This window comes from Pinus tabuliformis, chromosome 1_2 (genome assembly GCF_031772625.1).
Source record: "Pinus tabuliformis cultivar Carrire ecotype Pingquan chromosome 1_2, CPIR1, whole genome shotgun sequence".
In the NCBI taxonomy this organism is placed as follows: domain Eukaryota; kingdom Viridiplantae; phylum Streptophyta; class Pinopsida; order Pinales; family Pinaceae; genus Pinus; species Pinus tabuliformis.
The window spans coordinates 615,386,720-615,530,898 of NC_142298.1; positions in this window are offsets into that span (position 1 = coordinate 615,386,720).

Here is a 144,179-nt window from a genome sequence, read left to right on the forward strand (position 1 = left end):
AGGTGACCACTACTCAAAATTCAGTAATCAACACAGTTTCAACTGAAGAAACTAGTGGCCCACACATGATTCATAAGGACGTAGAAATAATCCCTGAAAATCCCTCTGATGAAATTGTTTTACACATAGAACAGATACCACCAATAGATGTCTTCTATAGCCCTAAGCATAGGGCTATAATCAAAAGACAAAGGAAAAAGAGGAAAATTGATCACTCTCCTATTTTGACTTCACAAACAGAGATGATGAATGTGGTATGGAGAGAGGAAGTTAATCCTTCTGATGATCTCACCAAACTTTCTCAGTATGTTGGAGCATACACAACGGCCACAATGGATAAAGCATCAGAGATCAATAATTTGCTAAAAGAAAAAGACGAAGCAATCAGTTTGCTAGAAGCATAGGCACGGGAGAAACAACAGATGATAGAACAATTGGAACAACAATTAGCAGTTCAGAGGTAGCTAAATGACCAGTTGAATGAGCAATTTCTCAAAGAAAAGCAAAGGATTGATGAGCAAGCAATTCATAAGAAACAGGAGTTATCCCAAGAATTGAGTAAGTTTCAATTATTAAATGAACAGCTGAGTAAATCGAAGGAAGAACAAATCGTTCAATTAATAGTTCAGATAGAAAGATTCAAGGAATATCCCCAAGTGGGAGAATTTAAATCGGAGGCTCTACAAATTACCAGGGCATTGTCTAGTCAGTTGAGCCTCTTATGTCACAATATCTCACAGGTTCTTCCTCTGTGTGAAATTTCATCATCCATGGTTGACAAATCAGTTGATGTAAGAATAGACTTGGAAAAAGTAAATGAAACATTAACAAATGTTCTCTCTTGGCAAGAAACAAAAGAGGGAAAAGCTGCTAATCTACCACAAATTCTGGAATCACATAAAGAAATTCTATTTACTGAATGGAAATCTCAAATAATGAAGGCAGAAAGAGTGACATCAAGATGCAAGTTGGCAACAAACAACTTAGTTGAGTTAATTAATAATAGTCTTTATTTATCAAACTTAATAACAAAGTGTTCTCCAGAGAAACTTCCACCAGTAAAAGTATTAGAACAGACATGGAAACAAGAGCTAGAGCAGAGGGAAATATTGATTGCATGTATTCAAATTTTAACGTGGAAAACCTTTTGGTTTTTCCTTCTCAAACCATATAGTCAGCGGACAGCAATGAAATGCCTCACCGATGCAATTGACCATATGATTCCCAAACTTAATGATGCCACATACACCGCTCAGTTACACTCACGCATGAGTCATCCACCAGAACTTCAGCCAATGCTCGCCAATTTTTAGCTCTAATCACAATTTGATCAGCCAATACAGTGAATCATTTTTGACCGACTGTAGCATGCCTATTTCAAGAATATTTTCACATTCTCGTGATTTGGTTATACCAACACATAGCATATTTATCTCATAGTTTGTTAGTTTAAGTAGTATTTATAGACCACTTCATGTTTTTAGAAAAGGTCCTCAAATTTTTGTATTAAGACTTGGATCGGAAGTTGCACTACTATGCTTCCAATATATTTATTTTTATAAAAACTGGACCTGAATTCTAAGTTTTGATAAAGAATGCTTTTATGTGATATGCACTATTGCTTCTTGTGAAAATTTCCAAATTTGCAGGATCTGAATGCGATTCATATTGGAGGAGACTCAAATGCATACAGTACTACTATCTGTGTTTTTGCTTCATGCTTTTATGTGAATTAGCATTTACTTATTTCGCTATTATTGATATATGTATATGTTCTTACAGCAATTTTTGACTTATCACTAATGAATGTTTAAGAGTTGTTATCTTTCATATGTATGTGTATCAATAATATATAAAGATTAGTGTGATAACATTTTAATTATTACTTTGTTCAACTACTTGAACAAAGTAATTATCATATGAATAAATATTTTTATTTATGAGTAGAGTCATCTATATGCCTACTTGTCAATAAAAACCATAAAAAATTTCACTAGGAGAAAGACTTCTCGAGATAGATTAGTTACTTTTATATTATTTCATTTTAGAATAAATCATTTGTCATTCCCATTAGATATTAAGAAATCGATCACTTATCCATCCCACTTATATATCATTGGGAAACTGGTCCCATTATATCCAGTTAGAGCCACCACACCAAATGGAAAAGGAGCTGCTTTTAAGGTCCGGACCGGGTGGTTTTCCACAATGTTGATGCAGCGATTTTCAAGGCATCAACAGGTAGTTAGCCTTTGGACAGGCACGATTGAGATCATGGTAATCAACAAAAACATGGATCATGTTTTGCTTCTTTGTCACTGATACAATATTCAACACCCAATCTATAAGAGGGATTGGATAAATGAATCTAGCTTTGAGAAGTTTTTCAACTTCACCAATGATGGCGGCTGCTTTTCTATGGTGAACATGGTGGAGCCATTGGCGAACGGGCTTCGCATGAGGATAAGTTGGTATTTCATGCATGACTATACTAATGTCAAGCATTTCTTCATATGGCCATGCAAAAACATCCCGAAACTCTTGGAACAGACGAGTATAGAGCTTGATCTCTTCTGGAGAACAAGTTACCCCGATATGGATATTTTCAATGACACCATGCTTGATAGAAATATAAATTGGCATCATTTGGGTAATGTTACCCATGTTTCCGTCTGACCAAACTTCATGAGTCATGATCAGCGTCTAAAGTGGTAGGGAGGGGAACTAAGAAGAGAACTCCTTGAGACAAGTAGATAGGATTGTCGAGCTAGGCAAGAACGAGGAATGATGATGAGTATCGTTCCAAGGTATTTATTATAGAGACATTACTTCCATAACACTCTCTTCAGAAAGAAAAGTCTCAGCAAAGGGATCAGGATATTCTGAAGCACCAATCCATGGGGATTGAGAATATGCATCAAGAGAGATTTTCAAAACAAGATAATTAAAGGACATCGAAGGTGAAGCCGAAACAATTTCCATGTAATTAACTTCAACGGGACTTAATGGAATTACCTCGTCCCATGTGTCAACAAGATATGGATAGGGAATGACCCAAGGATAAGACTTTTCCGAAATCATGTTAACAGAGGCAACATGAGGAGGTGCGAGTGGAAAGATACCCATTAGAGCATGATCTTTAAAGAGTCCCGCCACACACTGTCATAAGGAGCACCGGTGTGCTCGACATATGAAACATTTCCATTCGAGGAGGAAGAGGCAAAGAAGGACAGTTGATCAACTGTGGCTATCTTCCCTTGATGGGGAAAATGAATCATGAGGAACAAGGAGGAGGCTACAACATGCATGGCATGGGTCCAACTCCATCCAAGTAGAAGATTATAATTGAGATTAGTGTCAACGATCTCTACTTTGACGTGCACTGTCTTTCACTCCAAAGTAATGGCAAGGTGGGGTAAGACACTAAATGGTCACAAATCACGCCCGTCAAAAGCTTCCAAAGTGTTAGGGGACTGGTTCAGAGTAGGAGAACCAATTTCCTTCCAACAAGCAACAAACATGATGCAGGTGGAAGCACCTTCATCGATGACAGTCCTATGAATGGTTTTCTCATTGATGATGACCTGAATGAGAAAGGAAATTTGATGAGGAAAATGTGGAATGTGGTTTTCCAAGTTGAAGCAATTAAGATTAGAATCAGTAGGATCGATACCCGCAATAGCTGACAATACTGATTTTTGATGAGAAGGACAGATTTGAAGGACCTCGAGAGAAGACATAGTTGATGGCACTTGAACCAAATCCTTAACAATGTTATAATGTTGAGTGGCTTGAGCATTTGGATTGTACGAGGACTTCTGTAGCACACCTCGAGAAGATGGTCGAACGACGGAATCAGGATTAGGTTGCTCTATATGGAGAGGACCAAAACTTGACAGGGTAAAAGAAGAAGTGGCACTTTCTTTTTCTTTCCTTAATGTCATAGTAGGAGTTTGATAATCTTTTGTTCTGGTAGCCACATTAATTGGTGTACTCATCATGAACACTTGTGAACTTGAGGAACCGAATGACTGAGGATGGTCTACCATTTGGGTTTGATAGGATGGAAAGGCCTCTTTCAGGACAACTGGTGTCCCTTTGAGCAACAGACCAACTTTGGATCGTTTGGGACAATCCTTAGTATAGTGATCTTCCTCACAAATGAGGCATGGATACTTAGGCTTCCATTGGGAAGCATCACCACCAGACAACTTAGGAGGACCCTGTTTTTGGGCATCGACTTTACCTTTGCCTTTTCCTTTGCCTTTCTTCTTACCTTTTGAGGATTTGTCTGTTGCGATAGACTGAACAATGTGGACCTCTGAGGTTTTATCAAGGCCGGGTGGATTCTGAGAGGGACTATTGGAAGCAGTGTTTGAGTCTAACTTCTATTTGGAAGAAGATTTTGTAGGGGGCTAGGACATTGAACCAATTACTCCATCAACAAGAGGTGTAGCCTATGACTTCAATGTTGTTGGATCAGATGATGGCCTCAGAGCATCAGGTAATAACTCATACAAAGTGCCAAATTTAGAGTAAATGAGATCTAAGTACTGGGCACGAGCAATGGCTTTCTCCTCTGTGACGAACCCACCCATAGCGATATTGCGAGAAATTGGAGCGATGAATGATTTGGTGAACCATTCGGTCAGTAACTGATCAACAATCTCAAATTTGATTAGGCGATGCCTACGTCTCCATTCATGGATGTGATCACAGATGTGGGTCACAGTATTTTTCTTGAATGATGTAAGAAAATAGGTGTTGGTTTCATAGTGAACTAGGAATTGGAAATGTGTGAGGAAAACCATGGTTAAAGAGTTGAAGTCATAATAAGTACTTCGAGGGAGCTTTATGTACCACTTGGCTGCAATGCCTATGAGAATTCATTGGAAAAGATGAAGACGAATACAATCATCAACGTAGGAATTCAAAGAGAACCAGAGATGATATGTCATCACATGGGCTTGAGGATATTCTTTCACTTTCCCATCGAACTTTAGACAATCACTTTGGATCTTGGATGGGACCAGAGGCTAGTATGGTGAATGAAGAATTGGATCATTTGTGAGTCGAGACACATCTGGAAACTCTAGTGTAGCCAAGAACGGCAATTGAGTATTGAAAGGCATTGGAGGTCGATAAGCGGGTCCAACTAGAGGAGCCCATCCCTACTGGTAAGGATTTTGTCCCCATAGTGGAGGGTTTTTTCCATATGGCATTTGATTTTTCCCCCACTGTAGGTTACCTTGCCCATAGGGAGGATTCTAACCTTGAAAGCCTTGAAATTGTCCAGCCATAGGTTGTTGATAAGCAACATATGGGTTAAAAGGTTGTTGAGCCTGTTGACCTTGGACATATGGGTTTTGCACCTATTATCCATGGACATATGGGTTTTGAACCTGTTGGCCCTAGACATAAGGATTTTGGACCTGTTGTCCTTAGAAAAAAGGATTTTGAACCTGTTGCCCTTGGACATGAGGATTTTGGGCTTGCTTCTATAGGACTTGACCTTGACCTTGTCTTTGCAAAGGTTGACCCTGTTGATATGTATATAAGGGTTTTTGGTGCCAGGGTTGGCATTGCTGCTACAAGGGCTAACCTTGTAGCTGCAAAAGTTGTCCCTGCGGCTACAGAGTTTGGCCTTATGAAGACATAGGTTGGGAGGTTTGTTGAACATACTACATTTGCAACTACATGGTTTGTTGCAACTACTGCGAGGGTTGCCCCTGCGGCTATTATAGTGGTCCCTACTGTTGCATCAATGGCCCCAGCTGTTGCATGGATGGCCCTTGCAGCAATGAAGGTTTCCCTTATTGCTACAGAGGTTTTCCTTGTTGCTACAAGGATACTTGGACAGTTTCCGGATTGAAACCTTGAAAATTTTCGAACTGTATCTGGACATACCACTAGGAATGGTGGTTGGACCAGTTTGAACATACTATCCAAGCTGAAGGACGTAAGGTGGATTGATCATTCCTTAGGAACCATATGTAAAATAAGGAGTTTGGTACTGAACTTGAGCCTCATAAAGCTGTTGATACGAGAAATTGCTTGACCCAGATGGACCAACGGGATTTTGGACCTGTTGGTACTAGATATTGCTTGATCTAGTAGGACCGTCAGGGTTTTGAATAGCACCAAAAGAAGGTTGGTTCACCCCAACCATGTGAGCCTATGAGCTACTCACATTAGTTGTGCCTAACACCATAAAGACATTCAGATTCTACCCCCCAGGTGGTGGCATCACCTGTGCACTTACTAGAGGGACGAAAGGACTAATAGAAGAAGAACTCAAGACCTTTGGCTGCACCAGATAGGTGACTTGGATTGATGAGACAAGAGGGTTTAGAAAGGTGGGTTGCACTAGGACTGAAGCAACTGTAGAAATCACCCTCTATTTGGGGGTCAGATTTCGAATGAACCGCCCTGTGGTAGGCATAGCATTAGATGCCCAAACAAGATTATGATAAAGAAAAGAGGCACTAGGCATACCTAAGACCAATTGTGCTAAATTCACATAATTAGGAGGTAAGTCCCAATAAACACTGATGGGAATGCTTCCCGTATAGGGGAAACCTTCAAGAGGAAACTAATAATCTTCCTGTTTGACGGTGCATTGAGTGGAAACCTTTGAGTGACCTGAAGAGGAGACTGGAAATTCACCTTCAGGTTCCATGGGTGGAAACAAACGACGATGAACGACTGAAGATGTTCAAGGGGATAATTCCAAAGGAATACCTAGTTGATAATACGGATTTTACAGACATTGTGGTGATATCACAATAGGGTCGAACAAAGGACTCAGAGGATAAACAACCAGTCCAAGCTAACCGTCAGTAGTCGGATGACTCTCAGGAGTTTGGATTGGGTTATCCAGAGATTCCGGGCCAATATAAGAAAGTGACCTAGTATCTGAGGGAGGTGCAGGATGAGATGACAAAGGTTGAATGCTCAAAACAATTCCAAGTTCAACGCCTTGGTCCTCAAGTGACTACGGTAATCCAGGAAATGGCTCCTCAGACAATCTTTCAGATGAAGGAGAGGAAAAGGAACTAGGTGAACTGGATGGTTCAGCCACAATGGCTTCATCTAAAATAACAAGAAAAGAGAGATAAATTCCAAGGCTTTAAATGTAATTTAAAAGGAATAATCATGATTTGGTCTAGAAAAGGCTAACAGGGATGTTATTAGATTGTGGGAAACATTTTTCTAAGATGCATATACAAACTGGTACTCTTTCATGTTTTAAGAGTCGAGAAAGAAGAAAAGGTGACTCTATCACTTTTGATTTGAAGCGAGCCCGAAAGGGCAAGTGCTTGGATGATCTTTTAAGTTTAAAGAGTCAAAAATATCAAATGACTACTCAAGATGATCTAGGTAAAAAGGATTACTAGGTGACCGTGAACTGTAGAATACCTCCCGGCGAACGAGAAGTACGGGTAGGCGATCTCCCAAAATGTTGTGTTCGGTGTATCATGTTTACAAGGCAACAGACTCGGCTTCCTATGGATAAGGGATTGCAGCCTAGTGGGATCTCCCTTTATATACTCGACGGTACAGGGAGAACAAGTCTGTAATAAGGTTGTCTAGTGCCAAATTGAATGACAGTTTGTAGGTTTAAAGACGCGAAACACATATCTAGCCTAGACCTTATAGATGTGATCATTAGGTTTCACATGCACCTTAGGTTAATTGAGTTCATTTTAAAGTTTATCTTAAATTACGTCTAGGTTTTCACGCCTTAGCAATGTGACTCGAAAAATCCTATATGTAGCTAAATGAGACAAGACCCCTTCAAATTGATGAATTATTTACACTAGAGAGGGTAGAAAACACAATCAAATGCAAACAACCAAGAAACTGAAATCAAAATAATTTTTTCACTACTTTACATTTTGAAAACAAAATAATGAAAAACCCTTCCCAATTCCTATTTTCCTAACAAGTGCACTTCAAGTAGTCCTTTCAAAAGTAAAGAGAGTTCTTTTTCTTTTCAAATGAAAATGCAACTCTAGTCTTCAATGACGCTAACTAATGTAACATATTGGTGCAACAAAATAGAATTGTGTACTTTTCATGAAATGTCAAATATAAATTTTTCATAAAACACTTCAATGAAAAGTTTTCGAAACAATCAATCCTCAAACAAATCAAAAGACACAAAAATAACTTCTTCCAAACTAATGATGCAATGATTCTACCAAAAACAAGACAAGGAACATGATCTATGCCGAAAAAGAGACATTTAAACAATCAAACGAAACTTTTCAAACTTGACTGATGGAGATCAAAGCAATAAAAGGACTATAAACGAAATGCAAGGAGTGAATTCACCAACAACTTGACTCACTGAGTTCAGAATCAACTGAATGGATGAAAATATAGATGTCCTAGAGCGACTAACCATCCAAAGACTCAATAAATCAAGCAAAAGAAAGCAAACCAATAAGCACATAAACCAAGCCAAATCAAGCTTCCTAGTTAGGGAGAAACAGTCTAAAATAAGCAAAGAGGCAGAAATCAGGAGACCAAGACACACAAATTCATATTTGGTGTAAACCCTAATCTCCACCTACAGGCATCAGCATGACTGCCTAACTAACAACAAGCACCAGAAGGGGGTCGGCGCGACTGTTTTTGAGAAACTTGATCCAATCGACGCGATTGTTTTAGAAAAAACCATGTTGGCTGAGGATTCAAAGGAAACAATAAAAATTTCCTCAGGTAAAAACCACACTTGCTACTATAAATTTCAGACTCAGAGCAATAAACCAGGAAAAGTAGAGAACACTAGAGGGAAATGGTGATATTAGAAAATTTCACCAAAACCATGAAATTACAATCAATTAAACAGAAGGATTGGCTCCCCAGTAGAGTCACCAATTTGTGATGTAGGTGAATTATAAGTGTGGACACAAACAATTCCTCTAGCCCGAGAGAGCGGGTCTAGTCACAAACAAACAATCTATGGAAGGTCTCCTAAGCTAAAATAAATTAAGAGGGCCTACCTCTTAGAACACTATTCCACTTGGTGATGATCCTGCTTCCTCGCTCCAACTATCTTTTGTTTCCTTCCCTCAAACACATGAAACAAGCAAACAACAACAAACAACAAACATAATAACATACAATATTGTATTCAGCCTACTTAACAAATCAAGAAACATTAAGCCACAAAGATGTAAAATGACACTTCATGTAGGGAAGCAATCAATATTTTCATTTATATAAATCAGAAAGAGATTATAACTAGTGCCTTGACGTTGCTGGTCTCCTTTGATGTATCTGGGTTCCCACACTTCTGCTAGCACTTCATGGAAAACCCCAACAATAGAGGTTTTAAGGCCTCTTTCCCTCTAGTCTCAAATCACACCAAAGCACACTATTCTCCCTCAAACATACACCAAAAAAATTCAAACTATAGATGTCTTGCTAATTATTCTAACTCCAAACTAAAAACTAGTTTTTGCTTGGGAAAAAGAGAGGTTTATATAGCTTTGATTGATGGGAGATGGTTCCTCTCTTCATGGGAGAAGGTCTTATCTCTTGAGTTTGTTCCATCCTAATAGGGCAATGGAGCCCAAACTGAGCTCCTCAGCTCCATCTGATCTAACCATTTACCAGACTTCCGTTACGAAGCTTCTAGAGCTAGAAGCTTCGGCCCCATATTTAAAAAACTTTCCAAAAGAGGATTGACTAAGAAAGGGCTCATTCGATATGATCGACACTAGTGACAACTTTAATCCCTGCATATTGGCTTGAGGAGGACACAGGTTGTTGTAGCATCTTTTGGTTTTGGTAAGTTAGTATCAATTAGTCAAAAAATGAAAATATATTTTTAAAAATGTTAAGTTAGGATATGGACAAAAAGAATATTAAATAAAAAATGTTATGGATATTTGATGAATAAGTCCATATCAAATAAAATGTTAGAATAGATGCCCTAAAAAATGAAGGCAAAAATAAAATGTTAGGCTAGAAAGAAAAACAATAAACTTTGAAAGTATTGCAAATTCAAATGCCACTACTCTTAGTAAATTTTATTTTTGCAAATAAAGGTTGTGTGCAGATTGTTTAAATTCCAAACTAGTTCATACAATCTAATTATATATTTTAATCATGATTGGATTTTATTTAAATCATTTGTCAATAGGTAGCAAATAAAATTGGCTCAACAGTTTAATCTGAGCCAATGGAGGAAATAAGGGATAGATGTAGATTAATCATTAGAAGGAAAATATTGAGTTGCTAGCCTAAACACACTTGGAGAACTAAGTGAGAAAATGTTAGGAAAGAAAAAGGGTAGGTAGACATATGAAAAATAATTGGAGCATGAAAGGATTTTATCCTAAGTTGTAACATTGGATAATGCGTGCATACGATGTAGCATTTTAAATTAACTGTGAATTCTAAGCACCAATGTTATTTGGTAAACACCCTAGCTTCATTAATTTATTCCCCCATTACTCAAAATTGTCACATCCGCCAAAATCGTGGCCGCACCATCACTTTCTGCTTAAACCTTAAAACCTTTTCACCTTACCTTACATCTTGCATGCTCCCCCGAGATCCGATGGTCCACATCGCTCCTCGGCCCTCATTTTATGTCTAAACTTTATTGACGGGGGGTTGGGGGGAGGGGGGGGTGGGTCCGAAGTGGGCCATTTCCGAAACCGCCTTCTTAAACCACCTTATCCTCATTTTCGTCTTTTGGGACTTAAAATACCGAAACAACTTACCACCTCAAGTTACTACCAAACGTTGTTTACTTGTGACTATTTATCATCGCTCCATGTTAATATCCACATCCGCTCCATGTCACTTCTACCATCCAACCAACTGCCGCCTATCCGTTATTCATTCAATTCATAACTCCCATGAACTTATGTCCCAAAGACCCATTAATAAATCTCATTGGATAATTAATACAGATTTAACTGTTCATTCAATGCTTCGCTCCAATTTTTCCATTAAAAACCCCGTTCCTCGATGAAAATGTTTACACAGTGCATTTATGTAACCAAATTGATCACTCAAATATTTCCTCCTTACATCTCAAAGACGGTCCGACACTTAAGTAGCTATTCTGTCCTGTTTAGAAGAAAGCTGACATCCAGATCCATTTTGTTTCTATTCAGTCATACTGTTTTTACTGTTATCACTCTGTTTCAGAACATTTCTTTCCATTTCCATCACTTTCAGTCTACAATACATTTGATAAGATGCCTCCTAAGGGAAAAGAAATTGTAGAAATCCAAAATCCTCTTATTCATCCCCAACTTGACTTCCATCATACTCCCCTAGTCGACAGAGATTGTAAAATCATTGAGTCTTCATCTCAATTTGATTTATATGAAATTTACTACTGGATGGAGGATGAATTAATTGATCAGACAGAAGACATAGAATTGTGGGTCTCTGTTATAGACATTTTTGTGCCTTACAGCATGAAGCATGAAATGTCAATAATCTAAGGGATCCAAAGTCCCTAAACATGTTGTTCCTACCCCTAGAGGAACAAGGTCAGCAAACCACAGCACTGAATATCAGTTCTCCACCTGAAAACACTCAAAAACAAGCTAATTCTGGATCATGTCAACTGCTCCACTGAGCATCTGCGCTGAATGTCAACTGCTCCACTATGTACCTGCGCTGAATGTCAACTGCAAAGAAGGCTACCTGTGTTGGGCGAGTTTGGCCAAGTGACATAGTCATTCCTCAAGGTGTCAATGCCCAGGAAGCTTCCAAAATGACACTTGGATCAGGGAATTCGACTTGTGATGAGTAAGAGGATCTAGATCTCCAAGTGGACTCAAGAACTGAAGAATAACTGAAGTGGGAGAGGACACTAGTCAGCTTCATGCCAGCCTCAAGCTGACTCATCCTTTCTCCAAAACTCCTATATATAGAGTTCTCTCATGAGGTCTAAGGGGGCTGGAATTTTGTAAATGTAAGGAAGTGCTGTTGGTTTGAGTATAGAACTATTGGGTGATTTGCTTGAAGGAGGTGAAGAGGAGATTTCTTTCTGCTGGGAGGTGATGCTAGATTGTGCCTCTTATGGTTGTATCACTTCCTGAACTTTACTTCTTCCATTAATAAAGCATTTGAGGTTCTTCTATATACATTGGTTTCAATGATGTGTTTCTATACTTGTATATTTGATTTATTCTAATCCTTGAATCAATTATGAATGTATGCTTCATGTAGTTTCCCTCTCTTGCCATTTTGCAGGATCTTGGTGTAGCTGGGCCAGTGAAAGAGCAAGGAGCTGGGAGCAAGCAGCAAGGAGAGAAGATTGGATCAATCATTAGTGGAAGACATCGGTTAGTGGATCTCTTCCTCTCCTCTCTTACATCTCATAAAGAAGTAATCTTGAATAGCTTTGCTTTGATTGTTGCTGAGGTACTATCACCCTTAGAGTGGGATAGGGTCATTCTGTATTGGATACTTTTCCCAACAACAAATTGGCGACTCCGTTGGGGATCGTATATTGTTGGTTGTTTGTGTTTTTTCTATTCATTTCATAAACACAGGGAGTACCGAATCGAACTGCATTTGGAGCTTTCAAATGCAAAGTAGAGGGCAGCTACTCTAGCTCAGTTTCTGGGCATGTTTATGATTTGAAGAGCTGATCCACAAGGACTCTAAATAGCTCTTAGTGATAGCTTTTCATCCTCCTTTTCATCCCTTAGTGTGTACTTGATTGATAGCTTCTGATTTGGCCAAAAACTGTGAATTTTTGAGCAATCTGTGACCCGGAAACTGAGAAAAACGAAAGTTTATCTCTTCAGTGCAGGCACTGTGAAGGCAGTCTGCATTTCAGCGCAGATCCCGAAGGGGCTACCTGCGCTGAATGTCAAACTGACAGTGTACCACCTGCGCTGAACCAGTTTTGCCTTGTGCTACTGGGGTTCCCTGCTGTTTATTGCCCTGTTTTCATCCTTGTTTTTGCAGCCTGTTATCAGTCAATGTACCTATCTGAAACCAACTTTCCTTGCCACTATTCCGCCTCGGTTGTATAAAGAAACTGTGTTTGTTCTTTGTGTATTTCTTATATCATTTGCAGTTTCCCATAACGAAAGTGAACTAGTCTTGCTGTGGCCTCTTAGATCTAGACCTGTGATAAAGTGTCGTTTTGATCTTGAGAGTTAGTTTGTTTGCTGTTCATAGCTGATTGAGCTTTTGCTTTCGTCATATGGTTTGAATTTATATATTTCTAGTGTCGAAACAAGAAAATCTTAAGGTGTCTTTTGATTTTGGGCAAGCTTGTTTGCTTTCACTTGAAATTGAATTCAAAGTTATACAACAGCTTTCTTTTCGTATTACATCAACATTAAGAAAGAGAAAAGAAATACTTGCATTTTGCATTTTGCATTTGATAAGTTTGTATGTTGATTTAGGGAAAAGTGCATTAGTGTATGCTCTTTGATCTGTGTGAAAAGATGATGTCTTTCTTTTCCCTCAGTAGTTAAGATTTTCATAAGTCGAAAAGATTTGAAAAGCTTGCTTCTCATCTTAGACTGCATTTAGGATTTTGTATCAAACATCTCGTGGTGAACCTTGAAAGGAAAACTTTAAAAAGATCAACTTAAAATATATTGAATGAACCTAACAACGCTTTGAAACATAACGCAAACACATATAGGTCTAAGCTAGAGACGTGTTCCGGCGTCGTTAAACGTAGTGACTGTCGATCTCGAAGAAGGTGGGTGATTCCTCCTGAGAGTCGGTGGCACTAATACGGACTTGTGCTCCCACGTACCGTCGCGTATATATTGGGAGACCCCTATAGGCATATATCTTTTATCCATAGGAAACCATGTCGTCCGCCCTACTGATCGCAATGCAATGAACACAGCATTCACGAAGATCGACCACTTGTACCGTAAAATGTATTCTGTGGTTTTGCGAAAAGTTTGGCACACCCTCTGCCTAGATCTCCAGAGCAGTTTCTTTTGGCCTTTTTCAAACTCTATAACTGAAAAAGTCCATCCGAGCATTTGTCACTTCGGGCTCATTAAAACATCGAAGGAGACTAGAGTCATCTTTAGCTTTTTCTCGACTCTTAAAAAGTGAAAAAGCAAGTTGTGTCTAAAAGCGTCTAATAAAATTCATTCAATTCGGAAACACAAATTTCCCCTTTTAATATTTTGGTTGATCGAGTAATCCGAAATTGTGGAAGAAAGTCAATTAAAACCCCGTCATTCGCAGAGGCTTACGAGTCAACCGTCTTTGTCTCCGGAATCGAAAACAGTACGGGCAAAGCGAACTCGTTTAACCGGTTCAAAATCTCCTATAAAAGTTAGAACAAGTGTTCCAACTGCATCTGAGGTTCCGGTTACTCCTAACATTTCTAGAAACCCTGCCTCTATAGAAGAAGTTCAACAACCATAGAAGGACAGTAATACTGATCCTAGTCTGGGGGCAAATACTTGTATAACTGAACCAGTTCCATCTGTAACCGGTCCAGAGACTTTTGTTCCTCAAACAACTGTCGCTGTCGAAGCAACAACTTCTTCGGCACCAGAAATATTTTACGGACCTGACGGTCTTCCTCTTCCACCGGGTTTGATTGCGATAGAGGAAATTGCAGAGGATCCGCAAGCAAGTACTCCAACTCATTTTGGAGTCGGGGTCACTCTATTTCCTTCATCAGAAGTTAATCCACCACAAGTGGAAGTTCCTGTAGAATCGCTAGGCAATCTATTGGATAGACTTAAGATGTCTGAACAACTGTCATCATCTAGGACTGTGTCAAACGACACAGCGATAGCAGAAGCCCCTGCCGTCACTCCGACGATGTTTGCCGGCATACCAGCTGTCCCAACTAGCTCTCAACTGCTAGAAGGAGTCCACCAAGGGACTATTTCGACAGTATGGTCTGTTCCAGTTTGTTCATCCGGAGTAATATCCGGAAACTCTTACGTTGAAACTCGACAGATTGATCCTCATGGAGGTCACTTTGGGCCATCCAGTCCTCAACGACTAACAATCCCTCTGAGTTCCGGATTGCTACCGTATGGGGGGCAGTATGCCCTTTCATTACCTCCTCCGGGAGGATATCCATATGGCAGTTCTCAACAGTATTCAGGTTATACTGGAATTGCATCAAGTAGTTGGGTACCTATGCTACCTCAACAACCAAGGGTTGTATATTCTATGCAACAGTGTGTACCTGTGACGAACATCCCAACCACACCGGCTATTGTAACTGTGTCACAAGTTCAAGCGATACCTGTTACATGTCAACCTCAGATTTCTCAGGTTGTAATGCAACAGCCTCTTGAACATGGGTCACAACCACAATCGCCAATTGGTGGGGCGACACAGGTCCAAACGGGTACAATTACCCCACACCTCGGTCCAACGGTTAGCATAGCACATCAGAACATGGCGTCACAACCATGGCTAGTGCAATACCAACAACCACAATTCCAGCAAGTGTACCAAGGTTCTGAGCAGCAGATCTTTGCGAACAGTGGACAACCGTATATCCAAAATGGTCAAAACCAACCACTTTACAGTGGTCAAGTCCACCAACCATATCAGTCATACCAACATCAATTACATTATGCTGGTATGCAAAGGCCCACTGCTCAAGCAATTCCATCGTACCCTGGTTACGCTTTGCCTAACCTGAATCAACAGTTACCATTCGTGGCAACTTTAGAGTTACCCGATTTACACTGGTTAACCAATGATCCGATTACTTATGCCCCTTGGTGGCCAGCGATTCCTCATAAACTTCCGTCTGACATTCATAAATTCAATGGAAATCCAGGTGAAGACCCATCGAATCACGTGATGACTTTTCATCTGTGGTGTTCATCGAACACTCTAAACGACGATTCGATAAGGCTTCGCCTTTTTCAGAGGACATTGACAGGTCCAGCGGCTAAATGGTATATTGAATTACCTAGAGCCTCTTTCGACAATTTTAGCTCCCTAGCCACGACTTTCTTAACACATTTTCAATTACCGATAAGGTATGAAACGGGAACAGAAATATTAACAAACTTCAAGCAGACAACTGCCACCCATATATCTGATCATATACGTGAGTGGCGTCGTCGTCGTAGGATGGTGAAAACATACGTTCCCGATCAGCTGTTAGCTGAATGGTTTATAAAGTCGTTACTTCCTGCTATAACGGAAGATGTGGCAAAGGGGGGAGTCGTAACAGAGGAGCAAGTTATCGCTCGTGCGCAGTATTTGGACTTAGTTTATACTCAGTCCGGCACGCTCTACGACAAAATACCTGACGCTCCTAGACCGGAATTTTCAATTCCTCCTCCTCCTAAATCAAATAGTGACTCTCATGATGGTGATGGCGTGATTGGCACAGCAAACACGAAATCAACAAAGGCTTCATCGAAGAAAGCCCGTAAGAATTCGGATCAAAATGCAAAAGAAGAAATTCTTGCTTCGGAAGTAAATGCCGTATCAGTAGATAAGGGCAAAGAAACCAATCAACCAGGAAGCAAGAAAAAGCAAAACAAAGGGAAGAAGAAGAAACAAGGTGAATCATCTCCTAAGAAAAATTCTTCAAACCCTCCTGGGCAAGGGAAACAAATTTATCCATGTCAAATATGTGATGAAGAGGATCATTACACAAAGAATTGCCCATTCAAAGCTGAGTTAAAGAGGTTCTTTAAAAGTTCCCAAACCTCAGCTGTGTTAACTGATCCATTTCCCAACCCAGGTCAAAATTTGGTTGACAGTGGAAATGCTTCCCCGTCTCAAGTGCTTATGTTGTCGGTTTCAAAACAGCAGAATGATGCTTTGATTTCGACAAGGAACAAAGATTACGGGAATCCTCAGCTATCGAACGAAAAAGGTAAAGATCAACCAAGTAGTTCGACAACAACTTCGACAGAAGTTGTACCACCCATCATTCCTGAATTAACAATAAAACCGCCAAAGGGTGTAGTACACAAGTCGACATTTAATCCTCGCGCCAGAGCGGCGCAGCATTATAACATAGTGGAAGATTTGGCACAATCGCCATCCGCTATGTCGACTCTCGAGGTACTACAAAATTGTCCAACCCAAAGGCAGGCGTTGCTATCAACGATTGGTGGGGTTGATCCTAAGGATTCCAATCTTGTATCCTTTGATCACAAAGGATACGATCCTCAGTTACCAGCTCAATTAGCTTTCCTTATTCAAGTGAAAGCCCTCAACAAAACTGTTCACAGAATGATTATTGATGAGGGAGCATCAACATGTATTATGTCGATGAGTTGCTGGAAAACTTTAGGATCTCCAACCTTGTCGCGATCTTCGACGACATTAAAAGCTTTCGACGGAAGGACTTATACCCTGTATGGGATCCTTAATAACTTAAAGGTTGAACTAGGAGGAAAAATAGTAGAAATTGATGTTGAAGTCATTGATGGGAATCTTGACTATAACATCCTACTGGGTAGACCATGGATTTATGCCATGGCAGCTGTTGTGTCGACATATTTTAGGAAGATCGCATTCCCGTTTGAAGGTGGGATTACGGTCGTCGACCAACAGAATTTCCTTCCTAATAATTCACAAGTTACAGGAAGCATTCCCATGATCCATGATAGCAACCATTCGCTTCAAGATATCGGAGTAGGATTATTGAAAGACCCCACACTAATGGGAACTTTCGCGCTACCACCTCCTTTTTACACAGGAAATGTACCGTTTGTAGTGACCTGCAACATGATATCTTCCACGAAGGTCGACATGGATCGTGCAATGGTTTTTCCCCCAAGCCCTTTAGAAATATTGTAGCAATCAATGTTTCAGGCATGGGAGGCGGACCCAAATCAACGCTCGTCAAGCGTTTGGGTAGATAGGTCTAGAGAATATGGAACCCCATTAGATCCTTGGTCGAAAGTACATGGGACTGACGAAGGAATCTTACAATCAATGATGATTGAGGGGGCACCATGGAATGATCACCACCATCGTTCCCTTCTTCCGGAATATGAAGAAGATACTCAAAGTGACCTTTATCACCCTTCAGTATTTGAATTCCTAACAAATACTGTAAATACGGTGGATTCCGAGCGAAACCTATCCAATATTGAAGAGACTATAGCCATAAATATCTCGACTAAAACAGATGTTGTAGAGAATATTTATGTCGGCAAAGGTTGTTCCCCTTCAGAACTGGAAATATATAACGCTCTTTTTCGCGAATTTAGAGATGTCTTTGCTTGGTCATATGATGAAATGCCAGGAATTGACTCGAGTATCGTTGAACATGAAATTAAAATGTATCCTGATGTCAAACCAGTAAGACAACGGCTTCGGTAGGTGCACCCCAAGAAAGCCGCTGCCATTAAGGCGGAAGTTGAAAAACTCCTCCATGCTGGATTCATCTACCCGGTTCCTCTAACCGATTGGGTATCGAATATTGTCCCTGTTATGAAGAAACAAGGGACAATCAGAGTGTGTGTTGATTATAGGGATGTAAACCAAGCTTGTCCGAAAGACAACTACCCTACACCCTTCATCGACCAGATAATTGATGAATGCGCCGGATGTGAAATCTTTTCATTTATGGATGGATTTTCCGGGTATAATCAAATAAATATCCGCCCACAGGACCAGTCAAAGACTGCATTTATTTGTCTGTGGGGCACATTCACTTATCGAAAATTACCCTTTGGTTTAAAGAACGCAGGGGCGACGTTTCAGAGGGCAATGAATTATGCCTTCCATGACATCAAGAACATTGTTCAACCTTATCTCGACGACCTTTCGGCTCATTCGCGAAAGCGGACTGATCATCCGCAGCATTTAAGAGCGATATTTCTACGTTGCCGACACTACAAGATAAGACTCAATCTGCACAAATGTGTGTTTTGCGTCAGTTCTGGTCGTTTACTTGGCTTTGTAGTCTCTAAGGATGGGATTCATCTCGACCCCTGTAAGGTTCAGGCAATCATCAATTTGCCTCCACCTTCAAATTTGCTTCAGATTCAGAAACTCCAAGGGAAAGCAAACTTTCTGAGGAAGTTCATTCCAAATTACGCAGAACTTGCTAAAGGTTATACTCGTCTTTTGAAAAAGGATGTACCTTTTGTCTGGGACCAGGTGGCGCAAGCTTCCTTTGATGCTCTGAAAGATTGTCTAGTAAAAGCATCATTAATGTACGCCCTGGATTATCAAAGAGATTTTAACCTGTATTTGGCTGCAGCGGATACGACCATTGCGATGGTTTTAGTTCAAGAGGTCGATGGAATTGAACATCCTATCTATTATTTAAGTAAAAACTTAAATGATACAGAAAGTAAATATTCTTATGTTGAAAAACTAGCGCTTGCAGCTGTTCAAGCGATTCAAAGGTTTCGACATTATGTCCTCTTTCGGAAAACTACCATCTTGTCAGATTGCAACCCCATGACGTATATACTGTCGTGACAGTTGCTGGGGGGCAAATATTCAAAATGGATAGCGATCCTTCAAGACTTTGATCTGGAATTTGTAAAATCCAAGTCAAAGAAAGCTCTAGTTTTCGCAGAATTATTGTGCGATCTCCCATCATTGTCCAACGATAAAACATCAGAAGAGTCAATCGTGGACGAAAGTTTGTTTCTGATATCTGTAAGCGATGAGTGGTATGGAGATATCATAGTTTATCTCCAAACCCAGAAGTTCAGGCCTAACACCTCTCGCTCCGAACAAAAACGTATACGATACCAAGCAAAAGACTACATGATCGTCGGTGATACACTTTACCGTCGTGGTATCGATACAGTTCTGAGGAGGTGCCTTACCCATGAAGAGGCCGAAAAAGCCCTGAATGAGTGTCATTCAGGCACGTGTGGGGGGCATCAATCTAGATATGCAACAACACAAAAAATCTTACGAGCAGGATACTTCTAGCCAACCATGTTCAAAGATTGCATAACCGCAGTCAGAAGTTGCCATGCTTGTCAAATTTTTGATAGCAAAACCAGACGACCACCCACACCTTTACAGCCAATAGTTGCTGTTGGGCCCTTCGCAAAATGGGGCATCGATTTCATGCAATGTAACCCCACCTCGACCGGGGGGCATGGGTATATTATAGTCGCTGTTGGCTATTTTACCAAATGGGCCGAGGCGATGCCTACATTGGATAACAATGGTGAAACAGCTGCCCTTTTCTTTTTCAATCATGTAGTCGCCAGGTTCGGCGTACCACAGGCTATAGTTATAGATCATGGATCGCATTTCCGCAATCACATGATGGTCGAATTAGCTGCCAAGCTAGGGCTATCTCACGACAGCTCTACCCCGTACTATCCGCAAGCCAACAGACAGGTTGAAGCAATCAACAAGGTCCTGAAGCGTATGTTGCAAAGGATGATCGGGGTTCATAAAAGAAGATGGCACCTAATCCTGTACTCAGCCTTGTGGGCTTACCGAACATCGGTAAAGAACGCGACCGGGTTCACACCTTTTCAATTGGTGTATGGCCTGGAAGCAGTCTTGCCAATCCAGTGCGAAATTTCGTTGCTTAAACTCGCAATTGATCTCCCCCCCGGAACTTCAGAGGAAGAGGCTCGTTTCTTGGAATTGATCCAGTTGGATGAAACCCATCGTGATGCCGCTTTGGCTAACGAAGCCCATAAGAAACGAGTCAAGGCTCAGTTCGACAAAAATGTCAAGCCCCGTGTCTTCTCAGAAGGTGATTTGGTCTTGCTTTATGACCAAGAATCCGATAAATTGGGAGTAGGTAAATTCAAATCCTTATGGATGGGCCCCTACATTGTTAAAAGAGTGTTAGCAAAAGGAGCCTACGAGTTAATGGATTACGACGGAATTCCACTGGCGCAGCCCCGCAACGGGCTGTAGCTCAAGCGTTACTATGCTTAAATAGTAACCTGCATGCTTTTGTTGTATTTTGTTTTCGCTAAAGTATTTGTTCTGGTCGAGTGATCCACCTTTTTCATTTGTTGCAGATGTCGAACTCAATGGAGACATGTGTTGGATATGCCGACGGAGCGATTCGTAGTTCGCGGAACCTATCCTCCGCAGCTTGGGCCATTTTTGATCCAAGCGGCGAGCTAGTAAGTTTCAGAGGTGTGTGTATTGGGCAATCAACGAATAACATCGCTGAGTATAGTGCGTTGATAGAAATACTCTCTGATGCCATCACACGTGGCATACGCCACTAATTGTCAGGCTAGACTCACAGCTCGTAATACTACAACTCAATGGTATATATTATGTTCGCAATCCAGCTATTTATCGCATGTTCCTAAGGGTTAAGATCTTGGAAAGACGATTTGATTCAATTCAATATCAACATATTTCCAGAAACTTGAACACATTAACTGACTCATTAGCAAACTATGTGTTAGATAGACATTTGCAACATTTATAAAAATGACACATCATCAAAGATTGTACATATGGATCATATAACTCAAACAGAATAAAACTCGAAAATCAAAATATATATAAGCTATTTATAAGTTCATACATAATGTTCTATAACCAAGACAAAATGGGTCATATGACCTAAAAACTCAAAATGCTAGGGGGCACCCTAGCCTAGTGGTGCTCATGATAGCACGTCACGGCCTGTGCAATCATGCGCAAGAGACGAGTCCATCGTCTAGACACACCAGTAGTGTGTCGCTGCAGCTGTAAAGGTAGCTCATCAATCCTCACATCGGGAATGCCGAGAGTAAGGCTATCAACCTACTCCTGCACAACTGTAAGGGTCTCAGTATCATCAAGATCGCGAATAACAGCTCTCCTAGCGGGCTCCACTGCCGGGGCAGCAACTGGTGGTCTCGGACGAACTGCTGGACGAACAGGACCAACATCTGCATGCACCCAAGAGTATGATTAAAAGTCTTGATAGAATAAAGCACAGCAACATTATAAATAAAACAGTAAACAGTGATATGGTCAAAGAGTTTACCAATAGCGCCCCATTGTTCGCCATCCGGTAGCACCAAATCCGGATCACCTCGGAAATCCATACCCACATATGGATACTCGGAGAAGACCATCTCCTGGCGCTCGAACCACCTGAAGAAGGCCTCAGTAAAAGTAATCTGAGGTTGACCAGCATGTCTAGACATGTGATCAACCCACCTCTGCATGCGTGGCTCGATCGGAGAAGGCAAGTCGAGTATGATGTACTGAGGCTGCATCAGTGGGATTTTCTCCAAGGCGAAGGCAGTCAGAATGGAACCAAATCCAAAGTTCTTCAGCTTCCCGTCCTTTACCTTGGTCAATTGACTTTTCATCTGAACAAGTACTGCATCACACCAGTTGAATACTTTCGGTTGGAGACACTCCAAGGCGTGCTGCATATAAGATCTGTTGGCAACATGTAGAGCTGTGCTATTGGCCATCCTACCAATGGTATACATAATGGACCTGAGAGCCCTGTCAGTAATCTCACGGATAACAATCTTGCCGTCTCTGCTCGGCTGAGAACCTTCCCTGCAATACTGGCAGACATAATCTCTGGTGGAATCGGTCCCCCGGGCCGTACCTGACAAGGAAATGGGGGCACCTCACCTTGACAATCCAGTCAAGAAGTACATGTCCTCTATGGTCAAGGGGATGGATTTTCCCCTAATCTGGAATACTTGGTTAATAGGATCCCAAGCATCAAGCATATACTGCAGCAAAGTGATCTGTGCTCTCATGCTAGAGATACGGAAAAACTTCAGCAGGCCACAGTTCCGCAGCGCGTTCACCGTGACAGGGTCATGGAGGGCAATCATGTCCTCCTCTTCATGTTCTCGTTCTCGCCATGTAAGGGACATTTTGTTCAAAGTTCCCTGCAAAGCAAACAAGAGAAGGAGTAAGTTCCTGATTTTGATGAAAAACTGGCGAAAATTCATCAAAAAATGAGCTGGAAACTCAGTTTTCTGAGCCCAGCGTAGGCAGAGAGTGTCCCACCTACGCTGAAGGTCAGGCTGCCTTAAGGCAGCTTGACATTCAGCGCAGGTTTCGAATGGGGAACCTGCGCTGAAGTTAGGGCGCCCTAGCAAAACCCCTGGGGCTTAGAAAGACTGAAAAACAGGCATGAAACTGGAAAAGAAAACCATGAAAAGAAAGAGCTAGGGTTCAGCTCCTACCTAGTCCAGACGGCGCCGAAAATCGTCCGCAAAATCTCCCGGAATGAGCTGGTGAAAATCAAGGGGAAAGAGGCACCTCCAGAGCTCCAACAAACCAAATGCAAATGAAATGGTAAATGAGAGGTAAAAACAACTTTTAATGGCTTTTTATGTAGTTCAAAGTGAAATATTAGGGTTATAATCTCATTTTCATGCAAATATTATTCATTTCTAACAAAGTTTGTTGCAACAATTGAGAATGCAGTACTATCGTTGAAAAGAAGAAAGCTAGTAATGATAAAAAATCAAAATTTGACCATATAATCGAGCAGTTTTACTGCGGAAGCTATGCTCGTTAAAAAATAAAAAAGCGAGATCCGAGCAGTTTTAGCACATAGTTCATGCTCGTTAAAAAATAAACATAAGATTGAGCAGTGTTTTGGCGCATTCAAGCTCGTTAAATAAAAAATGAACCTATCCCGGTAAATCACCATTGTGATCGTAAATTTATTAGCCATAAAAAGCCTTGGTCATGTTTGCACCTACCACCTCCATTTCATTTGGCCGATCGTTCACCTCCATATGATTGTTTACTCATTTTGAGGAACAGCTGCGAAGAGTGATTTCACCTAGCCATCCTTGTGACACTGCCGTGATTGGAAAATTCCAACCTGTACCTGGAATCTGCTGCTATCCCTGTTTATCACTCGTTCCTCAAAAGACGAGTCTTCTTTGAGCTCTTTTCTCTTGACTCGTAAAATATGAAAAGTTTGCTGAGTTTTGGCCTTCCAGCTCGTTAAAAGGACCGGAAGAGCTATCCCTCCCGTAGATTTTAATCTTTTTGGACCTGAGGGATTATTGCACAAAAAGGTCGAGCGCTTGTTTTATTCGGCTCGTTAAAGTTATCGAAAATTCATCCCTTCTGTATTGTTTTATACTTTTTCGGACTTAAGGGATTAGATGACGAAAAAGGAATTTTGGAGTTAACTTTCTGTACCTTTTCAGACTCTCTAAAAATGAAAAGGACCGAGTTTTCCTTGTCGTTAGACGAGAACGAGTTTCCCTATCGCTAGGCTCGTTAAAACATAGCGATGGGCTTGCCCGAAGGGCAGGTTATAGAACAAGCATATGTTATCCTCCTCAAGCTTGACAAAAATAAAGAGGTACTGGTCAGAAATGACTGGGGAAAAATTGGGAGAACCTCAAAGCTTTAATGGTAGCAAGTCACTCTTGAACATGACACTTTTCCTCCGTATCACATCGGGTTGGGTTGTTTCATTCACCGGTCTCATCACCATGGTCTTCACCAAATCATCCACATTTGGGGTAATGCTACCGATCCATTGCATCAGTGTCGTTATATGTTCAAGAGATGTTGTTCAGGAAGAGTCAACCGTGTCCCATCCACTGCCATACATTATCCTTCATCCACCCATGATCGCCACCCTGAATCATATGTCACAGATTGTTTTCACCTCCACTAAAATCATTAGCTCCGTTCCACGTCACTGATGTGGGATTCATTAAGGCCCTCCTTTGACAGATCGCTTCTTGTCGACTTCAGCTCATTATCCAAGAAGTTGATCTAGGAAAAACCCCCTCAGTACTTTGAAGCTTGCATGCCTCAATGGAAAGTTTCTCACTTCCGGCCACAGGTATACATCAAAGACCTTCGACCGAAAGATTTTGCGTGGTGTTCGACGCCAAGTCCTTTATTCACACCACGTGAATTGTACTGTAGTACCTTGAGGATCATTATCATTATCGGTGATTCCTCTCGCACTTGTTAACTGTTTACATCATTGACCGGTAATCAAGCGATGTCTTTCCATGTTCGACTTCAGCGCAATTCTCACATGGATCGACTTGTACTTAGAGTGAAGATCGAACGAGTTTGAAGACCCCGGATCTAGTTTCATCCATCCGGGCTGCGATATATATTCAGGAAATATAAAGACATTTGACACGTACATCATTACAGCAGATGATCATCCTACTCAAAGGATGATAATTTCAGCAGAGAATTATCAGTCTACCATCAGACGATCGTCTGTTCTATGTACCAAAATGAATTTATAAAGCTGAGCATGGGAATGCCCGCCTCAGCTAGATCATGAAAGAAGAATGAAAAATAATGTATTGTATTGTATTTTATTACAGGTCACCTTTCAGCGATTGAATGAACTTCGGATCCTCCTGATAAAGCATTTCACCCGATAAACGACCTCATACTTTAGGGGGCAACTGTTATAGACATTTTTGTGCCTTACAGCATGAAGCATGAAATGTCAATAATCTAAGGGATCCAAAGTCCCTAAACATGTTGTTCCTACCCCTAGAGGAACAAGGTCAGTAAACCACAGCACTGAATATCAGTTCTCCACCTGAAAACACTCAAAAACAAGCTAATTCTGGATCATGTAAACTGCTCCACTGAGAATCTGCGTTGAATGTCAACTGCTCCACTATGTACCTGCGCTGAATGTCAACTGCAAAGAAGGCTACCTGCGCTGGGCGAGTTTGGCCAAGTGGCACAGTCATTCCTCAAGGTGTCAATGCCCAGGAAGCTTCCAAAATGACACTTGGATCAGGGAATTCGACTTGTGATGAGTAAGAGGATCTAGATCTCCAAGTGAAAGCAAGAACCTCCAAGTGGACTCAAGAACTGAAGAATAACTGAAGTGGGAGAGGACACTAGTCAGCTTCATGCCAGCCTCAAGCTGACTCATCCTTTCTCCAAAACTCCTATATATAGAGCTCTCTCATGAGGTCTAAGGGGGCTGGAATTTTGTGAATGTAAGGAAGTGCTGTTGGTTTGAGTATAGAACTATTGGGTGATTTGCTTGAAGGAGATGAAGAGGAGATTTCTTTCTGCTGGGAGGTGATGCTGGATTGGGCCTCTTATGGTTGTATCACTTCCTGAACTTTACTTCTTCCATTAATAAAGCATTTGAGGCTCTTCTATATACATGTGTTTCAATGATGTGTTGCTATACTTGTATATTTGATTTATTCTAATCCTTGAATCAATTATGAATGTATGCTTCTTGTAGTTTCCCTCTCTTGCCATTTTGCAGGATCTTGGTGTAGCTGGGCCAGTGAAAGAGCAAGGAGCTGGGAGCAAGCAGCAAGGAGAGAAGATTGGATCAATCATTAGCAGAAGACATCGGTTAGTGGATCTCTTCCTCCCCTCTCTTACATCTCATAAAGAAGTAATCTTGAATAGCTTTGCTTTGATTGTTGCTGAGGTACTATCACCCTTAGAGTGAGATAGGGTCATTCCGTATTGGATACTTTTCCCAACAACAGTCTCCCTCCTTCCCCACTACATTTTTTCTCAGATACACAGAGCACCTGAATTTGTCAGGAAATGCCATGAGTCCTATGATCCCATTCAAAGAGCAATCATTTCACCCACAGTGGAAATCCTCTATTTCATCAATGCTCAGTCCATTGAAAAGATGTTGCAAGCTCCAATTATTACACCAACCCATCCTTTTTCTCATGAAAGTCTGATAGAAGCTTATCAAAAGCTAGATTTTACTAAAAGATCTCAGACTCTTAAACTTTTCCTAGCTATAGATAGTCCTCTGCCTAAAAGAAACCCTCCCTATGATTCATCCATGTTCCCTGACAAAACCAAGCAAATCACCACTATTTTGTCCTATCTTCTTGGTTAAAATTCTGATCAATATGTTAATGAAGCCATCCTAGGTTTCTTATGAATCTTTTCTGTTAATTCCAAACCTATTGTTCTCTATAAAGTTAGCCAATTCCTAGATAAAGCCATACATGAGAAATTTGTCCAGTTTAACACTGAAGAAGTATTCAAGTATTCTTCAGTACTTGTATACCTTTTTATATATTTTCAGGGAGACAAATTTCCATTCACCTTACATAAGCTAGATGACGAAGGCACCCAACAATCAATGATATTTTAGACTATAATGGGAATGAAGGAGAAGGAAGAGTTTACATATAAACAATTCATAGAATTGTTTACTCATCAAGCTATTAGTCTTATTAGTAGCACTCGGGTACTAAGAATTAGTGATGAAATTGTGAAAGTGCTGCAGCTAGTTGATCAAGCCACAACATGAGATTGGTATCTTTACCAAAACTACACAAAAATAAGGGTTTATGGTTGTGATCTTCCACCCTACAAACTTCCCAAGTACCTCCCCATCAGAATATTTGCACTGGAGTATATTAGGAAGAGGTTAAATGCACATGAAGTACACTTTCTAGCAGCAAAGAAGAAATCTCAATTCAAGCTAAAATCTTAGGTTGGTCCATTCATCTACAATACCAGAGCAGCAGTAGAAGAAGCAGACAAGTTACTAAAGGAAATGAAGTTTGGTCTCAGTTTCACTTGGTCTTATGACCCAATGGGAGTGATTTCTAAAATCAGGTTTGAAAATAAGTTTACTGCATATCACCACATACCTAGACCTAAGACAGAGCAGTACAAAAATCAATTGGAATGGAAAGAGAATACCCTTTAAGAAGCTAAAGAGCAGGAAGTTTCTACTTCAAATGTGCAAACTCCACTTGCACATTAAAAGACAGCTAAGAGATCAAGGGAAGAACAGTCATCCCCTACAACTGAAGCATCAAGCGAGGGATTTGGGATTGTTCATAGGAAAAATAGACCTAAGATCTCTGTGATTGTTAGAGAAACACATGAGTCTCAAAAAACAAAATTTGATGGAATTGGAGAGACTGTGCTTTATACACAGTTTGGTTGACAGTCTACCCAGTCCCCAAGTCATTCCACTACTTTTCATAAACAACAAGTAATTCAGACCAATGGAAGTATTTAGAAGGACAAGGAGGAGTACATCTTTCATGTTTTCAGTGAGATTAAAAAAAAGAATGAAGAGTTGAAATTGAAAACGTACACCAAGTTCTAGAAATATTCATCCAAATCTCAGGCCAGACTTCTTTCAGTCTTGGACTTTGAGAAAGGGAAAATGCAGATGGCTTTCCTGTAAGCTTAGATTCCATAGCCCAAGGCTCATGCACATTATTAGAAGCAATCCTCATTTGAGTTTAATTTAAAGGATGTGCATCCAATTGATCAAATTGAGATGCACAAATAAACTCGATAGATGATTTCTTCCACTTTAACTCATATTGCCATGAGTTTGTCAAAGTTGCACGTCACCTTGGCCAATACAAAGTCAAACCTTAAACTGGAAAATGTTTCCTCACTGGCAAAGGACACCAAGATCAAATCCCTGGAAGAACTGGTGCTAAAGACAGGATATGATCCCTCAAACATAAATGCAGTAGAAGAACTTGTTAAGAAGAAAAAAGTTGAGCTCTTAGCATTAAGGAAGCAACTGAAACTGTTAACATCTGAGAATCCAATGACTAAGGAGATTGAAGAAACTGAGACTCAGAAATCTGACATGATGAAGCTCATCATGGAACAAAATCTATAAATAAAACAGATGGAGGAGAAAATGGAAAAATTGGTCAAAGAGAAGGAAGAAGTTGTCAAGAAGGCTCAAATTCCAATGGATGTAGTTCCTCTTTCAGCAGTCTCAATAACCAGGGTTTCTACTTCAGGAACAACATCAACTACAGGTACAACAGAAGGAGTTGAACAACTTGCAGAAGTTGTTCAAAATCTCTCCATTCACACTGTTGAAATGAATAAGTTGTAGGATGAATTGAAGGAATTAAAACATATGAAGGTAGTTGCAGACAGTTCACATGTAGCCGAGTTGTAGAGTACAAAGAGTCAAATTGAAGTTTTGCAGAAGGAAATCAAAGAGTCCTACCTTGGAAACAAATTAGGTTTGGTAAAGGAAATTCTATGCAAAGAAATTACAAAATCAGTCAAGGATATCTGGCCCTATATCAAGATAATCTTTGATCAAAAGGACCTGTTCGAAAATGCTTAGGAAGTTGTTGAAATTATTGCTAAAGAGCTTGAGGACAGGCCTAAAATTTCTTCTGAAATAATCAAGTTCCTCAATTCTAAAGAAAGACATGAGCTTGAGGAATTGGGTATAAATGAGAGGACAACAACTATACTGGAAGTAAAGAAGATCATCACTACGAAAAACCTCATCCTTCAGTTGGAGGAGAAGTGTAGTAGTGTGAATACTATAATTAAAAGGTTTTTCAGTAGGTTAGAACCCTTGACCAGCAAGGGTATGCCATCTATGCTTGTGATAACTGACAAATTAATGCCCATTGAGGATTATGTTAGAAATCTTATAGAGGTGGGTACCAATGTTGCTTCATTTTCAAATATAAGAGGTGCAACAACACCAAGGACTGTGTTGAATGCACTCAGAGATTCCTTTTCCATCGTAGATGAAATTAGGCATATATTTCCAGTAAAACCCACTTTCACTAAGAATACAGAGATGGATGAAGTTTATAGGAGGGTAACTAAGTTATCTATCCTAGATAAAAAAATGTTGGGAAGAACTATCTAATTTACTTGACTAAAAGGGTGATCAAACAACATTCAATATTTATAGGGACAGTCATCACCAGCTCAACAGTTCTCAATTTTTCCAGCAACAATCATCAATAGCTCAGCACTAAAATAGTGACAGATCGACTATCAGTTTATATTCTTGATTTTGTAATTATCTATTTTTGTAAAGAAGTTTAAGATATTTCTTAGTTCTCAGATTGTATAAATAACTCTCTTTCACGAGTTATTAAGGGTTTCACCCTTGAAGAAGCATTTCTAAACATTGAATTTACTTCACTTTCCTGAATCATTAATACAAAAGCAAATGGATTTTGAATTCTGATTCATATAGTTTCATTTTTTTGTAAGTTTTTCTAGTTTTATTTCACGGTGTTTTCTTCATATTCTTATGTTTTACAAAGATAACCAGGTAGGAGTAATTGTTTTTCAATTATTCTTATAAGCTTCTGAAGTGATCATCTATAAAGAGAATCATTTATATAAATTGTTTGTTTTATTAATTCCCTCTAAATCGTAAAATCATCAGCATCTGTTGTAAGCTTAAGCATATTTTATTAAACCTTCTGAACATGGTTTAAGGGTTTTCCTACTTATGATTATTTAATTTTTCAATTTGAATATTGTGATAGTGATACCATCTCTCTATTTCTGCTCACCACCATGAAAGCTATATCACTGTGTGAATTTTAATAGCAACCCTCTGTTTAAATATTAATACTCTTCAAAGGGTTAGGCATCACTGTTTTAAATCTGTTTCATACATTGGTCCTCCAAATTAAAAGAAAACCCCCAAAACAATCATCTTAGATGCCCTGGCATAATAAATGGCCATTATCATCTTAAGGATACAACATAAAATTGGTGTCGTTGCTGGGGATTCAAATTTCATTAAGTTTTCCTAGGTCAATGATATTATTCCTATTCCTTTGAGGTGATTAAAGGTCTAGATAGGTCAAAATATTTCACCTTCCAACTCCACTGTAAAAAACTGGCACCTTCTAAGCACACTAGATCCCATTCTGAATCTGACGCAGTTAGTCCTCTATTAGATCCAAAAAGACTTGTGAGAAAGGCTAGTTCTAGAAGAAGACATCAAACATCTTCTTCTACTTCAGCCTTGTAGTCTGAAGATATATTACAATTTGATCCCTATAGTAATATTCCATCCAATCTAGAGTACACTTACCTATCACCTAGGGTTGTTCAACTCTTAGACAGGGGAGGTCATTTCAAATAAATTTTCCTTATTCATTCACTTAAATCTCGTCCAGAACCCCCACTTCCACCGTGATCACCTAAATCTAAGTCTGACCTGGGTGTTCATCTACATCAATAAAAACCTACAAACTTTATATCCCCTACCATTTATTTATTTCATTCCACCTCTGAACCACCAAAATCCTCTACTTATAAACAACCTGAAGGGTCCCTTTCTATATATTGAAATCCACTCTTTGAAACTATAGAGGATATTCATTCTCAGGTCCACAAGTTGGTTATTAAAACTCCTTTAAAATAATTTAGGAAATATCCACCTTCTTTATCTCCTCATTCTTCACCCCAACATAGTAATTCTCCTACTCTTTCACCATCTCCCTCTTCCTTATCATCATCTTCACAAACATCTCATTCATCATCCTCTACTATGACATTTCAACCCATTGTACAGGAAATATCTATAGCTTTAGTTTTACCTCTAGTCCTTGATGCTTTCCCTAATGGATATTTAAAGCACCTTCCTAGATATAATGGAGAAATAGGTCCCTCAGCTGAGGATCACCTTCAATCCTTTCTATACTTTACAGATAATATGAACATAGAACAAGAAAATGTTTACATGAGGTTGTTTTTTCAGTCTCTTGAGGGAAATATCAGGATTTGGTTTAGGCAGTTACCTACCAATTCCATTACGAACTAGGAAGAATTAACAAATATATTCAAAAATCAATGGGGAGTGAAGAAAGATGCTCTTTAATTTTTGAATGAGTTTGAAGAACTTAAAAGAAACTTTTTTCAACCTGTCTCTGATTTTATCAAATGGTTCAACAAAATTTATCATAAGATGCCCCCTGATTGCAAACCACCTATAGTAGCAGCTAAATCTAGGTTTTCAAAATCTTTTGAAGATGAGTTTGTTGTGATGTTAAGAGAAAGAACTTCAAGGACTCTTTAAGACAGGAAAACTAATGTTATAGAGGTGGAAGAAAATAGGTCTTCCTCAGCCACTTTAAAATCTAAAGAGGAAAAAGGCCAAAGAAAACCTAAATCAAGTCAAGAGGCCTCAACTTCCTCTAAGACTAAAACTGAAGACTCTAAAATAGATGAAATAACTTCACTTCTTAGAAATACATCCAATATAATTTCCAAGATTGAGACTCAACCTAGAACATTTCAACAAACAATCACTCGACCCCAAAATCAAAATCAAGGTCAATACAAAAGAAATGCACCATTACAAATTCTTGAAAGGCCTAGTAATGATCAACAGGTTCCAACTCCTTCACTAATAGATGATTAACAACCTAATGACAATACTATGACTATAACTAAAGAGATTAATAATATAGATACCTCTTTCGGTCAGACTGCTATTTTCCTCTCTCATAAAAAAAGCAGGTTCAACAAGATCAAGACTCCTCACAGGCTTCCAAATACCATGCCTTCTCTGAATTCATAATTGCAGAACGAAACAAAAGATATGATCCTAGGCATAAACCTAGTCCAGGAAGACCTCCTAAGGAACCTCCAACAACTGAACCTCGTACCAAAGTTGTTGAAACTCAAAAACCTATTATTTGACCATTAAATTAGTCAACTGATACTACTCAAATTGAAAAAACTATTTTAAATGCATTTAATGTTGAAAATGAGTTAGAAAGAGTTAAAATCCCTATAACACTTTCAGAACTTTCCAAAAACCCTAGATATAAAAATAAAGTCTCCAAATGGATACAAAACACCTCGGTTGATGCTGAAAGTGATATCATTAGTCTTCAAGATGAAAAACCAACAGTTGATTTTGGTCCTAGCTCAGATATGGTAGATGAAATAGTACCCCCTTTCTATGTGACTCTTAAAACAAATGATTCTATGTTATATAATCTTATGCCAAAAACTATCATGGATCATTTAAATCTTGACATAACTTGATCCTATCATGATTTTTACACCTTTGATTCGAAAAGGGTTCCTTGTCTAGGACTGATTAAGGATTTAGCAGTCACTCTCACCCAAATCCAAGTAAAAGGTGTAGTATTAAATATAGTTGTCACGGATATCCCTCCCAAATTTGGAATGCTCCTTTCAATGTCTTGTTGTGCCAAATTAGGGGGAACTCTTCAAATGGACATGTCTTATGCCACTATTCCAGTTTATGGGGGAGAGAAACTAAGGCTATATAGAGAGGTCAGATTTGTGCACATTGTTTGCAAAACAGATCAGCCAAGAAACCATCCCATATATGCAATTGATCAAGATTTTGGTTGTTTCCAACTATCTTCAAACCAAACACATGAAACTCAAGTAAAAATTGAAGATGTAATTGAAAGACCTACACCAAATCAGACTGATGTCTAGAAGCTATTCTTTGATGGTTCTTATACAAAATATGGAGCAGGAGTTGGGGTAGTATTAATCTCATCGGAAAAAGAAAACATTACACAATCATGCAAAATTGATTTTGAAGTTACAAATAATGTAGTTGAATATGAAGCTTTCATTTTAGGACTGCAGTTAGACAAGAGCTTAAAAGTACAAAAACTGAGTGTTTTTACTGACTCAGAGCTCATTGTTAAACAAGTTAGAAATCTTTGCCAAATAAAACATCCTATGCTTAGATCCTATCGAAATGAGGTTTGGGTTTCAGTTGAAAATTTCTTCAATGCTTTTAATTTGACTTATATCCCAAAGGATTAGAATATTCATGCAGATTCCCTAGTTGTTTTTGCTAGTTCATTTAAAATCCCTAATCAAACTAATATGTTATATAAAATACAAGTCAAATACATGCCATCCATCCTAGATAACCTAAAATATTGGCAGATATTTGAAGATGATGAAAATTTAAAATCTTTTCTACAGGTTATAGATGAATTTTCATTTTTACAAATTGATGAAAATACAACAAAAACAATTGAGAATTCAAATGAAAATGATAATTCAGATTTCAACTCAAAAATTTATAATCATGATATCATTCAGCTGTCTAACAATGTTATTCCCAAAGGTCTCATTCCTTTAGAAAATTTGTTTGATCAAAATGATGTCCTTACAAACCCACAATCAATCTCTCCACAAGATGACATAGAGCAAGTAAATATTGGAACAAATGATTACATTAGGAGCCTCAAAATCTGTGCATCCTTAGATCCCAAAATTAAAGCTCAATACCTAAATTTGTTTGAAAAATACAATGATGATTTTTCATGGACCTATGTTGATCTGAAAACTTATGATACATCACTTATACAACATAAGGTTCCTTTAAAAACAGAAGCAAAACCTTGTCAACAAAATCTTAGAAGGATTAATCCAGCACTTCTACCAACTGTAGAAAAGGAAATTAAGAACTGCTAGATGCCCAAATTATTCTCCCTCTTAGATACTCTAATTGGGTTGCTAATTTAGTTCCTGTCAGAAAGAAGAATGGGGAAATCAGACTTTGTGTGGAATTTAGGAATTTGAATAAAGCATCATTAAAAGATAACTATCCTTTACCCAAAATGGACTAGTTACTTCAGATGGTTTCAGGAGCACAAAGACTTTCCATGCTTGATGGTTTTTCAGGTTACAATCAAATAAATGTTGATCCGACAGACAGAGAGAAGACAACTTTTAATACACCCTAGGGTACATTTATGTACTCTAGAATGCCCTTTGGCTTGTCCAATGCTAGAGTGACTTTACAAAGAGCTATGGACATAGCTTTTGTGGGATAGGTAAACAAATTTGTAGTCATTTATCTTGATGACATAATTGTATTTTCTAATTCTGATCAGAAACATCTAAAGCACTTGATGAAGGTTTTTGATAGGTGTAGGAAATTTGGAATATCCCTCAATCCTAAAAAGTCTATTTTTGTTATCAAAGAAGGAAAGAAGCTAGGCCATATAATCTCAAAAGGAGTGGTGATTGATCCTAAACGTGTTTCTGCAATAAAAACATTGTAATCACCTAGAAATAAGAAGGAGATCCAAGCTTTTATAGGCAAGATTAATTTTTTAAGGAGTTTCATCCCAAATTATGCTGAAATTGTCAAAGACATAACTCATATTCTCTAAAAGGATCATGAAGTTAAATGGACTATCTCTTCTAGGTATGCATTTGACCAAATCAAGAAAGCTATCTCTGAAGCTCCAACCTTGGGTAGTCCTGATTATACCAAGCCATTCAATATATTTTCCTTTGCCTCTGAAACAACCCTTGCTGCTGTTTTATTACAAAAGAATGAAGATTCCCATGACCAACCTATAGCCTTTTTCAGTAATGTTATGAGATATGTCGAGCTTAAGTATGACATAATTGAAAAGCAAGCCTATGCCCTTATACAAGCCTTGAAATTATTCAGGATGTATGTCCTACATTCACCTATTACTGCTTATGTTCCTAACAGTGTTGTGAAGATTGTTTTAACCCAACCTGACACTGATGGGAAGAGAGGTAGATGGATCACTCAAATACTAGAGTTTGATCTAACTATCGAAACTACAAAGCTAGTCAAGGATCAAGGATTAGCTAAGCTTCTCGCTGAATCAAACTGTAAAGTGCTTGGCATCAACTTTGTTTTGGAAATACAAGAGAAGAATACACAAGAACCTTATCAAGGTTTAGATAAGAATAATCCACATGAACCTTCTATTCTTGCAGAAGGGGAGAATCCACAAGAACCTTCCCAAAACTTGAATGAGCAGAATCCACAAGAACCTTTACCTTTAGATCAGATCGCCCCTTTACACATTGATGAAAAATTTCTCTTATCAAATTGGTATTGGGATATTGTAAATTTCTTGATCCATTTTGAATGTCCAACATCATTTTCCAAAAGTCAATGTAAAGCTCTCAAATTGAAGGTGGTTAAATATTGCATCATAAATGAAAATCTTCACTAAAAGGACCCACTAAATATCTTGTTATTATGTTTGACAGAATCAGAAACTGAAGGAATCATTGATTAGTTTCATATAGAATTTTCTGGAGGACATTATGTGTGGAGAGAAACAGTGTAGGTTTTAACCACATACAGAAATTACCTGCATACGAATTCTAAAACACAGAAAATAAATAATGCAAGAGCATAACACATAAAACACATACACACAGATATTTTCCCCTGGATCCCAAAACTGGGACTACTAGCTTTTTCATTATATTCCTTTCAATGCTACAATACATATTTATACATGTCAAAGCATCCAATACCATGGACCAAAAACCATCACGTCCAAAACCATGGACCGAAAACCATCACGTCCAAAAACATGTGTGAAAATCTTGCACAAAACAATAGGTGGGTCTGCCCAACCTAACATAGGTTCCAAAACCAAAATTTTCTGGGGTGCTACCCCGGACCCCATAGAGTGGGGTTACCTACACCCCTCAAACCCCCTGTGACCCCTCTCTATGCAATCGACGCAACGAAGGGGGGGGGGGCTCTGCCCCCCCTCTAACCCCCCCAATTAACTACGTGGGCTAGTCATGGAAAGAGTATAACACATCCCAACATTCTCCCACTTGTTGTTTTCTTTCCGTAGGGGGCCACAAGAGAGCTTAGTCATTTATCCAGCCCTACAATGCCCATTCTTTCTCTACACCAAGAGAACTTCTCAAAGCTCATAGATTTTGTCAATGCATCTGTAGTATTCTTCAAAATGTCCACCTTTACCAACAACACCTTTTTGTCTTGTATCATATCCCTCACAAACTAATACTGAACATCAATATGATTTTCCTTTGAATGAGATGCAGGGTTCTTTGCCAAGAAAATTTCACTTTGGCTATCACAGTCTATCCTTATAGCTCCCTGTACTAACCCCATACTTAAACACAATCTCTGCAACCAAACTGCTTCCTTGCTTGTATGAGTGGTTGCCATGTATTCTAGATTTGTAGTTGGTAGTACCACTACATATTGTTTCTTACTCATCCAACTGACTGCACCTCCAAATAGGTTAAACACATACCCACTTGTAGATATTCTTTGATCTAGATCTCTAGCCCAGTCTACATAAAAAAAGCCACAGATATCCAAAACTATGTCCAATCCTGGTCTTCTTTGGTAGAACAAACCATAATCACTAGTGCCACACAAATACCTGAAAACCCACTTCACTGCTATCCAATGCTCCTTCCCTGGTTTTGACATAAACCTGCTCAATACTGCCACTGCATGTGCAATGTCTGGTCTAATATAGACCATTGCATACATCAGGCTACCAAATACACTTGCATATGGAACATGGGACATATCCTCTTCCTCTTCTTGTGTCTTGGGACACTGTTCAACAGATAACTTTACACCTACAGGAAAAGGAACCTTCACCGGTTTACTATCCTGTATATTAAACTTCTACAGTATTGTCTCGACATACTTCCTCTGGTTTAACCAGAGCTTCCTCTTTGCCTGATCTCTTTTAATTTCCATGCCCGAAATATAGTTTGCAGCACCAAGATCTTTCATGTCGAATTTGGATGAAAATTGGGTCTTCAAATCCTGGATAATTTATTTTCCATTTCCAACCAGCAACATATCATCCACACACAAGACCAGATAAATAACATGGTCACCAATTAATTTAAAATACACATAGTGATCTGCTTTTCTTCTGGTGAAGCCAAGTCCCCGTATAAATGTATCAAATTTTTGATACCACATCCTTGGTGACTGTTTTAACCCATACAGACACTTCTTTGACTTGCATACCAGTTCTTTCTTACCCTTCACCACAAAGCCTTCAGGTTGCTTCATGTAGATCTCCTCTTCTAGATCCCCGTGAAGAAATTTTGTCTTCACATCCATCTGTTCTACCTCAAAATCAAAGGCAACAACAATAGATAAAAGTAATCTAATAGAAGCTACCTTAGCAACAGGAGAAAAAATATCACCAAAATCAATTCGTGGCACCTAGGAATAACCTTTTGCTACCAACCGAGCTTTGTATTTCTCCACCTTTCCTTCTGCATTTGTCTTCTTCTCAAACACCCATTTGCTGCCAATGGGTTTCCTTCTAGCCGACAACTCCACCAAATCCCAAGCCTCATTTTTGTGCAAAGATACCATTTCATCAACCATGGCCTATTTCTAGAGTTTTCCATCCTCTGAATCTACTACTTCCTTCACAGTTCTCGGACCATCATCAGTAATAGATAAAGAAAAATTTGAACAAAAATTAGATGGAATATACCTTTATGGTTGCCTTCTTTCTCAATCTGATCTTCTCACACCTGGAGTTTGTGGCTCTTCATCTTTTGATTCCTCCTCTGCTGTAGAGTCTGATTCTTCCTCCTTTAGCTCAAACTCTATCTGCTCAGGTTCCTTTGGTTGGACTTCATGTTTAATAACATCTTTCACCTCTCTGAACACCACATCTCGACTATACACAACCTTCCTTGTTACTGGGTTCCAAAGATTATAACCCTTTAAACCATCCTTATACCCAATAAAGATGCACTTTTCAGATTTACTATCGAACTTGGTTCATTTCTCCTTTGGAACATGTACATATGCATCACATCCAAATGCCCTCAAATGTGAAAGAGAGGGTTTCTTACTAGTCCATACCTCTTGTGGAGTTTTATCTTCCAATGCTGATGAAGGTGATCTGTTGACTAGGTAACATGCTGTCTCCACCGCCTCTACCCAGAATTCTTGTCTTGACCCGACACCACTGAGCATGCTTCTTGCCCTTTCCATCAATGTCTTGTTCATTCTTTCTGCAACTCCATTTTGCTAAGGTGTATATGGAGTAGTCTTCTGCCATACTATTCCACACTTCTTACAGAATTCTTCAAATTCCTTACTGCAAAACTCTCCACCATTATCTGTCCTTAGCACCTTTATCTTCTTCTCTATCTAGTTTTCCACCAGAGCCTTATATTATTTAAACCTGTCAAAGACTTCAGATTTCTTCTTAAGGAAATATATCCATGTATTCCTTGAGAAGTCATCTATAAATGATATATATTACACAAACTTACCCAGTGATGGAACCTTCACAGGTCCAAACACATCAATGTGCACAAGCTCTAATATTTGTTTTTCCATCTTACCACCAGAGGGGAAACTCACCCGATTATGCTTCCCATATACACAATTTTCACTGAAATCAAAATCCAGAGAGATATTACTCATACCTTCTACCATGCATTTACCATGAAGTATTTGAAGGCCCTTCTCTCCAATGTGTCCAAGCCTTTGATGCCACAACATGGTCTTCTCTCCAGAGACCACTAGATTTTCTGCTCCACATTCAGGAACCATAGAACTGTTGTACCCATCAACAATAGTGCTACCTTGCAGCTTGTACAGAGTTCCAATCCGAACTCCCTGCATCAATACCAGTGCTCCCCGAACCAACTTGCAGGTATCCTTCTCAAACACTGTTTTCACACCTGCATCATCCAGCTTTCTTACAGAAATCATATTTCTGACCAATGGAGGAATATGTAGAACACCCAGAAGTGTTCTAACCCTTCCACCTTGCAACCTCAACTTTACTTTTCCATGACCAACTATTCTAGCCTTCCCATCATCCCCTAAGAAGACATCACCACCATTGTATTTCTCATACTCGCAGAACCACTCTTTATGGGAAGTGAACTGAAAGGATGCACCTGAGTCAATCAACCATGCCTTATGATCTACATGTGTACTTGAAGAAACCAAGTACACATCCCCACCTTCATCTGAGGTGGTTTTTTCCTCTGCAGAAGGAGCATCATCAGATCCCTTTCCTTTTCCAGGAGCTTTAGATTTACAGTCCCTTTTGTAGTGCCCTTCCTTTCCACATTTCTAGCACACCACCTTTACAAGTTTTCCTAGAGATTTAGATCTCCCTCTAGATTTAGATCTCCCACTCAATGACTTATTTTTGTTTTTGTTCTGGGACCGTCCTCATACAGACAAGGCATCACCATTCTGGCTCTCCATATTTTTTCGTCTCATCTCCTCCGTCAGCAAGGATGAGACTATTTCATCAAACTACAAGGTAGTTGCATTTCTACCTATTACAATAACCAAACTATCCCACGAATCTGGTAGAGAACACAACAAATTGATGCACTTATCTTCATCTGAAATTTTAATATCAATAGATTCTAAGTAACTTACCACAGTATTAAATGTGTTCAGATGCTCTATACCAAGTCTCCATCTTTCATCCTTAGGTTATAAAGCTTTTTTTGCAAGAATAGTTTATTCACCAGAGACTTAGATTGGTACAAATTCCCTAACTTGTATCACAAACCCTTCACCGTAGCTTCCCTTGATACATTCAACAATACTGAATCTGAGACACACAATCGTATTGTGCTCTTTGCCTTCCGATCCAACTTCTTCCATTATTCATCGGACACTCTCGTTCGTTTAGTACCTAGATCTACCGCGATCCACTGATCTTTATCCACCAATAGATCCTCCATCTTGAGTTTCCACAACTCAAAACTCTGACCATTAAATTTCTCGATCTCTATCTTTCCACTACTCAAAATCGATTTCACAGATCTCCCACTGAACAGGGTCTACCACAGGCCCGAGCAAAACCCCTCAACAACAAAGGCGTCCCCTTGAAGCCAAAATAGCTCTGATACCAAATGTAGGTTTTAACCCCATATAGAAATTACCTGCATACCAATTCTAAAACACAGAAAATAAACAATGCGAGAGCATAACACATAAAACACATATACATAGATATTTTACCCTGGATCCCAAAACCGAGACTACCAGCTTTTTCATTATATTCCTTTCAATGTTACAATACACATTTATACATGTTGAAGCATCCAATACCATGGAATGAAAACCATCGCATCGAAAACCATGGACCAAAAACCATCACATCCAAAAACATATGCGAAAATATTGCACAAAACCATATGTGGGACCGCCAAACTTAACATAGGTTCCAAAACCAACATTTTCCATGGCACTTCCCCGAACCCCATAGAGTGGGGTTACCTACAACCCTCAAACCCCCTGTGACACCTCGCTACGCAATTGGCGGAACGAGGGGGGGGAGGGATCTCACCCCAATTAACTACGTGGGCTAGTCATGGAAAGAATATAACACAACCCAACAAACAACATATAAGATATTGAGAGAAAGATTTTATTGGCCCACATTGTTCTTAAAAGGAGGAGAAAAGGTCGGAAGTTGTGTCCCTTGTCATATGTTTGCTGGTAAGCAAAAGCTAGCAAATCTTCCACTGATCCCAACAATAGTCTCAGCACCTTTTCTCCGATGGGGACTAGATTTTATTGGAGAGATTCATCCTACTTCAAGCAATCAGCATAGATAGATTCTCACTGCAACAGACTACTTTACCAAATGGGTGGAAGAAATTCCAGTAAGAAATGTTATTGATTCAGTAGTAATCAAATTCATTGAAGAAAATATCTTATCTAGGTTTGGTTTCCCAACACAAATTGCTATTCATAATGCAGCAACATTTTCCAGTGTTAAAATGATTGCGTTTTTCCAAAAATATCATATTTTGTTACGTCATTCAACTCCATATTACCTTCAAGGTAATGGTCTTGCAGAATCCTTAAATAAAAGTCTAGTAAAGGTGATCAAAAATACTTTAGCAGATCATAAAAAGAGTGGGGACTCTCATCTCATTTATGCAGTTTGGGCAAACAGGATTACTCCAAAGAGATCTACTAGGAAATATCTTTTTCAGTTAGTCTATGGGAAAGATGCAATATTCCCTACCAACTTGGCCTTCCATGTTTTAAAATTTCTACAGGATTCAATTGATGAACCTGATGATTTTTCAAGGAGAATAAATCAGATTATTGAGCTAAATGAAAACAGATATGAAGTTCAATACAAATTGAAAACATATGAGAATAAAATGAAGAGCCTATTTGAGAGAAGAGCCAGGGAAAGGGACTTCAAGGAGGGTGATCTAGTACTAAGATGGGATTCCAGAAGAGAAGATAAGGGAAAACATGGCAAGTTTGATAACATGTGGTTCGGACCTTCAGCTATTGCTGAAGTAAAGGGAAACAACACTTTTGTGCTTCAAAATCTTGAGGGACTATATTCCACTTATCATGTTAATGGAAAGTTTCTCAAACATTACATTCAATACTGAGAAGTTGAAGTAGATTTCATTACTATCATTGTAAAAACTCTGGTTTATTTTACTTTTCAAGTTGTCAGTGTTATTTTTTACAGCAAAGACTCCATAGCCCGAGGAGAAGGCACATGGATCTGCAGGTTCTTTGCATTCTCTAGGAGAAAGTAGTCCATAGTTGGAGCCGATGTTGTAGCATTTTTTGGTTTTGGTAAGTTAGTATCAATCAGTTAAAAAAGGAAAATATATTTTAAAAAATGTTAAGTTAGGATATGGACAAAAAGAATATTAAATAAAAAATGTTAGGGATATTTGACAAATAAGTCCATATCAAATAAAATGTTAGAATAGATGCCCCAAAACACGAAGGAAAGAATAAAATGTTAGGATAGAAATAAAAACAATAAACTCTGAAAGTGTTGCAAATTCAAATGCCACTAATCTAGTCATTTTTATTTTTGCAAATAAAGGTTGTGGGAAGATTGTTTAAATGCCACGTTAGTTCATACAATCCAATTATTCAGTTTAAACATGATTGGATTTGATTTAAATCATTTGTCAATAGGTAGCAAATAAAATTGGCTCAACATTTTAATTTGAGCCAATGGAGGAAATAAGGGATAGATGTAGATTAATCATTAGAAGGAAAATATTGAGTTGCTAGCCTAAATGAACTTGGAGAACTATGTGAGAAAATGTTAGGAAAGAAAAGGGTAGGTAGACATATGAGAAATAATTGGAGCATGAAAGCATTTTATCCTAAGTTGTAACATTGCATAATGTGTGCATACAATGTTGCATTTTAAATTAACTATGAATTCTAAGCACTAATGTTATTTGGTAAACACCCTAACTTCATTCATTTATTCCCCCATTACTCAAAATTGTCACATCCACCAAAATCGTGACCCCAACATCACTTTTTGCTCACACGTTAAAGCCTTTTCACCTTACCTTACATCCCGCATGCTCCCCCGAGATCCGATGGTCCACATTGCTCCTTGACCCTCATTTGTCGTCCGAACTTTATCGGCGGGGGGTTGGGGGGGGGGGTCCAAAGTGGGTAGTTTCCAAAACCACCTTCTTAAACCACCTTATCCTCATTTTAGTCTTTCAAGACATAAAATCCCAAAACAACTTACCACCTCAAGTTACTCCCGAACGCGGTTTAAATGTGACCATTTACCGCCGCTCCATGTTAATATCCACGTTTGCTCCATGTCACTTCTTCCATCCAATCAACTGCTACCTATTCGTTATTCATTCAATTCATAACTCTCTTAAATTTATGTCCCAAAGACTTGTTAATTAATCCCATTGGATAATTAATGCAGATTTAACCATTCATTCAACAACTCTGCTCCAATTTTTCCATTAAAAGCCCTATTTCTCCACGAAAATGGTTATAAAGTGGATTTCTATAACCAAATTGATCAGTCAAAGATTTCCTCCTTACAGCTCAAATACGGTCCAACACTTAAGCAGATATTTCATCCTATTCAGAAGAAATCCGACATCCAAGTCCACTTGTATCTATTCAGTCATAGTATTTTTACAGTTATCACTCATTTTCCAACCAATTTTTTCCATTTCCATCACTTTCAGTTTGCAATTCATTTGATAAGATGCCTCTTAAGGGAAACGAAATTACAGAAATCCAAAATCCTCTTATTCATCCCCAACTTGACTTCCATCATACTCCCCTAGTTGACAGAGATTGCAAAATCATTGAGTCTTGATCTCAATTTGATTTATATGAAATTTACTATTTGATGGAGGATCAATTAATTTATTAGACAAGTGAAATAGGACTATGGGACTCCCTCCTTCCCAACTACATTTTCCCTCAGATACACAGAGCACCTAAATTTTTTAGGAAATTCCATGAGTCCTATGATCCCATTCAAAGAGCAATCATTTCACCCACAGGGGAAACCATCTATTTCATCAATGTTGAGTCCATTGAAAAGATGTTGCAAGCTCCAGCTATAACACCAACCCATCCTTTTTCTCATGAAATCCTAATAGAAGCTTATCAAAAGCTAGATTTTAGTAAAAGATCCCAGACTCTTGAACTTTTCCTAGCTATAGATAGTCCTCTGCCTAAAAGAAACCTCCCTGTGATTCATCCATGTTCCATGATGGAACCAAGAAAATCACCACTATTTTGTCCTATCTACTTGGTTACAATTCTGATCAATATGTTAATGAAGCCATCCTAGGTTACTTATCAATATTTTCTATTGATTCCAAACCTACTATTCTCTATAACTTTATCCAATTCCTAGCTAAAGCCATACATGAGAAATTTGTCCAGTTTAACACTGAAGAAGTATTCAAGTATGCTTCAGTACTTGTATACCTTTTTATATATTTTTGAGACAAATTTCCATTCACCTTACAGAAGCTAGATGAGGAAGGCAACTAGCAATCATTGATCTTTTGGACTACCATGGGAATTAATGAGAAAGAAGAGTTTACCTATGAACAGTTTATAGAATTTTTTATTCATCCAACTATTAGTCTTATGAGCAACACTCCAATACCAAGAATCAGTGATGAAATTCTGAAAGTGTTGCAACTAGTTGATCAAGCCACAATAGGAGATTGGTATCTTTACCAAAACTACACAGAAATCAAGGTTTATGGTTGTGAGCTTCCACCCTACAAACTTCCTTAGTACCTCCCCATCAGAATCTTTGCACTGGAATATATTAGGTAGAGTTTAAATGCACATGAAGTACACTTTGTGGCAGCAAAGAAGAAATCTCAATTCAATCTAAAAGCTCAGGTTGGTCCATTCATCTGCAATACAAAAACAACGGGAGAAGAAGCATATAGGTTACTAGAGGAAATGAAGTTTGGTCTCAGTTTCACTTGGTCTTATGACCCAATGGGAGTGATTTCTAATCTCAGGGTTGAAAATAATTTTACTGCATATCACCACATATCTAGATGTGAGATAGAGCAGTACAAAAATCAGTTGGAATGGAAAGAGAACACCCTTCAAGAAGCTAAAGAGCAGGAAATTTCTACTTCAAATGTGCGAACTCCACTTGCCTAGGAAAAGACAACTAAGAGAGCAAGGGAACAATAGTCATCGCCTACAACTAAAGCATCAAGCCATGGCTTTAGGATTGTGCATAGGTAAAAGAGACCTAGGATCTCTATGATTGTTGGAGCAACACATGAGTCTCAAAAAACAAAATCTGATGGACTTGGAGAGACTGTGATTTATACATAGTCTGGTGAGTAGTCTACCGAGTCCCCAACTCTTTCCACTACTTCTCATGAACAATAGGTAATTTAGACAAGTGTAAGCATTCAAAAGGATAAGGATGAGGACACCTTTCATGCTTTCAATGAGATTAAAAAGAAGAATGAAGAGTTGAAATTGAAAACCTACACCCAGTTCTGGAAACATTCCTCCATCTCTCAGGCCGGACTTTTTTCAATATTTGACTCTGGAAAAGGTAAAATGCAGATGGCTTTCCTGTGAGCTCAGATTTCACAGCCAGGACTCATGCACATTATTAGAAGCAATCCTCATTTGAGTTTAATGTAAAGGATGTGCATCCAGTTTATCAGATTGAGATGCACAAACAAACTAGACAGATGATTTCTTCCACTTTAACTCATACTTCCATGAGTTTGTCAAAGTTGCAAGTCACCTTGGCCAATACACAGTCACAGCTGAAACTGGAAAAGGTTTCCTCACTGGCAAAGGACACCAAGATCAAATCCTTGGAAGATCTGGTGCTAAATATGGGACATGATCCCTCAAACATAAATGCAGCAGAAGAACTTGTTAAGAAGAAAAATGTTGAGCTCTCAGCATTAAGGAAGCAGCTCAAACTGCCAGCTTCTGAGGATCCAATGACCAAGGAGATTGAAGAAACCGAGACTCAGAAATCTGACTGATGAAGCTCATCATGGAAAAAAATATGTAAATAAAATAGATGGAGGAGGAAATGGAAAATTTGGTCAAACAGAAGGAAGAAGTTATCCAGAAGGCTCAAATTCCATTGGATGTAGTTCCTCTTTCAGAATCTCAATAATGAGGGTTTCTACTCTAGGAACAACATCAACTACAGGTACAATAGAAGGAGTTGAACAACTTGCAGAAGCTTTTCAAAATCTCACCACTTAGATAGTTGAAATGAAGAAGTTGCAGGATGAGTTGAAGGAATTGAAACATATGAAGGCAATTGTAGACGAGTTGCAGAGGACAAAGAGTTAAATTGAAGTTTTGCAGAAGGAAATCAAAGAGTCCTACCTTGGAAACAAACTAGTTTTCGCAAAGGAAATTCTATGGGAAGAAATTACAAAATCAGTCAAGGATATCTGGCCCTATATCAAGATAATCTTTGATAAAAAAGACCTGTTGGAAAAAAATCACGAAGCTATTGAAATCATTTCTAAAGAGCTTGAAGACATACCTGAAATTGCTTCCGAAATAATCAAGTTCTTCAATTCTAAAGAAAAATATGAGCTCGAGGAATTGGGTATAAATGATAGGGCAACAACTATACTAGAAGTAAAGAAGATCATCACCAAGGAAAACCTCATCCTTTAGTTGGAGGAGAAGTGTAGCAGTGTGAATACTATAGTTCAAAGGTTTTTCAGTGGGTTAGAACCCTTGACTAGAAATGGTCTACCCTCTATGCTTGTGATAAATGACAAATTAATGCCCATTGAGGATTATATTCGAAAGCTTACAAAGGTGGGTACCAATGCTGCTTCACTTTCAAATATTAGAGGTGCAGCAACACCAAGGGTTGTGCTAAATGCACTTAGAGATTCCTTTTTCATCCTAGATGAAATTAGGCATATATTTCCAATAAAACCCACTTTCACTAAGTATACAAAGATGGATGAAGTTTATAGGAGGGTTCTAAGTTATCTATCGCAAATAAAAAACGCTGGGAAGAATTAACTAATTTACTTGACTAAAAGGGTGATCAAACAACATTCAATATTTATAGGGACAGTCATCACCAACTCAACAATTCTCAACTTTTCCAGCAATAGTCATCAACAACTGATCTAGGTGGCTTCAGAGACACACATAGGACAAAGAGGGCTTATGAAAGCTCAAAAATCAAATTGATTGGAATACTTTCTAACTTGGACTAGAGTGAAGATCTCGTCATCCTAATCGCAGTGGTGTGAATGATTCATCAATCTGAGCTCGTATGAGGGAGAATGAGCCAGTTAAAGTTTTGTTCAAAGTTGGGTTATGCACCAAGTTTAAGTGTCCTACAAATTGACCAAGTACTGAGCATGGAATCTGGCTCCCGAAGTAGACGAAATTGATGCCTCTTTAATTTGTCTAATAACCCTTATGTTAGACAAAAATTTTAAAAAATGCCCTATTTTAATAGAAATTAAAATAATGTATAAAATGTGGTGGCAGGCCACCACCCCCGCCACCCCCAAAACAATATAATTTTTTTTTATTAAAACTAAGGATCGACGACCATGACCCCGTCGATCCAACCACATAACCATATTAACATTAATATGGGGTGGGCATGGGCCACCTCTGGTGGACCCGACCCACACCCCCAAAACACATTATCATATGCCATTTTAGGTGAGGCCAGTGGGGATCGAACCCTCTCGGCCCACGTGGGCTGGCCCCCACCGGGCAACCCTATATGGAATAACGCCAACATACCATGAACCATGTTGAATCCATCGTGCCAACACATTACAACAGCCACTCCACGGAACCCACAGTCATTATCATGGTACCAACCACCATGCGCTCAGACCATTTAATGCACCTCCCAAAAATAAATTTTGTTATATATTATGGTTAAAAGGGGAGGGGCAGAATTTGATCCCCCAATCCCTTCTCAACAACTTGTTATAATTACTAATGTGCCAAACAACATTCTTGTAAACTTCACCCTAAAAATTTAATATAAACCTTCATTTTCCCAGTGCGCCAGAGATGGAGGAAACAGGAGTAGGCACAAAAAACGAGGTAGAGTTAATTTTTATTTAATTTTTAATGCAGGTGGAACCATGACTGAGTGAAATTTCTAGGAGGGTGAAAATTTTGCAGTGTTCAAATTGGACGAAATTTATGTCAATCTTACACTTCTCGTTGACATGAACCCGATGGCACAGTCAGTTTCCTGATCTGAGTAGCCAATTTGGAGAGGACCCAGAGGAAGGAATCTTTGAGGAATCTAGGGGAATCTAAAAGATTCCTTGAGCCCCAAATTTCCACTTTCTCAGAATTCAGAAATTCGACAATAAATTTTGCACTATTCAATGCCACAAATCTGATGGCATGTTTAGATTTTCCATTTTCTCATTTCATTTCTTGGCCACTTTTCAAAGTGGAGTGCAGGTGTCAGCATTCATGAGCAAGCATTTATTTCCATGCAATTCGATGCCGTGGGATCGTTGGTCTGAATAGCTTCACCAGTTTGACATCCACTTCTTCAGATGGCCCCTGGATGTGAGGTAGATGTAGTGTGTTCATGTACTTCTTTTGCTATGCATTGTGCTACATAGATCCTTGTTTGATGTTTGATGTGGGATCCTGTTTCTTACTCGCTTTTATGATTCTTGCTTGATGTGATGCAGAATCATCTGTGTGATGTACTTGTTGTGATGATTCGTCATGTTTTGTTTGAGATCCCTTTGTCATCATGTTGATGGGATACTCATATTGTTGCCATGTATGTTTGCATTGATATCCCCTTTATTCCATGTTGGCGGGATGATCATCATGCATGAGTTTTGTGTCATACTGCTAGGAGTCCTTTTGACTGAGAGTTCTTGTAGCAGAACATCTCTTGGAGCGACTCCTGTGTGAGGGCATTTTCCTTGTATGATAGCAACATCACCTCTTATGTACATCATCACTATTGACAACACTTAATGCAGTGGCCTACACCATCTTGATATTAGGGCCTGGAGACGTAGTCCCTCCTAGACAAACTTTGTTATCAACGACTTATGTTTTCATGTGTTGATGAATGTCATGTTCCTCTTCTTTACAGCATGCAGATGTATTCAATTATGTTTCTCTTAAAAATTCAATTTAACACGCCACGAAAGTAAAAGGTCTTGGAAGGGTCCTTTGTCACACCCAAACATGGATCAAGTGGTATTGGAGCGGTCTTTGCGTGGATGTGAATTGCAAGTGTGAACAATGGAATGTGCAGCGACAGAGGATGAAAAATAAATGTACGAGACCATGCTCAAAATTTCCAAAAGGGTGAGAATAATGTATGAAACTCTACAGAAAGAGACAGAGGAAAAGGAGAGATTGCAGCTTCAGTTGTAAGCCACAAAAGCGGCCCTGGAAGAATTGAAGCACAACAACCAAAATCTTCAAACAGAGAATGTTGAATTAAAGATGCTTCCACATGAAGAGAAAGAGGAGAAACATAGTTTGCTACGACAGCTGCAAGCAAGAGACGAGGCCTTCGAAAAGCTGCAACATGACCCATGTGAGGTTAAATGTAATTCTCTAAATTCATGTATGTGTCCTGATGATGATTTCATTATTTTTGAAAATCATACCACAAGAATTGGCTCCAAACTGTTGAAGAGAATGGGGTATGAAGGAAAAGTCTTTGGTGTCAATGGCCAAGGCATTGTCAACCCCATCAAAGTAGAGGAATTACCATGTCGAATAGGACTTGGGTATGTTAGAGAGGAAGCTGGGGAATGCACTGAGACAACTAGCGAACCACCAACAATAGAAGATGAGCATCCCTCATCAGTTCTTTCCAAATCGAAAAAGGAGGTAAAATATTTTGATTTCCTTTTGGTTTCATCTTCACATAGTATGATGTTTGTTGGAGATTTGGAGATCCCAATTACAGGGATGAACAAGAGGCTCCTTACCAATACGAGGCGTGAGGAGGAAAGAGAACTTGGTGTTAATAACCAAGGCATAACTCAACCATTGGAGGTTATGCATAAACATCGATTTGCAGGCTTGAGATACACCAAGGGAGAATGCTCAAAGGTGTCAGACTCTTTCAAGACATCGTTGAAATCATCAAGGAAATAAAATGATGGGAACACATCCCCATCATCCCATGGAAGTTTCAATTGTAGGGAAAGAGTTAAGGTAAGCTCTCATCGCCATACTTGCACTAGAGACAGCAAGGAAAGGTATAACCACTCTCAACATTTGAATGTTCTATTATCACTTAGAATTTTCTCAAGGTTAAAGAAATAAATTTCCGAGGTAACCACAAACCAACCTTTTAGGCTTAGCTTCTAGCCAACCTAAGTCTAGAGAGGGCTCTCTGTTTATAATTTAGCTTTGTTTTTATGAGATTTTAGGCTAATTCTTAGTGCTCATAAGGTTTTGATTTTCGTTGGGTAGTGGAATTCTAGGAGCAGATGGACAGAACAAGGCCTTCAAGCCATTGGGATATGGAATCAATCAAATGATGGCTTAACTGGATGAGATCAATCACTAAAGTAAGAGTTCACAGGGCAGGTTAGCAAAGAAAAAGGAAAATCTACAGGTTCAAATCGGTGAGGAAGTCCTAACCATGGTGAAAGGGAAATTAAGAATCCTTAGACCGGTATCAAGATGAAGAGTAGGAGGAGATTAGTAGCAAAGGGCAACTAAGAATCCTTTACTATGGACCTAAGGGGGGAAACATCAGAAGTAAGGGAGCAATTAAGAATTCCCAGACTAAGATAGTTTAGTAGAAAACATTGAGAATGTAAACAGTCAGGACAGAGAGCATTAAAGCTAATTCTGAAACATAATTCCTAGTTTACCATTCATATTTCATAGAGACACACATGATTATTCTTAAACATGAAGAGAAAACAATAATAAACATGAGACATAATACTTATTTGATTTCGGCTTTACACAAGAATCCTGTGAAATGTCTGTAACTTTATTCCTTGATCCACTAAGCCAATCCAATCTTGATTACAATAGCTCCTTAACTTAATGAGAAAATTTCTATAGAAATGTCTTTGAATCCGCACCCAAATACTTCAAATGAAGAAGTATTTATACAAATTATAAACTGAAATATCTTGAAAAAATATCAAGATTGGTTTTACAAATATCTCAAATTGTTTTACATTAATAGAACTTAAATAAAGGACATTCAAAACTAATGAATCTATTTGGAACTAATTTTATGGATTTATGGTGACAAAGAAGAGAAACTCGAATTTGATAGCAACTCTTGATTGATGATGAGGCATCCCAGTCACTAACTGCATCCTTTCTTTGTGCATTCTGCTCCAGCAATTCTGCGAACTTAGGGTCCAATGATACACTTGTATATATCAATCCGAGATAGATATGTAAAAATTGAAAGAGGTTATTGTAGATAAGTATATTATTTATATAAACATCTCTCAGTTCCCCAAAATTAAGCACCATATGTTCACAATATGCTCTGCAAAAAGATGTCAAAAACAGGACTTTTCACAGTCCAAAAAATAGGTTGTGAAGACATACACTTATCTCCCTTTTGGTAATACCTGTGTAAAAAGTGAGATAGGTTTTTGTATATTAGAATTTTAGGAACAAAAACATCCTCCAATACCTCAAAATAAATCTTGCATTGGTGACAATAGTTTCTGCGAAACTATGACTTAAACAAGAAATTTATGAAGAATGTACCATTTCTGCTCTGATTTCATCTTTTAACTGTTTTTCACTTTAACTTTGGATAAACTTCATTGTTGTTAGTGAAAGTGTTTTCATCTCTGTTTAACCCTTTTTTCCTCCATGTTTACTTTTACTGTTTACTTTTATTGTTCATTTTTACCGCTCTATTTTTTCATGTGTCTTCACTTTGACATGAATTTGTATGCTCTGTAACTGTCTTCCTTGTTGTTTATCTTCATGCTAGTTGATTTACTTGACTTGGTCTTCAATCTGATACTCTTTAATCCTGATATAATTTGATTGTTCTTTACTGTGTCCTTTTACCTTCACTGTATATTTTAGGTTTTTTATTGTCTATTTCAATAGTAAATCATTTAATTTCATGTTTTCTTTGCTTGTCTTTTAACTGTATGTTTTATTTTCCATCTTTGTTTGAATGGATTTGATAAAAATCTCAGAGTAAATAGGTCTTATGACTAGTATTAAGACTATTTATCAAAGGCTGCAGTCTTCTGATTGCCTATAAAATAAAACAAACTATTAGGAAAACGGTGGGTTGACAGGGAGGGTCATTAATGGATTTATCGAGCTTTAAAGGTCTATGGAGTGAGTCCAAAGTGATTTCGTGAGGTAAAACATGCTTGAATTAGTTAGCAGAGGGTTTAGGTGGAGCATAAGGGTTTCATAATTTTACACAGTAGAATGGGCGAAGGGCGAGAAAACCTGGGTTCTTGGGGTTTGAACTTTAACGGGAAAACTTTTAAAATATGGTGCGAAATGAACAGTAGACGGTTTGTCGCATAGTGAGCGAGATGTAAGTGGTTTGTTTCACACAACTTTTGGGCACTTGGCGGTATTAGGGGGAGGCGGCCTCATGCCATTCATCGAGCACCACGTAGCATTGGGGCCCAACAGGAAACCACTGATATTGGGCGGGTAAAGGTTGGTCTTCAGAGGCCTTGAAAAATCAAAAAGGATCATTAGATTTGATGGGGGAAGATTGGGCGGTGGTCGGTTCATGAAGATGAACAAACAGTAGTGGGGGGGGGGGGCCCGACGAGGGTTTAAAAGTGGCGGGTTTTAATTAATCACAGATTATGGTGGATTAAGGGCATCGGGGGTGATTTTATTGGTGGATGGTTTGACTTGTAATTAACCATGGATTGATTAATTATGTTGGGTTTTATTCATAAAGTTTATATTTAAAACTTTTCAGGGCGGGGTATTAATATAAGGGTTTTATTGATATATATACGGGAAGGATTTATATTTATTTTTGGGATTTTAATATATAAAGTTTAAGTTAATATGAATTGAAAGTGGAAAATAACTTAGCGCCAAGTTAAATGTGTTTTTATAATTTATTTTATTTTATAAACACATTATAACCTAGGCTTAGTGTTATTTTTGTGGGTTTTTTCAGAAAAGGGGTTTTTATGGGGGTAATGGCTTTTCCTTGGGAAAAATTGTGTTTAAACCTTAGGAAAAGGGGTTTTGTCAGGGAAAATGAGGCAAAGTGAAGAAGGGTAATGTTTATGAGGGGTATTTTAGTACTTAGGATCTATAAGTCATTAGGTCGAGGGTCCGGTCCCTCCAGAAGTCAGAGAAATGCTCTGAGCCCCTTTAACTTAATATTTTAGGTACTTTAAGACTTCCCTCGGAAATTAGTTAAGTAAAAATGTAATGAATGAGGGAGGTTAATCAATTGACTTTGTGTACTTTGGTAAATGCTCAATTTTTATCCATACTTTAGAAATTTGATCATGAAGGTAAATGATATGATCTTATCTAATCAATCATCACAATTTTGCAACCATACAACTACTTACCCATCTACTCATCCTACCATTTTTCTTCTCTTTATTAGGGTGCACTTAAGCTAGCAAACTCTTATCAAAACCTTTTTCTTTTCTTTTACAATGGTATTCTAACTAAGTCTATCCTTATTACATCCAAGGGCTCAGATTAAACAGTTGAGCTCCTTTTATTCACTGTACCTAATCTAATTATCTGCCAAGGTTAAACAGTTTGGTCAGATTTTCATTCTCTATCTATAAACATGAAATTCAAAACGTGGAATAACCAAGATTAAACTGTTTGATTATAATGGATTGTGGCATGAATAACAAGTTGCACACAATCATTATTATGCATAAAAAGTAAATAGTAGTGGCATTTTGACTTGCACACTTTCCTAGTATTTTTGTTTTTCGAGGTTCATATTCTTTCATTTTTTTGACCTTTTTATTCTTTTTTTCCTTTGATTTTTCTTTTAGGACATACCCTCTTTACATTTTTTAATTTTTATAATATGGAAAACATTTGCAGAAAGCAAAGGTATGTACATATTACAATTTTAATCTCAGTCATTCAAAAATTTTGATTCCTATTGGTATAGGAACCTAACATGTTCATTTCCATTATAATCATGTTCTTAATGATGAACGTCAAACATGGAATCGAAAGACATTTACCTTTTGTGGATTACATAACCATACATTTTCTAAGTGTTGGAAAGGAATGGCAGCACAAAAAAGGATGAGGTGTGAAAGACCATCTCAACAACAAGTAAAGAAACATGTTAAATAGATCTAGAGGAAGAAAACCTATTGCAGTCATTGCAAAAGAAGTGGCCATCAAAGAGCCACTTGTTGGAGGCTCCATCCAGAACAACGCGTTAAAGACAGAGTGTCAGTGAAAAACGGTTTCTAGATATGTTGTCTTGTCATGGTCGTGCTTTTGTAAGTCAGTTGTTGCATTTCAAAATGTAAAAGTGATGATGTGTTTTCCATCACTTGTTCAGCAACAATGATGTCTGGTCTTATTTTGAGTTGCATGATAAACTGTGAAAGTGATGTTGTGTTTCCATCACTTGTCAAAACAAATAGTGTTTGGCCTTATCTTTGTAAATCATGTGTTGTAGTGATGATGTGTTTTCCATCACTTGTTGAAGAAACAATGATATGTTGGCCTTATTTTCATAGCTGAGGTATTGTTTCCATTTTGATGTAAACCTGACCACTGAGTACGTGTTATAAACTCGTGGCAAGTATGGGATGCTTGGGTCATTAGTTGGTCATGAAATGTAAAGCCTGTAATTTGCAAAACAATATCCTACAAGTTGTAGAGGTTGTAGGTGTTGGCTCATCGCTTAAGGCTCTAGGGGAAGGACACGGAAGTGAGACCTTTCAAGATGCTTATGATGCAAACAAGGTACATAGAAGTTGCAGATTATTTTTCATGCTTTTGGAGGACCAAAAGCTCCTAAGTGGGGAGGATTGATCCAGGTGGCTTCAGAGACATACACAGGACAAAGAGGGCTTATGAAAGCTCGAAAATCAAGGTGATTAGAATACTTTCGAACCATGACTAGAGCGAAGATCTCATCATCCTAATCGTGGGGATGCAAATGGTTCATCAATCCAAGATCGTATGAGGGAGAACGAGCCAATCAAATTTCTAGTCAAAGTTGGCTTGTGGGCCATGTTTAAGTGTCCTAAAAATTGACCGAGTCCTGAGCATTGAAGCTGGCTCCCAAAGCAGGCAAAATTGTTGCCTTTTTAATTTGTCCAATAACCCTTATGTTAGGCAAAATTTAAAAAAACTGGCCTATTTTAATAGAAATTTTAAAATATATAAAATGTGGTGGTGGAACACCACCCCCGCCGCCCCCAAAACAATATAACAATTTTTTTATTAAAACTAAGCACCAAAGGCCATCACCCCACTGATCCAACCACATAACCATATTAACATTAATATGGGGTGGGCACGGGCGAACTCTGGTAGACCCGGCCCACACCCACAAAACACATTATCATATGCCATTTTAGGTGAGGCCAGAGGGGATCAAACCTGCCCAGCCCATGTGGGCCAGCTCCCACTAGGTGGCCCCATGTGGCATAATGCCAACGTACCATGAACCACATTGAATCCATCGTGCCAACAAATTACAACGACCACTCCACAGAACCCGCATTCATTATCACGAGACCAACCACCATGCGCTTAGACCATTGAATGCGCCTCCCAAAAATAATTTTTGTTAGATATTATGGTTAAAAGGGGAGGGGCAGGATTTGATCCCCCAACCCCTCCTCAACAACTTGTTATAATTACAAATGTGCCAAACAACATTCTTGTAAACTTTTCCCTAAAAATTAAATATAAACCTTCATTTGCCCATTGCGTCAAAGATGGAGGAACCAGGGGAGGGCACAAAAAACAAGGAAGAGTTAATTTTTAATTAATTTGTAATACAGGTGGAACCATGACTGAGTGAAATTTCCAGGAGGGTGAAAATTTTGCAATGTCCAAATTGGAAAAACTTTATGTTTATCTTACACCTCTCGGCGACACAAAGTCAATGGCGCGGTCAGTTTCTTGATTTGATCAGCCGATTTGGAGAGGACCCAGAGGAGGGAATATTTGAGGAATTTAGGGGGAACCTAAAAGATTCCTTGAGCCCCATATTTCCACTTTCTCAGAATTCATAAACTTGATAGTCGATTTTGCACTATTTGATGCCGCAAATCTGATGGTGTGTTCAGATTTTCCATTTTCTCATTTCATTTCTTGACCACTTTTCAAAGTGGAGTGTAGGTGTCAACATTCATGAGCGAGCAGTCATTTCCATCCAATTTGATGATGTGAGATCGATGGTCTGAACAACTTCAGCAGTTTGACATCCACTTCTTCAGATGGCCCCTAGCTGTGAGGTATATGTAGTGTGTTCATGTACTTCTTTTGCTATGCATTGTGTTGCAAAGATCCCTATTTGATGTTTGATGTGGGATCCTGTTTCGTACTCGCTTTTATGATTACTACTTGATAGTAGACATAGGTTATAGTATTATGCTTTTATTTATATTGCATTATCGGGTTAACCTGCACCATATTTTATACACATCGTCACTATTGACAACACTTAATGCAGCAAGCTACACCATCTTGATATTGGGGCCTAGAGACATAGTCCCTCCTGGACGAACTCCGTTATCAATGACTTATGTGTTCATGTGTTGATGAATGTCATGTTCCTCTTCTTTACAACATGTAGATGTATTCATTTATGTTTCTTTTAAAAATGAAATTTAACACATCATGAAAGTAAAAGGTCTTGGGAAGGTCCTTTGACACTCCCGGACCTAGATCAACAGCTCAGCACTAAAATAGTGACATATCGACTATCAGTTTATATTCTTGATTTTGTAATTATCTATTTTGGTAAAGAAGTTTAAGATATTTCTCAGTTCTCAGATTGTATAAATAACTCTATTTCACGAGTTATTAAGGGTTGCAACCTTGAAGAAGCATTTATAAACATTGAATGTACTTGACTTTTCTGAATCATTAATACAAAAGCAAATGGATTTTGAGTTCTGATTCATACAGTTTCATTTTTCTGTAACTTTTTCCAGTTTTATTTCACAGTGTTTTCTTCATATTCTTATTTTTTTTCAAAGATAACTAGGTAGGAGTAATTGTGTTTCAATTATTCTTATAATCTTATGAAGTGATCATCTATAAAGAGAATTAATTATATGAACTATTTGTTTTATTAATTCCCTCTAAATCATAAAATCATCAGCATCTATTGTAAGCTTAAGCATAATTTTTTAAACCTTCTGAACATGGTTTAAGGGTTTTCTTACTTATGATTATTTAATTTTCAATTTGAAGACTGTGATAGTGATACCATCTCTCTATTTCTGCTCACCACCATGCAAGCTATATCACAGTGTGAATTTTAATAGCAACCCTCTATTTAAATATTAATACAATTCAAAGGGTTAGGCATCACTGTTTTAAATTTGTTTCATACATTGTCCTCCAAATTAAAAAAAAACCCCTAAAACAATCAACTTAGATGCTGTGGCATGATAGTTGACCATTATCATCTCATAGATACAACACGGGTCATTAGCACCGGTCTTGTAAAGTAGGGTAAACAGAAGATTTTTGGGAAATGATACAAAAGGGAATTGTTCTGCTCATGAAAAGGGACATAATGGGAGTTTCTTCATCAGAGGAAATCATGTGGGGTTCAATGGAGAGGTCCTCTAGAATCATGGACGGGGAGTACAGGGACAGTGACAAAATGTTGTATAACAATTATGTCCCTAGATTCCCACGTGATGATAAGAGGTCTAGTAGTGCTATGGAATCTAGAGGATATAGTCTTCTTAAGTTGGCTCGTAGCTCCAAGAATACTAGAATGATGTTTTTAACCACTGGTTTGAAATTTTGCTCTCTAATAGTGATACATGAACCTCATCTCCCCATAGAGAAGGTCATCCTCACTAACAATCTTCGCCAAATTCAAAATTTTCACTAGGAATAAATTTGTATTATTTGAAGGGAATTAAATATGATCACTTCTTTATAGGGAAAAAATGGTAGCTCAAGAAAACTGGATGTAGATGCACAGTGTTGAAGTCCAAAATTGTTCTCTTTTTTACTATCCTTTTTCCCTCTCCTTTATCTTTTTGTAACCATCTTGTTGTAGTTTCAACCTAATCAAGGTCATCTCAGACTTTCTCAAGCATATAAAAATTATTAATTATCCATGTTTTAGAGTCTATTATTTCTTTCTAAATTATAATTTAAACATCTCTACAATTATAGAATATTTCTCATTCTGCAACTAATATTGGATTTTGCAGCCATCTCCATGGTTAGATAGGTTTCAATGCACCGATGAGGAAATGAAAGGTACCTATAGATGACAGATGTTCCCCACATGGATGTCCACCTATCATCATGATATAGCAAGATAAGAGATCAATAGATCTAGAGGTAATATCAAAATTAAAACTCTAGTTATGATGTTTCAACATTCAAGCATAGTTCAACAAGAAATCAAGTGAGATCAAGTGAATGTGGAGAAGAATTGTACGATCGTGAAGACATGTTCGAGAAGAATACCTCATGATTTTATTTTCTAGTATAAAATCATGAGGAGATAGACTCTTAATTTTAATTTACTTGTTATATGGTAGAGTAGTTTAATTTCCTATTGGCATAGGACTCATAAGGAAAAACCAAAAACACAGCTAGTCCTTAGTTTATTTCAGTAAATGAAAACTCTGTTTTAAGAACTTATGCGAATTAATATAATACTCTATCCTTTTTTCCATTGTGGGGTTAAGTAGTTGTCTGATCAGTGGTAGGATTACGCTCATGGGAGGGTGCCCTAGAGAGTTGTAAGGGTAGTTAATTTTTGTTTATATTGATAGATAATTTGCATTTAGTTCATAATTTCATATAGTTTTTTTTCTTTCTTTCAATTAGAATCGTTACATTTCATATGTGTTTTAGTCATCTGTTGTTTTGTTTTCAGAGTGCTCATAAAAGAAAATACCAAAAAAGACCTATTTCTAGCATGCATTAAATTTAATAAAATTAGTTTTATAATTCAGTTAATTTTTTGGATAATGAAGAGATGGTTTTTCATATCTATTAGTGCACATTATTAATCACTTGAAGTTAGAAGTTTTTTTTTTTATTTACTTTCCTTCTGCAAGCAATTAGCATTAGCATTTCTTTTTATAAATAGAGTTAAATTTCCCTTTGTATGATTTAGAGTTTAGTTTCCCTTTTCTAGAAATAGTGTTAAAAATTTCCTTTTGAAAAAGTGTTAAAATTTCAATTTTGCAATTAGTATTAAGATCTCTTTTCTGTAATCTGAAATTAATATCTCATTTTCTGAATTAGAGGAGACTTTCAATTTTTCAAATAGAATAAATTGAGATTTCAAGTCTTAGATTAATTTTTAATTCAATCTAACATTTAGTTTTGATGTATCTTTAATGGAATAACATGTGCATCACAAATCTTTAATTTCATTTAACATTTATCCACACTTAGATCAATTTCATTTAAAGATAGAATTCCTAGCATATATGGTGAACATACACCTCATAAGTACACAAACCTTGGTTGAAAATTAATGAAGTAATTCAAGGACAATTAATTACCCAACATTTTAGCGTTGTTGCCAGGGAGGTGTATATATGATCCCATTCTTAGTTTGAATATCATTTTAGGTGCACTCAACTTTGTAGATTCATAATTAAAGCATGGTAAAATAATTTATTCATAGAGAAAGGGATTCTAAGGGTATATTTGTAAGTAGAGGTAGAAGTTCAATTCCAACATCACCACTCACCCCTGCTAGACCTCATAGTTCCACACCATCCACTAACACTCGCATCCCATCATTTGCTAGTAGACATAGACTTCATGAGGTGCATAGCTCTGAAATCAAACCAAGAGATTCACAAAATTCTTCCACTGAAATTGTAGTTGAAGAACCTACATCCCTAATAGATGGAGAATATTTCTCTCTTTGACAGTGTTGATGCCTCGAAAATTGTTGCATCAACATCGGGGATAACCACCCGGTCCGAACCTTAAAGGCAACTCCTTTTCCGTTTGGTGTAATGGCTCCGACTGGATATAATGGGACCAGTTTCCCAGTGATTGGTAAATGGGATGGATAAATAATTGATTTTCTAATATCTAATAATAATGGATGAATGATCTAATCTAAAAGTAAAATGTGAACAACTATTCTATCCCAGGAAATTGTTGCTTTTAGTGTAACTTTGGATGGTCTTTACTCACAAACAGGCATATAGATGACTCTTGTCGGTAAGCAAAGATATTTATTCATATGATAATTACTAAGCCCAAATAGTTGAACAAAGCAATCAAGCAAGCATTATTACACTATTTCTCATATATATCATAGACATAGATATGGGTGAAAGAATAACAGTCCTCGGACATTCAATAGTGAAAAGTACAAGGCTTGCTGTTAAAGCACATATATATATTCAATGATAGAAAATTTAAACGAATGCAGATTCACATAAAAATGACAGAAGCGCATAGATAATAGTACCATATGTTTATTCGAGTCACTTCGAATATCAATCACATTCACATTCCTTTTTCAAACTTAGAAACACTTCCACAAAAGGCAATAGTGCACAGATCATCAAAGCTTTCTTTGTCAAAATTCAAAATACTGGCCCAGTCTTTATAAAAAATAGATCAGAAGTACAATAGTGTGACTTCCTCATTTGAGTTTATACAAAAACTGATGACCATTTCCAAATGCATGAAAGGCCCTATAAATACTAATTAAGTTAACTAATTACAAAATAAAAGTGCTAATAAATTGGTACAACTATGTTATGAATATCTCCTCAAAATCGGCTTGTCTTCAGTCGGCAGCATGATTCATTACTTCGAATGATCTCCCTTGGGCTTGAGCTGGCAGATATCTAACATCGGTTGCAAATCTGGGGGGCAGATTAGGCAAGAATTCAGTTGAGCTGAATAGGTGACATCTTGGATCTTGGGGATCATGCAACTGATAGCATCAGTTAAACATTTGAGCGCGGCCCTCTGATTGTATGGCTTGATTAAGAAAAACCAAAAGGTATCCCAAGTTAAACTTTGTATGCCAGCGATTAATCTTCCTTTCTTTTCCAACTCCTGATTGCATGTTTGTTCCAAGGCGTTGGCCGATGTTAATTTTCCTGGATTACACTGTGAAATCATATTACACAAATAAAGAGTGTCGTTGACAAATTCAATTAAATTTCTAGTATATAACCGACATCTTGAGGTTTATCGTTCTGCCTTCATTAATTGGGTCTGCCATTCTAGGAATAGGATGTCTTTGTGTGCTTCAATAATTTTGGGCAGATCCGAAGCCTGTCCTTCACGGGAGTCTTGCCAAGTGAGAAAATTGGTGAAGGTCTCATTGGCCTGTTCTAAATCCTGTCTAGCTTCAACTGATTTATCAACTATAGATTTAGTAATTTCACAAAGAGGTTTGGCCAAAGAAATTTTATGACATAGCAGTTTCAGCTGTGTAATCAATGCCTTATTGATTTGTAGAGCTTCTATTCTGAACTCTTCTATTTGAGGAAGGCGCCTGAACTTTTCCACTTCTTGTGACAGTTGAGCGATTTGCTCATCCTTAGTCTTGCTCACTTGTTCGTTCATCGCCTTTAATTTGGCCACTGCTTCAGATAGTTCCCTCTGTTTTTGCACTGCACTTGAATCTATTCTTTGTTTCTCTTTGTGTAACTGCTCATTTAATTGGCTGTTTGTCTGCCGCTGTGTTAATAGTTGTTGTTCCAATTGTTCTATCTTTTGCTGTGCTTCTGACACTTGCGACTGCAATGAATCAATCATTTGAGCCTTTTCCTTAAGGAGACTACTCACTTTCGAAGCTTTATCCATGGTGGCTACTGAATATGCTCCGGCATACTGGGAGAGTTTCATAAGGTCATCGGAAGGGTTCAGTTCCTCCTTCCACACCACATTAGCCATCTCTGTTTGATCTGGCAAAAGGGAAGAATGATCAAGTCTCCTCCTTTTCCTCCATATTTTCACCACAGCCCTGTGTTTAGGACTGTAAAAGACGTCTAGTGGTGGTATGTCTTCTACCTATAAAACAATTTGATCGGATGGATCTCTGGGGATTATTTCTGCATCTTTACTACTGGGTAGGCCACTGGTTCCTTCCATCGGAACCATAGTTGTGGTTGTTTCTTGACTGACTGTCACTTGGGGCATGCCAAATCCTGGTGGAGTCTCGGGATTATTAATAATAGAGTCAAATTGCTGCCACTCTTGGAGGAGTTTGGGATCAATTTGAGTCTCTAAATCAATAACTTCACTGTCATGCTTCTTTCCTTTTTCCTGCTCTGTTTCCTGCTCTTTTCCTTTCTCCTGCTCTATTTCCTTTTTGGGAATTTCCTCTGTAGTGGGAGACTCGTCAATACTCTTCTGCCCAGGCTCGCTTGACTTAGTTGTTGGTGTAGTGGCCAACAAGTCTAGAGGCAGAGTTTGCAACCTCTGTTCTCTGAGCCTATTGAATTCTACCAGTCCTTCGTCATTATATTTCATTCTGGCCAATGTTTTAACCTGAGACAATGATTCTGCTGAAGAAAATAAATCATCAAATTGATCTTTTTCATGGTCAAACTTAGTGAGTTTGGCCTGTTCAAGCACATTATAGGCAACCTTCGGGGGATCGAATTGGCTGCTAGGGATAGTCGCAAGGTTGAGCATATTTATTTTTCCCGCCTCCTTCTCAGCATGTTTCCAATCAATTTTGGTGTAAACACCACATCTTAAAGGGAATACGGGCCATAGCTTCTTTTTGGAAGTCCTAAGAGTTTTGGACGTTCCAACGGTTGTGATTTGGTAAGCTAATTCACGTGCCAACAGTTTATCGGGCACATATAATGGGAGGACATGGGGTTTTGTGGCACTACCAAACACCCGTATATATGTGAATTTATCTTCCCCGAACCAATTCCCCACAACAGTTATGCCAACTTCTGCCTCCTCGGAAATCCTTGGGGTAGGTTTATCAAAGATAGCATGATAGATAGGCAACATGAAACCATTACAGATTTGATACAAGTGGTCTTTGTAATGTGCCTTCCATAACATCTGATGGTAGATGTGAATTGGCTTAGGGTCTTGTGGCGTCCACCTCCATCTGAGGATCAGGTATTCGGAATTAAAACAAAGCATATCCATAACATAAGCACTGTAATAGAAGGGAGCAATAGTCCGGGTAGTTTTGCGTGAATTGAATCTAAAATCAAGAATCACAACGACTAATTTATCAGACAATATATTGGCCCAATCCATGATATAACTACTAGTTGCCACTTCCATTAAAGGAACCATTTCGATATCAAATTTTGCAGAATCATGCATTCCCCATATCCTACACATCATTGCCCTAGCGTAACAGTAAGGAGATGCTAAGGAATCCACGGAGTACTTACCCGATGACTCATGTTTGTGCTTTGCTGGATTCTGTCTCCACTGCCTAATCGGGGTAGATTCCATCTCATTTCCATCTGCGAATTTCTTTAGAAAATCTTTGTTGTACTTCTTTTCCGGCTCGGGCAAATGGTACATTTTCCTCAAGTCGTCAGGCTGAAATGAACCAAACACTATTCCATCAACTGTGCAAAAGGTCCTATTAGAAATAGGAATTTGTTCGACCACCCATCTGACCACGTTAGTGTAAGGGAGAATTTTCTCCCGAGCTGCTATCCTGTGTAAAAATGAGTTGGCCAAATCCTTCAGCGAGGCTTCTGATTTGCTGGTTGAGTCTGCAGTAGCTTCTTCTTCTGTTTCCTCTGGTTCTTCCACCTCAATCAGATTTTAAATGCTTTGCCAGCTTGTATTTCCCACGCCGAGACATGTAGTATCTAAAATTAGTCCCTTCTTGCATAATAGATAGGCAACATGAAACCATTACAGATTTGATACAAGTGGTCTTTGTAATGTGCCTTCCATAACATCTGATGGTAGATGTGAATTGGCTTAGGGTCCTGTGGCATCCACCTCCATCCGAGGATCGGGTATTCGGAATTAAAACAAAGCATATCCATAACATAAGCATTGTAATAGAAGGGAGGAATAGTCCGGGCAGTTTTTCGTGAATTGAATCTAAAATCAAGAATCGCAGCGGCTAATTTATCAGACAATATATGGGCCCAATCCATGATATAACTACTAGTTGCGCTTCCATTAAAGGAACCATTTCGATATCAAATTTTGCAGAATCATGCATTCCCCATATCCGACACATCATTGCCCTAGCGTAACAGTAAGGAGATGCTAAGGAATCCACGGAGTACTTACCCGATGACTCATGTTTGTGCTTTGCTGGATTCTGTCTCCAATGTCTAATCGGGGAAAATTCCGGCTCATTTTCATCTGCGAATTTCTTTAGAAAAGCTTTGTTGTACTTCTTTTCCGGCTCGGGCAAATGGTACATTTTCGTCAAGTCGTCAGGCTGAAATGAACCGAACACTCTTCCATCAACTGTGCAAAAGGTCCTATTAGAAATAGGAATTTGTTCGACCACCCATCTGACCACGTCAGTGTAAGGGAGAATTTTCTCCCGAGTTGCTATCCTGTGTAAAAATGAGTCGGCCAAATCCTTCAGCGAGGCTTCTGATTTGCTGGTTGAGTCTGCAGTAGCTTCTTCTTCTGTTTCCTCTGGTTCTTCCACCTCAATTAGATTATAAATGCTTTGCCTGCTTGTATTTCCCAGGCCAAGACATGTAGTATATGAAATTAGTCCCTTCTTGCTTGGTCCTGGGTCACTGGTGGGCTGGATAGTAACTGCAGGGGCCGCTGTAGTGGACCTCTTAGATTTATTTCCCATTTGCTTAAAACTTGAAACTTCGATGGAATTCTGCACAAGGAAGGAAAGCATCGTGATACAGAGAAACAGATAGCAAGAGCCAATATGAAAGAGGTATGAATAATAAAAGATCATGATAAAAATTGCCGCAGATAGAATCTAAGTGGAAAATCTCGGCATAACAGCTTCATTAATTGGTCGCGTCATTTGTCGGTCATGATAAGGATGCTTTTAAATAATCCATCATAACGTCTATTGATTCAAGCGTGGCTTATATTTTTGGCGGTTAATCGCATTTGATGATTGGCATCGTGAAAGGGAGGGTTTTCATAATAATCCAAAATATCGTTCAATCACCAAAGGTGATACAATGCATGCCAATCTTTAATATGTTTAGAAACTTGTGCCCTGATTTAATGCATCGCAATCGGGGCAGGGCTCGGGTCACTTTATTTATGCCATTTCCAAATTGCCGATCGCTGATGGCGATACGCCTTATCGCATCGGGGAATTTGAAGGTGCCACAATTAACGCGTTGCTTACCACTGCCGATTGCCGATAGCGATGCTTTTATAGCATCGGAGGAATGGGGGATGCCTTATAAATGATGTGCTTTATCTTTCCCCGATATCCGATAGCGATTTCCCTTTTTGGATCGGAGTTATTTAATGTGCCTTTACTTATGTTCCTTTTATTATTGCGATATGCGATCTTGCGATCGCTTTATCGTGATAATAAAAGCTTTATGATTTGCTTAAAAAGGCCTCTTTATCATTATTTTAAAAGGAAATCATATTTCAATTGGACCTTTTGATGAGGGTTTTTCTAGTAATAAGTAAATACCAATTTATTTACACATCTATGTTTAAAAAAAAGGGACCCATTTCATATTATGATTTTAAAGAAAAAATTTATGAAATGGGGGGTTGTTGTACAACACAACAATTGGCGATTCACTGGGAGAAACAGTTATCTCTGGGAAAAGTTTAAATACTCAAACTTTTTAAATCTGAAAATCTTATCCGAGCGAAAAATTCTAATATAACTAGGCAAGCATAAATTCTGAACATAATGATAACTATTTCTGCTATCCTCTTCTCATGTTATAATTAAATACATTCTATGTTTCAAACTAGCCTTGCTAGGTTGCTAATGATAAAACAAAAACTTTTCCAACTTAGCTTTATAATGACTCCTTTGCCATAGGTAGAGCCTCTGCTGCCAGCAAACGTCTATAGTTTCGACAGGGATACCTTTTAACCATTTGATCGTTCATTATCCCATCCATTTCAGAGTATAATTAAAAAGAATGAATCCAGAAATATGTTTTCGTATTTTTGTATCATTTTTCTTTTTTTCTTTATTTTGTAAGATAAAAAGCCATTGTCCTGGTTTGGTAGCCAGTTGTTTGACAATGCCATTCACTGGTGATAATTTAAATAAACAAGCTAGCTTGTGATGAGACCCCTTGTCTTATAATTATAAGCCATTACCTTGTTTTGGTATGCAGTATTGGTAATGTCAGTTGAATTATTTCCCTATGATCATGGTAAGTAGGCTTGTGATAAGACCTCTTATTTTTTACCTCAAGTATATTTTAGAATTACACTCTGAGTAATTATAAGCCCTGATGAATGGGATGAACAATTTTCTCCTTAAGAGAGGATGGATGACATGATAAGAGATGAAGATGCTAAGATTGAATCAGTATCTGTTTTGTATTGATAACCCTTTTCAAGCTGCTTAAAAACATTAAATGGTTTACACTACTTCTAATCTTTGAGAAGAGTTTACAGAAATAAAATGGGGTTTCAAAATCTAAATATAACTAACTTCCTAGAAATCTTCCTTTCGTTTAAGGCTTCCATTTTAAAAGCAAATATCATAGCCGTTTCTTTTGAGAAACTTTTCAATATAGTAAAGACCAATGGAAGGCTAACTTTATTCTTCTAAAATCCTAAAATCTAAGCTTTGTACAAAAATTTAGCTGGAAATTGAATATTTACAAAGGGAGAAGGGGTTACCTTCTCAATTGAAGAATTTTTTCAAGATAAGGCCGTTAACAGGAAGAGAATCTCTCTTTCCTAATAGATCTTGCAGAATGAAAGTAGAAGGGCCTATCTTCTCATTAATTTGAAATGGTCCAAGCCACATTTTCTGGAATTTTTTGTGTTTTCCTTTATCCTCATGGGCTTTATCCCATTTCAAAACTAGATCACCAACTTGTAATTGTTTTGAACTGGTTGAATTTGTATCAAAAGATGACTCGATAATTTGCTGATGTTTTGCATGTATAATTCTGGCTTTTTCCCTTTCTTCTTCTAGTTTCAAAATTTGATCGTGTCTTAGTTGAATAGAAGATGAGGGACTTTCTTCGATAAACTACACTAAAGCTAAAGAGGGGAGCACTAAGTTAGCTGGTATGACAGCTTCCTTTCCATATACTAGATTGAATGGAGAAGTGCCTATAGAGGTTTTTTGAGTTATTCTATCAGCCCATAGTGCAAATATCAAAGATTTATGCCAGTTTTTATGATTTTGTTCAATAGTTCACTTAATTATTCTAATAAGGTTTTTATTGGTGGATTCTGCCAAACCATTACCCTGAGGGTAGTAATTTGCAGAATACCTCAATTTAAATCCCCTTTTGATAGAAAACTCAAACATAGAATTTTTAGAGAAATAAGATGCATTATCAAAAACAAGAGCATTTGGGACACGAAACCTGGTAATAATCAATTGATCTATGAATTCCATGATTGCCTTAGAATTTGTTGTCTTTAAAGGAATCGCTTCAACCAACTTAGTAAAGTAATCAGTGGCAGTAAGGATATACTTATGCTGTTTGGATGAATGTGGAGTGATTTCTCCAATAATGTCCAATCTCCATTGCTCAAATGGTTGCTCAATGTTGACTGGTTGCAAAGGGAAAGCTGGCTTTCTTTGTCTTCCACTGGAGGTTTGACAGCTTTGGCATTTCCTTACATATTCATGAGTATCCCTTAACAAGGTGGGCCAATAGTATGCAGCACGAATGATTTTGTGAGCTGTGGTGTCAGCTCCAAAATGTCCTCCTGCTGGTCCATCATGAAGTTCCTGCAAAACTTTCTGAGCTTCAGGTTTTTTTAAGCATCTTAATAAAATTGAATCATAATTTCACCTAAATAATACACCATCTATAATTGTAAATTTTTTGCTTTCAATCGAATGGCACGTTTGTTTTCATAGGAGAGATTGGAAGGAGCATACCCATTTTTTAAATAGAAGATCAGATCTGTATATTGTGATTCAGAATCTGTGGTACTTATCTGATTGATTTCTTCAGTATCTTCTATATTTTCAGGTTCTTGAATGTTGGATGCTCCTACTAACAACCTGAAAAAACCTTGGCCTTTCACAATCTTTGTTGGCTTGATTTCCAAGTCATATTCTTGTAATGTTGTGACTCAATTTGCTCTCTTTTCTCCTAATTCCCTTTGAACTAGTAATTGTCTTACTGCTGAAAAAGGAACTATAACTTTTGTGCGAGTTTTTAAGAGGAAGGGCCTATAGTGTTTTATGGCTTTGTACACAGCAAAGGCTTGTTTTTCAACTTCCGAATAGTTTAGTTCAACACCTTGAAGATTTGAGTTGTAAAAGGAAATTGGTGCTTCCAAGTTTTGATCATTGATTTGAGTCAACACTGCTGCATATGACGAAGCGGATGCGAGGGTATATAGTGTGAAATGATTAGAAAAATTGGGAGTGCTTAAAGCAGGGGCATTTATTATTGATTGTTTAATGGAATCAAATGCCTCTTTTTCTGCAGATCCCCATTTAAACACTGAATTTTTCTTAATCATCATTTGCAATGGTAAAATAATCTGGGAAAAATCTGGAACAAAACGTTTAACAAAGTTAATCTGACCCAAAAATGACTGCATGGATTTTTTATTATGGGGGAATGGAATTTCAGAAATCTCTTTAATTCTGTTTGGATCAATATAGATACCATCTTTTGAAACAATGAAGCCTAAAAGTTTTCCTTGATTAAGGGAAAAAAGGACTTGTTTGGATTAAGAGAGATACCATACTTTCTATAACGTTCAAAGATTTGTTTTAAATCATGTAAATGATTAGACCTTTTCTTGGAAAATACAGTAATATCATCTAAATAGACAACTACTAATTTAATAAGCAATCCTTTGAACGCTATGTCCATGGCTCTCTGAAATGTGGCTCCTGCATTGATGAGTCCAAAAGGCATCTTTTGGTAGGCATAAGTTCCCCACTTAGTTCTGAAGGTTGTTTTAAGTCTGTCATCAGGATGAACTAGAATTTGGTTATATCCTAAAAAACCATCTAAAAAGGACATTAGTTCTGAGCCAGCTACTGAATGTAATGTCTGCTCCATAGTAGGTAAAGGGAAGTTATCCTTTTGACTTGCCTTATTAAGATTTCTGAAATCAATACAAATCCTGATATCGCCATTTTTCTTCCGAATGGGCACCATGTTGGAAACCCAGTTTGAATGTCTCACAGGAAAAATTATCTTAGCCTTCAAGAGTTTATTTAATTCAACCTTTATTTGACTCTCTAGGTTAGGATGAATCTTTCTTAACTTCTGTTGCAATGGTTTTTGTTCAGAAAGCATTGGAATAGTATGTTGAATAATTGATGTATCGTATGTTTTCAAATCATCATATTTCCAAGTGAAGACATATTTGTTTTTTGTTAATAGCCTAATGAATGTTGTTCTTTCTTCTATAGAAAGTCCTAGTCCCAAATTGATGTTTTGAGGGTTCTCATCAGTACCTAGGTTTATCAATTCAAATCTTAAAGTAGAACTCTGGAGTTTTGAATTGGTTGCCTGTTTAAACCTGTCTTTAATATCATAAAGATATTCAAGCTTGACCACTGGTTTTGGTATTGAGTTTCCCTCTTGCTTTTCCTTCATCTGAAGTTCATGATCACTTTCGTCAATGATTTGGCCATCATAAGACTTGTCAGAAGTCAATAAGTTTAAAATGTCTTCATCATGATTGAACACTCTCCAATTGGTGAAATTATCGGGAATTGATGGTCTAAAAATTAACTCTACTGAAAATCTATTTGGGCTGTAATCTTCGGATGGTAGGAGTCTGGAAGCAACATTAGCTAGCAGGTCTGCTGCTACATTCTGGGACCTAGGGATGGGAGAAATATTGAATGCTAAAAATTGAGAGGTGAGTTCCTGCACCAAAGAATGATAGTGTTTGAGATGACCAGAAAGGCAATGAATTGTATTTCTAATCTATTTAATAACAATCTTTGAATCACCAAACACTTTCGGATAGTGAACCTTGAGGCCAATTGCTTTGTAGAGTCCTTGGACTAAGGCCTCATATTCAGCCATATTGTTTGTGCATTCAAATTCCAATATGCATGATAACATAGTTTTTTTCTCCCTGAGGGATAACTAAAATACATCCTGCTCCTGAGCCTTCACTAGATTTAGACCCGTCAAAATATAGTGACCAAAATAAAGAATTATCAAAAATTTTATTTACAGTTTCCTCAGTAACATTAAAACATCTTGACCTATCTGTTTGTGAAAAATTTTCGATCTGAGATGTGAAATTATTAACTGGGAAAGGATATGGTTGGGCAATAAAGTTGCCAAAGAATGATTCAAATGAATAATTCCCCAAAATATTGTTATTGAATGCTATTGGTTGGTTTTCTTGTTCAAACTCGGTAAAAGTATGGGTCATGTTTTTCTCCCGATCAATCTTGATTTGATTCGGTTTTCCTTTATAAGGTAACCACATATGAGACCAATCGGTGGAAATATAACCATGGAGTTTTTCGAACCAATCTCTACTTAAAATCGACCCATAGAATTCAGGTATATCATCGATCAAAATATCAATTCTTTGAACTACTCTAGGATCAACTAATAATCTGATAGTTACTGAGTTGATTTCCCCTAAAATCTGGACCTTAGTTCTATCCAACTATACAATATGAATTGCAAACTTTTGGGGTTCAATGTTCAGTTTGGAACAAACTGAAGCTGGCATTATATTAGAGGAAGCCCTTGAGTCAATCAAACAGTTGTGTAGGTTTCTATTATAGATCTCATAGGTTCAGAGGAAGGGAGGAGTATGAGAATTTGATCTATCCCCAATTAAGACTGCATCAGTAGCTTCCACTCTACCAGAAGGTTGTTGGCCTGAATCATTAGCAGCTTTGGACAATACAGCATTAGGAAGAGGTGAAGAAGGAATGGCATTTAACTCTTTAAGAAGTAACTTCTGCTGATGTTTGAGTTTGCTAAGTTCAAACATAGTAATATTCACCTTAGTCTTCTTCGATAATATTGTAGTCCATAGAATCTGATACTACCAATGTCTTAGATGTTGAAGGTATATTTGAAGATGATGGTTGATTTTGGGATGGTGTCGCTGAAGCTTTCTTCCTAGGAATCTTTTCTTTGGTAGTAGTGGAACCTACATTCCTTTTCTTCAAAGTTGTCTGGATAGGTTCAGGAGTACCTTTACTCCTGGTAGTCACAGGGAAAGCTTCTTGATCGTTTTCCGTGTCGGAAGTGGGTAAAATAAAATCCCACATCCCATGGCATTCGACAATCTCTTCTTCTTCGGGTTCCTCAGATGTCAAGACTATTTCATCTTCTTCTTCTTCTTCAGGATCTGAATCGGCATTGGATATAACATTTGGTGGTTTTGATTCAGGTTTCTTGAAATTCCTAAATGGCCTTTTTGTTGAGATTTTTGCTACTTGCTTCTTGATTTCGACCATTTCATTTGACATAGTTTTGAGGACTTTTTGTAAACCTTCCATATCATATGGATCTTTAGGGGTTTTCTTCTTTGAATCATCCTTGAAAGAAACTTTTTTGGATTTTCTATCATCAAGAGCAGCTTTCTTTTCTAAAGCATTAATACGTTTCTCCACTGCAAGTTCATGTTTTCAGCTAAAGTTGGTTTTGCAGCCTTGTCTACAAAAATAGCTATATTTGAGGGTAGGGCAATTATATACCATTCGCTTCTGATTTGCTCACTTGGTTTGGAGGCAGTTAGAATCTTATTCAAGAGTTTATTGAAGCGTGAGTTGAATTCTTTAATAGGTTCTTTATGCTCTATCCTAAGATTGGAGAGATCATTGATTAATGTGGCTAAAGATTTATCATCGCCATACTTAGTAAGAAATTGTTCTTGGAAAATGTTCCAACTTGTAATGGATCCAGAGGGCAAGGAAAAATACCAAGATCCCGCTGATCCTTGCAAAGTATAAGGGAAAATCCTAACGACAACATCTTCCTCTGTCACTCCTTTCAAATTAACTGATAACATGAAGTTATTAATATGTTCTTCGGCTTGTGTTCTAGCATCTGGATTAAACCTGGGTAACCATTTTTCAGGAGAATCAGGCAATGCATGTAATGGTGCGGGCATGTTGACCGCACCGGGACTATTCCATGGATCTGCCATTGAAACACCAGTAGTGGATGATATTGCTGATGAAATTCCAGATGTTTCGGAAGGAGTTGATATTGAGGATTGAGCATGTTGGGATGTTGAAGTTCCTGATCCCTGATGAACAATAATATGTAATGATGGAGTGGATGGCTGACTTCGCGCTGGGGAAGATGAGATGGAAGATGTCGACGAGAATGCTTCACTGTCAGAACCTTCAGTATTCTTTTTTGCCCTTTTCCTTTTAGGTAAAGGCAACTCAGTAGGTTCGATACCGAGCTTTCCACTCTGAAGTCTGGTGAGAGGGTGAGGTAGATTGAATTGCGAAGTTTCACTGCCTTGAGATACCTCAGATTTCTGTGGTGATATCGAAAAGCCTTGAAGTTTATGGATGAGTAACTGAACTTCAAGGGACTCAGGACTTAATCGTTCTGAAGTATGGTGGGTTTGAGCAGTGGTAGTTGATTCCTCTTCTTCTCGCTTGGATACTGGAGATCCAGCATGCAATTGGGAAGTACGAGGTGATGTGGAGGGAGATTTACTCTCAGAATGGATTGTAGGTTTGGGTTTGCTCGCCATTCACAGTTCATGCCCTCCTTGTAGCGCCGAAAGTGTTGATGACTCGAAAATCGCTGCATCAACATCGGGGATAACCACCCGGTCCGGACCTTAAAGGCAGCTCCTTTTCCGTTTGGTGTGGTGGCTCCGACTGGATATAATGGGACCACTTTCCCAATGATTGGTAAATGGGATGGATAAATAATTGATTTTCTAATATCTAATAATAATGGATGAATGATCTAATCTAAAAGTAAAATGTGAACAACTATTCTATCCCGGGAAATTGCTGCTTTTAGTGTAACTTTGGATGCTCTTTACTCACAAACAGGCATATAGATGACTCTTGTCGGTAAGCAAAGATATTTATTCATATGATAATTACTAAGCCCAAATAGTTGAACAAAGCACTCAAGCAAGCATTATTACACTATTTCTCATATATATCATAGACATAGATATGGGTGAAAGAATAACAGTCCTCGGACATTCAATAGTGAAAAGCACAAGGCTTGCTGTTAAAGCACATATGTATATTCAATGATAGAAAAATTTAAACGAATGCAGATTCACATAAAAATGACAGAAGAGCATAGATAATAGTACCATATGTTTATTCGAGTCACTTCGAATATCAATCACATTCACATTCCTTTTTCAAACTTAGAAACACTTCCACAAAAGGCAATAGTGCACAGATCATCAAAGCTTTCTTTGTCAAAATTCAAAATACTGGCCCAGTCTTTATAAAAAATAGATCAGAAGTACAATAGTGTGACTTCCTCATTTGAGTTTATACAAAAACTGAGGACCCTTTCCAATTGCATGAAAGGGCCTATAAATACTAATTAAGCTAACTAATTACAAAATAAAAGTTCTAATAAATTGGTACAACTATGTTATGAATATATCCTCAAAATCGGCTTGTCTTCAGTCGGCAGCATGATTCATTGCTTTGAATGATCTCCCTTGGGCTTGAGCTGGCAGATATCTAACATCGGCTGCAACTCTGGGGGGCGGCTTAGGCAAGAATTCAGTTGAGCTGAATATGTGGCATCTTGGATCTCGGGGATCATACAACTGATAGCATCAGTTAAACATTTGAGCGCGGCCCTCTGACTGTATGGCTTGATTAAGAAAAACTAAAAGGTATCCCAAGTTAAACTTTGTATGCCAGCGATTAATCTTCCTTTCTTTTCCAACTCCTGATTGCATGTTTGTTCCAAGGCATTGGCCGATGTTAATTTTCCGGGATTACACTGTGAAATCATATTAGACAGATAAAAAGTGTCGTTGACAAATTCAATTAAATTGCTAGTAGATAACCAACATCTTGAGGTTTCTCGTTCTACCTTCATTAATTGGGTCTGCCATTCTAGGAACAGGATGTCTTTGTGTGCTTCAATAATTTTGGGCAGATTCGAAGCCTGTCCTTCAAGGGAGTCTTGCCAAGTGAGAAAATTGGATAAGGTCTCATGGGCTTGTTCCAAATCCTGTCTAGTTTCAACTGATTTATCAACTATAGATGTAGTAATTTCACAAAGAGGTTCGGCCAAAGAAATTTTATGACATAGAAGTTTCAGTTGTGTAATCAATGCCTTATTGATTTGTAGAGCTTCTGTTCTGAACTCTGCTATTTGAGGAAGGCTCCTAAACTTTTCCACTTCTTGTGACAGTTGAGCGATTTCCTCATCCTTAGTCTTGCTCATTTCTTCGTTCATCGCCTTTAATTTGGCCACTGCTTCAGATAGTTCCTTTTGTTTCTGCACTGCACTTGAATCTATTCTCTGTTTCTCTTTATGTAACTGCTCATTTAATTGGCTATTTGTCTGCTGCTGTGTTAATAGTTGTTGTTCCAATTGTTCTATCTTCCATTGTGCTTCTGACACCTGGGACTGCAATGAATCAATCATTTGATCATTTTCTTTAAGGAGACTACTCACTTCCAAAGATTTATCCATGGTGGCTGCTGAATATGCTCCGGCATACTGGGAGATTTTCGTAAGGTCATCAGAAGGGTTCAGTTCCTCCTTCCACACCACATTAGCCATCTCTGTTTGATTTGGCAAAAGGGAAGATTGATCAAGTCTCCTCCTTTTCCTCTGTCTTTTCACCACAGCCCTGTGTTTAGGACTGTAGAAGACGTCTAGTGGTGGTATGTCTTCTACCTGTAAAACAATTTGATCGGATGGATCTCTGGGGATTATTTCTGCATCTTTACTACTGGGTAGGCTGTTGGTTCCTTCCATCGGAACCATAGTTGTGGTTGTTTCTTGACTGACTGTCACTTGGGGCATGATGAATCCTGGTGGAGTCTTGGGATTATTAATAATAGAGTCAAATTGTTGCCACTCTTGGAGGAGTTTGGGATCAATTTGAGTCTCTAAATCAATAACTTCATTGTCATGCTTCTTTCCTTTTTCTTGCTCTTTTCCTTTCTCCTGCTCTATTTCCTTTTTGGGAATTTCCTCTGTAGCCGGAGACTCGTCAATACTCTTCTGCCCAGGCTCGATTGACTTAGTTGTTGGTGTAGTGGCCAACAAGTCCAGAGGCAGAGTTTGCAACCTCTGTTCTCTGAGCCTATTGAATTCTACCAGTCCTTCATCATTATATTTCATTCTGGCCAATGTTTTAACCTGAGACAATGATTCTGCTGAAGAAAATAAATCATCAAATTAATCTTTTTCATGGTCAAACTTAGTGAGTTTGGCCTGTTCAAGCACATTATAGGCAACCTTCGGGGGATCGAATTGCCTGCTAGGGATAGTCGCAAGGTTGAGCATATTTATTTTTCCCGCCTCCTTTTCAGCATGTTTCCAATCAATTTTGGTGTAAACACCACATCTTAAAGGGAATACGGGCCATAGCTTCTTTTTGGAAGTCCTAAGAGTTTTGGATGTTCCAGCGGTTGTGATTTAGTAATCTAATTCACGTGCCAACAGTTTATCGGGCACATATAATGGGAGGACATGGGGTTTTGTGGCACTACCAAACACCCGTATATATGCGAATTTATCTTCCCCGAACCAATTACCCACAACAGTTATGTCAACTTCTGCCTCCTCGGAAATCCTTGGGGCAGGTTTATCAGAGATAGCATGATAGATAGGCAACATGAAACCATTACAGATTTGATACAAGTGGTCTTTGTAATGTGCCTTCCATAACATCTGATGGTAGATGTGAATTGCCTTAGGGTCCTGTGGCGTCCACCTCCATCCGAGGATGAGGTATTCGGAAATAAAAAAAAGCATATCCATAACATAAGAATTGTAATAGAAGGGAGGAATAGTCCGGGTAGTTTTGCGTGAATTGAATATAAAATCAAGAATCACAACGACTAATTTATCAGACAATATATTGGCCCAATCCACGATATAACTACTAGTTGCCACTTCCATTAAAGGAACCATTTCGATATCAAATTTTGTAGAATCATGCATTCCCCATATCCTACACATCATTGCCCTAGCGTAACAGTAAGGAGATGCTAAGGAATCCACGGAGTACTTACCCAATGACTCATGTTTGTGCTTTGCTGGATTCTGTCTCCACTGCCTAATCGGGGCAGATTCTGTCTCATTTTCATCTGCGAATTTCTTTAGAAAATATTTGTTGTACTTCTTTTCCGGCTCGGGCAAATGGTACATTTTCCTCAAGTCGTCAGGCTGAAATGAACCAAACACTATTCCATCAACTATGCAAAAGGTCCTATTAGAAACAGGAATTTGTTCGACCACCCATCTGACCACGTTAGTGTAAGGGAGAATTTTCTCCCGAGCTGCTATCCTATGTAAAAATGAGTCAGCCAAATACTTCAGCGAGGCTTCTGATTTGCTGGTTGAGTCTGCAGTAGCTTCTTCTTCTGTTTCCTCTGGCTCTTCCGCCTCAATCAGATTATAAATGCTTTGCCAGCTTGTATTTCCCACGCCGAGACATGTAGTATCTAAAATTAGTCCCTTCTTGCTTGGTCCTGGGTCACTGGTGGGCTGGATAGTAACTGCAGGGGCCGCTGCCACAGTGGACCTCTTAGATTTCTTTCCCATTTGCTTAAAACTTGAAACTTCGATGGAATTCTGCAGAAGGAAGGAAAGTAGTGTCATACAGAGAAACAGATAGCAAGAGCCAATATGAAAGAGGTATGAATAATAAAAGATCGTGATAAAAATTGCCGTAGATAGAATCTAAGTGGAAAATCTCGGCATAACTGCTTCATTAATTGGCCGCTTCATCTGTCAATCATGATAAGGAGGCTTTTAAATAATCCATCATAACATCTATTGATTCAAGCGTGGCTTATATTTTTGGCAGTTAATCGCATTTGATGATTGGTGTCGTGAAAGGGAGGGTTTTCATAATAATCCAAAATATCGTTTAATCACCAAAGGTGATACAATGCATGCCAATCTTTAATATGTTTAGAAACTCGCGCCCTGATTTAATGCATCGCAATCGGGGCAGGGCTCGAGTCACTTTATTTATGCCATTGCGAAATTGCCGATCACCGATGGCGATACGCCTTATCGCATTGGGGAATTTGAAGGTGCCACAATTAACGCATTGCTTACCACTGCCGATTGCCGATAGCGACGTCTTTATCACATTGGAGGAATGGGGGATGCCTTATAAATGATGTGCTTTGCCTTTCCCCGATATCCGATAGCGATTTCCCTTTTCAGATCAGAGTTATTTAATGTGCCTTTACTTATGTTCCTTTTATTATTGCGATATGCGATCTTGCGATCGCTTTATCGCGATAATAAAAGCTTTATGATTTGCTTAAAAAGGCCTCTTTATCATTATTTTAAAAGGAAATCATATTTCCATTGGACCTTTTGATGAGGGTTTTTCTAGTAATAAGCAAATTCCAATTTATTCACACATCTATGTTTAAAAAAAAGGGACCCATTTCATATTATGATTTTAAAGAAAAATTTTATGAAATGGGGGGTTGTTGTACAGCACAACAGACATGAGAACAAATTTTAAGATAAGAATTAGAGGTTCCTAGCGAAGAGGAAGAAGAAACTTATTTTAATATACAATTAGTAGGGGAACCATAAGAAGATATAGATAACCTTATTATAGAACCTTATATTAGCTTTGAGGAATATACAACGGAAGGGGAAAGAGAAGGAGAAGTACACAATGTAAATGGTGAACTTAGGATTAGAGGTGGAAGAGGCAGAGGAGGAAATAGAGGAGGAGGTGGATGATGAGGTGGTAGGTTGGAAAAGGAGAGCTAGATCCTTATGTATTTCCTATTTTTGATGAAGATGCCATAGCCACAATGAAAAAAAATTCACCCTCTATCCTCCCTAATTTACATGGTTTAATAAATGAGGATCCATAAATGTTTCTTTTTGAGTTTGATGTTTTTATGTATATCTTATGACTACTTAATTGATCCTCCAAATTTGAAATTATTTCCAGATACTCTTAAATATGGAGCACTTAAATGGTTCATGGGACTAGGAACTCATACGATTAGAACATGGAAACAAATGAAAAATGTGTTCTTAGAAAAATATAAAGATTATTGCATACCCCATAACCTTATGGATGAAGTCTTTAAGATTATGCAAAAAGAGGATGAAAATGTTGAAGACTTAGTTGAAATATTTTCCTACAATGTTAAAAGGGCTATGATGCATGACTTAGATGATGAAACATTAAAATCTCTTTTTTTTAAAATCCATCAGAGATGAATGGATTGATATTCTCAATTTAATGGGAAAAGGATATGTTTCTCAACATTCATTTGGTGAAATCCATGATTTTTGTAAACATATCTCAAGGGGAAGGCTAGAACTGGTAAAGTCCAAGAGACCCTGTCATGTCAAGAATTAGTAAATCTGTAACTGGAACAATAAGTATAGCTTGAATAAGAAATTATCTTGATAATTTCAAAACATATATCCTTGGGAGTCTTAGTGAGCAACTGGAGACTCTTAAGATACAAAAAAGCAAAATGTTGAGAATGTTGCATTATCTATGCTCTGTCCCAGTTGTAGAAAAAAACATGCCTTGAGAGTGTGTCCCCTTGATAGTATAGAAATTTGTGTCATATGTGTTTAAAATCATAATACAAAGGAATTCCACTCAATACCTCATCTTAAAGTTATTTTTCAAGATGAGTTTGGAACAAGCCAAGTTGAATCACTTTGTTTTATTGCTAAAAGGCCATGGAAAAATCAACAGCCAAATATGACGCAAGGTTTCAATACTCCTTCATATGAACAACCACAGAATAACTAGACTGCACCTATGCCCTGGAAACCTTGGCCCCCACAACTTCAAAATCCATCTTGGGAACAAATTTAGAAAAATCCTTATGCTAGAAATCCTCAATATCCTCAATTCTAACAACCTTATTATTTTCCACCACGGTATTAGTCTCCTAAACCAAACCAACTCCTTCAATTCCAAAATCCAAATCAACAATTTTCATTACCATTTCCTCAAAAATCCAATCAACTACATGCACAACCGCTCTCGAATCAAAATAGTAAGAAGCAACAAGTTGTTCATAATTTTGAGGGACAAAATGTTCAAACTTGTATGATAATGCCATTAGGTATAAATGATGTTCAACTTAGATATGGTAGGTTTTGCAAAAGAAGTCACCAAGAATTTCCATTCAACAATATAAAGAGGATGAAGTTCATGAAAAAAATGCAATTATTGGTGAAGAAAGTTCTCCTCTAAAGGAAGATGTTCATGTACAATCAAAGGATGAGAAAATAAAACAAGCTCCTATAATTCCTCTACTAGAACAACCTTCTATTTCCTTATAGGATCCACCTTTTCCTGAAAGGCTCAAAACTGATAAAGGAATAGAAAGGAAAATTGTTTTACCAAATTATGATACGCTAGATGAACTTACAAATATTTGCATCAAAATCATTTTACTTCAAGCTATAAAGGAAATACCAATATTTGCAAAAAATATTAAGGAGTAATGCCTTAGAAAACCAGGAAGAAAAATAAAAGATGTAAAAAAATCCAATTGGTAAGCAAAAAATTTGATATTATGATGGGGAAACTAATTGCTCAAAAATATCTAGATCCAGGAAGCCCTATTGTAAAAATTCATATCAATGGTATTGAGATTCCAAATAGTTTGATTTATTTAGGAGCAACCATCAATATTATGAGTAAACAAACAATGGAGTAATTAAAACTTCCTAATATTTAATGTAGTCCTACATTGTTACAATTAGTAGATAGATATGTTATCAAACTACATGGTGTATTAGAAGTCGTGTCTATTTCTCTAGATTCATGGGAATATTCCCAAGAAGAATTTAGGAGGTCGTCCATTGATCCTTGGTAGACATTGTCTAGCTACAACCGATGCATTTATAAGCTGTATATCTGGTGATATGTATATTTATGATGGGAACTGCACTAATAAGCTCACATTGTATCCACCTGCAAAATAAATAACTAAAGTATAAAGTCAAATTTGGAGAGATGATGATAATGAAGACTTTGATTATATGCAACCAGTTTATACTCTTTCACAATTAGACGAGGAAGATCAATTGATAAATTTAATGAATAATAATTATCCTTCCTCGTACTATCAGCAAGGTCAAAGTTTTCAAGATAAATGCAATATTGAATATTTATCATCTCACCAAATGGCTTTACATTCTATGGAAAAGTTTGGCAATTATCAAGTAGAAATTTTTCCACGAAAAACATTGAATATTAATAATAAGTTGGAAGAATTTCAAAAGAATAAATTAATAAAAATTATGTAAAAACACTCTTATGCTTATGCATGGGAGTATACTGATATGAAAGGGATTGATCCTAAAACTTGTGTGCATCATATTTATATCCAGGAAAATTTTAAACCAGTTAGACAACCTCAGAGAAGAATGAACCCTAATATGAGAGAAATTGTTAAGGAGGAATTATAAAAGTTACTCAATGTGAATTTCATTTATCCGATATCAGATAGTCAATGGTGTCACCTTTGGTCATTGTTCCAAAGAAGAATGGGAAATGGAGAGTGTGTATTGACTACAGGGAATTAAACAAAGCTACTTTGAAATTTCATTTTCCACTACCTTTTATAGATCAATTATTTGATACCTTGACAGGGAAGAAATATTTTTCATTTCTAGATAATTTTAGTGGATATAACCAAACCCAACAAGCACCGGAAGATCAAGATAAAATACTTTAACATGCCCATAGGGAACATATGCCTATAAGGTACTTCCCTTTGGATTATGTAATTCACTTGCAACATTTTAGAGAGTCGTTTTAGGTATATTTTCTGATCTAATTCATGATTGTGTGGAAGTTTACATGGATGACTTTACTGTATATGGAGATACTTTTGAAGAAGCTATTGAAAATTTGGAAAAAGTTCTTATTAGATATAAAGATCCAAGCCTTTCATTAAGCCATGAGAAATTTATTATGATGTTCAATGAAGGGATTGTTTTAGGCCACCATATTTAAATTGATGTAATTAAAGTGGATACATCTAAAGTAGAAATAATTTCGAAAATCTCAATTCCTATTTGTAAAAGAGATGTAAGAAATTTTCTTGGATTTACAGGTTATTATATAAGATTCATAGAAAATTTCACATAAATATCTTCTCCACTTTTCAAACTTCTTACAAAATATTGTGAATTTGTTTGGAATTCCAATTGTCAAAAAGCATTTGAGACATTGAAACAAAAGATTACTGAAGCACTAATTTTTAGAGGACCTAATTCGTCTCTTCCTTTCCACATTTCTAGTGATGCTTCAGATACAGCTCTAGGAGCTATGTTTGGAAAAAATATTTAACTCCTTATGCTATTTATTATACAAGCAAAACTTTAACTCCAGAAGAGTTAAATTACACTATAACAGAAAAGGAGTTTTTAGCTATTGTGCATGCCATTAATAAGTTTCATCATTATATCACTCGTTATGAAACTTTCATTCATACAAATCATTTTTCTATTAGATATTTAATGAAAAAACCAATTACTAATGGTAGAATTACAAGATGGTTGTTATTATTACAAGAATTCAATATTACTATTCTTGAAAGACCAGGAAAATAAAATACAGTTGTTGACTTTGTTTCTAGAATGCAGAATAATAATGATGATGTTCTTGTAAAATATAACTTTCCTGATGAATATGTTTTTATAGTATCTACTAAAACACCTTCATTTGCATATATTGCTAATTATTTTGCTATAGGAAAATTACCTCCACAACTATCAACGAGGGAAAAGAAAATAGGTATCAAAACCAATGCACCTTATTCTTGGATAGATGAAGAGTTATACAAAATTGTACCTGATTTGATCATTTGAATGTGTGTTTGAGAAGATGAAGTACTAAAAATCTTAAAATCTTGTCATGATGAGCCATGTGGAGGACACTTTGCTGACAAAAGAACTGCCTACAAGATCCTTTTTTTGGGATATTATTGGCGATATATTTTTAAGGATGTCATATAATATGTCAAAAGATGTGATAGTTATCAAAGAATGGGCTTGTAAAGCCTTTTGAAAATGGGCTCTAGATTTTATTGGGCCAATAAATCATCCATTTGAACAGAAAAGGTATATATTTGTTTGTATATATTATGTTACAAAATGGATAGAAGCTAAACCTATTTTGTTTGCAGCTGAAATTTTGTATTTACATTTCTTTTTGAGGATATATTTACTTGTTTTGGTGTTCCAAAAGAAATTGTAACAAATCAGGGTACTCAATTCACATCCAAGTTGGTGCATAAGATCATGGAGTAATATAAAATCAAGCATTGAAAGTCTACTCCATATCATCCATAAACTAATTGATAAGTGGAATCCACCAACAAGGTACTTGAAGAAATTCTAACCAAGACTGTGCATTTGAATAGAAAAGATTAGGTAGAAAATCTTCAAGAAGCACTATGGGCATATCAAACCACATGGAGAAATACAGCTGGACATTCTCCATATGAGCTTGTCTATGGTTATAAATTTTTTCTTCCAATTGAGTTCCAAGTGGAGACCTTTGGAAGGACTACTAATTGTGCCTTAATCTATAAAAAGATAAAAAATAAATACTAGCACGATTGAATGAGCTACATGAGATCCGACAAGATGTTATCCAAAGAACTATCATAGTTCAACAACAAAGATCAAAATGGCATGAAAAAATTATCAAAGTTAAAAAGTTCAAGAAAGGTGTCTTAGCTCTTGTTTTTTATTCCTAATTCAAAGACTTTCAAGGGAAATTTCAAACTCATTGGCTTAGTCCTTATGAGATTCATACTATTTTTATAATGGAGCAGTCAAAATCAAAGATATTAACAATGAACAAGTTACTTTCCTTGTTAAGGGTCATAGATTAAGATTGTATCATAAACAAATAACAAAGGAAGAATTTGACAAATATTTACAAGATAATTCTTAGTTCAAGTTGGTCAAGAAAGGAGATTTTTCTCCCCATTCTCCAACTTCATTGTAATTTGATTATCATATAAAATCAAATCAAATTAATAATAATAATAATAATAATAATAATAATAAATTAATTAATTAAATAAATTAAAAATTAAAATAATAATAATAATAATAATAAAGGTATAAGAAATTCAAGTCGCACTAGCACAACCATTTTAGGATGGGCCTCATTGTTAAGGCAAACCAGGATCAAACCTTATGGGGAGTGGTTGTGTCATGTGATAGAGGGAGGAGACATGTTAAAATCCAATCAGCTAAGGGTTGGTGTGGCCCAGGACAAGTGTGATCCCTAAGTGAATTTGATGGCTTAGATGCCCCTAGGTCACAACTTCTCAAGCCACAAGTCAATCCTAGAGGATCACAGACAACTTGAAAATCAAAAAATAAAATAAAGGTATAAGTATGAAAACTAAATATGTTGGCATGCTTATGCAGAAAATCTTAACTGAAAACCAAGAATTCTTGGTTGTTTAGACTTTCATAATTCCCTTGTCTTTTCCCTATTTATTTTTATCCCTCGTTTTCTAATAAATTTTCAGGTGGTAAGCAAAACTTCTTAAGATCAGCCTCATCATCAGAGAAGCAATAGCAATAAAGAATCCTCCTCTTTTCAAGCAAGAAATCTCAAGGAATAAGAAGCAATTAAATAAATGTCATCCTGCATCTAACCTTCAATTCTGCAGCTGAGTTTAATTTCTATAGTCAAAAAAACATCAACGCCTCACATGCAAAGAATCCACAACAAAGGTGCGTTAAAGATATCCATAACAAAGGTATGTAGAATGTTAAATTATTTTCATACAAGAACATTAGATTTTAATTCATAGGATGATTTCATTAACAAAAATTGAGTTATTAAAAGATATTAGGAACTGCCTAAAGATTATGTTCCACTACCATAGTCGTTATAACCTTATTTCCTCATCATGACTTAACTTGTCACATCAAATCTATATGAAATTGCATAAATATTATCAATCCTATGAAAGTGTATCTAAAATCATGGGAAATCATGTAAAAATGTTTTTTCCTATCATAAATCAAATACCCCACGAGCACCTCACTACATAATCATCCCACTAAATTTAAATTAATTCCATATCCCTTGCCATTCATTTTTCTCACCTATTTCATATCAACCCTCCATTTCCTTTTTCAGAAGGAAACAATTTAGGACTAATACTTCTCTCCACCATGGGTATCATCATCTGATCAGACCCAATAGAGTCAAGTTCCTTCAGGCATACGCATGAGTGAGAGAACATTTATAGAAAGTAGAGTCTTAGGTTCTTTACAAAGTTTGATGGGCATGAGAAAGAGGTGAGTAAATATTTTTCTTGGGCTTTTGATGGGGCGGAGGCAAATATTGGTGACATTAAGCTTATATTGACAGAGACCATCATGGCACAAGCTACAAAATTTCCCAGAAACGGAGAGATTTGGTTTAAGAATAAAAAAATAAAGGAGAAAGAATCGATAAACTTACTTAGAGAACCAGGTATGTACATTTCTATCTTTAAAAAGGGAATTTTAGTCACAACGTTGAAAGGAAAATAGAGGAATTTACTATTTGTTATTCAGAAGTTTTTAACTTGTGAAGTGTTGACCGTCGATTTTGATCAAATTTTGCTTATTAAAATACACCTAATTTCCATCATTCTCAACCATATACCATCCATATACACATTATTTTGACCAATTTATTGATATTCAGGTATATATATTAATTTTTTTCAATTTTTACATATTTTTGCAAAATTTGGGTTTTAAGTGTATTTTTGGACAGAACTGAAAGTTCAAGCAATGGCTCCATTGAAGGCATACTTGCAGGAGACCTGGGCACGAGATGAGCATAGATATGGAAAGATTTGGAACCAAGGATGGACATGTACCTATTTTTCGGTCAAATAGAGCTAAAACAAGCCCGATCAACACCAGTTAAACATGACCTTTCTTTCAAGAAATCCCCGGGAAATAGGTCAAATTTAGTATTTTTTGGAATTTTCCAAATTTTGTGTAAATGAACGGATGGATTCGACCAAGATAGATGGATTAGGATAGAGATGACTTTTAGAGACATTTTAGTCAAGTTTGTTTATTATTTCTCTATTTAAGTGAAGACCATTGAAGGCTTGAGGGGGGAGAATTTGTATAATCTGATATTAAGACTCTTTGAAGACTGAAAGTTAATTGAGGAACCTGTTTCATTTTCATTTTTTGTTCATGCTTGGTGATTGACTGAATTTTTTGTAGCTAAGATTTCTTCAACTATGCAAGGAAAAGGTGGAGGGCCCCCACACCAACCTAAGTGAACTTCATAGTTACTTTAGCATAAATTTTCATAAATTAGTTTTTGCTTCAGATGTATTTAGATGTGTAAAGATTTATTATGATTGCTAGATGAATATTGGTTTAATTCTAATATTCATATAAAGGGATAGAGAAGAATTTAAGTTAAATTATCCTTCTATTTAATCAGGAACTATAATTGAAATTCATCCTCTTTTCCTTGTTTAAAATTATTTTTAAATTTCTAGTTTTAAAGCAATGGTGACAATGATAGAATAGAAGTGTGAAGAAGGATAGCCTGGATCTCCTTAGTTAGGAGCCTCTTCTCTTACATATTCTATATCATAAACTGTTGCTAATTAGTGATTTGGGATTTCTCTTCATGGAAGTAATATTCTAGGGAAGGACAACCCAGTTTTCCTAAGTTAAGAGCATCATCCCGCACATATTACATAAACTGAATCAGAAATTACTTAATTAGATTTTATATTTGTAATATTCATTTCCTCCAATATTTATATTTTATCTTCTAAAATTTACTATAACTAAAATCCATATACTTTGGACATGCTTCCAAGCTTACAAGCCCGGATTGATAATTAAATACTAATGTTAATTTGCATAATAAATTGACCCAACATGAAGGAAGGTTTAGGACCATTTTTTTCTATCATGCTAGACTCCTAATGCATTTTATTGATGGAAATGAAATCAATTTTCCCTATTCTTGCTTTGTAGTCTTAGAAAAATGGCCTCTAGTGTCCAAAGAGAGATGAAATCCCTTGATAATTCCCTCTATCATCACATAATTATTAAAATCCTCATAGAGACACACTTAGAGGCTAAGGGAGACAATTGGAAATATTTTCAAGTCTGCAACCACTTTGTATAAGCTTAGGAGGAAGAAACTAGAAAAATGGTTAAAAGAAGTCGATGCATGTCACTGCCAAACCCTCACCCTGAATAAGATATTGGAAAGTTCGGGATAGAATGAAACAAAGCAACTAGAAGACCCATTTGAAGATCACACTCCTCTCTCTCATTGATTGGAAAAATATAAATAGGAAAATGGAAAACAAACTGTTAGAAGAAATAAATCCAACCCAAATACTAAACTGCCTAGAGAAAATGAAGAACTAGAAAAGAAGAAACATGAAAAAACTAGAAAAAAGAAGGAAAACCAAAACATTAAAGATTCGAGGGTAAAGCTAAAAAGAAGAAAGATAATTTCTAAACTCTCAAATGAATAATCTCTAGAATTGGTCAATCTTGAAGAAGAAGGATATAGGACACCGCCTCAAATAATGAGCCTACCAAGGATGACACCATACATTGACCTGATACAACAAGAAATTTATGACTATGTGGAGTCTTTGAAACAAAGAGTGCAACATAAGGTAATCTCTTCTCAGAATCAAGAGAATGCGTTTAATGAAACTCCTTTGTGAGACCATACTCCTGAAAAATAACATAGAAATGAGGATTCTCTAAAACAATATATATATGAGTTAGAAGTATTAGTAAACACCTTATATAGGAACAAGAAGAAAACAACGTACAAAATGAAATATTAATGACTCAGAATGATAATATACTCTTGCATCTATGCCATTAGTACAAGAAAAATAGGAAGCTCAAAGAAAACAAAGGATTCCTTGAAAACAAAATCAGTGATTGCAGAGTAAAATTATGATGAAGAAACCAAGGGAAATCTTCAACATCAAAAAGAGAAAGGAAAGAAATAGTCTTGATGTTGTTGCACAATCTTATGAGATCATACACTAAAGAAGAAGAAGGAACAAATTTTGAATTTTTGATGCATGGGTACATGAAAAACCTTTGTTGTGGGGGAATGTTGAAGTCTCAAATTGTTTTCTTTTTTACTATCATTTATCCCTCTCCTTTATCTTTTTGTGACCATCTTGTTGCAGTTTCAGCCTAATCAAGGTCATCTCAGACTTACTAAAGCATATAAAAGGTATTAATCATCCATGTTTTAGAATCTATTGTTTCTTTGTGAATTATAATTTAAACATCTCTACAACTACATAATCTTGCTCATTCCGCAACTAATATTGGATTCTGTAACCATCTCCATGGTTAGACAGGTTTCAATGAACCAATGAGGGAATGAAAGGTACTTGTAGATGAAATATGTTACCCACATGGATGTCCACCTATCGTCATGATCTAGAAGGACACAAAGATTGAAATATCTATAGGTCAAATCAAAAGTCAAAATCTGGTTATGACATTTCAACACTCAACCACAATTCGACAGGAAATCAAGCGAGATAAAGCGAGTGCGGAGAAGAATTTTTCGTTCATGAAGACATGTTCTAGAATAATCCCTCATGATTTTCTCTTGTAATAGAAAATCATGAAGAGATGGACTCTTAATTTTAATTTATTTCTTAGATGGTAGATTAGTTTAATTTCCTATCAACATAGGACTCTTAGAACAATTCGATGAAGAATTGTATAAAAGTCATAAGGAAAAACCAAAAACACAGTTAGTCCTTGTTTTATTTCAGTGTTTGTAAACTATGTTTTAAGAACTTTTGTGAATTAATATAATACTCTATCTTCTTTTCCAATGTGTGATTCAATAGTCGTTTGATCAGTGATGGACATATGCTCACGGGAGGGCCCGTTGGAGAGTTGTAAGGGTAGTTAGTTTTTGTTTACATTGATAGATAGTTTGTATTCAGTTCGTAATTTCATATAGTTTTTTTTCTTCTTTCTATCAATTAGAATCGTTACATTTCAGTTTTGTTATAATCACATGTTTTTTTTCATAGCGCTCATAAAAGAAAATACCAAAAAGATCTATTTCTAGCATGCATTTCGTTCAAGAAAATTAATTTTATAATTCAGTTAATTTCATGGATAATGAAGAGATGGTTTTTAAAAGTTGTTAGTGCACATTAGTAATCACTTGAAGTTACAAGTTTTTGTTTGATTTGCTTTCCTTCTGCAAGAAATTAGCATTACAGTTTCATTTTGCAAATAGAGTTAAATTTCCTATTGTGCAATTTAGAGTTTAGTTTCCCTTTTTTGAAAAAAGTGTTAAATATTTCCTTTTGCAAAGTGTTGAACTTTAAACTATATAATTAGTATTAATATCTCTTTTTTGCAATCTAGCATTAATATTTCCTTTTTGCAATTAGAGATAGACTTTAAGTTTTGAAATTAGGAAAATTTGAGATTTATAGTTTTAAATTAATTTTTAATTCAGTTTGGCATTTAGTTTTGATGTAGCTTTAATTGAAAGAACACGTGTGTGAAAACTATTAAATTTCATTTAACATTTATCCACACTTTGATCAATTTCATATAAAGATAGAATTCCTATCATATATGGTGCACAAACACCTCATAAGTACACAAACCTTGGTTGACAATTAATGAAGTAATTTAAGGACAATTAAATTACCCAACACACAACTTTTCAAGAATACAATCAAGGGAATGAAAACTATAGGAGTAGATACAATTAATGGTGCCTACACATGGAACAAGAATAAGGCACATAAGATTCAACTAACATGTCATTTCGATATATTTTTAGCCTGTAATTCTCTTCTATAAAAATACATCTTTATGGAGGTATATATTCTTCCAAACACTAGTACGGATCACTAGCCCATATTATTTGTGATTAGCATCAAATAAACTCCAAACAACTATTCATTTAGATTTGAAAACTTTTTATGTTCAAACCCTTCAATTCTCAAGAAATCAAAGCAATGTTGGTAGGAGATCAAACCACCAAACTTTTCTTCAATGTATAACTTCAAATCGAAGCTCAAAATTCTCAAGGTGCAAATAAAAAAGTGGAATAAAGAGGAGTTTGGTAAGATATTTGAAGACAAAATCCAATTAGAAGTGAAAATGGAGATGGTTCAACAAAAAATAATGTTGAGAAATAGAAATAAGAAATTCCAGTTTAATTTGTCCTTCAATTAGATTGTGAATTAAAATCAAATTATATTCTCAAAGCAAGTAGTAAATAGTTAATTAAGTTTAATTGACTTAATTAACTTAGGAAATTTGAGTTGGAAGTATTTTTGTAGTCATGTATGTGTAATTCCTAACTTTTAGGGGTCCAAGATGAGTTTATTTGAGTTGTAATTGGATAACTCAGATTGACTAAGTTATGGTCAGTTAAACTGGTTCTAACTGTTGGAGGAACTAGTTGAGGTCTAGTAGTGAGTTGGTGCACTCGTGCATCCTCAGTACTACTCCAGCTAACTAGAGATTCACTCAAGAGAAACTGATCCATGTCAGTTTAGAGAAAGACCCAGTTGAGTCTAGAGTGCGGGGACAATGTACTATCAGTTGTATGATTTTCTGAGTGGTACAGATCATGCATGTAATCAATTATGGACCTAAGTTTGGATTGCGCAGTTTTGGAAGAAGGATTTCCCAATTAAATATGGGATGATCCTCTTAGGAATTACGCAAGGAAATAGGGGCTTGGAAGGTAGTGGAATTGGCTAAGTGTTGGCTAGAGCGGGATTTTGCGGTAGAGAGTTGATTATACTTGTGCAGAGATTGTTCTAGTGAGAAAAATCATTGTATTTTCTTCTTGGATTTCTGATTAATGAAATATATATAGTCAGGGTTTTGAACAGTTGCTTTCCCTAGAGAAATATTGTGTTATGTGCGATTTTTATTCTTCCTCTTGTTGATTATTGTTTTCATTGATAATTATTGGTTTCTGCTGTTAAGAGTAGAGTAGGTTCTTGTCTTGTGCTTTAGAAATTACATGAGTTGTTGAATCTATAGAAAAATCTAAATGGTATCAGAACTGAAGATGGTATGCTAGAGGAGATTTTGAGTTTGGGGTTACAGGTGAAATTAAAATTTGCAATTCATACTTCAGGATCAGAAAAATGCTTTCTACAGTTTGAGACTTGAGTATGCCTTGGAAGGCAACTCAAATTACATAGCCTGGAAGGATAGGATGGAGGTAGCATTGGAGGACAATGGCCTCAAGGAATTCATTGATCAAGTCATTCCTAAGCCACCAACATCGGATACTAATATTCTAGCTGAATAGAAGAATTATTTGGAAAATGTGATTCATATTATTCTTGAGGGAGTTTGAGACCACATTTTCTTGAGTCTCCATGGAAAGGAAACTCTGTATGTTATGTGGAAAGAATTGACGAACCTGCTTTAGAATAATAATGACCATAGGAAGTTGGCACTAAAGGACAAATTGAGAAATATCAATATGGAGAAGGGAAGCTCAATTCCAAAATACTTGACCAAGTTCACTCATTGTCGAGATGATCTTGGAAGTATTGGGATTACTATTTCTGAGGATGATATGGTGAGCCTAACTATTCTAGGACTCCCTAAGAGTTGGAACAGTTATTATGAATCTATTAATGGAAGGCAGAATCTACTAGATTGGGAATTATTGTGGTTAGATTTGGTATAGGAAGAGATTCAGAGGAGCATCGGGGACGTATCCTCATCAAAGACTAATGATGAGGAAAATTGTGCCTTAGCAGGTAAGGAAAAGAAAGGGGAGGGGAAGGAATCCCATTCCAAATTAGATTCTTACATGGATACAAGAAGAAGGACATTTTAAAAGTCAACGTGAAAGTCAAGTGCTTTCATTATCCCGAGTCGGGACATTTTGCTACAAATTCTCCTCTCAAGAAGTCCAAGAAGAAGTCCTCACATGGAGCGGTGGGTGAGGCTCTTGCCTCTCAATTTGAATTGTACTTTAAATTCATTTCATGCATGGTGTCATTAATGATGGGTAGTGTATGGTACTGTTGAAGCCTCAAAAATCCCTACAACAACAATGAGGGATGACCACTTGGTCTGAACCTTAAAGAAATTCCTTTTTTGTTTGGAATGGTCGTTCCGACTGGTTCAACTAGGTCCAATTACCTTCTCTTAATCTCTAAAATGGCTTACAATATGAATTTCATTCAACAATGGAGAAGAGACATCAGATCAGCCCTCTTACTGATCTAGAAAGAAAGTTATCCTTAAGCTGATCTAGGTGTCAGCCAAGCCACAACTAAAGTTTTCCTCTTTGGGAAGAGAATTTATAAGTGAAAAATTAAATCTAATGCAAACTTATTCTATAATGAAAGAAAAAAGGAACTAAATCCTAATCGTATCTCAATTAAGTAGAGATATATCTACCCCCACTGAGGGCAAGATATTTAAATGATTGGGATTTAAATATGTCTGGCTTATAATGAATATCAAGCTAACGAAGTAGTTCAATTAATTGACATTATTTTTACCAAAACATATTCTATTCAGAGACCTCTTAACTGAAATAATAAACCACCAACATTTAGGAAGAAGTTCACAAAATGATATTGATTGTTTAATCAACAATTTGAATAATTAAACAATAATATGAGGAAGTAGTTCACACCATATCACTATTTGTTGAACCAGTTTTAAAAGACATATTTCTGAGTAAATAGTTACCTAGAAATTAGAATTCAACCCATAAGAGCAGAGATAAATAACATATGATTGAGACAAATTACTCATACTGACAATAGTACAAAAATATGAATAAAATTACACATTCCTGCCATCATAAAATGAAACTAGTACTTAAAATAGTAGTATTAGAAATATCAATTTATTAAATCCATTTCTCTGGCTCTCGTCTCCAACGATACTTTACATTGTTTGAACTTCAGTTGTTACAACAAGAGTTGCGAAAGTGCAAACTCTGCCCATCATAAATAATTCAGAATGCAAAAGAAAAATCCTCAATAATCCCCAGATCTAGGATTTTCTCTCCTCCCACCTACAATTCTAAATTCCTATTACATAAATGCTTTTATAATTCCATAATTTTAAAGGAGAGAATCCCTTATTACGTTCTGTAATCTGCTATTTATAATAGTTTCAAAAGAATTCTTAACAAGAAGGTTTGTTCAAGAAGAAATATGTTTAATCAATTTTCATTGGCTCAAAATTCCATTCTTCTATTACTGGATCCTTCTCATTGATTGAGATTCGTTTCTCTTCATCTCTTCAATTGTTTTCCCACAAAACAAAACAAAACAAAAATAAAATACAAAAATAAAATCAAAATGCTAAATCTGGAGTTTAAAAGAAATCCAATCAAATTCAATTAAATAAATAATTGAAAAGTAAATTTGAGCTTTCTATTGATTAATGTGATGATTTAATTAGCCAAGGATATTATTGACGAATGCGTCTGCACTCAGAAGAAGTTGTGGGCAAATAAGAATGCAGAAAATAGAACTCAAAAAATTGATTTTGATAAAAATTTGAAGCCCGGTCTTCTACTGGATTGTAGACCCAATATATGATCAAATATAGAAATGAAACCACTTCATAAATATTGTCCACTACTTTATCTTTCCAATGAGCTATCCTGGGCCTCATTTGGCCAGGTAAAGCTCCATTTATGAGCTTCTAAAGTTGGTATATTAAAATTTCTAGAATTCTAGAAATTTTGTTGCCTAGGCTAAAAATCAGAAATTTTAATAAATTTCTAATCCTAAATTAAATTATAGTTATTTATATAATTAATCTTAATAATGATATTAATCTAAATTATTTAGATATTTAATTAAAAAACATAATTAAATAAAATTCAATAACTAATTAAATTATTATTATATTATATTTATATTATAATTTAAATTATAATATAAATATAAATATAATATTTTAAAAAACCATTAGAATCAATCTTATTCAAACTAACATTCATGTTGTGGTGTAGTTAAATTCTTAGTGCGGACACAAACAATTCCTCTAGCTTGAGAGATCGGATCTAGCCACAAACAAACAATCTATGGAAAATATCCTTAAGCTAGAATAAATTAAGAGGGCCTACCTCTTAGAACACTATTCTGCTCGGTGATGATCTTGCTTCCTCACTACAACTATCTTCTGTTTCCTTCCTTCGAATACCTGAAACAAGCAAATAAACAACAACAAAAAACATGAAAGCATACAATATTGTATTCAACCTACTTAATAGGTCAAGGAACATTAAGCCATAAAGATTTAAAATAACACTTCATGTAGGAAATAAATCAATAGTTGTATCCATATAAATCAGAAAGAGATTACAACCAATGCCTTGATGTTGTTGGTCTCCTCCGACGTATCCGGGTTCCCACACTTCTACTAGCACCTCATGGATAGCCCTAACAATGGAAGTTTTAAGGCCTCTTCCCTCTAGTCTCAAATCAAACTAAAACACACTATTTTCCCTCAAACATACACTAGGAAGCTACAAACTATAGATGTCTTTCTGATCATTCAAACTCACTCCAAAAACTAGTTTAGCTTGAGAAAAGAGAGGTTTATATAGCTTGGATGGATGGGAGATGGTTCCTCTCATCATGGGAGAAGGTCTTATCTCTTGAGTTTGTTCCATCCTAACAGGGGAAAGGAGCCCAAATTGAATTCCTCGGCTCCATTCAGCCTAACCATCTATTAGACTTCCATTACGAAGCTTATAGAGTTGGAAACTTCGACTCCATATTTAAAAAAATTTCCAAAGAGGATCGGCATGACTGGAAAAGGGCCCAATCAATCTGTATGGCACTAGGGCTAGTTTTAATCTTTGTAAATTAGCATGAGGTGGAAATGGGTCAAAAGCACTGGTCTTGTAAACTGGGATGAAAGGAAGATTCTTGGGAAATGAAGAAGGACATACTGGGAGTTTCTTCATGATGGGAAGGCATGTCAAGTTCACTATAGAGGTCCTCCAGGATCGTGGATGGGGAGTACAGGGACAGTGACAAAATTTTGTGTAACAGATGTCCCCTAAAGTGTGAAGGACGAACTAGAGTGAGGGGTGAAATTCTTTACAAGTGGATGCGGGGAACCAGAGTCTGTCGTCAGAAAACCTACAAGCAAGCATAGATACATATACATCATGAAAAACTCTATTGAATGACACATGAATCATGGTATGGAGGTAGCCATCTAGAGAATGATCATATAAGTGGATCCAAGGCATGGGTGCAACGATCCAGTAGAAAGGATTATAACGAAAGCAAGGTATGGTCGCAACCATCCAATAATGAGGAGGATCACATATAATAACTCATGGTATGGTTGTAGCCATCCATCCAAAAGAGACATGTATATGAACATGATCATGTCACATCACCTTGCAACCTGGACAGGTGTGATTTGAGCCCAGGGTCTTGTGCTCCAAACGACCCAATAAAAGTATAAATCCTAACATGTGAATGAATGTATTGAAGTCAAACATGCTAGAAAGTCACTTTATTACTGGTCAATGATGTGAACCATTAAAAAGTGTGATAGAAACCACCAATAATGACAATGGATCTCAAGGTACTAGCATCACAGTTCACGAAATGCGAATAATGGAACTGATGTTGAACACCCGTGAAATCACCTGATCAAAAGCCAATGATGTGAGCTTGTTGTCAAGTGCGAAGTTTCCATTAGGGCATGCAAGCTCTAAGGTATTGGAAGGGAGCCTCTTGGCCAAATTCCTGGATAATGAGCTAAAGTCGACAGGAAGGGACCATGTCGAAGGAGGGCCATGATGTATCCCACATCATCGACATGAGACATAGTGATACAAATGATTTTAGATGATACAAAGAATCAGGAGTAAGTGTAACTGTGGAAGGACTAACTCTTGAACATATCGACGACACAATTCTGGAGTTTGGTGGCCCAACCCAGGAAAGTCAATGATGTAAAGGAGGATATCCCAGCCCAACACAAAGCAAAAAGTGCCATGTTCAAGAGTGAGCTACCGAAACGACTGATATAATTTCCAATTTTCCCCCACCATTTCTAATAGGTACCCCAATTATTTTTTACCGCAATCTTGAAGGGGATAGCATGTGCTTGCACTGTAAGTTCATCTTTTAGACAAATCTGACCTAGTAAGTTTAATGAGCCCTAGGAAGGAGAAGCTCATGTTTGTCATGGTGACAAATCTAATGTCGTTTTATGTTTTAATGAGTCCAACAAAGGTGTAACCTGGTATATTTTTCATGTTTAGAGAGTTTGAAAAAGACATGGAAAAGAAAACTATGCATGGTCCCTTTTCGTACATTTGTGTCTCTCGAGCCTAGAAAGGTAGAAAAAACACTTGAGAGAACCACTTGACCATTTTAGTCAAGAAGTGCCTTTTTCGTAAATAATTCAACCCAACTCAAAAAAAGCAGTAAACGTATACTAGGTAAACGACATTTTGCAGCCTTTAACAAGTTTAAAAACGACAAGATCTCAGCAATATTTTCGTGTTTTAAGAGTCAGAAAAGAGCTCAAAGAAGAACCCCCATTTTTATTCTCTTTAACAAGTCAAAAAAGGGGAAAAAACTTAACAATCTTTCCATCTTTTACGAATAAGAAAAGAGCTTAAAGGTGAATCGTACTAGAGGAACGAGTTGTATAAAGGGAAACAACCATTTCTTGAAATGGTGGAACTACTCAAAACATGTAATGGTCAAGAGGCTGGCTAATGAAACCACTCATCATTGCGGTCCCTCAAGAAAGGAAAATCAATCAAGTGAAAGCATATGATCAGCCAAAGATATGGTGGCGATGGAATGAAACAACCAAGGCTCATCTAGTAGAAATTAGCTAATAAAAACGACAATCACGAGATGTAAATTGGGCATGGTTTCATTTTTACACAAGCTTCAACCATGGAGAACTCTGCTTGGATTTGGTTTCATGTTTACACAAGATTGAAATGAAAAACTATGCTTTCTATAATTTTGCATGCCCCTAGCATAATGACTCAATTGAGGTACATGCCCCCCAAGCTTCATTTCAGTCAACTAGGTGGATGGAATGAAAGTTCACTTTCAAGATTTTGGAAAGACTCAACTAGGATTTTATGAGATCTTAATCAAAGACTTGATTTGGAAAAGGGAGTTGCTTCATTTTTTAATGAGGATGACATAGTAAAAGAACTATCTTCGAGACCCTTGTTTCATTTTTTAACAAGCTTGACACAAGACAAAGAACTATGCTCACACCCTTTGTTTCATTTTTTAACGAGGTTGACACAAGACCAGGAACTATCCTCATGACCCTTGTTTCATTTTTTAATGAGCTTGACACAAGACAAGGAACTATTCTCACAATGTTTGTTCATGACCCATAAGAGAACATGGCTCCCGAAAGGTCTTCACTAGACAAAATAACCACGTTCTGGGACAAATACATGTCACTTGGTACCAAACACAAATTACGTTCCAGTGCCCCCAGTACATAATGTACAATACCATCTGTGTGATCATCAACAGATGAAGAAAGGAATGGGTAGCCACAAAGTTTACCTGTAACAGGGAAGGTACTTCTTGCAAACAAGAGTCGATAGGGGATGATGGTTGCAAAGGAGGCACCTAGTGACCAATGAACAAGAGTTGATCAATGGTCACAATTCTCCCCAGCGGAGTTTCCAATTTGTGGTGCAGGTAAATTGTCAGTGCGAACACGAACAATTCCTCTAGCCTGAGAGAGCGAGTCTAGCCACAAAAAAACAATCTTTGGAAAATCTCCTTAATCTAGAATCAATTAAGAGGGCCTACCTCCTACAACACTATTCTTCTTGGTGATGATCCTGCTTCCTCACTCTAGCTATCTTCCATTTCCTTCCTTCGAATACCTAAAACAATCAAATAAACAACAAAAACAAACGTGAAAGCATACAATATTGTATTCAGCCTACTTAAGAGGTCAAGGAACATTAAGCCATAAAGATGTAAAATAACATTTCATGTAGGAAATCAATCAATAATTGTATTCATATAAACAAGAAAGAGATTACAACGAATGCCTTGACGTTGTTGGTCTCCTCCAACGTATCTGGGTTCCCACACTTCTGCTAGCACTTCATGGATAGCCCCAATAATGGAAGCTTTAAGGCCTCTTCCCTCTAGTCTCAAATGAAACCAAAACACACTATTCTCCCTCAAACATACACTAGAAAGCTACAAGCTATATATGTGTTGTTGATCATTGAAACTCACTCCAAAAACTAGTTTAGCTTGCGAAAAGAGAGGTTTATATAGCTTGGATGGATGGGAGATGGTTCCTCTCATCATGGGAGAAGGTCTTATCTCTTGATTTTGTTCCATCCTAATAGGGGAAAGGAGCCAAAACTTACTTCCTTGACTCCATCTAGCCTAACCATCTACCAGACTTTCGTTACGAAGCTTCTAGAGCTGGAAGCTTCGACTCTATATTTAAAAAACATGCCAAAAGAGGAGGGGCCATTGGAAAAGGGCTCAGTCAGACTATACGATGCTAGGGCTAGTTTTAATCTCTGCAAATTGGTGTGAGGGGGAAATAGGTCAATAGTGCCAGTCTTGTAAACAGGGATAAAAGGAAGATTCTTGGGAAATGATGTAAAGAGGAATTATTTTGCTCATGAAGAAGGACATACTGGGAGTTTCTTTATGTGGGAAAGCATGTCGGGTTCATTGTAGAGGTCCTCCAAGATCATGGATGGGGAGTACAGCGACAGTGACGAAATGCTGTGTAACACACATAGCCATGGATGAGGAGGGTGAGTGGAGGAGTTAATGAAGAGAGGTTGGAGTGATAAGGAAGGTGAGTGGAATAGTGAGGTGGAGGGTGAGTGAGGTCACGATGATGTGAAGGTGAGTGAGGTGGAGCAGTCGGGAGGCATAAGGAGTGAAAACTTTATGTTAAAACTTTTTAACCCCTTGCATAGTTCCAAAATCGCGAAATTGGAGTTCGGAGCTTCTTAAAAATGAGCAACTTAATACTTTTTTTTTGTGATATGTGATATGTGATATATCACAATTGCACTATCGTATTGCAAAATTTATTTCGGAAATTTTAAAATTTCGGGATTTTGGAAAGGAATGGAGGTGAACTGGGGCCCACGTTAATTAACCATCCTACAAATTGGACTATAGTCACCTTGCAATTTTGGGTTTTGGGTTTGACAATTTATTTTAAAATAATAAATTGGAGTAAATTACCAAGATCCTGAAACATGCTTTCATTTATCGTACAACTTAGCTAGGTCATTTTGTAAGATCGCCAGTGAAAAATGAAAGAAGTAGTAAAAATTGACTAAGAGTTAATATTTACAATAAATTACTATTTTAATTGCAAAAATGAAATATCATACATTTATTTACATTTTTAGTCCACACGAGAAAATGATCAAACTTCAAAGGAGTGCCATTTATAAACCGTTTGACCAAATGGGTCGAAACAAGTATAAATGGAAAGCTAGTGAAAAGTTAGATTCAGTGAAACAATTAAAATAGAAATTCGATGACAACTATAAAATGAAAAAATTGTAATACAATTAACTTAAATGAAAATCATAAAAGATGCTTAGCGAAAAATTAATGGGAAGGATCCCCATTACTTCAAGTAATGGGGGGTGTTGGGTTTTCCCTACAACAGGTACCTAGATAGTGGAGCTTCATTCCACATGACTGGAAATAAGGAGCTCTTCAATGACCTGTTGTAGAAGGATATCCATATGCATATCGATATGGGTGACGACGGGAGGTATAGTGCTACTAGATTGGGTACGGTTACCTTTCAGAGGGAGTCAGATGCTACTCTCACCTTGAGAGATGATATGTATGTTCCCGTGTTGAATAAGAACTTGGTATCCATTGCCATGTTGGAGGATAAATGCTATGATGTGATATTTAGTAAGGAAAAAATGTTCCTTTGTCACATAGCCATGGGACAGGTAAAGAGGATAGGTATTCAGGTGAAGAATTTCTACAAGTTGGAGGTAAAAGATTTTGTTTCTTTGAGCACGAAAAAAGAAAAGGTGTGGAGCCGAGACATCTATGAGTTGTGGAATAGGTGATTGTGTCACTTGCATCATGGCGCTTTGAAAATCATGCCACAAATTTCTACCGGTATTCCCAAAGGTACACTAGAGAAATTTGACACATGAAAAGGGTGTACTTTGGGAAAATTCACCAAAGATTCCTTTCACGACAAAGATAGTCGAGCAAAGGTGATTCTATAGAAATTCCATTCATCTGTGTGGGGACCATTCTTAACAACATCCATGGAAAAACACAGGTATTATATTATATTTGTTGACAATTTTTCTCGTAAATGCTAGATTTTTTTCATGCAGAAGAAAGATCAAACTTTCACAAAGTCTTGTGAATTTAAAGCTTGGTCGAGAAAGATTCTGGAAGAAGTTTAAAGCTCTAAGGAGTGATAACAGTGGTGAATATTTCTCAAATGAGTTTAAGAACTCCTGTGCAATAGAAGGGATAAAACGGGAGTTGACGACCCCCTATAACCTAGAACAGAATGGGGTAGTCGAAAGGAAGAATAGGAGCATTGTAGAGGTAGCACGGATGATGCCACATGATCGGGGCCTACCACTACACTTGTGGGATGATGCATGCAACACAGTTGTTTATTTGTAGAACAAAAGCCGGCATCATATTCTTGGGATGAGTACACCAGAGGAGGCTTTCTTAGGGAAGAGACCAGATGTTGGTCACTTCAGGATTTTTGGGTCATCAATATATTTCCATGTGACCATATATGCATGGAAGATGCTTGAGTTAACAATAGAGCTAGGGATATTTTTGGGGTACACTGATACACCTCTGGCATCAAAAGCCCTAATAAATGGCCATTTTCACCTTCCAACCAAACATCCAAGAACCTTCTGGCTTCTGGCACCTCATTCTACGCTTCGCCCGCCCTTATCGAATCGAAAAGAAACGACATCAAAAGCCCTAATAAACATTTTCACCTTCCAACCAAACATCCAAGAACCTTCTGACACCGCATTCTACGCTTCGCCCTTATCGAGATAGGATCCCAGAATGGTTTCAATACTGGGGTCCTTAGAAAAAACGATGTATCGAGCGTGCTTAAGATCCTTTTTGTGGCATCTTGTGTAAGTGAGGTTGTATATCTCTTCCACTGTCACACCCCCACAACTATCTGATGTACCTTCTGACCAACAGAATGACAGTGGTTTGCAGCGATGTTAGATTCAATGAGGTGAAGGCCATGCAATGTTCCCTTGAGAGGGAGCTTCAACTACATGTGGTTGAGGAGCATTTAGCTCCTAAGGTTGAGGAGCCTCATATTGATGTGGATCAGCCACATGCAGAGGATCCAGAAGTGGAGACATCCACTCACGCAGAGTCTTCCATAGATGGGAGAAAGTGCACCAGAGAGTTTGACAAGTTATTGCAAGATGTGAGAGAGAATTTGGGAGCACCCACATCATAACATATGCAAAAGAGGTCACATGAGAGGTACACTGGATACATGGAACTTATGAGTGGATGTGTTGATACAGAGCCATCTTCCTTTGAGGAGGCAGTGTAGAAACCGATTTGGGTAGATGCCATGGTGGAAGAGTATGACTCCATTGTTCATAACAATGTTTGGAATGTGGTCCCAAGACCAGTAGACATGTTAGTGGTGAGCTCCCGTTGCATTTACAAAGGAAATAAAGTAGCGAATGGTAGTGTGGAGAAACATAAGGCCAGGTTTGTGGCCTGAGGATTTTCTTAGGAAGAGGGGACTAACTATGATGAGACATTTTCTCCTGTTGTAAGGTACTCATCGATCAAATCCATATTGGCACTATCAGCGTAGATGGGTTGGAAGATACATCAGAGGGATGTAATGACAACCTGCCTTAATGGAAAGATTGAGGAAGAGGTGTATATTGAGCAGCTTGAAGGCTTTTACACCTTTCACTGTGAGTCGCCTGTGTTCCGACTGAAGCGAGCATTGTATGGGCTGAAGCAAGCACCCTGTGCTTGGTAGACCAAGATCTATAGCTACTTCACTGGGTTGGGCTTCAAAAAAAGTGAAGCGGGTGCGAGCCTCTACGACATTGTGATGGAAGGTAAATTGTTGATCATTACTTTATATGTCGACAATTTCATTCTGGCAGGTGATGATAAGTTGATCAAGTCTTTCAAGGAGGATCTTGCAAGAAAATTTGAAATGAAGGACTTGGGGCTCATGCCCTACTTTATCGGCACGAAAGTATGGCAAGGTGATGGGAACTTTTTGTCTCTTAGGGAAAGTATGACAATGAGATACTGAAAAGGTTCCACATGCAGAGTAGTAAACCTATGGAGACTACTCTAATGGGTCCTTGGAGGAAGGAGGATACTACTTAGGATAAAGTAGTGGAAGCTACCATTTACAGAAACCTTGTGGTTTCACTCATGTATTTTGTGAACACATGACAAGACATGTGATATGCAATTAACCAAATTAGTTAAGCGATGGTTAGGGCTACCACGTTGTATTATAAGCTGGCCAATCATGTGTTGAGATACCTCAGAGGCACTATTCACTATGGATTATGGTACATATGGAAAAAGGGAGTGAATCGTCAAGGCTTCACTGTTGCAGATTGGATAGGGAGTCCATCCAACAGGAAGAGCACATCAGGAAGGATCTTTAGTATTGGGTCAGCAACTATTTCTTGGTACATCAAGAAACAGAGATCGGTTGCACTGTGTTCAGCAGAGGCAGAGTACATGGCTACAAGTTAAGTAGCATGTGAGGCCATCTAGATGATGAATATTTTAGTTGGTTTGTTTGGTCAGTAGATGGATCCATCTATTATTTATTGTGATAATCATAGTTGACATATCAAACTCTATGAAAATACAGTTTTTCATGATCGGTCCAAGAATATTGATATCCAATATCATCATCTTCGAGATTGTGTATTGAGGCGAATTATGTTGTTGGAATACTTTCCCACAAAGGACCAAGATGATGACATTTTGACAAAGGCATTGTCAAGATGTAAATTTGAGTTTCACAGAGACAGCATCGGAGTAGTCGATAATCCCTTTCTTGTTGAGCGGGACTATTGATAAATGGTAACAAAAAATTCCAGTTTAATTTGTCCTTGAATTAAGTTGCGAATTAAAATCAAATTATATTCTCATAACAAGTTGTAAATAGTTAATTAAGATTAATTGACTTAATTAACTTAGGAATTTATAGTTGGAAGTATTTTTGTAGCCATGTATGTGTGATCCCTAAATTTTAGGGGTCAAGGATGAGTTTATTTGAGTAGTATTTAGATAACTCAGTTTGACTAAGTTATGGTTAGTTAAACTGGTTCTAACTGTTGGAGGAACTAGTAGAGGTCTAGTAGTGAGTTGATGCACTGATGTATCCTTGGTGATACTCCAAATAATTAGAGATCCACTAAAGTGAAACTCATTCATGTTAGTTCAGAGAAAGATCCAATTGATTCTAGAGTGCAGGGACAATGTACTATCAGTTCTATGATTTTCCGAGTTGTACAGATCATGAATGCAATCAATTATGGACCTAAGTTTGGATTGCATAGTTTTCGAAGAAGGATTTCCGAATTAAATATGGGTTGATCCTCTTAGGAATTGTGCAAGGAAATAGGGGCTCGATACGCAGCATAATTGGCTAAGTGTTTTCTAGAGTGGACTTGTGAGGTAGAGAGTTGATTATTCTTGTGTAGGGATTGTTTGAGTGAGAAAAAGCATTGTATTTTCTTCTTGGATTTCTAATTAATGCAATATAGATAGTCGGGGTTTTGAGAAATTTCTTTCCTAAGAGAAATATTGTGTTATGTGTGGTTGATATTCTTCCTCTTTCTTATTATTCTTTTCATTGATCATTATTGGTTTCTATTGTTAAGAGGAGAGTAGATTCTTGTCTTTTGCTTTATAAAATTACATGAGTTGTTGAATCTACAAAAAAATATACAAATAATAACAAAGGGATACTCTAAACCCCTGGAGATAAAGGAGAGAAAAATATTAACTAAGTTGAAGGAAAAAATGAAGCAATAAGAAATAATTTGGAAGCAAAAATCTAGGATCAATTCGCTTAGCAAAGTGGAAAAAAATACTCATTTCTTTCACAAGTTGATGCTCAAGAATTGTCACAAAAATCATTTTTCCCCTCATAAATTTTTATGGGAAGAACATAACATATCACAATTATATAGAAATAAAAATTACATCATTCTATCTGAATCTTATAAAAGATTCCTCCCCCAACCATCTACCAACTATTGAGAAAATCCTGGATCACATTTTGTGAATGGTTACAAAAAATCAGAATGACCTAGTCATGAAATAGATCACCTTATATGAATTCGATGAATAATTCATGGGCTTTCCATAGACTAAAGCTTTGAGGCCCACAAATTCGCCTCTGACTTCTAACAAACTTTTTTTCCTACTTAGGAAACGAAACCTTAACTTTGGTTGAGGAATCAAGGAAATTACACTCAGTCCTCTTGGCACTCAATGTTGCTTTTTCTACATTGGCTCCTAATTCATCTCATATGGTTGATCCCAATGGTTTCAAACCAATCATTCTATGCAATGTGATATACATTATACTATCTAAAATTATAGCTAATAGACTCAAGACCCTACTCCCCTCGCTAATCTCCAAGGAACAATATGGCTGTGGAGGAAGATAGATTTTGGATGGTGTAGTGGTCACACATTAATTCATTCATTCCATGAAGAAGTACAAAAATGTAGGTGTTAGTGTCGGTATCTTCATCCCTCCGTCAGAGATCAAATCCTCTTGTTGCATTGCATATTAGGTGTCTCGCCCAGTCAGCTGCATTCCATTAGGCGCATGGATCATCTGACGGTAGTGGCTTCTCCTACAGTTTCCCTCATGTCATTTACCTGCTGGCTCATGTTTATTAATCAAAAATTGTATATAGTCACCTTTTTGTCTTAAAAATTGCAAAAGTCTTTCCTAGGGTTTAATTGTCATTTAGGTCTAGGGTTTCATTAGGGTTTCATCAAAAAGGGTTTCAAAAAGTCCAATAATAACCAACAGGCACGTGAGGAGGTTCCAACATCAATAAATTTCATGATCAAGTGTTCAAAGATGTGTATTTTCTAGATTTTATTGTATAAATTCATGTAATTTTATTCCCTTCTATGTAAATTGCTTCACCTGCAACCCTGGTCACTTTTCCTAGCCTCAGTAGCTCCAACCCCCTACAAAACAAACAAAACACAAGTCATCCAATTCATCACAAGTTCTAATAAAGTGAAAAAGCCCAAAACAGAGTTAAAATAAAGTCATTTTCAAAACACTGTAAAAGTGGGTTTTGCAAAGCAAAAATTTAAAGGCTCCTTGTATATAAGTCATTTCTCCAATTTGAAAATCTCATTTGCACTCAAAGACAAAGTTGGGAAAAGCAAAGTCGTGTTGGTGAGCAAGTAAGACAAAGTTAGTGAAAAATCGCCCCAAGACAGAGGCGCGGCGCATTGGGCAACTGGCGTGGCGCACATAACAGGTGCGGCGCATAGGGTCGCGATCTCCAGTTCAAATTTACACGGGCGCGACACATACACAAGGCATGGCGCATAGGGCTGGCAGGCCCAAAATCTTCAGCAACTTCTCCAAAATACCAAAATCACCCAAATCTTCCAGTGTATAAGTAAGTACAGTCCTCCTCTTGGCTAGTGAAAGATTTTTCTACAAAGTTTATGGTGATTGTCTTATGGTGATTGTTTAAAAAGAAATCAAACCCTATCCCTTGAAATCTCTCAAAGGAAACTGCTACCTAGGGTTTGAAACTGTTGTTTTGGCTGCCAAGTCAATTTTGTTATTCCCTCACCTTTCCACTCCCTCACTCATTTTCCCTGATTCCCCTATTCCCTAAATTCATACATTCCTAAAACATCATTTATTCCTACCCCAATTCCCATTTCCCAAAATCCCAAATACAAATTCCCAAACCCTAGTCCTATACCAAAAGCTCCCAAATTACTCTCTAATTCCTTGTTCCCTTAACTAAAACCTGTCCCAACAGTCCCTAAATCCCTCATTTTTCCCTCCCTCTACAGTCCCTCATATCACTTTTCCCCTTGGTGGCAAAAATCAAAAACATCATAAATCACCTACTTCTCATCAAGACAGCTCATCCACCTAGCAGAGATGGAATCTGATCCCTCATATGCTTATGAAGAGGAGACACACAGTGACTCACCTATAGAGGTACATGCACCCCGAGGCCTCATAGAGGTGGCAAGCATATTCGAGAAGAACCAACCACTCTTGCTGAGTTACAGGCCTGCCCTCTTACCATCACTTGTTTTCAGCACCAGTCCTGCTATGAATTTTGTGAGAAGGTTGCTAGCATTCAGTTTCACCATGAGTTGGCTCGTTTGTTTGTGTTGCATTTACATGATGGTCAAGCCACTGTAGCTAGTGTCACTTTCACATTAACACCAGAATCTATTTCACTAGCAACCGGTATTCCTAACATTGGAGAGCAATGGAACAAGAGGCAGAAAATTGACCGGTAGCATTATGAACCATACATCAAACCCGTTTATTTGAGACAGCTCAGGAGAGTTTTTCCTTTTTGGTACCTCAAAGATTCATATGCTCCTTTAATGAAATTGATCATGAAGTATTTCAGTTGTGAGGGCCGGTTTTCCTGTTTATATGCTTATCATATCAGACTGCTGATGCATTTTACCAGGGTGAGGATGATGAACCTCCCCTACTTCATGTGCCAAAACATTAATAAGATGACCATCCTAGTACAACACAAGACTCCTCAACAACAGTTCAACGGTATATATCATTTTACTCTCATTAAAATTGTGGTCATCCATCAGCTTGGCTTACAGGGCATCACCTGGGAGGACGTCATTTCTCGTGAGTTTTTAACAGCTCCTCAGGGACCTTCAGAGGCTGTACATGAGATAGGTGGACCTTCATATCAGCATGAGGGTCATGAGACATAGACCGCTAGTATGCCGGTGTTTATCACTTATCAAAAGGGCACTAGACGGTTGTTCGCAGCAGCTAAGCGAGTATTATCTCCACCCAGGGTGGAAGGGGTCTCGCTTTCATCATCAGCACAATAGGTTCAGGACAAAGGGAAGAGGCCGCTACAGGATGAAGGACCATTAGGTGAGTGGGAGACTGATTTCATTCTCATTAAGGGTGATGATACGGATATGGGCCCGCAGAGCACAAGTCTCAAAGAAGTCATTCAAGAGCAGTAGGCGGACATCAATGCCTCGTCCCTCAACTTGGAAAGGGCTAAATGGAAAATACAGTACTTGAAGCAAAGAAATAATTAGCTTTGAAGATCAGCAAGTGATTAAGGAGTTGCAAAACATTCGGGAGAATCGCCAAGCTGCCCAAAGGAGGGGGGTGGAGCTCACTTCACTTGAGCAAGAGGCTAATGCCGATCGGGAGTCATGGCTTGAAAGAGCCAATATCCACTTGGAGAGGAGGTTATAAAAGGCTATCAATGAGAATAATATGTTGAGAAACATGGCATATCATTATTTTTCAAGGAATATGGTGTGCCAAGCTAGAATCAAGAGCTTGAAGGCAAAATTGAAGAGAGCATCAACGAGGAAAAAGGAGCATGAAGGACTTCAGATATTGGTTGAGGCTTCCTTGGCCCAACACAATGCTTGATGGAGAAGAGTCAGCCCAAATTTCAAAAAATTTGGGGCACTTTTTGCATTTTTGAAATTTTTGGCACAAAAAAAAAGGATTTTTCTGCTCTATGTGCCACGCCACCTGCCGCTCGCTTTTGATAGGAGCCTCCAAATGGTAAAAACTCAGCATTTTTGGATTTGGGATGAAAAAAAATGCTTTCCTCCCAATGGTCAAGAAATTTGGATAGGTTTTGAGCCCTCGAAAAGGTCAAAAACACTCAAAAAATGACCTCACTGCCCCTATTTTGACACACAGGAAGCAGTGTTGGGAGAACTGAATTTTGGAGGGTCAAATGGAGGCAAAATTGGAAAATTCCACTTGGGTTGGAAATTAAATAGGTAGACCTTTCCAACAAGAACACTTGGAGTAAATTTTGACATTGGGAAGGCCTTCAAAAGTTTCTCCAAACATACACTGTGCATAGAGAATCAGGCGCGACGCATAGAGGAAATTTGGCCCAGTTTGAACAGGAATGCTCTGTTTTTCACCTATCTTTTGCCAGTTTGACTTTTTCACCTTCTTAATGTCAAATTTGTGATGTAATTCAATGTACATGGATGGATCATGATGTAAATATGTAAAATTTTCACTTATGGAGGCAGATTCATTTGTTAAAAAGTTGTTTGAAACTAAATGAAATGGTTCCCTTGTTTCTAGAGGTGTGTTGTTCTATTGCCTGATTTCTAGTTCTCAGTTTAGAATTAGTTGAAGCAGCTCCTAAACATGTGAGCTAGAACCCTAGAGGCTAGGATGAGATATGGCTTGTCTATATTATGTATTTTTTCAGTCATTAGCATGGTTGAACTCTTGAGAAAGCCTTGAGCTTCATTGTACACTCATATCAACATTTTGGCTAAGGAATTGAGACCAGGATTTGCAATACTCTTTGGGATCCCTGTGGCATTTTGTTTTGGTACAGTGATTTTCTTTGTAATTGTGAATTTACTTATGTGTTATGTATGACATTATCTATCTTGTTTCTTCCTAACTAAATCAAACAAGAGTGTAAGTAGAATCCATTGAAATTGCAATGCTCTACTTGAGGTTTGCTTTAGTTTCTTGATGTTTTTAGCTGTTTGGAGAGGATTCATGGTTTCTCTTGCCCTCTTCAACTCATCACATGTCTAATACTTCCACCTCATTTGATTTGAAGTGCCAAAATCAGTTTCCTACCTTGCCCCATTGAGATCTCTGCAACGCTGAGCCTCATTCCCCGCACCCAAAATCTGCTTTCCCATTTGAGCCAGCAAAAACATGATTTTATTCAATCAAACTCTTTTGCACACATACCTAGCCTAAGATCAGTAGGTATATCAGTCATCTCAAGTATTTAGCTATCATATTTTGTTGATATTGACTCAGAGAGAGCCCTCTCCCAACCTGGTAGGGCTAGCTACCAGGTTAAGCGTGGTTTGATGTTGGCCCTAGATCCTACCTTTATCAGCCTGAGGTAAATCTAGGCTCTAACAGTAGGCATGGTCCTCAAGTTGGAGTTTTCAAAATAATTTGATGAGCTTAATTGGACTTATCTTTTTTATGTGTTGAAAGCATTCAACTTCTCTAATGAATGGATTGAGTGGCTAGGTTCTTTATTCTCTTCCCCTTTTTCTCTATATTGATCAATATACCCCCCTCCACTACGTTCAACATGTCTCGGTGAATTAGGGAAGGGTATATTCTATTACCCTACCTCTTTGTTTTAGATATCAATGGTTTAGGTCTCTACATATAAGTAGTTATGCACAAAGGAGAAATAAGGGGAATAAGGCTAAACAGTCATTGTCGGGCCTAAGAATTACCCTTAAAATACATCCACTTTCACACCATTAAACATCAACTTTCTCTCCATTCATAAATTTTCTCACTGCTATTCCACCACCATGTCATCACATTAGCTCCACTTTCATCATTAAATGGGTTATCATTGTGTTTTCCAAAACATTATTAATTCTTAGTATTTTTAAGAGAATTTGTGGTTATACTTTAGAAAATAATATCCATATACTTATACCTAACAATTAGAATGAGTTTGTTGACATGTGTAGGTACAAAGGAAGCTTCTAAGGCACCCTTATGTGGCACTCTATGTTCAAATTCGAATTTGAGGAGATCATAGACCTCATGGATAAGATCATGGACCTCATGGAGAAGATCATGTAGGATAGGGTTATGTGTCACCATTGGTTGAGAAATATGTGGATCAAAGGAGGGAATAGTCGATCATCATTATGATTTTTTTATCTCATCTAGTTGTATATATTGGAGTGTTATCTCCTTCATTTGTAATCTTGATTTTTAGAATTTAGAAACCTAGTCCTGCATTTGTAATTTTAGATTTTAGAATCATTGTAATAGAGAGTTTAGAACCTCTTGGAATGTAGAACTTGGAGCTTGTAATTGCAATTTGAAATTGACGATAAATAAAGTGGATTAGATTTTCTTCTACATTTGACTCCTTTCTAGATGTGCTTGTGGAGCTATGGAGGGCCCCCATTGCCTCACTTGCATACTTGTTTTGGTATAGTAAGCTTTCATTTATGTTTTTAATTTCATTAGTTTAAAGATCTTGATGCTGGAAATATAAATGAATAGTATCATGTAAGAGAGCTTTAATATTTCCTATAATCAATTTGAATTATGTTTAAATGCCTTCATTTCTTAGTTTATTGATTAAGATGGTTAGAAATAGTAATGAATAGCCTCCTGTGAGGGAGCTCCAATATTTCTTACACTTGTCATAATGTCTTTTAATTTTTAGATTTCATTTTGTTAAATGACTAAATAGGTGTTGGAGATCCCAATGAAAGACCTCATGTAAGGGAGCTCTGGCATTTCTTCACCTAGCTTAGTTTAGTTTGTCTCTAAGTCCTTATATATTGGATTATCCTCGAAGTTTAATTACCCGGATTGATAGTAAATGAAACTTTAATTTGCATCAGCATTTTAGAACCAACATTCTGGCGCCATTGCCACGAATGCTCATTTAGAGATAGACTTAGGAAGTTATTTTTATTGCAATTTGTTTTTATGGACTAACTTGTGAAACCTGGTGACAACAGGATCTTCATAAAGGTGTTCAAGTTGAGATTTTTTATTTTTCATACTTAGTTTGATTTTAAATTCAGTATTTTATCAAACTGCCCATTCCTTACTAGTTCATCTACGAATAAGAAATTTGAAGATGTTAAACAGGTACTTCTTGGAGAGCAAGGATAATATTGAAGACTGGTTTCAAAAGAACCTTGGGCCAACTCCAAGAATAAGACAGGTTACTCACATGTCTTCAAATCATAAGGTAAAAAATTTAAATCTTGTTGTGAGCATTTTCGAATTCTTAGTCCATAGGTGGCTTCACTGGAAGCATTCTTTTACCGAGGAAATAAAAAATCTTTCAATCATGTTAAGGTAGAATAGATTAGAAAAATAGAACCAGATCTCGCTAGAGATTTTAGTCTTGTTTTTCTTTTAAAAAAAAACATCCACATTTCTCATGAATAAATTTAGGTAAAAGGCACTTCATCCATGCTAACCTGCAAAAAGAAAAAACAAACAAACAAAACAGACAAACAAACAAGAAAATCAATAGGTTAGTATGCTCTCTTCCTGCGCCTTGAGTGATTGGGAAAATCAGAAAATCTCTTGATTTATTTTCAAAATTATATAAAACTCTCTTGCTAGGAATTTTCACAAATCATTAAAACTACAATCATTATAAGAAATCGAAATCATTTTCTTTTAAGAAATTCTTTATTTTTTATTTCAAAATTAAATTTGTAGTTTCATGATTTGATAATTGCGTTAAAACTTCTTTGCATCACGAACATTTGAAACATCTAGTTGTTGCATCAAGAGATCTTAAGGTAACACCTTTGCAGTCTCTGCCAATGTTAACACTATTAGCTGCTTCAATTTGAGCACTGAGCAGAACAAGTGAACAATGATGAATGCACAGTTGCATTTTGGATTAATTTGATGACTGCATCCACTCCTCTGCATCTCTCATAAATATTTAGATACTTGGTGCTACATACATTTCCATTTAATAACAAAGACCCCGGCAGATGATAAGAGAGATTATATCGGAATCAAAATCAAACTTAGCAGTTGAATCATTTGCTGCTGCTCTTGCTTCCTGAATTGAATAGAGGCAAGCGAAATATATACAATAGTTCTTAAAGGAAGCAGAGAATGCGAGAGAAGCAATTTGAGCATGTAGATTTTGTGAATCTATTAATGATTTTGTGATTGCATTCAGATTTTCTTCCATTTCACCAGAATAGAGATTCGATCTGCATACCTTGATCTTAAGAAAAAGGAAAGGAGCCACCATCTACTCCAGTGTTTCCTACATAATCGATGAATCTAATACTGAAAGGAGCATTTTGTCAAATCAATGCAGCTTTAATATACATTTGTTTAGGTGTTTACTCTTGGGAGTCTATACATTGACAGGTTTACTCAACAGAGATTTGTTGTTGCCCTTCCCATGCTTTGGTTAAGTGATGGGCCTCTGTCGAGACTACTAAAAAAAGATGAGCATAACTCTGCCAGTTTTCTTTGAATTTGGTACCATTCCGAAAATGTCCTCCACCTACTCAGCCTTGTTCGTAATCACTTCAGCAATACTAATCCTCATTTCCTTCACTTGAGCTACTTCATTTCTACATCCAGGTTCAGATGTCTTATCTATGAATTGAAGGATAGGTTTGACAAGCACTTGCATGTGATTCAAGGTCTAGAAATCCTCCCATGGTTGTTGTTTAACTCCATTATACTATTTATCCCTGTTGTGATTCGTCTGTCCATTATGCTCCTCATATGCTTGTGCCTTTATCTCAAACACTTCTTCTCTCATCAGTATATAAAGAAAGCATGGGCTAGCAACATCTATCTCTCTACTCTTCTTGATATATTGCTGGGTGGCTTAGATTCGACATCTATAGTGATAGGGTGGGAAATGGCAGAAGCCCTGAGAAATCCGCTAGTAATGAAGAAGCTTCAGGAGGAGCTGGAATGCGTCGTACGATTGGATCGCATGGTATGCGAATCTGATCTACCCCACCTCGTTTATTTACAAGCTATGGTCAAAGAAACGATTCACTTCCATCCACCGGGACCTTTCTTGTACCGTCGCTTATCTGTCGAGTCCTGCAATGCATTGGGCTATGAAATCCCAAAGGATACTCATGTTCACGTGAATATTTAGGCGAATGGGAGAAACCAAAAGTCATGGGAGGACCCCCATGTTTTCATGCCAGAACCCCTAAATGTTCATTAGGATTTAACACCGTGGCATTGCTTTTACACACATGGATAATATCGGGCATACAGAAAAAGAAATTATCGAGCTTGCAAATGAAGTGAGGAGAATTCTTGGAGGGGTTTATCTTTCCCGTTAAAAGATATCCATATTAATCACTCTAGTTTTTAAATGGAAAAAACGGGGATAAGCAATGCTAGGATCTATGGAAAGGCTAGCCACTTTCTGGAGCATGGTGAAGGTAAGGTCCTTGTCTTACTTGAGCCGGGCTCTAATGTTTATGCTCAACGAGTATGCAACCTTATTCCCTTCACCCAATGGAGTTCAATTTTTGTGAGACACTTGCCTAAATTTTTTTTGTTGACTTTACAAGGAAAAGTCAAGGAACTCGATACTCTCATCTAAATATCTGGTAAAAGGTAAGGCTTATGAGCAAGGGAAAAAAAATGAGGTAGTATTGTTTATTCAAATTTATGGACCATTGTTTTCCTCGTTGAAGTAACTCAAAAACAGAGAATATGATTTCTTTCGAAATGGCAGTCTAACTTGATTGAATTATGTACATTCCTCATGTTGTACCAGTTGGCCCTTCTGCATTTATACACTGCTTTTGTGTAATGAAATGTTTATCCATAATAAGTGATTATCATTTAAGTACCTTTGATATCAAGGTTTAATTCTATCTCAAGGTTTTCTAGTTCTGAAGGTAAAAATCAGAGGTTTTGTAGCAAAGATATCATTACTCGAGTCAAAAGCCAGTTTCTTTTCATATCATTACTCAAGAGTCAAAACAAAAAGCCAGTTTATTTTCATCAATGAAAGTAATGGCAACATACCAGACATGATTTTAGGTGCAAGGAAACAAGGAAATTACCAACATGCATGAGAATATACTGGGGGTAAGTGTTTTAATATGCCACTTTATTGTTTGAAAACAACCAAACTAAATAGCTTATCTCAACAGACATTATAGTTGAAGTTTAGCTTTAAGGAGACTAGAATAATTTTGTGATCAGATAATACCTTAGCCCAAGACTTATGTAAAATTCTAATTATGAATAATTTGTCACGCATTAACACAATCAACATAAGAAACTACTCCCCTAGTTGAAATTCAAATAGTAAAACTGAGAAGAGCTGGAACAAACTTGTTAATGATGTGGGTTGAAATATGTTTCTTTTTTAACATAAGCAAAGCAAGTACTCCCCTTGTTCAAATTAAAATAGTACAGCTGGAAAGAGTTGGAACAAACCTATCAATTCTATGGTTTGAAATATGTTTTTTTGGTCATAATATTGTAAACAATGAAAATTCTGAATTATTATCCAAATAAATAGGGATTGGAAAGAGATAAGAAAATTATTGACTTCAGGGATAATAATACGGAACAAAACTCAATGATATCACTTGGAAGAAAATTAGGAGGATTCATTTATAGAACATTTAGAGGATTAAAGATGGCATTAAAATCTATGCATGTATTCTTGTTTTATGCTTTTATGTAACGTACTAATCTGCAGGACACAACAAATCTCTAATGCCAAGCTTTTTGCCATGCACATTCCATGAACCATCTGACACAAACTAGAGGTAATTTATTTTTCATGGATATTTATTAAAAATGGACTGTTATCAACATCAGGAATTGGACTAAAATTACACTTTTCATTCTCCTTAATCTGTTTCATTTGGCATTAATTTTTGCATAAGAATCATCAAGGAATTGGCCATTTCCTTTTTAATACACTTATGTTCTTTATGCCATGTTTTTTTTTTTTTTTTTGCAGATTTCGGATGATCAACTGATCATTAAGGAACTAATTTTGCACACAGTTGGTCTTCAAAATACTAATTTCATGATAAATTCTAAATAACAAGTCCATGATCATAAACGAAATTTCCAGAAAATTACAAGTTCTTGCAACTTCCTGTAATAGCTTAATGGTTTGACATGTTGCATGACAGATTAGAAAATTCGAAGATCTAGGGTTTGTTCCTAAATGTCCAAGGATGGTGAAATACCTATCCACCTTTTAATTCGAAGTCTACAGGTGGCTGGTCAACGCTGGTCGAACTCCACTATTTTAGTAGAAATTCTAGAATTAATGAGCAGATTTGCTATATTTGAGATTTTGCATGCCAAAATTCACCTTTTCCCAGAAAGAGTCATTAACCATTTCTCATTATCCACATACAATTAATTACATTACCATCAAATCTAACCCACCAATAAAAGCAATGAAGCTCATTTACAAGCTTTTGGTTCCACTTTACATATTCATTGTGAGTTTCCTTTTCCCTACCCTTGCAAATAAAACCTTGCTTCCATACACCATTGAGTCCATAGTCCTTGAGTCTAAATATTTTTCTAAAAGCACCTTGAAGCTTGCATGCCTTAAAGGAAAGCTATCATGCTGATAAACAATGGAATACATCAATGTCCCTTGTTTGTCAGATCGTCTAAGTATTCAAAAACAACAAATTCATTCATACTTAGAAAGATGTGTTCGGGGCATCTTGACTCTCATCCACATCAAAGATGGGAGATCTCGTGTTGACTAGTGGCATCCATCAATGGCCACTAATTTAACAATTTCTTGTTATGTTCAATGCTGAAACATTTATTCACATGACAAGAATTGTGCCAAAGAGAACTGAAGACTTGAAGACCAAGCATTTTGTAGCAAAGGAAGCAGATTTACTTTCATTAATTTTCATTTTTTGATGTAAACAACTTGAGGACAGTCAATAAATAACGCTGGGGGGGATTGTAAATTCTAAATTTTGTATACCTTCCAAGACTTATACATTTTTAGCTGCATTCAACAGAAGATTCCAAACATTCAGCAAAAGATCCAGTAGCATATTCAAATTAACAGAATCCTCTCCCTCTCCTATGTTCAAAGTCTCAGTTATTTGTGACCTATAAGATTCATTCTTTACCAGTTCGTTCGAAGGAACTGATGTATTTAATTTAACTATTTCATTTTTAATATTGAAAGGGAGCTGAGGTTTGTTTGTTTGATTCAAATCTTCCTTAATGTGTGCAGTTTGAGTGTCTTTATCCTGTTTCTCAGTGGTAGGCATTCCAGTTTGTGTTTCTACTGTTTTTCCTTGATTTCTTTTATTTTTATTTTTTTCAGTAATTGGCTCTGTTTGGGTTTCAATGGAGGTTATCTCTACAATCCTAGGGGTTGAATTTTCAGGTGTTCCCCTAGTGAGAATTTGCAATACTTTGTTAACTGGAGCTTCTTTTATTAACTTAGTCTGAGTTTGGATGGATCTTTTAATGGGAGTCTCATTATTCTTCTTACTTCTCAAGCTATATTGTTTATGTACCTCATATATAGCTGACTCATATCCCTGCATCAAATCAAAATATTCACCAAATTCTAACTGTAACTGCTGAAGCATATATAACTCTTATTCTTCTTGAGTAAAAAAATAGTGTCTTCCTCTGTGGTTTCTAGTGAGTTAATCTAGGTATCATCCTCTGCTTCTTGGTTTTGTGAATCCTCAACATAGTTTTCTTGGAAGGGGGACCTAATTTGTTGGTCTTGTGTAGCATTTTTTGTAGTATTAGGGTTCTTCCTAAAATTTGGCTTTCTTATTGGGGGTTGTTGTTGTTGATTCTCCCATTGGTTTTTCCTCTCCATGTTATCTAACCTATCCATGATTCTTTCTAAGCTTTTAGCTAAGACATCTACTTTTCCATCTGAAGCTGAATCTTCTTCTTTAAATACAACTTTCTTTTCATTCCTCATTCGTGCTTTCTTAGCTAACATGTTGGCCTCTACACTCACAACATTACTCTACATTTGTTCAAGTGTTTCAAGATTTCGCTCCCTTAGTTGGTATGACATGTTAGCATCAAAAACATCAGGGAACTTAAGTAATGCTAGGTCAAGTGGAGGCTTAATGTTGGATGGAATTGCATTATAGATATTATTAAACCTAGTGTAATAGTCCTAAACTGACTCGTTGGGGCCTCTCCTAATATTGTCATATTCAGAAAGTATTTGCAATGGGTTCTTCTTTCTTTCCCATCTGTCAATGAATAACCTTTGAAAATTTTCTAAGTCTGCAATATGGTTGGCAGGAAAGGCTTTGAATCATTTCTTGACATCACCAGTTAAAGTTTGGGCAAATAATCTCATCTGGACATCTGCTTCATCTATTTCATGCAATTCAAAAAACTCAGACATCTTGTTTACATACTGTTGGGCAGTGTAATGACCGGTAGCATCAAACAAGAAGATCTTACTCTGATAATCTGCAGGCATGGGATGGAGTTGGGCAGGTAAAGCAAGAGGAGCATATCTATTTGCCATTGTTGTGATTCTAATTTGACTGGGGGGTAAAGTTGTGGTGGTTGAATAAGGGCTTGAAACTGATGGAGGTGAACTAGATGATGATGAAGATGATTGATTAATAAGTTGTTTGGGTGATTGAATTGTGCTAGATATAATTGATGAAGATGTGGTAAAGGAAGGTGGATTTACAATGAGTGAAGTTTGTGAAGAAACTCCAAGGGCATCAGTAGTAAGGGCAACTAGTTCAGTATATTGTTGAATGTAAGAATCACCTACATTACTTATCAATTTAATGGCCCAAGATTCTAATTTGTCAAAACTCTCAACAACCAATTTATCTAAATCTGAATGAATAACCCTTTTTGATTCAATTAGTTGAAAAAAATCAGGATATAAGATTGTTTCGTTGATTCAATTCTCAGATATACTTTTGAATAATGAGAGGTCAAATGACAAATTGAAAGGGATGTCCTCTAAAGTTGACAACTCCTCAGGGAGTGAATTGGATCTAACTAACCTGCTACTACTAGCTTGAGTTTCCATTGTTTTAGGTTGTCTTAAAATCCTCTCTGGGTCATCCACTATAGTTGTAGGGTTTGGATTTGGGTTTGCCCTGGTATAGTGAATCTTTTCAGGAGCCATAATTTTAAGTTTTAAATTGTTTTTATAAAATTTCCTGAAAACTTACTTCAGGTACTGACCTTAAGGGGATCAAGATTTAATTTTAGGTTTCCTTAAAGCTTTTATGAGACTGAGGATCAAAGTCCCCAATATGGTCTCCGTAAATGTTATCACTCTAATAATTCCTTTGAAGTAATAAGAAGGAAAAACCAAAGGTAACCACAATCCTATTTTGGAGATTAGGACCTAGCCTTCCTGATGCTCAGAGAGGGCTCTCTCTTTAAAATTTAACTTTGTTTTAGTTAAGATGTTTTTAGTCTAGCTATGATTGTTCTAAGGGTGTTTGATTTGTGTTTGCCATTGGGTGGTGGGATCTACTTAGACAGATGGATAAATTGATGTCTTTTAGACCATTGGGCTATGCAGTCAACTAATAAGGAAGCAAATCTAGATTAATTCACTAAAGGGGATGTTCCAAGGGCAAGATAGAAGAGTGTATTTCAGATGTTTGAGACAAAGGGGTGAAAGGGTTTCACTTGGGGTGAGAGAGTAGTTAAGGGTTCTTAGACCACGATAATGAATGAGGAAGGAAGGGGTAATCGAGATCAAAGGGAAGTTAAGAATCCTTTAACCTGGATTATTCATGAAATCAATCTAAACCAAAGAGCAATAAATAATTCTTTAATTTAAATATCAAAAGAAAACATTCAAATGCTTAACTGTTAAGACAGAGTGTGATTAAACAAGTTATGAAATATTATTCGAGTTATAACATTTAGATTGAGAAACACATATAAGATTATGAATAACTTCGAGAAAAATGACAATAGCACATGAAAATATTTGTCTGAAATTCACTCAACACATGAATCCTTGGAAAAATCTGATCTTTATTAATCAATCCAGCTTTCTTGGTCATCGACTGATACAATAACCTTCTGGGTCTTCTTGATAAAAAAGTCTATAGAAATGTCTAATATAATCCACCCTACATACTTAGAATTGTGAAATGTTTATACAAAAGTTTATTACAAAATATCTCAAACTTATTTGAGATTTAATCTAGGAAATAAAAATATCTTCTTGCATGAAGATGGAGACATTTATTGAACTGCTTCATGTTGTCCTTTTTATTTTGGTACTGTTGGCTTTTATGCTTTGATTTTTAGCCCTTTATGTTGCGTTATTGTTTGATCTTTCATGCTGGAAGATTTATTTACTTTAGGCTTTCATCTGATACACTTTGACCATGTTGATCTGTCTTCATCCTTTTACCACGTTGTTTTACTTTTACTGTACATTAACCTTTTTACTGCATATTTCTACAGTAAATTAGTTAATTTTTCCCACGCTTTAGCATCAAGTAATTGGATTTTTAGCATCCTCCTATATATTTCATCTGCCTCGATGTATTTGGAAAAAGTAGACTTATTAATAAACAAGTGTTTTACCTCATGCTAGAGGTAAAACAAGTTTTCAAATGTCTGGTAGAGTACTTTGCATATTGGTAATGTTTTTATAGATAATGTATTTACCTTATCCTTGGCTACCTCCCTGATTTTCTTGTTGTAATACTCCTGTGTCATGAGCTTGTCAATTATCAATAAGGGATTGGGTAATCCCTTCTCTCTCAAAATTTGGAACTTAGCCATAAATATGTCTACTAATAGCTGCATATTCTAACACTTATCCTCCAAGTTTTGCATTAAGTTCCTCTTGGAGAGGACCTTTCTGACCTCCAAAATTGTCTCTGTTCTGTCTTCTATTTCCAATTCCTGAAGTTCATACTTATTCTTCCTGTTAAGGAATTGGATAATTCTGGTAGCCTCTTCTGGCATTTGTCCTAATTCTTCTCTTACTTTCTGGATAGCCTCTGTAGCCAGCTTTATCAAATCTATTTTCTCAAAAATTACCTGAATAGATGGCCAAATATCATTAACAGAGTCAATGATATTGGCCCATAGTTGTTTCTTAGCCTACCCAAGGGGTTCTTTCAATGTCATGTACTTTTCCATGGTTTTCAATCTTTCACTCAACCTGGTAGCCTTTTGCACGTTTTATTTGTGCATGATTTTGGAAAGCTTGTAATCAGTTTGCAAGCGGAACAACTGTGGCAACTGCTGGGATGAAATTCACCGAGGTAGTGCCAATGTCATTTTTATTTAATTGGATTAGGCTATCCAATTCCTTTTCTGTCTCCCTCAACTAATTGTTTAGTTTAAGGACTAAGTCCATCAACTCTTCATGTCTTGTTTGGCTTTCCAATACTTCTTGTGTCTGAGGATATTGTAGTTGATGTATCTTCAACTCCTTCTTAAGGGTTGCAATGTCATCATTCTTTCTTTGGATTAATTGTTGAGTAGTCTTGATATCTTTGGGGTCATGTCGCAATTCAATCACCAAGTCTTCCAAAGACTTGATTCTGGTGTCTTTTGCCTGTGAGGAGGACTTTTCCAACTGATACTAGGCTAAAATGTTATTCAATGTATGCAACTGATGGGCAGCTATGGCTTTTCCTGTAAGGGTGGAGTAAATCATTTCTCCAGCCTACTTGTGAAATTCAATCTGGTCAATGGGATGAATATCCCTTGCTAATACTTCAAAGTCTATCTTCTTGAAATCTTGTAATGTTCTTGGTTGTTGTACAATTGTCTTTATGAAGGACGTTTGCATCTTTCCTTCCTTGATGTCAAAAGATAACATCAACCTAGTTTGATTGGTGGGTGTAATTTTGAGATACTGTGCATAGGATTGTTCCTTCAATTTCTCATTTCTCATTTTTATTTCCTTGAACTTGTCCTTAATGTCCCTATCTCTATCAATATGCTTATTGAATGAGGAGACTTCTACATTGAGCTTCCTTTCTAACATTTGAGTTTGTGAAGTAGATGGCTCTTGTGTTTCTCCAGATGGAGTTGTGCCCTTACTCATGTCTGACTCAGTATTGGTTATTTCTACTGAGCCTTTTGTGTCTTCCTGTTCTAAAACAGGATTGAGCCTAGGCCTTTTTCTCTGACTAGCTTCATATTGTACATTGGAAGTGCCCATACCCCAATTGGAGGCTCCCTCTCTATTCCATTTGGGATTATTTTCCTCATTCTAAGGAGTCTGCAAAATAGTAGGGGTACTCATGGTTTGTTCTTTCTATGGTACCTACAGGAATGAGCTTTCATCACGTTGTCTCTCTAGATCAAACAAGGTATTTTAAACATCTACCTTTGTATTATCCATGTCTATGAGAGTGTTTTCCAACCACTCAGATTGATTGGCATATCTCTCTATTTCTGGTATGGGGTGATGAATGTAAGGTCCCAATTTGGCTTTTTTTCTTAGTTTTGTCATAAACCCTTGAGTGTCATACCTCCACATGAAACTATTCTGAAACTTCATTTGTTGCAGAATTTGATCTACTTCCTATACTGCTTCTCTAGAATTGCAAATGAAAGGGCCTAACTGATTTTTGACCTTGAACTGAGTTCTTTTCTTGGATAAGAAAAAGTTGACATTATCGAAGTTCATTATCTGCCTATAATACTCTAGAGAAAATAACCTCATGGGGAGGTATTTGGGCAGTTTGTATGGGGAAAGCTAGCAACCATAGATTCTTATTTCGGTGTGATTTTGGTAAAGGTACCAATCTCCCACCTTACTTTTCTTGGACAATTGGAGAACTCTTTTGATTTCTTGGCATATCCTGGGTGGAGGGCTTCCTGTCAACATGGTCATGACTAGATGGAAAAAAGAGTCAATGAAGTTTGTGTAGGTGTATGGTGATGAATACCTATGGAATAACGGTGTCAAAAATATGACAGACCTGGGCTGGCCTTTAGTATCCAGCTTTTGGATGGTGAAGGGAAATCTGTCTTACTGATAATATAAAAACATGTGGTAAAGTATAGATGAGCATTTTAATACTCTCTCATTGTGCATTCTGGTAAATTGTTCATGCATCCTTTCAGCTGTGAACTGGGCATAATTATACAAAGTAGCAGGAGGCTTTCCTGGGGTGAAAATATACATGAAGGCCAGGATGAACTCATTAATTCATCTATGGTATAGCCCCAAATACATGATATCATTGTTACAATTTGCTTTCCCCTTTAAGAGAAAATGGCAGAAACATATGGAGGGGCATCTTTAGGAATGTGCTGCTCCTCTACAATGAAAGTTTGTAATATTTGGGCTAGTCTAGATGGACTCAATTTGGTGTACTGGTCTAACAAATCCCCAATGGAGATTGGGGTCAGGTTTGGACTTGGTTGGACTTGTAACATTTCATTGATTGATTGAGCTATAATAGTAAACAAGACATTTTGGTCAGGGGACATTATAGCTTTCTGGCTGGGAATGTAATAGGCATGGCACATATGGACAATCTCAGGAAAGATATGTACTTGTGGAAACTGGTATTTGGGAAAATTGGAGTCCCAAAGGCTAATGTCATAAGTATGGTTTAGAAATCTGTCCTTACTCAAACAATGAATTTTGAGCAAGAGTGTATAGGCACTTGTATCTTTGATTTGAAAATCCCTATCTGCTAGGGGAAGGTGGTCAAGGTCCAAATGAGGGGTCATGACAGGTCTGACATCCATGGCAACAGGCGCAGCCATAATTCAGTTTTTGTGGATTTGAATTTGACAATGCAGGTTTATTCAGAGGTTTTGAAGGAAACTTGGAAGCTTTCAGAAGGGTTTGGACACACAATTTAATTTTTAAAGTAATTTCAATTAATTTTACTTAATTAAAACACTTTAAAGACTGAACTTTTTCAAATTGAAAGGGGGTTTGGTAATTTGTCTTCAAATACCTGGAATTTGGGTGAATTAACTTCAAACACGATGTTCTCGGCAACTGCAGAAGTTTGAATGGGCTCTGGTACAGACTGAGAGCTTGATTCGGGTGTCTGCACCTTCTTCAGGAGTGAAATTGAGGTTAATTGGTGATTTCATCATTTGCAAGTGTCACAATGGTTTGCAAAGATTCACAAAGAAAATGAGTGAAAAAGGAAAAATAGGGATTCTCAGCCTTTTTATTGAACAACGATCACTTTTTGGTGGGTAAATTACAAATGAACAGTGGGTGGTTTTTCAAGTTGGGCGGGGAGGTGGTTTCCCAAGCCATCGAACAACTTTTATGGAGGAGGTGGTATTTTGGAGGGGTCACCCGATCTATGTTAGCACTTGACACGTAGCAGATGTGGGCCCAAGAAAAACCACTTTATCAGATGGGTAAAGTTTGGACATCAGGTGAACCCGATATGGCTGTGGACCATTGGATTTGGGTGCTAATGATCGGATAGAAATCGGGTGTCATATGTACACAAATGAAATGGGGAAAGGTTTCGGGGGCGGGGCTTTAATCCTTGGTGGTTTGGGATTATTTAGGAGTTAATCATGGGATTAATTAATCAGGCAGGGTTTAATGAAGGGATTATCTTAACTTTACTGAGAAGTGGTGAGTTAAGAGGGTTTTGTTTGGGATATGGGATAAAAGTATAGTTTATAACTAAACTAAGGGTTGGGGTATTTACATAAGGGATTTATTTATATATTGGAAAAGGTATATCGGGAGCTATAACATTATGTTTAAAAATTAATATGAAATGAAATGAGTGGAGTGAACATACCACTAAGCATAATGTAATATTTGTGCATTTTATTCACATACACTTTATACTTAGGATAAAAGCTTTTTGTGGGTATTTTGAATGAAATGGAATTTTAACTTGGGGTTGTTTACTTTTCATAGGAAAATGGAGTTTAACCTTATGAAAAGGGGTTTTATTAGGGTAATGAAGGGAAATGACTTTTATGAATGGAATTCTAACACTTGATATCCATAAGTCATTAAGCCGAGGGTTTGGTCCCACCAAAAGTCAGAGAAATTCTCTGAGCCTTTATGACTTTAAGGATTTGTAGTACTAAAACATAGTTGTAGATGGGGAAATTAGTAAGTATAGGGATGAAATGAATGAGGGGGAGTTAATTAAATCAACTTGTAAACCATTGTTTTTGCTTTCTTAACTGCTCATGCACATTGAAAGATATGATTAGGCATGATAAATGTGATTTTATCCAATCAACTTTATACTTCAACAACCTTTCTTCAACTTACCCATTACTTACCCTAACATTTTTTCTTCATTTTATTTGGGTGCATTTAGGCTAGCAGACCCTTATCATTCATTTTTCTTTTATAAATTAAACTATCTAATTCTAACCTTATATCTTCCAAGGACTCAGATTAAACTGATGAGCTCCTTTTATTTTCTTTACCTATCTAATGATCTGCCAAGATTAAGTTGTTTGGTTAGATTTTATTCTCTAACTATAAACATAAAATTCAAAGCATGAAATAGTCAAGATTAAGTAGTTTGACTACCATGGGTTGTGGCATGTATGACAAGCTACACACAACCCTTATATAAGACAATAAAGCAGTAAAATAGTAGTGGCATTTAGACTTGCACACTTTCATGATTTGTTTTTGTTTTTGGGGTTCATATATTTTCATTTTTTGATCTTTTCTTATTCTTTTTGTCCTTTGATATTTCTTTTAGGACATACCCTCTTTACATTTTTTAATTTTTAATATGGAAAACATTTGCAGAAAGCAAAGGTATGTACAATATTACAAGGCTTAACCTTAGCCAATTCAAAATTATGAATCCTATAACTATTGGACTCTAACAATCCCTAACAATTAGAATGAATTTGTTGACATGTGTAGGTACAAAGGAAGCTTCTAAGGCACCCTTATGTGGCACTCTATGTTCAAATTCGAATTTGAGGAGATCATGGACCTCATGAATAAGATCATGGACCTCATGGAGAAGATCATGGAGGATAGGGTTATGTGTCACCATTGGTTGAGAAATATGTGGATCAAAGGAGGGAATAGTGGATCATCATTATGAGTTTGTTATCTCATCTTGTTGTATAAATAGGAGTGTTATCTCCTTCATTTGTAATCTTGATTTTTAGAATTTAGAAACTTAGTCCTGCATTTGTAATTTTAGATTTTAGAATCATTGTAATAGAGAGTATAGAACCTCTTGGAATGTAGAACTTGAAGCTTGTAATTGCAAATTGAAATTGATGATAAATAAAGTGGATTGGATTTTCTTCTACATTTTACTTCTTTCTAGGTGTGCTTGTGGAGCTATGGAGAGCCCCCATTGCCTCACTTGCATACTTGTTTTGGTATAGTAAGCTTTCATTTATGTTTTTAATTTCATTAGTTTAAAGGTCTTGATGCTATAAATATAAATGAATAGTCTATTGTAAGAAATCTTTAATATTTCTTATAATCAATTTGAATTATGTTTAAATGCCATCGTTTCTTATTTTATTGATAAATATGGTTAGAAATATTAATGAATAGTCTCCTGTAAGGGAGATCCAATATTTCTTACACTTGTCATAATGTCTTTTAATTTTTAGATTTCATTTTGTTAAATGACTAAATAATTATTGGAGATCCCAATGAAAGACCTCCTGTAAGGGAGCTTTGGCATTTCTTCACCTAGCTTAGTTTAGTTTGTCTCTAAGTCCTTATATATTGGATGATCCTCGAAGTTTACTTACCCAGATTGATAATAAATGAAACTCTAATTTGCATCCGCATTTTGGAACCAACAGTCATACTACCTCCATCACCCACCAAAAATTCGTGGATGACACCATGTTGATGGGTGTACCAATAGATAGGGAAGCCCAAGCTTTTAAAATCATTTTGGATGACTTAATCCTATCTTCAGACACTACAATCAAACCTTCCAAGTCTCATGTTTTCTTCTTCAATACTTATACTAGTATTCAAGCCCACCTAGCATGTATAATGGTTTTCTAGTGCTCCTCACTCCCTATGAACTATCTTGGAGACCCTCTAATGCATAAATCCCTAAATATTATCCATTAGCAATATATTCTTTACAAGATCTCAACCAAATTAGACAACTAGAGCCTTTGAGGCCTCATCCTATCCAGGAGGCCAATCCTTCTTAAATCGATTTTATAGGCTCTACCATTTCATAGGATATCAATGGTGGTAAAGCCAAAATTATTCGTGTGATCCATTCATAACTTATATCACTCCTTTCTATGGGGTGGCTCCACTCAAGAATGAAAGTGGGCACTGGTAGCATGGAATAAAATTTGCTTGGTCAAGCAGAGAGTATGACTTTGGATTACGATCCAAAAGTTCTTAGTAATGTTTTGGGAGCCAAGACCTGGTGGATATGAGTCCAAGTGGGTGCATGGATTTGTAAAAAAAATTGGGATGAAAAAAAAATGATGGATTATGCATGGCCTCCATGTTTGATAGACACCATATCATCCCTTGCTTTGTTGTCTAGAATCTTACTGATAAAACAAAGAATTAATTCTATGTCATTTCTTCTAATAAATTTCCAATCATGGTGTAGCCAAATTTCACGAGGAATCATGGTAGAAACTACCAAAATTGGACTCACCGGAATAGTTTTCTTAGCTAATGGAGTTAATGGAAGCCAAGAGCTTTACTCAAGTTTACCACTATTGGAAATCCTAGGCATACAACATTAATTGGCTCATATGGAAATGAAAATGAGGATGCAACTTTGACATTGCCCAAGAGGAATGGTCTCTTTTAGAAAAGGTATTGCAATTTACAACAACAAAAAATCCTAGTCCTATATGGATAAGGTAAGATAAGTTGGGGCTATACTCTGACTAGGAATTTCTTAGTGAAGGAAGCCTACTCCCTAGCATCAAACTTTAACCAACACCCCAAAGAGACCATCTAGAAGCATATATAGAAACAAAACCTTGGCAAAAAGTAGTGACTTTCCTATGGATGCACATAAGAAAAAACAAACTAAAATGATATTGCATTCAACGTAGAGGATTTGAAGAAATGTCATACTACTACTTGTGTAAAAACCATCAAGAAAATGGAAATTATATCTTTAATTGATTATTTGTAGAGGAATAGTGGATCAATGTTAGATCCATATTTAGGCATTATGATTGAAATTGCAATGTAGAAGTTTATGAGTTAATATACCCATGGAAACCCTTAGATTTTCATAATCCCATACTTAATATAACATTAACACTCACACCAACATTTGTGTTCTAGCCAATCTGGAAAGAAAGAAAACAAAATTTTCAAAGAAACTTTCATGGACATGGAAGAAGTTTGGGAAAGAGCTCTAAAGAATATAAGAGAAATCACTATCTTGAAAAAATGATCTACAGAGGATTGGTATTCCTCCCATGATTAGACCCTTATCCTCCACTCTTTATCTCTTTCCCCTCCCTCTTCACTCCCTAACATCTCAGGTCATCATGTTGGTCCCTCTTCCCCTAACTCTTGGTCCTCCCCACCACCAGGATTCCTAAAGTTCAATTTTGATGAGTCATCAAAAGGAAACCTAGCCGATGCAAGGTATGAAGTTATCTTTTTAGATCATTTGGAATACCCCCATTTTTTGATAGAGGCTCGATGGGGAATAACAATAATAACAGAGTAGATATCCATGCATTAGAAATAGGGATTCAAGTAGTCAAATCTAAAGGATATCAAAAGCTACTAGTGGAAGGGGTCTCGAACATTGTCATCACTATTTTAAATAGGATTTTGAATGGCACCATCTCAGATAAGGTATCCTATAGAAGGAAACTTGAATATCTTATCTCCAGAATATAGAAGATATTTCCAAATATAGAAGACATCATAACATTGAATGTTAAATGCTTAGGAAATAAGGTGGAAAGTTACTTAGCTAATTTGGGTTGTGAAGAATCCACCCTATCGCTTTCCCCTCCATGGGAGTTGATACAAGCTCTATCTCTAGAAGATGACTGTAGATCTCTAAGAGAACAAGATATGGAATTCTCATCTTCTTCTATGAAGAATCCAAATCAAGTACCTGATCAGTGTGCATTAAAGGAAAAGCATGCCAAGAGGGAAAGTGGATAACCTCTCCAGTATCCCCCTGGTCTCTCAAGGGGGAACATAGGGTAGTCCCACCATCCATCTAGTAGAAACAATTAAAACATAATGCAAATTGTAACTCACAATATCCTCTACATAGACAACCACATAGTGATTATGAATAGAGATGATTGGGTGACTACAATGACACGAGATTTATACTATAGAGAGTTATACATGGTGGAATATCAGTATGATAAGAAATTAGTTTCCCAGGCTCTAAATTTTTTATCTAGGAGAGTTGTTTCTATTCTAAAAAGTAGCGAAAGAAAAGGCCCCCTTGACCTAGCCTCCCCATGTTTGTACATAGTGAGTGTTGGAATCATTTATGAGTGGAAAAATGAAACTATAGCGTGTTGGTGTGAGAATAATCTACATATAATAATGGGGAGCAACATTTAGCTAACGTCTAATGGTAGGTAGGCTGTGGATTTAATAAATTAGGGTTTGAATGATTTCCTCAAAGAAAGCATAAGGAGTCAATTGACTCCCTTCAATTGTTCTCCTCCCTGATTTATCTTTCTCATGCATAATTCAATAGTCCCTTATCCAATTTATGAAGGAACAAAATGAAATATATATTTAAAATAGAAACAAGGAGGTAAAACTAAACTAAACTTTGTTTAATAAATCAAAATTATGAAATTATTTACATGAAGAAAGAAAGAAAACTAACTCATATGGTGGTAGCTTATCTCTAAGAAGAGATGTGAAAATTGCGCCCCTTATATACTATGTTACAATGAGGCTCTAAGGCCTTTTTACCATGAATACATTATGGGAAACCTTAAACATTGAAAACCATAATCCTAGGAGATGAAGCACCAAAGGCTTATGGGCGCTGATGGGGTAATTTGGAATGTCAACTTCTTGAGGTCATAACTTTAGCATATGATATTCATTTGTTGCACATGATAACCCATTAGAAAGGTCTATCTAAGGAAAAAAAATTGAATAAAACCTAGAATTCATCGTATGTTTTACCATTTCCAAAAAAATGTCATTAGGGCCTCCAAAAGACTCTGGAATTTCAAGACTCGAAAACTACCAAAAATAGAAAACTATTGAAATATGAAAATGTGTTGAAAAATAGGAAACTGCTAAGAAATTATGTTGTGAGCTAAGAGGAATAGGTAAGTGGCCACTAATATCCACCTGGATTAGTCTCTGTGGATAATTTGTTAAAGGTTACATGTTTACGACCTTCCCTAACACTTGGTAACCTAAAACCATTGTCTTTATTATACTTGTATTTTGACTTTATTGGATCTACTCCTAGTAATGTGACCCAACCCTTAAAGGAATCCTCAGTAAACCCACTCAATAACCACCACATACTAGTCTACTTGGGATTTCATTCACTTATTCGCCTTCTAATTCAACTACATTTTCCCCTAAGTATATCCATCGTCAACAGGTTAACTAGATAACCATTGGGTTCATTGGGTGCTCTCTCACAACCTGTAGTTTCATAAAAGATTCCATCTAGCCACTTAGAATGTCATGCCAAATAATATGACAATGAAGAGGATTAGCTAGAAGGGGTGAGGGGTGTTCTGAGGATTGATCTCGAGCATAATCAACTATACATAGATATAAGGATTCAACTCCAACACACATTCAGTCTATAATGGATAGATCTACTTTGGAAGCTATGAATGAGAGGAGTAATTACACTAATGAGGTAATTATTTTATATACAATAGATTTCATCCCTAATTCAAGCCATACTTGTGGTTATTAAATTCTATATCTATGCAATCTCAAGCTTTAATAGCACCTCAAAGCACTCATTCGCAATGTTTTGGAGGAGAAGGATGATAACAAAAGTAAAATTCATTTACAACTCATCATTCTCCATGCACAGAATTTCTAGATATCTCTCGAGCATAGGGATATTGCAATGGAGTTGGCTAGTATTGAGGCACTACTTTCCAAGGGCAAGGGGCTGGTGTCCCCTAGCACCCCATCTGTGCCAATTGACGTGTCAACTTCAACCTAGCTTATTCAATGGCTCACTCTTTCTTCTAAAGTAATATTTTTTATTAGATACGGATTTCTGCAGCTAACTTATCATATCAGTAGTATAGTTGTACTTTTATTTCTCCCATCTATGAATACTCCATAAAAAACATTATCACTTGGCTAACGCTTGGTATATCAGTGGTATTTTTTAGTATTATGTAATTTTTTGGACAAAAGATTTATTTTCCTATTGTTAGACCTACTTCACTAGTGGTAGATTATGGTAGGAAAAGGACTTATGTCTGCTCCCTTGTAGATATTAAATAGATTTTAAAGTTAAAAAAATATATAAAAAAATAAATAAAATTAACTAAAATTTATGTAAAAAAATATATAAAAAAATAAATAAAATTAACTAAAATTTATATGATTTTAAAATTATTTTAAAATGTTTAGTTTAATGTTTTTGTTTTAAAGTTACTAAATAAATAAAATTAATTTATTAAAATTAAAATTAATTTATTAAAATTAAAATCAATAAATAAAATTAAAATTAAAAATTAAAATTAATATTAGGTTTCATTATTTTTCCAGCCGGCCTGTGCTTTGCCTCTATCATTCTGCCCTCATAAGTATATATTCCCTCCATCTGGCTCTTCTTTTTATCATCTTTCTCTTCATCTTTCTCTTTTCCCTGATGATGGATCCCATTTGGGATTCGAAACGTTGGTGTAAAAACTCCATTACTGTGGGTTCTCCGATCAGAAATTCAAAAAAAAAAAAAAAAAAAAAGTTAAAAAATATTTGATATATTTTTTCTAAATGAAAAAATAATCTCTGTGTGCCTGGGGCAATGCTCATCATCACCTCTTTGCCCACGAGGTCGACCAAGTAGTAGGCCACACTGATTGGCTCAGCCAGTGTGGTCAACTGCCTAGTTGGCCTTGTGGACAGAGGCTTGATTCCAGCTGTTGCCCCATGCCCCCCAACACATAGAGAATAATAAAACTTTTTTAATATGTTTTTTTAATTAATTTTTGTTAGTTATAACTTTCTGCATTTTTTATTTTTTTAATTTTTTATATTTTCTTTAATTAAATAAGTTTTTATGTTTTATTTTTCCTAAAAGTTAATTTATTTACTAAATTTTAAATTTTATATATATATATATATATATATATATATATATATATATATATATATATATATATATATATATATATATATATATATATATAATTTTCTTTTAATTTTTAAATTATTATTTTTTAGTATTTTTACAATTTATTTGTTTTTCCAAAATTTGTTCTTTTAAGGTTCATATGTGTGTGTGAGAGAGAGAATTTTTATTTTTACAATATAGGTATATTTTTAGGTTTTATTTGTTTTAATAATTCTAGATATTTTTTTAAAATATTGTTTATTTTTTTAAATAGTTTTTCTTAATTCATTACATTTTAGTTATTTTTTTAAATTACTTTTTCAAATCTTTTTTTTTAAGGATATATTTTTTAATTATTTAATTTGTTTAAAAAAAGTTTTTCATACTTTTAATTAAAAAAAAAAAAAAAAAAATTGTGTTACATATTTTTTAAGAGCATTTTCATGATTTTATAAACCACAGTTTAAAAAGTAATCCAATCTTAGTGCCCCATTGAAAATAGATCAAATTGTCTTAGCCCTAAAGAAAAAAAATCCTCATTGTAGAATTACTCTTTGATTTAGGTGCTAATTTTTAAGGTTTTTCTAGTCATGATATTTGGTTTATAATGCCATGGTTGGTAATTTATGAAACTTTAAGGGTTTCCATACTCTTTTGATCCTTAATTCCATGGTTGAAATTTGTTGGAATTTAAGGTTTTCAATGATCATGATTTCGGTTTTAATGTCATTACCGAAAGATGTTGAAATTTTAACCCTAAAAAATGAGTGGTGCAACATCACCTCTTTTCATTTTTGGGTTGTTTTCTCATGTTCTTTGTCCAAAAAAAGAGGTTTTTTTTTGCTTGGGTTCTCTTTTGGAGGTTATAGTTCTCATTAAGTTGGTAATTTATGGTCCACATAAAAGCTAGACCTTAAGTTTCCAATATTTCCTTTAGTCAATGCTAAGAACAAAGAGTCATGAAATTTTTCAAACTACTCTTTATTCCACCTACTCTCATCTTTGTATTTGTAGATCGATTTATGTTTCGTTTCAGTTCATTTCTTGCAACTAAGATAGGTCTCAAGTATCTAGACATATTTTTCCAAGAAGATAATTTACATCCAAACCAAATCTTTTCAATCCACCCAACTTTTCAAGTTTCGCTCTAGAGAAGTTTGTCGCTTCATCAAAATCCATATATGTGTTTGGAGTTTTAGGAGAAATATTGGATTTTGTGTCAATGTTGCCAACAAAACTAGTGTTAGCCTCTATATAATGCAAGTTATCCTCTGATCATTGATCCGATCATAGTATTTTCATTTAGATACTTCTTTCCCTAAAACAAATGCACATTTTATTCTATAATCTACTATAGATCGCACAATTTTGGTGGTAAAAAGGCATCTGACCTATCTATATGAATAAGAGATGCATCTTCATTGAATAGGAACATGTTTCACCATTATAAATGATAGTATTTTTGATAGATCATGAGGAAGGATTACAAATATTTTCTAATAATATCTAATTCCCAAGATTGTTTGAAGTAAGCCTTCTTATAGGATGAATGATTTTGGTAGAAGTTTTGAAGATTTGATCTGCAATTTCTTGGTTTGAATGACCAAGATATGGATCCACATATTTATATTTGTTTTTGAAAAACACTATAATAGAGTTGGGATTTTTTATATAGATTGGGTTCCATTCCTCCCCTGTTATATCATTGAACTCTAGATTCAATTGCTTAATCCATTTGAGTATGTGGTCGAACAACCAATTCTCCTGGATGAGCACCACGATATTTTTAATTGAGTTGGATATTTTCATCTTTCATTATCTACTCTAGTTACAGGATATATCACTATCCTATAGAAAATATAAGTGAGAGAAAGTTGATTTTTTAATTTTTAAATGATGGTGGGAAAATTTACAAATTCGTAGAGTCTAGAATTTTAGCAGTTATCTATTTTGGATACCATTTTCCAAAGGTTATTGTAAAGTGGCATGATTTCAAAGGAAAAATTGTATCCTGGCTCATCACATTTATAAAGAGTTATATTATCAATTTTTATTGGAAGGTTTTAATGTAAATAATTCAAATCCAAAGCATCTTGAATGAGTAAAACTTTTGGCTTTAGACTTGGAAATTTCATTGTAAGAAGAATATCATAATAACATCGAAATTCTATTTTTCATTTTGTTGTAGATCTACCCAAAATTGAATAAATGGATCTAAGGACAATTTTCATTATGTTTGATGGTGAATATTATCTTGATTGCCTTATGATGTTTTGTGTATATTTTTGACACAATTGCAATTTAGAATTTAAATACAACCCATAAGAAGTTCAAGCATAATTAATTTCATTCAAGCAATGCCAAGCATATAGAATCAAAAAATTATCATGTGTATTTAATCAATCAAATTGGAAATCATCAACATCAAAATTTAATGACATCAAAATCAATTTGTTATCTTTTCTATGTAACTTGCAAAGAAACTGTGGCCTACCTAGAGGTAAAATTAGTCATCCAAAAATAAATAATTATAATAACACCTTTAAGTCCATAACTGGTAGTACCTAATACCCTAACGTGACACAAAAATCAAGCAATACTAGGAAAAAGGAAGAAAGTGAAAGAAGGAAAGCACAAATGAGTGTGACAAGAGGGTATAAGAAAAATGGGTAAAGGAGGAAAGTGTGTACACAACACATCTCAAGACTTTAAGGATTTATGGGACTATAACCATGAATTGTGAAAATAAAATTAAAACACTTGAGTGAGAATTACAAGAGAAACAAAACATCATTAGTCACATGGTTGATATACTATAATCGACATATAATATTCAAGGTAATATAGATATGAGAGATCAATTGGTTGAATCGCTTCAAACAAATTTAAGGGAAAAGCACAATCAACCTGATGATATAATATCTACGACTGAGATAAATGAAATTTATGACATAAAGAACCTCATACAAAAACTGTAATGCAATTTTTCATATAGATTTACTCATCTAAACTATTGATGCAAGTTGGGACACAAAGGAGGTATTAGAGAATATTGATGCAACAAATAATATAGAGGACCTTAACCAAGAATTTGATGAAATATGTGATAAATATTAAATCGTACAAATGGTTGATGTGCATTATGGTGCAAAGACCCTAATGGAATCATACAATGAACTAATGAATGAAGATGAATCACAAGAAGAAACACATAATGATGACAACAACAGTAGCAACAAATGTATAGGAGAAAAGGAACAAACAAATGGTTTTTCTATAATTTTTATTAAACCTTGTGAAGATATATCGTGCGACAAAAATTGACATGGCTTAACGTGACAAAGGAATAGTAATATTTCATATTACTCCAAACTAGTTCATTTTTGTGAGTGGAGGACATTGTCAAAGAGTTGGTCACATCCAAAGTCAGTGTTTTGATCTCCATCCTTGTCTTCATTGTGGAAATACAAATCACTTCTTAAAAATATTCCAAAAGTATAATTAGGTTAAGGATATACTAAATTATGGATGGATATATTCTTGGAGATGTAATCTACAAGTAAAGAATCTACATCAGTCTCAAGTTCAAGGAAAGACATATAAAAAAGAAGGAAAATGAAAAGTAAAAATATATCAAGAAAGTAATGCATATTATTTTAGGCATGACCCAAATATAATTCTATATAGTCTTTGAAGCAAAAGATGATATTGTCCACACCTGAAATGGGGATAATAATGATAAAAGAAATCTCTTACAACTTCAATCAGGGGAGTAAATTGTTGGAGTAAAGATGGTTAGTGGTAACCCAAACATCACCACATTATTCAAAATAAAAATGGTTAGTGGTATTTAAAAGCAGCCATAGTATTCAAATCAAAATGGTTAGTGGTCATCCAAGGACCACCACATTTTCAAGGCGAATTGATTAGTGTTCATCCAAAATCCATCGCATTATTCATAGTAGATTGGTTAATGTTAAACCATAATACATCAGTATCCATGCAACATGGTTAGTTTTCAACAAAAAATACCACTAAATGAAGTGAACATGGTTACTAGTCAACCAAAAAAACCACCACCTAAAGGATCTAAAGCCCTATCTTCAATCCTTTCTAGAATGAACTGTTGGAAAACTTCTCACCTTGCACCTAACAAGGGGAATATCAGATATCATGCTTCAATTTTTGATGTCAAATTCAATCATCATTTGATAATTCCAGCATAGAAATCGGTCTCCTCAATAGTGATCATTTCAGTTATTCATTTGGAATGTTTAGACATATCAACTATTCTGTTTTAGATACTGGTAGTTTTTTGGACATATCCTCATTGAAGCTCAATTCAGAAGTTTGAAATTGACGATGACAAAATTTATGGTACAATTATTCAAAATTGTGATTGGTGGAGGGGGGGTGTTAGACTATGAGTCACTAGGAAATCACAAAGTATGACACCACATAGATATGAGTTGTAAACCTTATCTTTGAAGAGGTTTTTTCATGGTCCACTAGTGAGTCATTAGTGATATAGATCTACAATGGAATTCTCATGTGTGATAAATTCATAACTTGAGGCCAATAAAAATCAATAAAAGAGCCATTTTTCTCCACTTTCCTTATCTTGTCTTTCTTGTTTTTTCCACTACTTTACTTGTCTTGTCTTCTATTTCTTTCCTAATACTTTATTTAGGGAGGAAATGGTCCATAATTAGTATCCAAAAGGAATAATTTATGTGAGATGATTAAAGAGAGTCATGTTGTTATTGCAATCTCTATCATAGATCTAGAAGAAACTACCAATGGAAATGATGGTTACATGGACATAAGTGAGGTTGAGATATTCTTGGTAAGTAGCTCAAGTGATCACCAATGACATAAATATGATAGGACATATGATGGGTGAATTGTTCTCTTTCATTTAGAAGATAATTTCTTCTGAACAAGAAGAATCGGATTATGAAATCACTGAGTAGAAATTTCCAAAAGAACTTTTGAGATTAACAACATCATAAAGAGAAATTATATGATCGAAATATTTAAAAATGAATTCAAAGAGATATAGATGGATATTTCCATTACAACATACAACTATGGATGTTGTCCTTCTTAACACATTTATTTTCATGTGGGTGTGCTAAGATATTCATTGAGCATCCTAGAAATCTTAGGTCTCATGCCTAAAAGTTCTTCTCCTTGGAAAATAAAGGAATCCACACTAAAATCGTGTGTCCTCTCTCACACTACAACCTTCTCCTCCTCATTATAATATGCACACACTTTTAGATCTCATGTCTCTGATATCATGTAAAAAACTAGAAAAAGGGAAGAACAGAAGACAAGGAAAGTGGAAAAAAAAAGACTTAGGTGATTATATTTGTTTATATTGATATCAAGGTATGAATTTACAATACATTGGAAGAACTTATATATCTAGATCTCACTAACAAATCATAATTGGATCATGACAACACCTCATCAAAGATAAGTTTTACAATGTATATCTATGTTGTTTCATACTTTGTAATTGTCAAGGAACTCATAGTCTAACATAGTTTTCTCCTTACGATTTACAATAGCAAGTTGGGCATTTTATGTAAAGTTAAATGTGTTGGAAGAAATTAGTTAGATTGATCAAGAAGGAATGGAGTTCTTCTAGTCATAACAATTGTATAAAATCACTAAAATGAATTGAAGAAGCATGTCAAATTTTAGCAAAGGCTATCAGGTTCCCAACTCTTTTTCTCTAGTTAACAATGAGCCAATTTAGCCTAGTTAGGGAGGCCATATTTAAAAAGAATAAAATCTCAGTAATTTTAAACTATAAATGTCTTCTATCTTTTCACCTAGGTCATATAACTCCATTTCACCAAAAATCGTGTCCAAACATGACGCCCAAAATGCCAAAAATGTCTCCCATGAATCGAGAGTTTTACAAGGAGTTTGTTACGAACTCCTTGAATTCGTACATATTCATATTTACATAGATGATGCCAACCTTTTGTATGTATAGGAAATAGTTATGGCATGAAAATATTTATCATATCAACTAAACTATGAGTAGAGTTTTGAAGGACTTGTGAGATAGTCAAACATTGTCTTCCCCATTCCACTAGAATTCCTAAATAACATTGATCAAGTAATTGTTCATACAAATAAATTCCAAAAAGATTTGACTCCAACATCATCTTGACCAAAGCCAAGGAAAGCAACCAAACTAATAAAAAAGAAGCCAAGAAAAATATAGTCAAGCATAATACACTTGACTAGGATTCACTTCTAGTTTAGCCAATCAAGTCAAATGGGAAATCCCATTTGACAAGAGCACTCAGTCATCATAGAAAATAGTATTAGACGAACCACCACCTATTCAAAAGAAAAGAAAAGAAAGGAAAACCAACAACAAAAGAGCAATGAAGAGTTGACTTAGTCAAGGTCAAGAAAGCATAATTAGGATTCATACTTAGATGATGAACTACAAGAAAATGGTGATAATATACAATAAGAAGAGGAGAATTAATGAAAAACTAACTAAACGAAAAAGAAAATATCCAATCGAAAAATGTAAATATTGCTTATGGAAATAATCCAAGAAGCTTTGGTTCCAATTATACACCTAGATGAAGAGCATATTAAGAGAGTTTAGGAATAATTGGTACCGAGTGTAAGGCTAGTCAAACAAACCATGGAGATAGTGTAGGAGGAACCATTAGGGGAATTTTGAGGTAAAAAATGGACCTCAAAATGAAAAATGTACTAACAAAATAATTTTTAAGAGAACCAGTCAAATTCAAAATGATAATGGCATCACTAGGGAAGAATATTTTTGGAAGTAAATGAAGAAAACTAATTTTTTTAATCATATTTTTTACTTTCTCCTTGTAGGTTTACTTAAATTTCTAGTTTTTAAGCTCATTAGATGCAGAATTAGGTTTTGCATCCAACAAGTACCTAATCTTCAAACTTTTGAGCAGATCCACATTAAGAAAAATTCAAAATACATGAAAATCGTGATTTGAATTTTTCTTGATGTTGATATACTAAAAAGTGTGTATATTAGGTACCCATTGGATGTGAAATCTCATTTTGCATATAATGGGTTCACATTATTAAAATTTGAGTAAACCTGCAATGAGATAAGTCAAATATAAAATAAAAAAATGTAGTTGTCTTTCTTTTCTTTTAAAAATTCATAACTGTTATTTTAATATTTTTACTATTATTTTATTATTTTCCTTGGGAGGTGGTGGGCTCCAGTATTGTAGCAACAATGCTACAACTCCTGGAGCTTCCTGTCTCTTAATTTTATCAACCCGGTAGTTCGTACAAACTTGGAAGCGACGGTGCTGTATGCACAAGTACTAGCTCTTGTCGCAGCTGTCACTTGGTCAGCTGGCACAAGTCCGCTAGGGCTCAAGCCAACTTCTATAGGCTCACAGAAGAAGCTTTATCAATGATGGACGAAAGCTAACTCAAAGGAGACTAGTCTAATTGCAGAAGGAAACTGAAAACCAATAAAGCATGGAAACCCTAGGAAACCCTAATCTGACTAACTAGACCCTAACTATGCAAAACTGTGAATGAAACAACTACCAATAGTGCCATTACTTGCAGTGGACTGAAATACATGCATCTAAGCTACTTGCATCTGAAAAATCATGTTTTTGTACTTTTTCATTAAGTGGTTGGATTTATTGTGATGATGCTTTTGATTAGGGTTTGGTTGTGCAGGAGCGGTTGGAATGGAAGGAAAGCATGGGCAAGGTCAGGATGGCTAAGGGAGGTCCCAGAGGGTCTCCAGAATCAGTCCACAGAAGCCTACCACGTTCGGATGCTCAGCAACCGAGTTTGCAGGTTTCTACAGGAAGTCTGCAGGGGATCCTACAGGAAACTCAGGGGTTTCTACAGGAAGTCTGTGCAATTCTACAGGATGATTAGCCGTGGAGGTTTTGGAAGATGGTGAAGTGTTGAAGAGGTGTGGAAATATAGGTGAGATGGAGATGGAGCTGGTGATGGCTTAGGAGCAGAGAAATCAGATGGAGGGAGAGTGTATGCAGTGGTTGGATGGTTGGAAGGATGGGATCAACGAAAGTTGGAGTAAATAGAGCTAAGTGAATAATGGAATGAGTTGGAGGGTAAATGAGCTGGACAGAGGCAGAGTAGGGCTTGAGGAGAGATCAAGAAGAAGAAGAAGAAAGTGGAGGGATACGGAGCAGTGTAAATGAAACAAATGACTTGTGCACCAAAACGAGAAATTCATTAACCTATGATAACTGTGCCATGAAACCTATGAACAGCAATGGAAAACCAAGAAATGAAACTTATGCGTGGAAGTGGAATGTAGAAGTGTGCTTCAATGTCAAAAATGCATGGATGGATCTTCAATGAAAATGTCTATGTTGCAGCTTGCATGGAAGTGAGAAGAACTGCGTTTCTTTTTGGTGGTTGGTTATGGACTGCACCCCAATCCCTAAGAGAGATGGCAGTGAGCCTTCACAACCTTTTTGTTGGAGCTCCAATGATTTATAACTATCCTCCTATTGAACTTAAGAAACTGAAACAAATTCACCATAAACTAATCCTATCTAAGCTCATGAAAAAGACTAAGTTAACAAACTGTAAATTCGAATTGCATGTGAAAGTAAACAAACTCAAAGTGCTGGAACGAAATGCAAACACATTACAACACCGAGGAGATCTATTGCTCTCAGGTTGGGCCCTAACCTGAGAGCTATAGCTCCCTTAGAAACTCAGAATGAAACCAAAATCTGACTGCCTTTATTCATAAACGAAAGTCTGATGACATGCCAAAATGGCTTACAAAACCGAGCTGTAGCTCGTACTTCCAAATTACAAGAATAATACCAAGGTTCAAAAAAAGCTTCTATCCAAGGCTACGGCCTCAGTATTTATGCAAAAACGATCGTCCAACAGGTGTCCTTGATTTTAGGAGCTCGGCTGTCCAACTGAAGTTTAAACTGCTGATCCTGTAGGACAGTCATAATTGTTGTTCCTGTAGAACAGTTATAACTGTTGTTCCTGTAGAATAGCTGGCTGCTTCTAAGCTCGGTGGGGAGATGGATTGGAGCTCGGAGCTATGGTGGGAATCACGAGGAAGGTCCCCAAGACCGTGGACATCCTCTCCTAAAAACCAACAGTGCCACCTCATTGTCTCCTTGTCTCCTTTCTCGTTGTCTTTTCTCCCTTTAAATGCCAAAAACCTGAAAGCATCATGCATTAGTCACGTAGATAGAATGTCTACCCTTCTTCCTACAAACAACACGAATAAACCAAGAAATGAATGCATAAGCAATAAAAAATGAATGGTTTGAGCAGAGCAGGTAGGCCAAATGAGCCCAAATTGTACCAAAAACTGGGGCTCATCATCACCCCCCAGCTAAACTATTTGCTCATCCTTGAGCAACCTTGCCCTGGCTCCTCGTCTTTGGCCGAGAACTAGAGCCCGGAGCATGCTTTTCCTTCCCTATTTTTGGTGGTTCTGCCTTTTCTGTCGAGGGTGGCGCTTCTTCCTTTCCCGTTTTTGGCGGCCCTGCCTTTGCTACCTCTGGTGGTGACGAAGGTGATGCTTCTTCCCCCTTTCCTATTTCCCTGAGCCGGGCTTCGGAAGGCGACTGGCCTATTTTTCGTGTCCAGGAAGTTATTTTTGGGCTCCCCTTTTCGGGGGTGGCTGATGTTTTAGAGGGGGTTCTTGCACTGGGTGAAGTAGGGGCATCCCCTGAAATGGTTTGGCTGCTGGGTGGAGGCTGTGGCTTGCCCGTGGTCATCCTCTTGCTTCTCCTGGCTTCAGATGGTAGAGGGGTCTCCCTCTCCCTTTTCTCCTTCGGTTTTGGAGGTGTACTGAGGGCAACCAGCGCCGCTGCTGCCTCCTTTTCGAGAATGCGAGCCTTCTCTTTCTTGTGTTTTTCTCTCTCAGAGCGCCTTGTAGAGGGCCCCTCCTTTTCAGATTTCGGGCTTCCTGTAGAAGACCCTCTCTCTATCTTCAGACCTCCTGTAGGAGGCTGTGTCTCAATGACTTTCGGGCCTCTTGTAGAAGCCCCTTTTTCCAATTTCGGGCTTCCTGTAGAAGCCCTTGTCTCTGTCTTCGGGCTTCCTGTAGAAGCCTGTTTTTGCACTTTCGAGCTTCCTGTAGAAGCCTTTGTCTCTGCTTTTGGGCTTCCTGTAGAAGCGTGTTCTCCAACGATTTTCGGGCTTCCCGTAGAAGCCTTGGTCTTTGCTTTTGGGCTTCCTGTAGAAGCCTGCCTCTCAATGATCTTCGGGCTTCCTGTAGAAGCCTTTGTTTTTGTTTTTGGGCTTCCTGTAGAAGCCTTTTCCTTAATGATTTTCGGGCTTCCTGTAGAAGCCTGAGTTTGTGTTTTCGGGCTTCCTGTAGAAGCCTGTTTTTGCTTTCCTGTAGACACAGGTGTCTCCACTTCCGCTTGCCTGCTTGCCTGAGTTTTGCTTTTTGCTTTGGGTGCAGGTGCTGTTGAGGTACTTGGGCTGACGTGGACTACCTCAGCTTTGTCCATTCTGCTCTTCATCCTCTTTTCCCTTGCTGACTAGATAGGTGTGCCACCCTCATGCTTCTTCCTCTGTTCTCCCTTCTGTACTGTTGTCGGGGTCTCTTGGCCTTCTTCTCTCTGTTCCTCGGCCACTGCTGGAGGAACCCGTTTCTTCGATCAACATTTTGATGTCCCCATCTTTTGTTAACTTCCGGAAGGATTCCCATGAGAGGGGGACCTTATATGAGTGCAATGCATCTTCCACAAGAAGCTTGATCAGCCCATGGTGGGCTATCTGATCTGGTATACCCTCTTTCAGCTTTGTAGCACATTCCATTAGAGACTGCAGGAGGTAATAAGGGATGCTCAGTTTTTGTTCTACATGAAGGTCAATTCGGTGCCTCAACTCAGTGAGCAGCCAAAAGTGATATGCATACACAATGTTGAAACGACCTTCACTAGTGATATATTTCATTATTTGCAAACTGACTTCGTTCCAAGGTGGTGACAGGCTCGTTCTTTGCACCCCATTTTTGTCCTCAGAGAATTCTTCCTCAGGTGGAAAGAATTCCTTCTTTGCCTGCTGACTCAGCTTTCTCTCCTCTTTATCCCACGGCAGACCCATAGGAAGTTCTGTGATCCGACTGATATGTTCTGGGGTGAGTTTGAGGCTTAGACCTCTGAAGTTCACCGTGGCCAGTGTCTGAGATTTAGGCTTCAGAGCTTGCAAGAATTCTTCGGCCACTTCATCATCGTAACCCTGCAGCTTATCACAAAAAGGCATCCATTGTGCTCTGGTGAAGAGCTCTACCACTGCCGGGTTTCTCATTAGTTTAGTTGAATCAGTGGGTTCCCGTCTTATAAACCCACCCGGCATGATGAACACGGTCGGTTTAATTAAAGGTGGCAAATGCAACAGAGATTTGGTCTAGGGAGACAGAGCATGCACATACAAAATTCAACACAGTCTACTTATACCGACATCCTGTAGAACAATAGCATAGGCACAGCAAACAACAATTCCACCAATCTCTTTATGACCCGACTGTGGACGATGGTCTTGCCACTTCTATTAACCAGTCACATTAAGAGTTCAGGGTTACCTCTTTAATTGGCCACCTTTTTTCGTGAGGCACCCGCTTTCCTGTAGATGACTGTGTTCCTGTAGACTGCGTTCCTGTAGAACTGCGCTCCTGTAGAACTGCGTTCCTGTAGACTGCGTTCCTGTAGAACTGCGCTCCTGTAGAACTGCGTTCCTGTAGAAGCAGTGCGCAATTCTCGGGGAGGACTGTAGTTGGCCCGAGCTCGAAGTGTGCTTTACCGGCGTTCTGGTAGCCAACAGCTCGGCGTATCAAAGTGCAGAGGAGATCATAATAGCCACCCGAGTTTGAAGTGTTGGATTATGAATGCATGCGCATGATCTAGCCGATTAGATTTTGAATCGGCGCAATCCGTGGCGCGGGGGATGAGCTGTCCCCGCCGAACCGTTGGGCGACATCATCCATCATTCGCCTGCGTATTCACTTGTTGCCGCATTCATTCCCACAGATTTGCCACCGTCTTTTCCTGTTAAACTCATGCTTCTGACGAGAGTGTTCTCACGTGCGTGCAGTTCATTCTCTCTGTCGTGGCCGCCACCCAAACATCCAATTACACTTTAACTAGCCGACGTGGCCAGTCGACTGGCCATACGGCCGCTCAACCATTCAATTTTACGCCATGCAAACAATTTCAAAGTAAGATTCATGCGATTTGATGGAAGGAAGAGTTGAGACACTTACCTGTGTGGCTGCACACGATTTTTCAGTTCCTGGACGATGGTGAGTGGATCTACCTGCTGCATGCGACTTACACAGACCCGAAGGCTCGTGGTTACAGGCTACCGATGATGGAGTGGATGGTTTGCTTGCATGCGCCCGCGCTTCATTTCAGATGGCGGTGCTGTGAATGGTATTCACTCGAGCAGGTTGGACTGTTACAGGATTCCCGCGAGGGGTCTCGTAACAGTCCTTTCTCCTTGGGTGCATGCTGCACAACGGAGGTTCTAGCGTTTCAATCACATGGCCGGAGCTTTTCGATGCCTGCGGTATGAGATCCAGCCTTTGTTTGACTTTGAAAATTGCTTTCCCGCGAGAACTCATCGATCTTCTTTGTTTGTGCAGGGAACTTGGTCGCATGTCGACAAGGATGGTGGAGCAAGGTGACAGCAATGTGCAGGGGTGCCAACAGAGGCTTGCATGCATCCAAACCAATCCATAGTCACGAAATATCTTTTTAAGATGAATTCTGGCCGTCCAAAACTCCTACAGGAAGTTTCCTGTAGAACACAGAGCGTCCTGTAGAAAGTTCGGCCTTCCTGTAGAAAGTCTGCACTTTCCTGTAGAAAATCCGCGCCTTCTTGTAGAAAGACTGCGCCTTCCTGTAGAAAGACAGCATCTTCCTGTAGAAGATTCAAACCATGATAAAATTGCACATACCTTAAAAAAAACATGGGTACTCTTGGAGGAGGTGCTTGTGAGCATGATAAGGACCCTTGGCTTTGATTTGAAGGGCTTCCTCTTCTCCATAGAGCATCTGCAACCTGCATGCAATTTTTACCATATTTTGCTTATTGTGTTTTCTTTTTTTTTTTCTTTTTTTTCTTTTTTTGTTTGAAAGATAACAGGGGCGCCTCAAAGAGGTTTTCACCCGTGCCATCTTCCCTGAGTGCCTCAGAGAGGTTTTCACTCAAGGATCTTTTCACCTTTTCTCTTTTTTTTTTTTTTGAAAGACAATAGGGGCGCCTCAATGAGGTTTTCACCCCTACTACCTACCTTGGGCGCCTCAGAGAGGTTTTCACCCAAGGATCTTTATTTACTTTTTTTCTTTTTTTTTTTTTTTTTTCTTTTTTTCCTTTTTTTTTTCTTTTTTTTCATTTTTTTTTTCAGGGTATGCCAAAAGAAGAGGCAGAACCCTTCTCTATGACCAATACAGATTTCTCCATAGTTTTGATGAACTCTTGTCTTGAGAGAGATCTCCTGTAGATCTTCAAACGATGCCCATTGACAAGCATGGGAATGGCCTCCTCATCAATGGTTCGAATGAGGACAGATCCATTGTCATGGCATTTCTCCACTGCATATGGTCCTAGCCATCTGGTTCTCAGCTTCCCCTTGAAATCTTTATATCTTGAGTCATACAACAAAGCCCAATCTCCCGGCTGAAATTGCTTGTCATGGAGATGTTGGTCATGCCACACCTTTCTCTGAAGTTGAACCACTTCTGAGTGAAGGAGGGCTTGCATTCGGTGCTCATCCAGGCCATTCAGCTGCAGCAGCCTTTCTTGTTGTGCATGGCTGAGATCTAGATCCAGCTGAGCTGCCATCCTCAAAGTGTTGTATTCAAACTCAATGGACAGCAAAGCTCTCTTCCCATAGACCAGCTCATACGGTGTGAAGCCAGTGGTGGTCTTCCAAGT